This window comes from Thamnophis sirtalis, unplaced genomic scaffold (genome assembly GCF_051295495.1).
Source record: "Thamnophis sirtalis isolate CommonGarterSnake01/CBP01778 unplaced genomic scaffold, rThaSir2_p1.2 scaffold_6, whole genome shotgun sequence".
In the NCBI taxonomy this organism is placed as follows: domain Eukaryota; kingdom Metazoa; phylum Chordata; class Lepidosauria; order Squamata; family Natricidae; genus Thamnophis; species Thamnophis sirtalis.
The window spans coordinates 102,728,171-102,860,666 of NW_028261386.1; the positions used below are offsets into that span (position 1 = coordinate 102,728,171).

Genomic DNA, 132,496 nt, shown 5'->3' on the forward strand with positions numbered 1-132,496 from the left:
AATTAGAATAGAAAGAAGAAGGGTATGCTGTAACCAGAGAGTAAGAAGCAATCTTATAATTGTACTTACACCTATTGCAAAGAAAATTGAAAGCTATTTCTTTGTATCTTTTTTATTTTCTTTTAATTTTTCCTACCTTTAACATTCTTTTTTATTTCTTTTTCTTATTCTGTATATTAGTTTGCATTCGTTTTTATTTTGTTTTCAAAAACATTTAATGAAATCATATAAAAGATAATTCATGCCAAACAGGATAATAACAACACATTTATTTATACAGTACAATGATTTTGCAGGTTGTTTTACTTGTGGCATGCAGAACAGAAGGGAAAATGCGCCACTCTCTGTGTAATAAAAGAGAAGCAGAAAGAGGAGAAACCAGGAAGTTCATACAAAAGAGGTTTGTCCACATTTCAGCTTATTAACACAAAAGGTCAGTCTGATTGGTTATTCATTAGCAACAGTGGCACGGTTTTGGTCACTCTGCAGTAGTCACAGTATATCTTTGTGAGACTAAAGAGTATTAGGAGGAAGAAAGGTAGGGAGATTTGGCTGGAAAAGAAATCTGTTTGCTTATTTAATCTTTTTTTTTTTTTTTTTTTGGCTCCCAGGAGAATGGCTCAGGTCTTTCTGAATGATCAGAAGAGGAAGTGAAAAATTCCCCTGACAGGAAGATTTGCTTTTCATTGCTCAGGTTTCAGTCCTGAACAAGTAGCCGCAAGACGAAGAGAGAAACTCTTGGGGAAGACTTTTCATTTTTAGAAATTGAGAGGAAAGAAAATCCAAGTAAAAGATCTTCCCCAATCCCAGCAAAGTCCCTTGGCTTTTATCTTGTTCAAAAAGCTTGAAGGATGAGTTTGGAAATGACGGATAATGAAAGAAATAGCTTTCAAGGATTTGTGAATGCGTAACACGGGGGGACGGGGGACAACAGGAGAGAAGGGGGGGAAAAGCTGAAGAAATTGAAACTAGCAAGTAAGAGGAGCCACAGCATGGGGAACTGCTGCCAGAAGAACTGTACAAGTCTGGATTCCTACGTGCTCTGGCTTTTCAAAGTTTGTGACTGCAGGTCAGGAGGTAAGACGGTGACAAGCGACGATACAAATGGCCCTCCGGTAGGACCATCGATATCACCTCCAATCAGAACGGTAGACCAGACCTGCAGATTTGTTGCCTTGTTTCCTTACCAAGCCCGGACTGAGGATGATCTGAGTTTTCAACCTGGAGATAAGCTTGAAGTGCTGGATACCTCCCAGGAGGGCTGGTGGCTTGCAAACCTACTTGTGGAGAATGGTCTTGCCAGACCAGGACAAAAACTGCAAGGCTATATCCCAGCTAACTATGTTGCTCCCGACCAGAGTATTGAAGCTGAACCGTAAGTTCTGATACAGATGTAGAGCTAGAGCTAAAGAAAATACAGGCAGTCCTCAGCTTACAACCACAATTGAGCCCAAAATTTATGTTGCTAAGTAAGAAAATTGTTAAGGGAGGTTTGTCCCATTTTACAACTTTTCTTCCCACATTCCTTAAGTGAATCCCTGCAGTTGTTAAATTAATAACATGGTTGTTGAGGGCATCTGGCTTCCACATTGGTTTTGCTTGTCAGAAGGTTGCAAAAGGGGATCATGTGACTCTGAGATACTGCAACTGTCATAAACATGAGTCGGTTGCCAAGGGTCTGAATTTTGATCACATAAATATAGGGATGCTGGAATCCCTATAAGTGTGAAAAATGGTCATAAGTCCCTTTTTCAATGCCATTGTAACTTTGAACTGTCACTAAGCGAACTTTTGTAAGTCAAGGACTACCTGTAGATTTCTATATAATGTACTACTGTATATTGCAATGACTCAAAAATAGTCTTGGGGAAATGGTCAAATATATGGAGAATGCCCTTTTGAGAACCCAGAAGCAACCACATATTGTGGTGGGGCTTTTGTCTATCCTAACATTTGCGCAGACTTAATTTGGGGGTGTCAAACGTGATTTCATTGAGGGCTGCATCAGGGTTGTGTTTGAGCTCGGGGGGGGCAGGGTGGGTGTGACCAGCATGACGTCACTCCTGTCGGGAGCACCTGTGGTGGCCCGAGCACTGTGCCAGCGAAAACTGGCTCCGAGCTTTATTTTCGGCTGCCAGGGCTTCCTGCAAACCTCTGCCAGTGAAAATGGAATTTGGGAGGGCTGCGAGCTCTGTTTTCACTGGTAGAGGGTTGCAGGAGGCCGTGTCAGCCTAAAACAGAGCCCAGGAGCCAGTTTTTGCTGGCAGAAGCACTGCAGGCCAGCCTTCACTGTTTCCAGGGAGGCCCGGCGGGCCAGATCTAAGCAGCCCATGGGCCGGATCGGGCCCCCAGAGTTTGAATTTGACCCCTGACCTAATTTATCCATTATTTTTAAAAGAGATTGGGACTGGTATTATACTAGTTGCCCATACAAATTGATTTTTTTTTTACAACAAATATTATGTTTCCCTTTCTCAGAATGAATTTATTTGTTTCTTAATGAATTACTATGTGTGGATAGGTGTGTGCAGATGTACTTTTTCCTGCTTTAGGGATGAAGTACAGAGTAAACAGGACAAATGGAATTTCTCCCACACCTCACATAACAGTAACCATTGAGGTAACTAGATAGCAATAAAGTGAACCCCTCTTGGAAGGTGTGGACTTTTCATTCATTGAACAGGCTTTCTGGGCTGCAAAAGTCTTTGGGTTTTTTCTCTGCCATCATAACTTGAAAAGGTTAATTGTCACCCTGGGATCCCCCAAAGGCATGAAGAGAGCAACTTTCTATTAAGCTGTGACTTGGAGGCCTACAGCTGAAACTGAATGGCTTTTGAACTGGAAATACAATGTCCATTAGAAAGTGAAGCATTCCAGATCTCTGGAGTTTTAGGATTGCTATTTTAATTATTCAAATATTTAGAAAACTAGTTTGGCAATGAAGACCCGCGAGACTAAATTGCAGCTTGATTGCTCCTTGTTTATAGCAGATTTTTTTATTTTATTTTTTATTGCTCCTTGTTTACCTTAGTCCAGAAAGTTTGAGGTTTTATTTGCATGAATAGATAAACCAGGGCCGTTCCTTACTGCAATTTGCATTCATTATTGAATGAAGAAATATTTGCTGAAAGAAATTGTTTTACTACAGGGAGTTTTAAGAAGTGGATATGATTCATTGGTGCACGTCTGCTCTGATTTTAAGGGCACTTGAGGATTTAGGTGCTGTGCATGTCGGTGTACTCAACTTTATACACTAAAATAAAAACAAATGTGTTTTGTTATTATTAAAGATAATACATTGTGGCATAAGTAATGGCATAAGAACTGAAAGAAAAAGTCACAGAGAAAGGGGAAAAGTAATTTCCAATTTTCTTTAATAGAATTACAGATATGAAATAGATGAATTTTTTGCTTTAAAATTCATGAGCAGTCAAGTACTATCTGTAGATCTTTCCAATCTGCCAATTTTGAGCAGCATATACAGTAACTCCCCAATATTTAATTGGGATTAAAATTAGTATAGTTAAAATTAGTTTAAAAAAACCCAGCTACTAGAAGTTACGAGTTTCTACTATTTTCATTGGAACAAACATATGACACTGTTCAGTACTTGAGTGTAAGTTACCATCTAAAGAAAAAGATGGGTGGAATGAAATCTGAAGGAAATAAATAATTTGTTGCCATTATATACAAGTTTCAATACTGTGTGTGAGCCCTCAGCCAAATGCAGAACTGAGCTTTAAGACTTCATAAATCCTGCTCATTGGTACATACCTCGATTTTCAGCACCATGTGATTATTATGTCTTTCTGTTACATAAGTTATAATTCATGGAAATCCAGGCATGAGCTTTCTCAGAGTTGCTCTCCTGTTTCTGGAATTCTTTTCTAGAGCAGCATTACTGAACCTTGGCAACTATATGGTGTGTAGACGTCGAATCTCAGAATTCTGGGAGATGAAGTCCATACATCTTAACGTTGCCAGCCAAGACTGAGATTCACATTTCTGTCTTAGATAAATTGCTTGGAATGGACTTTGAGAATTGATTCTCTGAGGAAAAGACATTCTATCTCTGAGTGTTTTTCATGCCAACTTTTTGTCTATGCTATAATTGTATTTTTAATGAATAGTGTGGTTGGCATATTTCGCATATTTTTGAATGTTGTTCAAAAGATTACTTACTGCTTTTTATACACGCTATGTTTCTTGCTCTTTTTCTTCCTCCTCTTCTTCTCCAGTTCTTCTTTTGTTCTCCACATGTTGGTTGCAAAGGATTTTGTAAGATTCCCTGGGAAAATATTTGTTTGGAAGTATGTTCAAATATAGTACATTTTAAAAATAAATTATTGAGAAATAAATGTGTTTTAATTATTATTGTTCGATAAAACAAAGGAAACAATGTCTTCTTGCTTAACTGCTTGGCTGAAGTTAATTCAACACACCTGTTCTGTGCCTCACATAAACAAGATTTTGTTGATATCAGTAGTCTGCTAGGTATTCTTGCTGTTATCAGAAACATACCAGGTGTGTGTTGCTCGGCTGTTCCAGGAATGCTTGCTGCCAATGGAAGCATCTGCGGATGAATGCATTAGGAAAAAAAAATGCTTATAATGACTTCTTATTCTTAGCACAGCCTTTTATTCCTGGAAAAGAAGTAATACTCTTTACATAATGACCATTTCTGCATGCTGCCAGCTCTCAGATATGGGCTTATCAGGCTAATCTCATTTCAGTTCAGAGGTTAAGCAGGATTGGGCCAGATAATTCCCTGGGTCTTAGTTTAGGTGAGACTGGAAAGGTTAAAAAAATCCTGAGCAAAGGCAATGGCAATGTTATTTTTGATTAGATAAAGGACTGGAGGTCTCCATGCACCCATCAGGATTTGAGTTTGATGCAAGGACATATGTACCTCAGAAATCACCCATTAAAACTTATCACCGATTGCAATTGATCCATGACAAGGAAATTACAGCATAATAAATATGTCATGAAGGTATATCTGAGGCTCAGTCATCTCTTGGTGAGGAGCATTGTGAGGAGCACAATGTGAATGTAAAAAAAAGAAGAAAGAAATTTGTTTTTATAGGAGTTGTAATGCAACATGCCCCTCAAGTGCCTAGCTGGGGAAGGCTACATTATTATCTATCTTAATCTTTTCACACATCAGGGCAGCTAAACAATAAAATGCTTATTTTCCACAAAATGCTACAGAACTAGTTGTGTTATATTTTTACTAACATCAGGATTTTCATTCCCCTGTATGAGACAGCTCATAATGTCCTATTCACACAGTTCCTTTCTAATTGTCTTTATCTAAACTTGAGGGGCAAACCTGGGGAATCACACAATTTCATGAGTGCTGTTCAGAGCTGTTAATGAAGACATGCAATTCACATGGGTTTATGTGGGATGGGATGGATTTATGGATGAGTTTCATACCCAAAGAAATGTTTTCTAATGCCCCAGAGATTTAGTAGTTCTCAGCAATTAAAACAACAAAACCTACTGTTTGACATGTTGATGATTAAGCTACAAAATAAATCATGTTGTTTAAGGACAGCTGTTGTATCTTTTCTTAGCTTATAATATCTGTACAATATTATGAAATAATATATGTGCAGTGTTGTTTCTCTCTTAAGCAAGGCAATTTCTGCCAGGAGCCCAAACAGATTTATTTATTAGATTTTTATCCCATCTTTATTACTTTATAAGTAATATAAATATTGTGTTTTCTCCACAATAACCTGTGAGGTGGGTTGGGCTGAGAGAGAATGACTGGCCTAAAGTCACCAGCCAATTTTCATACCTAAGGTGACACTAGAACTCATGCTAAACAATTGTGCTAAACAACTAACTTCCACAGCAGTGTTTTATGCGTAAAGATATTTACTCATGCTTGTATTGCTATTATCCTTCTCATCTTTTTCATCTTCTCATCTTTCCTACTATCTTCTCCTATTGGTATCATGATTTATAACTTGTTGTTTGTATCTTATGATTTATTATTGTTCCTTATGATTTATGATCTATGCCTTACCACTTTGTTGTTTGTGTGTACACTGAAAGCTTATGCACTGAAGACAAATTCCTTGTGTGTCCAATCATACTTGGCCAATAAAGAATATTCTAATATTCTAATGATAGACCAGTACCCATATTACTGCAGATAGTTCTCAACTTACACTCACAATTGAGACCAACATTTCTCTTGCTAAGCAAGATTGTTAAGTGAGTTGCACCCCATTTTATGACCTTTTTTGCCATAGTTAAGCAAATCACTGCAGTTGTAAAGTAAATTATGCAATTGTTAAGCCAATCTGGTTTCCACCATTGACTTTGCTTGTTGGAAGCCAGCTGGCAAGGTTACAAGTGATGGCCACATGATCCAGGATACTGCAACTGTCATAAATACATGCCAGTTGCCAAGCACATGAATTTTAATCACGTGACCATGGGGAAGGTATAATCATTGAAGGTGTGAAAAACAGTCATAAGCCACTTTTTTCAGTGCTGCTGTAACTTTGAATGGTTACTAAATGCCTGACTGCAAGTTGTGGATTATTTATACATGTTCCTAACAAGAGCTATGTAGAATCAGCTACTTGGCTGAGGAATCACTCGGTGCAATATGAAATGTAGGAAAGAGAGAAGCCGTGCCTAAGAAATTGATTAAACTTTGCCACCCATGAGCACTCTATGTAGGATCTACCACTACAGTATATCTTCTGTCTTTCCCTGTAGGAGAGAGATTGGCAGGGCCAGGTGAAGGAGTCCAAAGGGGAATCAGCTTAGACTCTCTACACTGTCACAAGAGAACTAAGTTCCAACATGTCTAGAATGCTGTTGAACCTAAGTTTTGCACAGGTGTAAACCATTTGTTTAATCAGTGCATAGGCTTGAGCAATAAATCAGTAATTTCAAAGTGTTTCTGTGTGGAAGGAGTTCTTTGCTCCTGACACTTCCTCTCTCATTCTTGGGTCTCAGACTCTCATTCATTTAATCGACGTGAAAGGGATCTGTGCATGTACAAAAAAAGCTTCTCCAAAAAAGGAACACTTCCTTCTAAGTATCCCTGATCTTTATTTCACAGAGAGAAATGCTTTATTAGCCATGTGCTGAGTATATCAGTAGCTGAGGACGATGACCTCAGTAGCTGAGGATATGTGAACTTTATTCAGTATATTGACAAGGACCAATCTGGAGAAAGCTCTATTACCATCTGTATTTGCATCCTGCTATTGATGCCATTATCTTTTATTATTTTGCAACTGGAAAACAAACCTTGGCCAGGCTTGAAAAGTTGAAAAAAAGAGATGATCTTTCAGGGATTGTTTCACCTTTGTTTAGCATTTATATATTAGCTCCGCATATTATCTCATGTGGGTAAACTGGGGATCCAGGTGTATCCAGCCATTTCATCAAGACAAAAGCAATTTCCACAGTGCTGCCTTAGAAACCTAGTAATAACTTCTATTGTTTTTATTGTAGGTAGAAACATGTACCAAAATACAGAAAGGGTGAAAGAATGCCATTTTTTCCAAGGATTGAATGAGTGACAGGTTATTGGGGATTTGGAGACCTTTGTCTATATTAGCCAATTCAGAGATTGAAGATTTTACTAACTTAAGTAATTTATTATATGCAATTTTCAAAATGACATACTGGAACCTTGAAATATTATTATAACTAATAAGAGTTTTCAAAGAATATGATGATTTTACAGTTTTAATTCAGCTTATTATAAAACTAAAGTTTTATTGTACAGTCAAAAGGAGAATTGCCTTCTAAAGTACTTAACCAGTTGAAGCACAAAGCAGGATATTCTTAAGTAAGAATTACTTATTTACAAATTTAAAGTAACACAAAGGACATATTTTTCTAAAGTATTTTAAATTCTTTTAAATTGTGTCTGAATGAATTGTTTTTCAGTGAAGATTATTTTATACAACCTGGTTCATCAAGATCATATAATATTTTTTCAGTAAATATATAAATATGTATATAATAATATAATCAATTATTCTACAGAACTGTGATAGCACAGTGGTTAGAATGCAGCACTGCAGGCTACTTCAGCTGCTAGAGCCAAGGTGGCACAGTGGTTAAATGCAGCACTGCAGGCTACTGCTAGATCAGCAGGTCAGCGGTTCAAATCTCACCGGCTCAGGGTTGACTCAGCCTTCCATCCTTCCGAGGTGGGTAAAATGAGGACCCAGATTGTTGGGGGCAATATGCTGACTCTCTGTAAACCGCTTAGAGAGGCCTGAAAGGCCTATGAAGCGGTATATAAGTCCACTGCTATTGCTATTGCCAGCAGTTTGGCATTCGAATCTCACTAGGCTCAATGTTGACTGAGCCTTCCATTCTTCCGAAGTGGGTAAAATGAGGACCCAGATTGTTGGGGGCAATATGCTGACTCTGTAAACCGCTTAGAGAGGGCTGTAAAGCACTATGAAGCGGTATATAAGTCTAAGTGCTATTGTTATTGCTACAGTAAAACAAAAGCACAAAAATATAATATAAAATATACAAATATAACAATCAAAACAGCTCTACAATTATATAATAAAATATCCTCTTATTCTATTTTTGTCACTTTTTAACATCTTTCCTCTTGATTTCTCCCTTCCTTCCTAACACCCCTTTGTTGTTATTTTGTATTTGTCATTCTCTGAAATTTAATACAGTTGATTAAAAAACAAGATCATGTCCTCATGATCTCAGCTTTCTGAAATAGATGGGTTGTTTCTTTTTCCAGCAACTAACTAACTAACTAACTAACTAATTAACCAACTAACTAACTTCTCTCCCTCCCTCCCTCCCACCCTCAGCTAATATTTCAGATTTTAATGAAAATATCTAGAGATAAGTTTTTGTTGTGTGATGTGGCTTATTTTTAATGACCTAAATGAGGATATAGTTAATGCATATATTATTTAAATCCCACCAGTAATATTTACTTTAAGTATCCTAACTATTGGAAGTCCTCAGAAAGGAAGGAAAGCCTGAAATTTCTAGCGGTAGATATATTTTAACAATGCATATAAATTAGCACTTTGGGGTATCAAAGTGCCCTAATTAAAACTTCAATCCTGCTTTTTCATCTTTCATTTCTTTTTATAATATTCTGCACTGCAAAACAAGTATTAGAGAAAATAATAAACCACTTCCATTGTTTTACCTAAACATAATAATAACCTTCTGCCACTGGTATTATAGACAACAAATGCTGTCCAGCTGGACTGCGGTAATAACCAAGTCCAGGTAGGGATTGCTGGTTCACAACAAATCCTCCTTTGTTTTCTCAAAGATGAAGTAGAAAAAGAAAGCTTAGTATCTTTTCTTACATATTTGCTAGCCTTCCTTCCCTCCACCCTCCATGCATACTGTGGGTATTTGGTTTTTTTGCAAATACATCTGAGTTGTTGGTTTGAAAGTAAACTGATGTTATATTGTGACAAGGGGTATCTATGAAAGTAAGCATTCTTAAGAAATTAAATATATTGCAAGAACACTTTAGTGAGGCAAAAATAAGACTTCCATTTCTGTAGCAAGATGTGCCTCCTTTCCTTTCCTTTCTGGAGGAAAAAGAAAAACCACAATCATGATTGTTTTTCTACCCATGGAAAGAACTATCATGTTGAAAAGAACATTGCAATGCTATAAGGGTTATTATCTGGGGAGAATTTTGAGACTTGGAAGTAGACTGCTTAGGGGAAAAGGGAAGAGAGGATTGGAGTTATTAAAGGGGATATTAATTGTTTGAAGAGCATGGTTGTACAAAATATAATTATAATTATAAATAAAAGGCATGAGGTACAGAAATGGTTATATAGGAGATTTAGAAGAAGTAGTGGCAGAATCTGAGGTGGAGTCAAAGGAGGAATCAGCTTAGAGTCACTATATAGCCACAAACAGACTAAGCCCAATCTTTCTTGAATTCTGTTGATCCTTATCTAGCATAAAAATAGTGCTATCTGTTAGTTGAGTAGTTTCTTGTGCCAGGCATGAGTAATAATAAATCAGTATAATTGACACTTTGCTTGTGGTCCTGATCTTTCATGCTTGACAGTATTCTAGTAGTGTATGTTTTGCACAAACTCAAAAAATTAACAACAGGCTGCACAAATCAAAATTAAATCAATTATCAGTTTGTACAGGTAGTTCTCAATTAACAGTGCTAATTGGGACCAGAATTTCCATTGTTAAGTGATGTAATCATTAAGCAAAACATCCACATGATTTCACTGCTTTGTGTTGGTAGTTTCATCTACATGGAGGGAAATAAGCAGTGGGTTACCACAAGGTGCTGACTTAAGCTGAGTAGTCTTCATTTCTTCATAAATGACAGATGAGGGAATAGAAGGAAAACTCATCAAATTTACAGATGACACTAAGCTGGCAGGAATAGCCAACACCCCAAAAGACAAGCTAAGGATCCAAAAACATCTTGACAGCCCTATCCAGCAACATGAAATTTAATGTGGAGAAAAGCAAGGTTTTATACCTAGGCAGGAAAAAACCAAAGGTACAGGTATAGATAAGAAAAATGGATGGAAACTAATCAAGGAGAGAAGTAACTTGGAATTAAGGAGAAACTTCCTAATAGTGAGAACAATTAATCAATGGAACAACTTGACTATAGAAGTTGTAGGTGCCTCATCACTGGACATTTTTATGAAAAGACTGGACAGCCACCTGACTGAAATGGTGTAGGGTTTCCTGTTTGAGCAGGGGGTTGGACTAGAAGACCTCCAAGGTCTCTTCTAGCTCTATTCTAATTGATTGATCCAGTTTCAGTAGATTGTTGTCGTTAGACCAGGATTTCACATTTCTTCTGTCTTGCTGCACTCATCTCTGCTTCAACTCCCCCCTCCTCTCCTCTTTTCAGCCACCCTGTACCCCACTACTCTGCCATCCCACACAACAGTGTTGTCAGCCAGGAGGAGGAAGAAGACAGAAAAGGTCATCTGGAGCAATGGAGCGGTGGCAGGGATGGTGGAGAGCAGGGGGTCTTCCTCCTCCTCCTGCTGAGAACACTGTTGTGTGGGGTGGCAAAGCGGGGGCAGAGTACAGAGTAGCTGGGGTAGTCAAAGGCAGAGCAGACAAAATGGCAGAGATGCAGAAAGACAAGTGAATGGGTGGAGTTGAATTGTACCCTGTGGTCGTGTGGGTAGGCTACCAAACAACCAGGTTTTAATCATGTGACCACGGGGCAGTTGTAACTGGGTAACTTTGAGGACTGATCATAAATACCATTCATTCAGTACCATTGTAATTTCAAATGGTGGCTGAACGAATGGTTATTAAGTGGGGGCTACCTGCAGATGGGAAACAAGGAATAGTAAATTTGAAATTAATTTATGAAGTCATGGGATTGTTGTCCCAGGCAGATTCTTACAAAAGAAATGCCTAAACTTGTAACTTCAGAGATATGTAATCACATATGTGAATGAGAATGCTTTTGAGCAAAGGAAAAGCATTCTTTTGTTGTATATCGCCAGAAGTCACTTTTATTTGAGATGGAGAGCTATACAAATTGATGATAACAATAACAATAATAACATTCTGCATATTTTCAGAGGTACTTTTTAAGTTCTGGTTTTTTTCATTTGTGAAATAAAATTCTAGCAATTTTAATTTTACATAATTACATAAGTTTTTAATGCAAACTTACTTTCACATTTTCCCAAAGTGGCTCATGGTGATGACCTTAACAGAATCAATATAACAATCTACTGAACAAACACTATAAAACAATAAAAGTTTAATTTGAATTTGAAACAAATACCAGTAAATGGAAATCTGCTTCTCAGTTGGTTTTTAAATGACAAATGAAAACTACCGGTAGCTGGATTTCTAGTGTATATTTTATCTGTCGAGCAATGCTTTCAACTTGAATAAGCAATTTTATCTTATTTGAATCAGTTAAGTTCTTATGAAGATTTTAGTCATGATACAGGAAGTGAAAAATTATTCTTGTACGAGTATCTGGAATATCAGAATTGAATTCATAATTCAATTTCAGAAAGAAAGGTGGCTGAAAAATGTATAGATATAGACAGATTTTTTTTTAAAGATGATAAAATATTTCTGAAACATCATCACAAAACAGCAGGGGTAAAAGTATCATGGTTGCCTGGATATAGCATTTAATATAGCCCACCCATCCACCCACCCAGACGCTTCTGTGCAGAAGCATCGGGCGCATGAGCGAACTGGTAGTAAAATAAATTGAAACCCACCACTGATCAGGTCCCAGTAATTCCCATGGATACATCTTATGCTGCAGTTTGTTTCCTTTGTATGATTTTTACCTAGGTTGGGTAACCAAAAACCCTGCTTTTAATTTCCAAAGATGCCCATTGTACCAAGAAAGGCCCAGAATTAGTCTTCGTAATAAAAGTAATCCTTTGAAAATTACTTTACAGCATGCTAACATCCCATGTTCTGTTCTGTTTATAAATGTCAGTTGATAATGGAAAGAGGGAGTCCATGGGTTCCACTGGAATCAGACTGAATATCTCAGTTCAAACTTAAGTTCTAAAAGAAGAACTAAACTTTGTGGTTTAATATTAATCTGACTTACTGGGAAATACTTTTTCATTCAATATGTTGTGACATACAAAAACTAGATAGTGTCAAGAGTTGTTCAGCTATATAATTACTGCTAAATTCTCTGTGCCTTGGCTGGAGAAAAGTAAAGATTCTAAAAACTTGAGCAATTGAAAATAGAATATTCAAATGGATAGCTATGGCTAAAGAACAGATATTGGAAGATAGTAGTAAATGTTTGCCTCTTATTAAACAGATGAGTTGGTTAATTAGTGGTATAATTAAACATACATATTAATTAATAATCTTCTATGATCTTTAATTTGCTAATCATGCTGGGCAGAATTTTTGTGTGTGTGTATATGTCTCATGAATGCAAACATAGGTGCGGTTACATCATAAAGAAGTTGGTTTAAATTCTTCAATAGCAGACAGTGTCAGCTTTTACTTTAAGTGATATCAGTAATTTATCCCAGAGTACTTTACCTCACATTGCAAATGGGGTTCTTTAAAGGAGCCTAAAAGCTTTTATATCAAATGAAATAACAGGAGAGATGACTCTTTGAAAAAAATTTAAGAAGCTAAATCTGATTATTGTAAGCGAGGCATTAAGAATGTAATTGACTGATTAAAATGAGCAACATGTGAATTCAGATTAAGATAATGACTCACGGTGGAATCATGACTTCATTATGATTAAGCAAACTCCACAGAATTACACCACTGATTACAACAGAGAGGTTAGGAGGCCCCATAAGATAATGCTACTTAATTTGCAGTAAATCTGTACATGTGTCTATTACTCTGAAGAAAGAATGAGCACTGAAATGCTCACTTATATTCAGTTCCATCCAGGGGTGGGTTGCTGCCGTCATTATTGCCAGTTCTCAACGCGCGTGCAATGTGTGTGCTGCGCACATGTGTGCTATTCAATGTAAATTGTTCTTCCCGCATGCACAGAACAATTTACAGTGGACTGCACATTCGCAGTCAGTAAAAATCCAAAATGGTGGTGGCCAAACGGCAGCAAGGGAAACAACTTGGGGGCGTGGTAGGCCTGGGTCTCTGCCGGTTTTGTGACCCAGGTCTGAATTCCACTACCAGTTCGACCGAACTGGCCCAAAATGGCAGCAACCCACCTCTGGTTCCATCCCATGATTGATTCCACTCAGAAAGCCATGGGAGGTTTTCTACAAGTTTACTTGCTATTGATTATGTGCCATGAAGAATGGTTGACTCTCTTACTGACTACATTGGGGTTTTCCCCCCTCCATGATGATATGTCCCTTCAGCTCTTCCAACAATACCTCCATTACTACTGTAAGTGAGTCCATCCACTTTCTGATTGGTCGTCTTTTTGTCTTTCCTTCTACTTTTCCCAGCTTTAGAGACTTCTCCACAGATCTAGGTCTTCACATAATACGTGAAGGATAATTTGAACCTCATCATTTGTGGCTCAAGTGGGAACTTTGGGTTTATTTGCTTGATAAGTTATTTCTTTTCTTGGCTGTCCACAGTATTCTCAGGCGTCTTCTCCAACTCTAAAGTTCAAAGGCACTGATACTGCTTACAGTATTCTGCTTCTTCAAATTTCAACTTTTGCTTCCATAGAGGATCACATGGAGCACCATGCCTTACACATTTCTGATCTTTGTAGGTACACACACATCATGGCATATGCTGATTCTCTAAACTGCTTAGAGAAGGCTGTAAAGCACTGTGAAGCGGTATATCAGTCTAAGTGCTATTGCTGTTTGACTATCTTTTCCAAGGTCATTAGGAATGCTTAATGCTACACATGACCATTTACAAACCAACAGAGCACCTCTATCCGTACTCCTTTCTTGGTGGAAATGGCAAAGGTTTTCTGCTGAGCATTATTCTTCCTCATCAGACAAGTTCACTGTGTGCCTTTTATCAAGAACAGGGATCAAGAACACGGAGGAGCAATTTAATGGAGATTGCACCATTTAAATTCTGCTTTCCTTGCCCTATCCATCAAAAGCAGGAATGCCTTCCTCAGGATCATTGAAAGTCAGAGGAATGCATTCTTTTCAGTAATTGATTGATTGTCAGAACCATTTTCCATTTTCCTGGGATAAAACAGACGAGCCAAGCTCATTCCATTCCAGTTCTTGGAGACTGTTTCTCCAGGGCTTTACAGAAGGTGGCAAAGAAATTCCAGTTGCAGCAGAATTGTAGGGAAAATACTATGGTTGAGAGAGTAGAAAATAGGGTATTAGATACAGTGATTGAAAGAGTCTGGTTGTCAGATTGATTTTTAAATTTCAAGCCATTTTTGGTATCCATACTGCAGGCCTAAGATTGAGTACTAACCTTGCTTTTAACATTTGTTATGTATGGTTTTGTCTTGCTGATTAAACTAAGCTGTTGTGTGAAGATATTTGCATGTGTTAGCTGAGTGCCGAGAATCTTGATACTTTGAATGATGCAAACTCTAGAACTCTACTTTCAAAATACTTTAACAATTACGTTAAGCCCAGAAAAACGGTTTTCTTCAGTTGTAATTTAGGTTTTCTTAAGCATGCTTGGTGATCTCCCTTTTTTTCCTTTCCAACCAGCAACAACTGAAATCTGCACCATCCAGGAATCCACATCCTCATTCTCCCCCCCCCAATTTCCTCACCTACATGTCCCCCCCCCTACCACAAAGGTGCCCATAAAGAATTTCAGTTGTTCACAGCCAGAGGAGAGGGGAAAAAACAGGGAATCCGGTATGGAATTCTGAGTCAGTAAACCATGGCTCTGTAAACTCTAGTTAATACTGTTTGAATATAAAGAATAAAGTTTGCATAGCACTGTCAGGCTGTAATTCCATGTGTATTTCCTAGGGCACTTGTTTGTGGTCAACTTGTGCTTCAGGGTTGAAAGAATTAGTTGATGACATCACTGTTGCCTGGGAGATGCTGAGTTGGGGGTTCCTTTCAGGTTCCCCGAAGGAACTGGAATGAAGGATGGGAGCTCACCCCACCCCATGGCAGCACCCGGGTCTCAAATGTGGGTTTGCTAATCTCAAGCCCAGCATCCTAACCACATGAGTCTCTGTGCTTCCTATTCACTAGGGAAATGACATAGGATAACAGGACAAAGAATATATTAGGTTTAATCTCTTCTGCAACTTCTGTGTGATCTAAGATAATTGTAACTTTTCCCCAAGTGCAGTCAATACTTTTGCTCTGAGATGAAACCCTCTCATTTAGATCTTGAATTGACTTTCTATCCAATCTGTTTTTACTGGTGTTTTAGAGAGGAATTAAACCTTCAGTACACAGAACAGGAGATGAAATAATAGAAATGTTGGTTTTCCTCTTGTTTCTTTTTTGGAATTTCTCACTGTTCCTCTTCCCACTCTCTTCCTTATGCTTTCTGCCTTCACCCACTTTGTGATAAAAAAATAGCTCTCCTTTAGTAAGAAGCTTGGCAAGGTGGTAATGATTAATTTTCTCTAGGTCACATGCTTGAGAAGCACAGTATTTTTTAAATAGTTTTTATTTGGCTGCTTCAACTGAATGAGTCATGACCATCTATGGTTCATAGTTTTATGTATCTAGCTAGTGCACCAGCTATGGAAAAGGTGAAGTCATGACTCGTATTTTTTAATATCAAAATTTCTGCTTTGCATATGCGTTTAAATAATCAAAATGATTCATTTGTGAGCTTTAAAGGCGTTTCTTCCTTTAAGGGCTCTTTATGCTTTTCTTGCAAAAGGCTTAGTTAATTTTGTTGAGGTATCAGCTGTTTTCCACTCTGACCTCCTTAACCAGTTCTTAAACAATGAGTCTTTGTCACGCACTTGAAACACACTTATCTGGGCTTCTCTGGTCTTTTCTTGTTATCAGTGATGACGCAACAGGCCACAAAAGAATGAAGTCCACAAATCAAAGGACATTAGCTGCAGGTTAGCCATTGATAAATTAAGTTACTGTCAAAGATACAGATAAGAATAATGGCATAAACGATGGGAAAAGGAGTAAAGTTTTTATGAGCATTTTATTATTAATTTTATTTCTCCATACAATCATTCACATTATCATCATTTATCATAAAATGATAAATTTATCTTGAGAATGAGGACCACTCCAATCTAGGAAATACAGGAGAAATGGTTGAGATCACAATTTGGGGGGAAAATAACCTTCCCTTTGAAGGTCGGGCATTACGTCAGGTCAGGTGGGCAGAGCCTCCCGCCCCTGCTGCTACCGGTTCGCCCAAACTGGAACCGGTTGAATACCACCCCTGGCTCAAGTCCGAGCCATATAGACTGTAGGATCACTGCTATTTAGATTGCCTTGTTCATCTACCAGATTCACTCAAAATGCCTTCTGGGTAACATTATCCAGAAATCAGAAATGCATAAAACCAGAGGCATAGAATGACACTAAGCTCACATATTAGTCAATTTATGCAGATGATCTTTTGTCTCAAATCTTTATCACATTTTGGATGATAAGCCAATATTTTTTTGGCATGGGCATATAATAAATGAAATTTAAATGTTAGATATTACCAATAAACTTAGATTCAGTGAGTACAGATAAAACATCGCAATATTAGCCAGAATCCATTGCCAATAAAAATATAAATGTGCACTGACTGTTGAAATTGTACTATTTGCCATATTCCCAGTAACATTATTCATCACTTTATAATGCCTTGGTAAGGCCACACTTGGAATACTGCATCCAGTTTTGGTCGCCACAATGTAAAAAAAAGTTGTGGAGACTCTAGAAAGAGTTCAGAGAAGAGCAATAAAGATGATTAGGGGACTGGAGGCTAAAACATATGAAGAACAGTTGCAGGAACTGGGTATGTCTAGTTTAATGAAAAGAAGGACTAGTGGAGACATTATAGCAGTGTTCCAATATCTCACAAGAAGAGGAAGTCAAGCTGTTCTCCAAAGCACTTCAGGATAGGACAAGAAGCAATGGGTGGAAACTAATCAAGGACAGAAGCAACTTAGAATTGAAGATAAATTCCTGACATTTAGAACAATTAATCAATGGAACAACTTGCCTCCAGAAGTTGTGAATGTTCCAACGCTGGAAGTTTTAAAGAAGAGATTGAACAGCATTTGTCTGAAATGGTATAGGGTTTCCTGCCTAAGCAGTGGGTTGGACTAGAAGACCTCCAAGGTCCCTTCCAACTCTGCTATTCCATTATATTCTAATTCTAACTTCTATACAGAATCAATTCGCATATATAGCCTGTGAACACAGCATGAATCCACCTAAAAAGTTGTATGTAGTGCCCTTGGTTTTGTTTTAGCAATTTACGTTCTTCTGACTCTTATCTTTTATGATTCTTTCAGCTGAATATAACTATATGCAGTATCTCATATATCCAGTATAGTTTGCTTCCAAATTGTTAAGAAATGCTGATTGAAACTAGACCAGATGTTGATATCTGACAAAAATAAGAATGAGAATGATGCCTATACTTTTGATGATGTCCACAGAAGAACATACGGAAAGCATGCAGAACATGGGGCAATATGTTCTTTGCTGCCTATCTTGATCCTTCCTCTAACTCAGGAGTGTCAAACTGGATTTCTTCAAGGGCTGGATCAGCATTGTAGTTGTCCTCTGTGGGTTGGCTGATGGGAGCGGAAACAGTATGGATGCCTCCTGCAGCACCTTACCAGCCAAAATAGGACACAAGGGGGCTGCATGTGGCCCCTTGCACATGTCACAGAGTGTTGGAGGAGGCTGTCCAGGCCAAAAATGGGGCCTGCACACAGTTCCCCTGCCCTCCGCTTTTGCTTGCAGAGGCACTGCAGGCTGATCCTTTGCTATTTCCAGACTGGCCTCGCGGGCCACATCTAAGCATCCCGCGAGCCGGATCCAGCTGCAGGCCTTGAGTTTGACACCCCTGTTCTAGCTAATTTTTAAAGATATATTGCATTTAAAAAAAAGGAAACTTAGCATGATACAAAGCAAAGACTCACCATTCAGTCCAAACTATATTTTCAGCAATGTCTCTGGGACCTTGAGATATTCAAGAGGCATTCTTAGACAATAGAACTTTGGATAGCTGTGGCTAATATTTTGTTCATAGATATTTTGTAATCGGCCACATCCATCATGGCATGTTCTGAACTCTCATAACAATCTGACATATGCTGCATCCATAGAATGTTTTGAAGGAAGGTTTGTCTGCTCCTTTACATTTTGCAGAATAGATAGCAGGCATGGCTATTTTCAGAAGGCACAATCTCAATGGAATGCATTATTATCAAGTCACAATTGGGTGTGCCAAAATAGGCAGCTTAGAAATAGCTCAAGGACGCAATTTGAAGGTCAAGGGCAAATGGCAGAGAGGAATGAAGCCCAGGGTAGAAGTCCAAACTATTGTACTAAGTTGGAACGGGAAGGTCAGCAGCTGTATGGCCTGAATGCAGGTGCAGGATTTTAAGCTGGAAAGCTTCAGTGTCCAGATACCATACAAGTACGAAAACCCAAACAAACTCTGTTCTAATTGGGAAGGCGTATAGCACATTGTGATATTGCTTGTAGCCCAAAGTCAATTGGACTGAAACAAGTGGCTATAAAAAAGTGAATGAATGAGTGCGTGAGTGAGTGAGTGAATAAATGAACGATTGAACGAACAAACAAACAAACTTCCAAGCAAGGAGTCAGTAGCCTATCTGAAAATTTCAGCCATTCAAAGTGCAAACTGTAATTCCAGAAAAGGATCTTGCAGTACCAAGCCTGTAACCATGGAGACATCTGTCTCTCTCAACAAATATGAGATGAGTTAGAGATATAAATAAGGATATCATTGGTCCATGTCCTTTCCACATTTAACATCATTTAATTTAGTAGTTATGTTCATTCCACGGGATGGTTAAGCAAACTTGTATTAAAGTTTTGGACTCTTGTCTGTCCATCCATATATCGATCATCAAGATAACTCAGAAAGAGAACAGCAAGGGATTAAATTTGGTGAGAAAGGAGAAACAAGAAAAAGAAAAACAGGGATTAAAAATGTAGGCCATTCAGCTTGGGATGGTGGAGGAAAAAGATCCAGAAAAAGATATCAATGGATCATTGACCTAGAATACTGCTGACTGCTCCATTCCAAACCTCCTCCTCCTTCCTTGCTCCTTTGTCAAGTGACAAAGCTGCTCTTAAGGAAGTGGAGAAATGCTGCATACTTTCCTTACTTGTTCTATGTACAGGCAGACCTCGCTTCATAATGGCAACTGGACAAGCAACTATATTGCTGAGCAACATGATTGTTGTCAGATGAATGCACTGACTTAAGAAAGTTATGGTACTCCTAATTGCTATCGTTATATGAATTGCACGATCACAGAATATATACCACTATCACTTGATTGCTATTTGTGATCTTCAGCTGTCTTCATTGACTTTGCTTCTCAGAAGCTGGCAGTGAAGGTTGCAAATGGTGATTGTGTGAATGTTCCAACCGTCACAATTGTGAGTTGGCTGCCAAGCACCTGAATCATGATTGTATGATTCAGAAGTGGGTTGCTAATCTTTTTACTACCGGTTCAGGCACGCTTCATCATGCGCAGAAGTGTCCGTGCGGGTGGGTGGAGCCTCCCGCTGCCGCTACTACCAGTTCAGCTGATCCGGGCCGAACTGACAGCAACCCACTCTGGTGTGATTGTGGATATTGTGATAGTCACAACTATGAGGCTCTATCATAAGGCCCCCTCATTCAGCATCATCGTAACTTGAACAGTCACTGAAAGAGTACTGTATTTTTCAGAGTATACTTATACTGGAGTATAAGACACACCAAGGTTTTGAAGAGACAAATTAAAAAATTTTTTTTTGCACTCTGCAAACTTTCCCAAAATGGCCCATTTTTTGCAAAAACGGGCCCATTCCCCCCCCCCAAAAGGCATGTGTAGCCTTTAGGGGGCTTGTAGAGTGCACCTGGGGGGTGCCCCCCAAATGAGCAAAAAATGACCCTTTTTTTTACTCATTTCTGCCTTCCCCAGTCTCCAGGAGCTCTCCGAAAGCCTTCTACAGGCTCTGCATGGGCATTTTGGTGAAGGGGGCAGGGTTTTGGGAGGCAAAATAATGCTGTAATCAGTGTATAAGACATATCCAGATTTTCAGCCTCTTTTATGAGGGAAAAAGGTGAGTCTTATACTCTGAAAAATACGGTAGTTGTTCAAAAAGACTATCTGTTTTACCAACAAAAAATATTGGCTTGTTTGACACACAGCAATCTTTGCCAGTCAGAGTAATACCAAAATGCCATTACAAAAGCAATGTCATGCCACTGTGATGCAACCCCTGCCTTTTTTTGTGCATCATTACACACCCCAACTGGACTGAGATTACACTTTTAATCATTTTAGCAAAAGCAGATGGAGCTGCTGACAGAAATTTGCCTATTTCTGTCAGTTTCTGGATGCTGAAACCTCATCTCATTTTACTTGGCATCCCTGACTATTTAGGAGGCAAATAGTTGCGTATACAGGCTATTAATTGGTTAAATATTTATCTGAAAGAAACACAAAAGATAAGTCAGAAGAATGGAGTCAGCTAAAAAGAAAAAAAGAGCGTAGCATTAAAAATGCAATTCTTTGGTGGAGTCTTATTCAAAGATTTATTGAGGGAAATATTTATGTGGTGTTTACATATTAACAGAGCTGATGAGAAGAGGAAAATGAATAATACAATTACAACCTGTTCTTTCATAACTTGGAAATGTTTACACTGAGCTGTTGGAAGAAATGTCCTTCTGGGTTCGGCTCCAAGTGGGGAAGAGACATGGAGACTGCTTGGAAAGATGGTTTTAATGGTGGACAGGACCACATGGCTTGAGTCCTGAACAGAAAAGGTGACCACATGCTTCAGTGTTGGTGGAGAAGAGAAGGGAAGGGAGGAAGAAAAGCTGAGTCCCTGGTTTTATGCCCTCTCTGGCCTTTGATCTTGATCTTGTATTCTGATTGGTTGTCAGACTCCCATAGGCTCATGCAGGGGCAACTCTCTAGGCTGCGTTTTGAATCCAGGTTTGGTTGAGTTCTCAGATGCCATGTGGCGAGTTGGGTAAAGGGCCAATATTATCATGCCTTAATCCCATCACTCTGGAGCTGAAGGTGAGAACTCTTTATTATGTTGATGAAAGAAATGTCCTTCTGGGTTCGGCTCCAAGTGGGGAAAAAGACACTGGAGACATGGAGGCTGCTTCGAAAGATGATTTATTGTTGGACAGGGCCACATGGCTTGAGCCCTGAACAGAAAAGGTGATCACATGCTTCAATGTTGGTGGAGAAGAAGAGAAGGGCTGAGGAAGGGGCTTGCTAAGCTTTTTATAACCTGTTCAGTCCCACCTCTGTTTCCTGTTCCTGTGTAAGAAATGTATTCTGATTGGTTGTCAGACTCCCATGGGGCCATGCAGGAGCTACTCTCTAGGCTGTGTTTTGAATCCAGGTATGGATGAGTTCTCAGATGCCATGTGGTCAGTTGAATAAAGGGTCAATATTATCATGCCTTTACTCCCATCTCCCCCTGCAGTGGGCTGCAGTGGAGAAGTCTTTATTATATAAAAGGGAGTAGCCTGGCCTTCTCAATGGCCCATTAACAGTGGGGATGGAAGCTACAGACCTATTCTGTCTTTTAAAACATGTTTCTTTCTTTTCACATCCAGAGAAATTTTCTGCCTTTTCAATATTTCCTAGGATATTTCATTTTTCTGGGAGAGGGCTGGATGATAACTTCCCACAATGTAAAGTGGACTATCTCAGGCTTTAATGGCTCATTGACAAAGGGGGATGGGCAGAAAGCTGCAGGCAGCTATTCTGTCATTTAAAATATGTTTCTTCCTTTTCACATCCAGGGAAATATTCTGCCTTTTCAATATTTCCTAGGATATTTCATGTTTTTCTGGGGGAGGGCTGGGTGATAACTTCCTACAGAGCATTATTTCAATCTGTAACTGGCTAGAGGAAGAGACAGTTCTGCTGAGTTCTGAGATAAGATTTTCTCCTTTCTAATTTTTTTTAAAAGTTTGGTTACTATATAACAGCTTTTGAATTGGTCTTAAAGATTTAAAAAGAACTCCCTTTTCATTACTTTTATGAATAATGAAAACAAAATAATCTTACAATGTTCAGAGAGAATATATTTTGGTGGCAGACTCTTTGAAACAGATTTCTGTCTTGCTCAAAAATAAATGAAATATATGATTTGGTTCTGATTTTCCTTTCATATTTTGCTGTTACCAAGCTGTTGAAAACAGTTGCAGTGTTCAGTATAAATGCAGACATCCCCTTGGTCTTCTAAATAGCTCTGCCATTCATTTTATTAGAATGCAACTATTTAGACTTTTCTACCAGTGGTGGGTTCTGGATCCTGTTGCAACCGGTACGGTGCAATGGGGCCCGGCATCCTCCACATGAATGTGCATAGCATGCGCACATATGCACACATTGTGCGCATGCATCCTTATCTCCTGCAACGTTCTGCGATGCCTCTGCGATGCTCCAGCTGCTCGGCAGAGCATCACGCAGGCACTGTATGCTCCATGCGCATGCGTGGAAGTGCCAAAGAGCACAAATATAGGTAAGGAGGGTGGGCGGGCCCTCTGGAGCACTGTACCGGAACAGTACCGGGGCGTACCGCCTGCAACCCGCCATTGTTTTCTACCAATGGAAGATAATATTTGTAGCTCAGGGTTGAACTGTGAAGTCCTTGGTGCCTCTGAGCTTGCAGGTGTTTCACTACCCAACTTCTCTCTTTTGATCTTAAATCAAGCCAAATCAAATATGCATTATGGTCATAGACCAGCATAATCTACCTATGGTATTATTCCAATTATTGTGTAGAATGGGACTGGATTGTGATGAGAACATAAAAGTTGCACTGCAAGCGAGTCAAGGTCCATTTATACTCCAGCCTTTTGTTTCTCACAGTGGCCCACCAGATGTCTCTGGGATCCTTCCATGTAGGACATCCTTTCTTTTTGTAGTTTTCCTGTAACTGGCCTTTAGAGAGAGGCTTCCTCCAACCAGAGGTCAATATGGTCTAATTATTCTTGATAGACCTATTGTCCTTGAATACATCTAGCCTGGTATTACAACTATCCGGGTTTGTAGCAGTCATGAGAATGAATTCAACAGGCTAGCTATGTGTTGTATGAAGAAGGATTTCTCCTTTCTGTCAGCTTCACTGGATGACTTCAAGTATTAGGATTTTTAGAGAAGGAGAAAAGCTGCTCCCTGACCCTCCAAGGTTTCTTTTTTCTAAGCCAAAGAATCCTAAACAGTACAATTAAAGCTCAAGAACTGTCAAGATTATGATGCATCTTCCCCTTTCTAAAGGTCAGCTTTATAATATTATAAATAAAACAAAAAGGTGTGTGGCAGTTTGTTCACCACAAAGTGTATCTTTAAACCATAAGATGACGGGAAGTTGTTAGAAACCACTTACTGCATTGAGGATGAAACCAATGATCCTCTATCTTCATTTAATCCTTTAGCATTTCCCCATTCCTCACCTCATTCTGGCAACAGTACTCACTCAACAGCTTGATTAAAGAAACAAATCATTGTTATTGCAAGGGCTTATCATTGTTATTGCAAGGGCTTCACCTTGGAATCAGTTTTGGGTTCATGTTTCTGCTGCAATCTAAATTCGTTGATGCCCCTTTGACTTTTTCACAGGTTACTCTCAGGAAGGTTTGACTCATAGGATTAACATTTTGACCTCATTATTCCCATTTGCGAAACATGAATTACCTCATGACTTGGATTGAAGACATATTTAGTGCACTCCACTATATGGAATTTTATTGATTAACTATTTTATTAATTTGATCAGATTTGTAGCCCATTTTCCTCTTCAGAGGACACTTAAGGGAGCTAACTAGAAAAACTTAAACATAAACAGTTACATTGCAATGTAATAAAACAACAATGGAGGAAAGCAACCTTGGATTTAAGACGAGCATGAAGAAAGAAGACAGAAAAAGTCATTTGTAATTCCCAGCATTCCAACCTTGCCAATCTAACATTGCAAATTCCATCTGAAAATAATTCTACCCAATAAATGCCAGTGTATCTATTCATTTATGTACATGTATAAGTTACTGAAAGGAAATAACACTCCAAAATATTTAATACTATGAAGTCCAAATTGATTAAAATGAGTTGCCTATACAAACTTAAACAGTGAACTGATTCCCATATACCAACCATATCCAAAGAATAAAAGCATGAAAATATATTACACAAATATGTCCCTTTCTCTTCTTCAACCACAAAGAAGAAGAAATCAAGAAGAAGGAATTAGAAGTTTCGTGGTAAGAGAAAGGGGTAGCTGCTGCACAGTAGAGAAAGGAAAGAGAAAAAGAAAATGATATTTTAGGTATTACAAAATGGGTTGACATTCAGTAGGCAAACATCTGCTAAGGTTCAGCTTGCCCTCAAAGGCATCCATGCTTATCAGCAAAGAAGTCTACAGTCATTTGCACCTCCTGCCTAACTGTTTGTTTTCAACATTCTTCTATTCTGACCTGCCCTGTGTCAATTCAGCGGTGAATATTTAGGCAAAACATAGGTTGTTTTCAGCAAGCATCGTACTAATTCCCTCATATCATAACAACCTAGTTTATGAGGAAAGTCTGGATTTCTTCACTAAAAGGGGAAAAAAGCATAGTTGGAAAGCTTGATCATAACAAATGGACTTGAGAAAGTGAGACTATATATAAAGAGACTTTCTTGCTCACTTTAACGTACAGGCTGGTTCATATCAAGATAGGAAGTTCCTCAGACAACCACTAGACCATGGGCTGTTTAGTTTGGTAAGAGTAGAAATCAAAAACTCCCTCTTGAAAAAAAAAGTCTAGAAAAAAATTGGCAAGCAGGGCAACTGTTTCATCAATAGAATAAAATATTCTCTGTATCATTCACCATTTGGCATCTTCAATTGGTTTTATAGGAGCTAACATTTCTGAACATTCCTTAAGAACACACTACACAGTAACCAAGTCAGATGGAACTTCAATTCCCATTTGTCAGTTTTTCTTTTTCTAATAACACTTCTATCTTGTTCTGGATTTAATTTGATTCAGTTCACTCCCATCCACATTTTTTTTGTTGTTGACTGATTTGTTTATGTATTAGATTTATATTCTGCCTTTCTTTTGTTCAGGACCTCAAGAAATATACAAAACATTCCCAACTTCTATTTTGTTCTGCATTTGTATGCCTGTGAGATGGGCGGCTCAGCTAAGAGAGACTGACTAGCCCAAAGTCATCCTGTGAGCATCTGTGGGGGAGGACTAGAACCCGGAACTGTTTTTCCAATACCTGAATTCCTGCACACTCAAGTTTCAATCAAAATAATCAGCTGCTGGTTTCCTGAAGTTAGATCCAAAGCATAGCAGTATGCTTCAGCATAAGGCTCTCTATATCCCCTCTCATTCTAAAGGCGGCCACTTTACAACAATATAATGAATATCATATCCTTGAATACTTACTTCTATTACTTCTTGATGCTAAATTCCTTCTTTGTCATGCAAACAATATAAAGACTCAAAATCCTGAGGAGCTGTTTCTTCTTTATGCATATTTTGTCTACATCGGAGCAGGGGAGATACAGTTGTATGAGTGAACATAACAAATGTGTGTGTGATTGTGTGTGTGTGTATTGAAAGAGAAGCATATATAATACACACAATTCTATAATGAGGTGCATAAGGGAACAATGAATACATAAAACTAGATTAGCTCCAGCTAGTTTGTTTTAATTTTTTTAAAAGCTAATCATCATTTGTTTTCTCTAGGCTGGGGTGGCCAGTTACTTTTTTGCTAGGTCTTCAGTCTCACAAGGTTAGTGCATTAGGATCTCAAGGTAGGCAGGACTAAAATAAAATGAGAAAAATCCAGAAATTGATATGAACACTTGTTTTCTGTTTCTCTCCTCTCTCTCTCCCCACTTCCCGCTCCCCTCCTCCCTCCCTCTGATTCCTTATTAACTGAAAAGAGAACTTAAAATTCTTATTTTTTTCTCATAATTTATGGAAAGTGATCATTAAACCAGAACCACACAATAAGGAAATCCAATTTAAAATGTATTAAAATTAATGTTCCATGAAAAATTCCAATGAAAAATTCAGTCTTCTGAGATCATTATTAAAACACACGGAAAGTGTCTAAAAGAATTAAAAAGTTCCCCAAGCAATAGCCCTACGAAAAATGGAAAAGATCAGCACAGAAAGAATTTATTTTTAAGGAGGTCAGAAGAGAAGGAAAGTTGTAGCACAGGACAAAATAATTATTCAAGATACTTCAAAAATAAAATTTTCTGCCTCTCCATCTTGAGATGCCATAAACTAAAATCCAACAACAAAGACTATTGTTAAGAGTCAAATTATTATTATGAAGCAATATCTCACATAAAGACCCCATTATACCTAGCGACTTGCCAAAATATGCTGGTAATCTATTCAGTTGCTGTTTGTGAATTGGATCAGTTTCTCTCAAAATTGACACCATCTTCATTAACAACTGGAACAATAAATCATAATTCCTTTACCCTCTATCCTTCCTTGATTGCTCCATCTTACCCATCATTCCATTCCAATAACCAAAAGCCATAAATTAGTCCATCATTTTTTCCTTCCAGTCAACCCCCCTTCTCTGCTTAATTTTCATTGGTATTTTTCCTATTCATTGGAGCTTTAAAACTTCGGCTTTAAAAATAAAAAAAATGAGAATATTACAGTAGTATGACAAAAGACTAGTGCTGCTATTTCATTGGATTGCTATTTAACATAGCAAAGGAAATTGTACTTTACAAAATTAGAAAGGTTAGATACCGTTGGAAAACTCAATGTTCCTTTATGAAAAAAGTCAATCATAAAGTGTTAAATATTAACGTAGCTTGGTGAGAAAACTCATTAAAAAAAAAACTTGTGCAAAGCTAAATATATTTACCTAAAACAATTTAAAATCTTCTCATAATCCTTTCTACTCATTTCTTTTAATTAAATGTAATTCTGTTTAGGCATGCATTGTTCTATAACCAGGCTAGGATAATGCAGAGTTAAGTTGTTTTCTTTTCCACCGTTAATTTCTTATTTTAATTTAAAGCATTATATTATCTTTCAACAACGTAACTAGCTTTCCTGATCTCTTGCAGTTACAGAAGGATTGATCATTTTATCAGCTTTATTGCAGTGATTTACTTTCCAAGAGACTTTTCATTAACTTACTTATAGTTTAGCTAGCATCCATGAACTGGGAAAACAGCAGAACAACATGGATTATTAAAGCAAGAGCTAGTAGGCCTTTTTAATAACATCTTGGCCTCAGAAATTGTTTTTAAAACTGTCCAAAATGCTGTGAAAGGAAAGATTTTTTTGGGTGGTCTGATAAGATACCTTCCACGAGTTTTTGAAATCAGACAAAGGGTCTTGCATGACACAGGGCACGAGTGTCTACTTCTAGGCTCTTTTAGTTAATTTGTATTTTGGGGGAAAGAGTAATTGGTTATATAGCTGATGTGACACTGATGCACATAGGATAAGACAGTGTTCCACAGTGTTTCTCAACCTCAGCAACATTAAGATGTATGCACTTCAACAACTCAAGTCTGGCTGGGGAATTCTGGGAAATGAAGTCCACTTATCTTAAACTTGCTGAGGCTGAAAAACACTGGGATCGGATGTGTTTCTAAATACTGTTGTTCTTAGATAGGGTGAACAGATGAAACAGGACTCAGGTTTCAGTGACAACAAACAGCTCTTTATCCGATAACTATGTCCAGATCAGGGGTGGGTTTCTCGCCCCGTTCCAACCGGATCGGTTGGATCCTCGCGCACGCACGCGGCGTCCTCGCGCACGCACGCGGCGTCCTCGCGCACGCACGCGGCATCCTCGCGCACGCACGCAGCGCACGCATGCGTACTAGCGTCTGCGCGATGCTCCAGCTGCTCCTGGAGGATCGCGCAGGCGTTCTGCGCAGGCGTGGAAAGCGCAGAATTCGTAAAAACCGGGTAAAGAGCGGGCGCAGGTGTGCGGGCGCGCGCGGGCGCGGGGGGGGGCTTCGCAGTTCCCGGAAGTTACTTACTTCCGGGTTCGGTGACCAACCGGATCGCAGGAACCGGTGCGAACCGGTCGAAACCCACCCCTGGTCCAGATCCAGCACTGGCCTGTCTGACAGCTAGCCCTTTTATAGGGAGCTGTCAGGCGGCTCAGCCAATCGGCTTTGAGTATTTTCCTGCCGGAATGGAGTATCTTGGTGGAGCTTCTTGCTCCAGTCTCAGTATCAGCGGTGGGATTCAGCCAGTTCACACCTATTCGGGAGAACTGGTTGTTAACTTTCTAAGCAGTTTGGAGAACTGGTTGTTGGAAGAAATCTCTTTTTGGTTTTTTCCACTTTGCAGGGCTAATCCTGTAAGGAAGGCAGGAAGGAAACATTCTGGTGTTATTTCTAGCCTAATCTTTATTGCCCTGCTTACAGGGGAATGGTTAACCCTCTGGTTAACCCTTATTACATTGTAATAGCTAAGGTGAAGTGCCCATTGATGTGAGTGACATTGAGTTGGCCACGCCCACCCAGTCACATGACCACCAAGCCATGCCCAACTAGCTGGTCATAAGGGCAGAGAACCGGTTGTTAAATTATTTAAATCCCACCATTGCTCAATATATAACAGTTGTATATTCATTTGTGCTGTTCCCAACATGTATGAGGAAGGACCTCCTGTCTGTATTATTACTTATTAAGATTATACTTCATAGATAAATAATTTGGTTAGAACTGGTCCTTTGCTTTAACATATGATTATTTGTGTAAACCTAGTTCTGAGTACTAATTAGTTGTACCAACTTCTTTCTCTTTTAGGTGGTTTTTTGGATCTATTAAACGAACAGATGCTGAGAAACAACTCCTTTATCATGAGAATGAGTCAGGAGCTTTTCTAATCCGAGAGAGTGAAAGTCAAAAGGGTGAATTTTCCCTCTCAGGTATCCTCCACTTTTTCAATCATAGAAATGTTGTTAAATTTAATTTAATTTTCCTTAGTTTGGTTTAGATAAACTGGCAGCTGTTGTTGATGATCACATATACTTTTTATCTGGTCAGTGGGTCATTGTTTAGAAGTAAACATGCATACCAGCGGTGGGTTTCTGCCGGTTCATCCCGGATCGGTAGTGGCAGAGGTAAGAGGCTCCGCCCACCCGCCCTGATGCCCAGGCACAGAAAAGAAAGTAGTAAAAGTAGTAAAAGAACCCACCACTGATGCATGCAGATTTGAATTTCTATGAATGAATACTTTTGAGAAACATTTGAAAGCTTTGTTATTCCTTAGGTTTTTAGCAGAGCATGCTTTTAGCAGAAGTGTTTTGGGGTTCTTTTAAATAAAAAAAAGATTACCTCATAAGCTTTGTGATCCTTCCTTGAATCATTTGGGACAGAGAAGCCCATTTATAGAAAATTTTGTTTATTCCAACCTTAACCCAAAATATTATCCCAAAATATATCCCAACCATTTTCCTTTTCTTTCTACAAGGATACTTGTGGAATCTTGGTTGCCAAAATCCAGACGACCATTATATGGCAGCAGAGGGTTAAGAATGTTGTTTATATTTGCTGACATCTTATGGTCATCCATAAGATTACAGCCCAGATATTTCTTGATAAAAATATTTCCATTTTAGCAAGACTTCTCTTTTGACTTTTTTTTGACACCCCTGCAAGAGATTTTTTTATAAAATCTCATGAACCTTTTAATCTACATGTAATTGTTGCTGAATGTTAGATTGTTTTTTTTAAATCTATGAAGAAGACAATGGTAAACTATTTCCACACCAGCAGAAAAAACAAATCAGAAAGAAAATAACAGATGTGTCCATATGTGTCCACCAGGAATCAATCTTGACTCAAGACTTTAATAAATTATCAGTACCATAAAAATGTAAAAAATAAGGAAGAGATATATTTTTATTGGCAAATTTGATACTTTTATATGAGCCTCACCATAAAATGGTTGCTTTGAAATTACTCTGAATATAATCAGATATATTTAAAATGTTTATGGTTTTCCCCCAAACCAGGCGTGGGTTCCTGCCAGTTCTAACCTCTTCTATAGAAGAGGTTCCACAAATTTACAGGGTCGTTTAGAACCAGTTCCAGCTCCTTCCCCCCGCCCGTCTGCACATCATCAAGATGAAGAGCGAGAGGAGGAATTCTGGAAGTTGAAGTCCACAAGTCTTAAAGCTGTCAAGTTTGAACACCACTGGGTTTTTTTTCTAAACAGTTAGGGGTGCAAGAGTCTTGTAACTTGACAGCTTTAAGACTTGCGTGCTTCAAATGCCAGTTTCTGAGCCCACATTTTGGTTGCTAAGCAAGAGCGTTGTTAAGTGAGTTTCACCCCATTTTACAAGTTGGCCATGCCCACCTAGTCACATGGCTGGCAAGCCACTCCCACAAAGCAGGCCACACCTACAGAAGAGGTTTTAAAAAAAGTTTGAAACCCACCATTGCCCCAAACCTATAGAGTGTAAGGAATACGGACCATGAGTTTTTGTTAGTTTATTGCCTATACCATTGATGGTTAACCTTTTCATCACTGAGTGCTGAAACTGGAGCGCATGCTCACCAAAGCACCGGAACCTGGAAGAGAGCCAGCTGCTCTTTCTGGTTCTGGCGTGTGCATGTGCACTAGCCAGATGTCTTTGTGTGAAGACCAGCTGACCAGCATGCATGCTGCAACGAAACCCAGAAGAGCAGCTGGCAATGGCAAGCATGGCCACAGAAAGTACTTTGCATGCCACCTCTGGTGCACATGCCATAGGTTCGCCATCACGGGGCTATACTTTCTAATGGGATGCAGGTCACTTATGTTGGCTTGCAAGACAGCCTGTAGATTAGAGATCCTAGTTTGCATAGAATATTGGGCTTGGTGTGAGTAAAATGATAAACAACAGAAGTAACAAGTTTAAGAAACAAATAGATAATAAGTGTATGGAGACAAGAGTGGTTTGCATGGTTAGGAAGATCTTTGGTGGGGATACCTTCAAATCATTGTTGACTCTTGGAGACTTCCTGGACAATTCCTGGCAATTTTCTTTAGCAAGGTTATTTTGGAGGTGGTTTGCCCTTACCTGCTTCCTAGGGTTTTAGAAAGAATGACTGGCTCCACCCCTAGTTGGTTTCATGAGATTAGACTGTACAGATTCTTGCTTTCTAGCCTAATGTCTTAACCAACACCTTAACTGGCTCTTTGGAGAGAAATAATAAAAATAAACATTCAGTTTATGCATATTTTCTTTTGTTTTCTGACATCATATCTTTAATTTCTTTGGCTTACTATGTCTTACTCTTTTTCTTTGCTTAGTACAACATTGCTTATCCTCATCCAAGTAGCATGAAGTGTATGTAAGTGTGATATGCAATAAAAGACACTATAATTCAATGCTTTTCGCTAGCCCTCCTTTATTGATGTAGAATGCGCACTTGAAAACTGGAAATAAACTTTAAAAGTACAGCAGTAGCTTTCCATGACACACACCCTCTTGTGGCAGCTGATGGAAGTTGCAGGTTCAAGGCATATCTTCCCTTTAAAACAAAAAGGGAATAAATTCATTAGATTTTTGAAACTAGAAAGACAAAAACTAACAAAAAGTAATAATTAAGATAGAAAAGAGAAAAAAGTAAGGAATTAAAGAGAAAACAAAGCCAAATGTGCAGAAAGAAAAGAAAAAGAAATACAAAGAAATAAATCCTGACTTTCTTTTAAAACAGATATAGAGATATTAGAAACAATAGTAGATAATCAAGGCTCCCTGATAAAACAATCAGTTTAAAGAAAGCAGAGTTAAGAATTCAATTAGTTTCAAAGTTTCAAAGTTTAATAACATTTGTATGCCGCCCAATCCCGTAGGACTCCGGGCGGCTAACAATAGAAATAAATCAAAAGGAATAGAAGAAAGAAAAAATAGACATAAAAACATACCATGCACTCCATTCCAAGTGGGGCTGGACCATATTTTGTGGTCAACAGCCCCGGCCTGCTGAAACAGCCAGGTTTTAGTGGCCTTACGGAAGGCTGAGAGTGTGGGAAGGGTCCGGATCTCTGCGGGGAGATCATTCTACAGGGCCGGAACAGCTACAGAGAAAGACCTCCCCCGAGTAGTCGTCAACCGGCATTGCCTGGTCGATGGTACCCAAAGGAGGCCCAATCTATGAGATCTTATAGGTCGTTGGGAGGTTTGTGGCAGGAGGTGGTCCCGTAGGTATCCAGGTCCTAAGCCATGTAGGGCTTTAAAGGTAATGACCAGCACCTTGAAGCGTATTCGGAGACTGATGGGAAGCCAGTGCAGCTTGCGGAGGATAGGTGTAACATGGGTGTACCTAGGTACACCCGATATCGCTCGCGCGGCTGCATTCTGGACCAATTGTAGTCTCCGAACACTCTTCAGGGGCAGCCCCAAGTAAAGCGCATTACAGTAATCAAGCCTAGAGGTGACGAGAGCATGAGTGACCATTTGAAGTGGCTCCCGGTCCAGGTAGGGTCACAACTGGTGCACCAGGTGAACCTGGGCAAAGGCCCCCCTGGTCACAGCCGACAGATTGTATTCTAATGTCAGCTGAGGATCCAGGAGGACACCCACGTTGCGGACCCTCTCTGAGGGGCGAAGGGTTTCACCCCCCAGGCTAAGAGATGGAATATCTGGTCCGTTCTTGGGGGGCAACATCAACAGCCACTTGGTCTTGTCGGGATTGAGTGCCAGCTTGTTTACTCCCATCCAGACCCTAACAGCCTCCAGGCACTGGCACATCACTTCTACCGCTTCGCTGAGTTGGCACGGGGCGGACAGATACAACTGAGTATCGTCCGCATATTGATGATATTTGATCCCGTGCCGGCGAATGATCTCATCCAGTGGCTTCATATAGATGTTAAATAGGATGGGGGACAGGACCGAGCCCTGAGGCACCCCATATTTTAGGGGCCTAGGGGTCAACTTCTGTCCTCCAACCAACACCGACTGTGACCTATCTGAGAGGTAAGAGGAGAACCACCGTAACACGGTGCCTCCCACTCCCACCTCTCCCAGTCGTCGCAGAAGGATACCATGGTTGATGGTATCGAAGGCCGCTGAGAGGTCAAGAAGCATAGAATTATTAACATAGAATTATTATCAATGAAACCCTGCATATATTAAATATACAAGTCTGGCTGTTCTCCACATTGGTCAGTGAAAATTGGAAGGATGATGTGCAGGGATTGATACATTTATATTTATATCTGTGAATAATAACCTATATGAATAAAATTATGTATACACAGTAGCATAGTACTGAACTCTTCCTTTTCTCTGGGTCATGATACAACATTTGGCTTCTTTCCTTTCAATCTTTTGAGGATCAAGGCAGTTATGCAGTGAGGGATCACTTTATTCTGGTTAATGACCAACCTGAAACAAGGTATATAAGAAGACCCATAGAAGAATAGCGTGCTTAAGTAGAACAACTCAGCATTGTGCTCTACAGAGAAGAGTATGCAATTTTAACCCTTTCACCAACTTTTGGATAGGCTTTTAAAAAGATAAACACATTTATACTTATTTATTTTATTTAGTTATATTTATTACATGTATACTTGGCTTTTCTATCTGGCTACTTAGATTTAGAGCATTAGAGCTATCGAACTCTAATTACCAATACATGTAATACTCCAACGTTACCCATACAGGTAGTCCTCGACTTATGACCACAATGAAGCCCAACATTCCTGTTGTTAAATGAAAAATTTGTTAAGTGAGTTTTGCCCCATTTTATGACTTTTCTTGCCACAGTTGTTAAGCGAATCATTGAAATTGTTCTGTTAGCAAGACCATTGTTAAATGACTCAGGCTTCCCCATTGACTTTGCTTATGAGAAGGACATATGACCTTAGAACACTGCCACCGTCATAAATATGAGTCTGTTGTCAAGCATATGACTATAAATCACATGTCCATGGGGATGCTGCAGTGGTTATAAGTGTGAAAAATGGCCATAAGTCACTTTTCTCAATCCCGTTTTAATTTTGAACTGTCACTAAATGAACTGTTGTAAGTCGAGGACTCCCCGTATTCTGAAAAAAGGCACTACATGGCTGAATATCAAAGGTAGAATTTGGAGAGGGTGGGCCTGGTGGCTGACAGTAGAACCTGGGGAGTCTACAAGCTGTAGGAGATCCATGTTTGCTGTAGAGGCATGATTGTGTAGAAGCATACTTGAAGGACTCAGTTTTTATAAACCATTGTGGAGGAGGACTACACGACAGCCTTCTCTGATTTCCTTATAGGTGTTGGAAAAACAAGAGATGATATTTTTGTATCCTTTTATTTTCTTAGTTCGGGATGGAACAACCGTGAAGCACTACCGAATCAGACAAATGGACAATGGTGATTTTTATGTGACACGGAGGGCAACATTTCACACTTTGAATGCTTTTGTCATGCACTACAGAAAATCCAGTGACGGACTGTGTGTAAGGCTTGGAAGGCCTTGCATGAAGGTAGAGTATAAAGTCTGAATGTTTCTCCTCTCCCTCTGAAAATACAGAAATTAATATTTGATTATCGAGTTAATACAGGTATGATTCCCATACCTGCATGTGATCATTGCTCTAAGAAATGCACTTAACTGTATCATTCCATTCCTCAGGCATTTCAACACCATATCATTTCGGGCAAATAAATGTGCAATTGAGGTGGAAAAGACGCATGTCACTGTGTGATTTATGAAGTCACAGTATAAACTTATATTGAGATGAAATCGCTAAGCTCATAACTCTTCCTGTCTCTAAGTGGTGCCTAAAAACAGAAGCCACAGATCCGATCAGGGTAGTAGAGATGGTACTTAAATATACTTTAAAACTTGCTGGTTTTCTCCTGCTTCCATCTAGGGATATTTTAATCTCCGAGATACTAAAAGAAACACTTGAACAAAATCATCTATTAGTTGAATACCTGAAGCTTTCCCTATATTATAGATCATTTCAAAAGCAATTGCATCAGGATGTGAATGTGTTCACATTTATTCTTTTGAGTCACTGAATCAAAAGAATTGTTATGCAATGGAGACAACGTGAAGATTAACTCCTTGCATTTTGCAAAGTTGCCCAATGAATAAGCAAACATGTTTTTTTTAAACAATCTATTTCTTCATCCACTTCTGATATTTATTTTAGTGAAAACAAATCTGCCCTTTTATATACATTTCTTTTGAGACTCACATTTTTAAAAACATATTGTTCTATAATGCTCAGTTGGATGTAAATATAAATTAGATTGGTTCACATTAAAATATAAATCTGTCCAAGTTGAGGGTTGTTGAATTCAAAACATACCCTGTCCTCATGCAGGATACGCAAAGCCCAAGATTTCCAGATGATTCTTGCCATGCCTCCTCCTTTTTTGTTATTTATCAGATTAATTAAATAAGTTATGCTTTGACCTACCTGTAATTAATTAAGTTATTAATTCATATTTTCTGGACATCTTCCTAAAAGCCTCCAGAGATGGAAAATCCTTTGTTAGCACATTATTCCATTGCTGTATAGATTCATAATCAGTACGTTCTTCCTTATATTTAAATAAGGAAGACATCTATATAGCTCATTTTATTACCCATTACTTCCAGTCCTAGTTTCTCTGGCAATGGAAAATAGTTCATAATCTTCCCTGTAAGATGATGTAAACACTTATATTTTGTCTCCCTTTCCCCAGGCTGAACATCCAAGTTTTTTCAGCCCCTCAGCCAACCTGTCCTTAATAGGATATGACTTAAGTTTCTGCATCACTTTTGTTGTCCACACCTTCTCGCTTTCAATATTCTTATGGAATCACATACTGTACTCTAGTAATTTTGCCAGGGCAGAATTTCTTGTGCCTTTGACACAGTATTTCTTCCTGAAGCATCCCAGAACTGTGTTTTAAAACTATTTCACACTGTTGACAGCTTGTTGTTAGTGACCGCATCTATGCCTGCTCTGATATAGCCACAAATTCTTCATCTTGTAGGTGTGCTCTATTATTGTTTTTCCACTGAATGTAATAACCTGTCTATCTCCCTGTTGAAGGCCATCTATCATTTTATGAATAAAACAGGCTATGATAAAATTAAGGTGAAGCCAGCAATAAGGTACATATAATACCATAGCCCGTGTGTAGCCTGGAAAAATAAAGCACAACAAGGTCTATGGAGATTCTCAGTCATCCAGGTCATGGTTGTCCCAAAGGTGCTTTTTCAAGAGGCAACTGGACTTTCTGTTTTTTCTTCGAAGATGTTTTGCTTCTCATCCAAGAAGCTTTTTCAGCTCTAGATGGATGGTGGGAAGAACTGAAGAAGCTTCTTGGATGAGAAGTGAAACACCTTCAAAGAAAAAAAACAGAAAGCTCAGTTGCTTCTTGAAAAAAACACCTTTGGGACAAAGACACAAGAAGGAACTATTGGAAATATCACAATGTAGGTATCAAACAAATCTATTTGAAGGGGATATTTCACAGAAGAGATATAGCACTGCTTGCTTTCTGAAGGCCCACATGAATGATAACAAAGCTAAAAAGTGAAAGAGGGATTCCTTCAGACAGTCTGGCCTCAAAAGGTAACATGATGCCAATTGTTTAGGGATGTAAAGTTTAGCACCAGTGTTCTGAATTGATCTAAGAGATGGATTAGTGTAAGTGTCACACTGTAATTGCACTGAGTGGACTCTGGCTACAGAATAAGTGATGATTGTAAACCATTTTCAGTGCATAATGGGCTTTGCCATAAGCATGTTGCAATAAGCACAATGCAATAAGCAATGTATGCAATGATCAAAGTAGAAGTAATTACCAGAGGATTACTTATGTCTCGGAAATAACATGATCTGCATTAGTCATAAGTGATGAAAAGTGACTGAACAGCAGAGCTCCTCGCACCTCTAGTAAATGATAAATCCAAGAACATCTCTGTGCAATGCAGATGGTGATTGAAAGAGAGGGCAATCTGTTTGATAGTTCCAAGTTCTATTCTTGATTGGATGGACAATTATTGACATTCAATTTTAGTATAGTAAGACTGATTCGATTTCAATTGCCTTACTTTAGTTAGATTAAAAAAACCTTTGGACTTTACTCCCACCCCCAATACATCTAAACATGGCACAAACATGCTCTGGAGGTATCCTTTTTATTCTGCCATGTTTCTATGATATTACCTTCATCCCAGGGCAGTCTTAATGTGTATAAGATCAGTTAGGCTTTATTACTGTTACTCTGGAGAAAGGTTGGATTTCTGTCATTGATCAGAAACAGAAGTGAGAGATAGGGGTAGGCAGCTGGGACTGGATGTTTCAGGCTAGTACCTCGACTTATGGCCACAAATGAGCCCAAAATTTATGATACTGAGAAATCTGTTAAGTGAATTTTGCCCCATTTTACAATTTTTCTTGCCATGTTTGTTAACTGAAGTTGTTAAATTAGTAACATGGTTGTTAAGTGAATCTGGCTTCCCCTGTTGACTTGCAGAAGATTACAAAATGGGATCACATGATTTTGGGACCCTGTAACTGTCGTAAATACGAATCAGTGGTTAAGCATCTGAATGTAAATCACATGACCAATGGGATGCCGCGATGGTCATAAGTATGAAAAATGGCTGTAAGTCACCTTTTTCAGTGCCATTCCAGCTTTGAACAGTCCCTAAATGAACTGTTGTAAGTCGAGGACAATCTGTATAGCATTCTATTGACTCAAGTATGGATGGATAGTGCTAAAACTCTGCATTGGGAAAATGCCCTAGAGCAGTGATGGCTCAGCTTTTTCAGAGAGCTGCAAACAGATTACGGCGCTCCTACGTGTGCAAAGGCTAGCTGGCCAGTGCATGTGTGTGCACAGGAATGGGGAAGGTGAGCCAGCGAGGCCACGTGTCCTGCACAGGATGGCTTTGCATGCCATTTCCGGCACACATGCCATAGATTCACCACCATGGCTCTAGAGCAGTGTTTCTCAACCTTGGCCACTTGAAGATGTCTGGACTTCAACTCCCAGAATTCCCCAGCCAGCATTCGCTGGCTGGGGAATTCTGGGAGTTGAAGTCCAGACATCTTCAAGTGGCCAAGGTTGAGAAACACTGCAGTCTAGAGATTGCTGTTGGTAACATCTTAATGCATATCCAGATATAAACCCTTCCACGGTTTATCTGTAAGTAATTTTTCATATCTTCTTGGCAACCTTTTCTTCATGCTGAGCAGTTCTAGTTTCTTCAAACTTTCCCCATGAACCTTTTTTTAAAAAATAATGCTGGTCATCTTTGTTGCCATCTCTGAATCTGATACCCTTGTCTTCATTCTTTACGCAAATGCAAAAAAGTACTACTACTAATATTCTGTGTGTGCCTCTAATAAAATTGTAGCACAAAAAGGTTGTGTGTGGAGGCATAGGTAAGTGCCTTTTACATTAAAAAAAAAAGTAGTCTGGAAAGTTTCTTTTCATTGCTTGTACAACTTTTAATTAGTCTCCAGAAAGGAGGAAAATCAGTTGAGAAATATCAGGGTTTTATCAAGTGATTAATTGTTTGATTGATTATCTGCCATCAAGTCGTTTTCGAGCCCTAGCAACCACGTAGATAGATTTTTCTCCATGATTTATTAAGTAGAAATAATTAATTCCGACTTTATACTCTGTGGATTAGAGATAGGTGTGATGTTTTTTTTCCTGGAGATCATTGGTTTCTACACCAAGTTATTGATTATCTTGACCAAGTTCTTCTTCTCTTGTTTCAAAGGAAAGAGCAATTGCACTATTCTCACACATACTTCAAGGCTTAATACAACAAAATCTTCAGACTTGCAGGAATGTTGCTGCTTCTCCACACTAGTGTCAATGCCATTAGATGAAGGAAGCCCTGAGAGGACTTCAGAAGCTCAGGAATGAATGATGAAATGATGGCTTCAATGTTGTCATGGCAACTGAAGAACCTAATATAATCTTCTGCCATAAACAATAGAATACTCATCTCTCACCTGCTAGTCCCATATTATGAAGGGTGTCAAGAAAGCCTTTACTTATTTATTTTATTTATTTGTCAACAAGTACAAGGAAACAAGTATGAAAACACACGAAAAAATGGCACAAATAAATGAATATAAATAAGCAAAATATAGCCGTAAACACATAAAAAGAGTGCATATAAATGGGAACAGTAGGACAGGGGTGGCAGGCACACTGGTGCGCTTATGCACGCCCCATCAGAGACCTCTTAAGAAATGCATAAGGTCCTCCATAGACAGCTTAAGGAAAAAGGTATGGGGTTAGAGGAACTAACAACAGGATCAGATAGGGTGTTCCACACATTTACTACTCTGTTGCTGAAATTGTTTTTCCTGCAATCAAGATTAGAACAGATTACATTTAGTTTGTATCTATTGATAGCCCTTGTATTATTGTAGTTGAAGCTGAGGTGGGTTCCTACCAGTTCACACCTATTCGGTAGAACCGGTTCATCAAATCTACCGAACCGGTTAGAAGAGGTTCCACCAGTGGACCCAGAAAGCAGGCCACACCTACAGAAGAGGTTCCAAAATTTTTTGAAACCCACCACTGGTCCTTGGATATGATTATTCTACACTATCATGCTTATATTTATAAAACTCAGTGCCTCTGTGAAAGGTAAGGATGACTACTGCGTTTGTGGTGCAATCAAAACATTGTATGTTTTGAAGTTGTTTTAACGCAATCCAAAGATGCCTTTTAAAAAAGAAGTTCACATCATATTCTTATGCATGCCAGTGCTGTGTGTGAGGTAATTTAAGGTGGTTCTGACAAGTGTTGTCAGCATCTTTATATCCAGTCATATGGGTGGCAAGCCACTCCCATCCGGTCACATGGGTGGCAAGCCACTCCCACAAAGGAGGCCACACCCACAGAGTAGGTTCGAACAATTTTTGAAACCTACCACTGAGTTGAAGTAAAAGTAGTCATTAACAGGCAGGATGTTATGGCAGATAATCTTGTAAACTAAGCTCAGGTCGGAACGTAGATGGCATAGTTCAAGATTATCCAGGCCTAAAATTTCAAACCTGGTGGTATAAGGAGTGTTATTACGAGCAGAGAAATTGAGTATTCTTCTTGTAAAATATCTCTGGACCCTCTCTAATGTTTTAATATCTGAGATGCAATGTGGGTTCCAGGAAAGTGAGAAGTATTCAAGGATAGGTCTGGCAAAGGTTTTTTATGCTCTAGTTAGCAGCATAGCGTTACCAGAGATAAAACTACGTAAAATAAGGTTGCCTTTGGATGAATTTAAATCATCCAGTCAAATCATCATCCTGTTCCCTTTCCCAAATTTTATAGAGCATTCAGACATGATCCTCTATCTGGAGCCATCTCAGTTTCTCCACCATTTCCATTTGTTTCTTGATAGGAAAACAATTTTGCTATGGAAATAAATATGGAACATCTCACTAGTAAAACCACAATGGGGGGAAAGGAGGATGTTAGGAGCCATCTGTCTGAAAGCACCCCAACACACATGGCTCATCATAGGTATTTTTGAATTTGAAAACATTGAAATAATGTTTTCTGGCTTTGAAATGGAAACACATCTAAAATAAAAATCATACAATGAATGTGTGACAATAAGAACATAGAATTCCCTGCTGGAAGTTAGTGCTCAAAGCAAATGTTTCATGCTGCTTTAGTGGAATGAGACTTTCATCAAGGCAACATGCTGTCTTTACTATAGAAAGTATTTGGTAAGAATAGGCATCTATTTTGTTAAAAGCATGACTTTATTTGTTGTCCAAAGCATTTTTTGTTTGGAGGACTGATTATTGATGAAAACTTGCAAAGTTTGCCATTTTAGCATTTTTAGGCAAAGCAAAAAATGGATGTTTATGTATGCTGTTTTATTTCTATCCAGACAGAAGTCCCAACTCCATATGATTTATCATATCAAACTGTAGATCACTGGGAGATTGACCGCAATTCTCTACAACTTTTAAACAAATTGGGTTCCGGGCAATTTGGTGAGGTCTGGGAAGGATTATGGAATAACAGAACACCAGTGGCAGTTAAAACATTAAAACCAGGTAAGTTGAACACTTTGGTAATTTTCTTAGTCAATCACACAATCCTGAGTTTGTCAACATTATAAGCACTTCTGCAGCTAAATCCTTTAAACATCCAATTCAGTTCTAGTGTTTAGGCTACAAAGATAATTTTGCAGTTTCAGTTCCTGACCTACAGGTTGGTCAGTTTTTCCCCCAATGAAGAAAACTCAGACAGCATCCCAGCTGTACAGCTCTCTTCTATCCCTGGTGAAATTAGAGTGCTCTAGTGCTTTAACACTATTCCAACAGGTTTTTGAAACAGAGAAGAGCATGAGATGTTTTCTTTTGCACAAACAACAGTGTCAAGGCAAAGAACAAGGGTGCACAGGGTGCTAGCCAGATGCTAATTTTTGTGCTACCCTGCTAAGTGGTTGAAGAAAGCGCTGGTTCTGGTTGACTGATAGAAGCACTGAAAATTGTGAGGATGGCAAGGCTGAAGGGAGCATGGTGCACTTTTGAGTTTAGGAAGATAAAATTGATAATTCTGTGGAAGTTCCCTTAGACTAACTTATATTTGCAAGTGGGTTTTCCCCAAATGCATTCACTTCTCTAAAAATAAAAATAAATAGCAATCATTTAAAATTAAAGCTGGTATTATCTGGGGATGTTTTAATTATTTAAATTAAAGAAATATGGGCTCTATTGGCTTTTCAAGGCTGTGAAGACTAGATTTTTCCACAGACATTGGGGTGAGAATACCAGCATGGGAGCACTGGCATAGATCTCTGAGTCTAATGGTTTCATATTTCTATTGAACTTTGATGCAGTTTTAATGTTTAGTTTTTGCTTTTAATGAAATTCTCTTTATTTTATTCACTACCCAGCATTCCTTGGATAAATATGCACCCATATAAATTAGATGAATGAATGAATAAATAAATAAACCTTGGCCGTACTATACAGCTGTGTTGTAGTACTAGCTGTTATTAAGAATTCTCCTGTGCATTTTTCCTCATTTACTTATCAAGGAGAAATGTGTAATATAAATGTTGCCAATTTTCAGTTTTGCTTAAGGTAGCAATACTTTTGGTTGACATTTTATATTATACCCTTTTGTAAAAATAATAATTAAGATTCAGACCAAGGCATTTGACTGCATTGGACATAAGGCAGAACAGTATACAGTTCACTCTTTACCTGTTCTTCCCCACCCCTCAAGGCTCCTTATCCCCAAGGCTTTGACTTCTCAGGTAGTTTCCTTACAAGTGAGAAAATATAATAATATTAATATACACTAACTACTTAACATGGGTTGCTTTGTTATGAACTTCTGACTCAGCAGCCTGAAGGGACTATGTGCAATGCATACATATGTCTTCCCAACATCAATCAGTACAGGTTGCCCACTATTTCTTGAGTGTGGAAAGATATGATCTCATCCTACATTCTGCTAAACCATCCTAAGTCTTAGGTTGATGATCTTCCTTCTAATGTAGCTATGGCCCTAGCTCTGATTCACTATAGTGCCTTGCATGCTCCATCTCTCCAGCAGCAGGTCACTGCCCTGTGTTGCTCTCCATTGTGGAACTAGTAGATGAGAAGATCTATGTTCTCATTTAAAGAGCCGCAGTGGTGCAGTGCTTAGAATTCAGTACTGCAGGCTACTTCTGCTGACTGCCTGCAATTGGCAGTTTTGCAGGCAGTTCAGATTTGGAACCGGTAATCCGAACTGGTAGGAACCCACCACTGGCGGATATGCCCAAAAGCAAATAAATAAAAAAAACCTGGATAGAAAAAATGATAAAGGAACATATAGATTTAAAACTGGAAATATTTCTGCTGGGCATCATAATAAACAAATACAGTAAAAGGAATGCATATTTAATAATACAATGGTTAACATCAGACAGAATCATGTTCATACAACATTGGAAGGGTAAGAAGATCCTCACAGAAGAAAAGATAATAACAAAACTTTTAGAATATGCACAGGGGTGGGTTTCAAAATTGTTTACTACCAGTTCTGTAAGCGTGGCTAAGTGATGTCACTCTCACACCTTCAGTCACATAGCAATAGCAATAGCAATAGCAGTTAGACTTATATACCGCTTCATAGGGCTTTCAGCCCTCTCTAAGCGGTTTACAGAGTCAGCATATCGCCCCCACAGTCTGGGTCCTCATTTCACCCACCTCAGAAGAATGGAAGGCTGAGTCAACCTTGAGCCGGTGAGATTTGAACCGCCGAACTGCAGATAGCAGTCAGCTGAAGTGGCCTGCAGTACTGCACTCTAACCACTGCGCCACCTCGGCTCTTCTAGCTTCTAGGTGACCCCCCCCCTCACCTAGCTGAGAAAGCAGCTGCTTTTGATTTCTGCTGCTGCTTCTTGATAAGAGCAGTGAAGGGAGTGCAGGAGGAGCAAAGAGAGCTGGCAGGTGATCCACTGATTTCCTTTGCAAAGGCGGTAAGGGGGGAGGGGGGCAATGCTTTCCCCCCTCCAAGCTGCAGTCTTTTTCCCAAGCTTTCTGGACTTGGGGGTCTTCTGGTGGGGCTGGGAGGGTCTCCCTTGCTGGTTCTATCAAGAAGCAGCTGCAGAAATCAAAAGCAGCTGCTTTCTTGGGCAGTGGGTCAAAGGGGCAGGTGGGACCCAGCCGGAAATCCTCTCCATGTGCAAACTATGGTGAAACAGATCTGGCTGGGGAGGGGTGAGGTGCAGAGAGGAGGGGTCAGCTGAAGGTCTCTCCATCTCCAACCCCAAAGCTGATCTTTTTTTCACTATGGTTTGCGTACCTAGGGGTTTTAATGGAGGTTTTGTATGCATGCGTGTGCCATCCGTATGTGTGAATATAATGGACACACATGTGCAACTTTATAGAGAGAGCTGCATGGAGTCACTTGCATTGCTTTGTTGGGCTGTTACTTAGTCCAGATATTTTAGGAATCCCCTCTAATATTGCACCTAAGCTGCAATAAGAGGAACCCAGGGTGGGGGTGGGGGCACCAGAACCCTCTGCATGCTGCTGAGGGCAGCTGGTGGTAGACAGAGTGTGAACCCCACTGCTTCACCTCGCCATGTCTCATCTCGCCACATCTGCCCGTTTGTTACCCCTCAGCATAGATGCGCCACGGAGCAGCAAGGCGAAGCAAAGAGGGTATTTTGGGCTGGTGGCTGAGATAATAAACAGCAGCAAAAGTGAGGAAGAACTCAGCCCAGCCAAGGCAAACCTTCAAGAGACAGAGGTACCTGACCAAAAAGGAGAGGCGGTGGTTGAATTGGCTGGGGCATAGTGGAGGCCACCTTGAACTTCTGGAGGAAAGACATAAAATAAATGTAACAAACAAACAACATTTAGTACTAAAGGGTTGTTAAGTTTGGTGCAGAATCTGTTGATACAATCCAGAATTGTCTTTCTATTGTCCTTTGGGCCACAGTATTGCGATTGCAGAGCACAATCACACATGTGCAATCTGAGCTCTGCGATTTCCCACGGCCCCTGCTGTGCCTGGGGGTGTTTTGAGGGGTTGCAGCTGGTTCCTGCTTCCCCCTCTTGTCCCAAGCCAGAATTGGGTGAACTTTCCTCCCTCCTTCCCTGCTTGGACAGTCCAGCGGTTCCGCCTGCATTTTTTCCTCTCTCCCATCTTTTCCTTCCCATTCTCTCCCCACCTCTTGCTCGCCACATTTATTAAACACAGGCATGCCCTCTGGGCTGCAAAGTTGAATGCTTCAATTCCTTCTAGGAAACTTATGGCTTTTCCTGGCTCTGTGCTCCGCAACCTGCTCGGGCCCTGCTTAGCTGGGCACCTCCCATTGCTCAATTTAGCCACTGCAGCAATTTGATGAAGCCAAGTGGCTCCTTGGTGGGCCCAGATCCAAAATAACCTGGACATTTCCCACCCCCGCTGCCCTCTCCTGCCACCGCTGCTCTCTCCAGCATGCTGCCCCTATCTTTGCTGTGGTTGCAATGGTGGTGGCTTTGGGAGACGCTGGCTGTGAGGAGGGGAGGGGCTAGGCTTACCTATGTATACCTGTGCTTACCTGTGTATAGGCAGGATGAGGCAGTTCTGTGAATGCTCGTGGCGAAGGTAGGCAGGGCGAGCATCGGAGTGGGCTGGTTCATGGGCATGGCCAGCCAGCTGTCAATACCGATTTGGCGGCCCACTCCCAATTACCACTACCAGTTCGCCCGAACCAGGAGTAACCCACCTCTGAATGTGCAGGAATGAATAAACTAACATTTGAAATTAAAGAAAAGAAAGACACTGAATATTTTGAGGTATGGGATCTGTTTTATTGATGGTTAAATGAGACAAACAGGAGTTAGAACTCCTAAAATTACAAAAGAAAGATTAATTTTATTATTAGGGTTGATTACTGTAACTTATTAATTTTGATTAGTTTTTGTTTGTATTAACAATTAATATGCATTAATATTATGAGGGAAAAGCACTGTCATTATGAGATTACTATTAGAGAATACTATTATTATTACCATGATGAATATAAAAAGAATTGTAACCAGACAACACACTGTCTATATGGATTTTGAACATGTTGCTCTTTCTATTTCTATTAATTTTAAGAAATCTCATAGCATTATACATTGAATAGTGAGTTTGAATGTGAGTCATTTTTGTTCAAGCAATGGATAGCATGAATAAGTTTTGTTTTGATTTTTTTTTAAAAAACCCTCTTATACTAACGAACGAAAGACTTGCACTATTTTATCGGCATGGTTAAATAATTATTGTAGGATAGAGAGCTATTATAGCATAGAGAGCAACTGAAATATTTATTTAAGAAAGAACATAGGGATAATAATGTATAAGATTATTGAATGCTACACAGTTGAAAAGTTTTACACAATAAAACTATTTGAGCCATTTTATCCATTTGCTTAAAAATTGATCTTTTATCCTTCCAATGTTATATAAAAGGACGAATGATTAAACTGCAGCTTTTACAAATAGAAAGGCCTTCAATTAACCTAACACACATGCATACAACCATACTTATTAAACTGGCCCCAACCTTCATAGAAACAAAGTGGTCCCATGAAGCACTTGCGAGATCTTTGAGTCATATATCAGCATTGGAATATTTTTTTAAAACCACGCGAACTGCATTTGTAAGTCTACTAACTCATTATGTGCTTTCATCATTTTACATTTTTAATGCATTCCAATACTAGGTTTGACTTTGAATTTTCTTGCTGCTGATGTATTTTCCTGATGCCTTTTAAAAGGAAGGGAGGGGTAGTAAAGGAAAGAAGAATAGAAGATATCTGGCAATGAGGTTTTAGTCATTATTTGGTAAGAATGCCTGACAGATAGGATAGATGCTAACCATATTGTGCCAACATAGTTTTAAAATTTAAATACAATAGATCTTAGCACGGGGGTTTAAGGAGCCAATTTAAAAACTGCCAGATTACATTTGCTCATGCAATAATACTTTAAGACAGGGTGTCAAACTCGATTTCATTGAGGACTGCATCAAGGTTATGTTTGACCTTGGGGAGGGGGGTTGGGGGGTATGGCCGGGTGGGTGTGGCCAGATTTGGTGGCCCGAGCACTCTGCCAGCGAAAACAGGCTCCCAAGCTCTATTTTTGTTGGCAGAGGCACCGCGGGCTGGTCCTTCACTGTTTCCAGGGCGGCCCTGCAGACCAGATCTAAGCATCTTGCGGGGTGGATTTGGCCCCTGGGCCTTGAGTTTGACACCCCTGCTTTAGGAGGAGTACAAGGCAAATTACACCCCTCTGTAAAGCTTAGTTTGGCTCTAATGCAGAAGATTAAAAGGAGCCTCTAGTTTTGCTGAACCCAAATCCCTTCTGTTCTTGCCAGCAAGGCCTACGTTGAGGAATGCTGGGATTTGAAGTTCAACAATATCCAAAAGCCATACATACCCAGTGGTGGGTTTCAAACCTTTTTAGAACCTATTCTGTAGGTGTGGCCTGTTTTGTGGGAGTGGCTTGGTGGTCATGTGACCAGGTGGTCATGGGCAACTTGGAAAATGTGGTGAAACTCACTTAACAACGCTCTTGCTTAGCAACCAAAATTTTGGGCACAATTGTGGTCATAAATTCTCTTTCTTTCTTTCTTTCTTTCTTTCTTTCTTTCTTTCTTTCTTTCTTTCTTTCTTTCTTTCTTTCTTTCTTTCTTTCATCTCTCTTTCCCACTTTCTCTCTCTCTCTCTTTCTTTCTTCCTTTCTCTTTCAATCTCTGTCTTTCTTTGTCTCTCTGTGTCTGTCTGTCATTCTCTCTGTGTGTCTGTCTGTCTGTCTGTCTCTCTCTCTGTGTCTATCTCTCCTCCCTCCCCCATCTGTCACTGTGTGTGTAGGTGTCTGTCTGTCTGTCTGTCTCCCATTCACTCTCTGTGTGTGTCTGTCTCTCTGTCTGTCTGTCTCCCTCCCTCTTTCTCTATCTCTCTGTGTGTCTCTCTGTCTCTCCCCCTTCCTTCCTCTCTGTCACTCTGTGTGTATGTGTGTGTGTCTGTCTGCCTCTCACTCACTCACTCAATCACTCACTCTGTGTGTGTCTCTCTCTTTCTGTGTGTCTCTCCCTCCCTCCCTCCCCCTCTCTGTCTCTCTCTGTGTGTCTGTCTGTCTCTCTCTGATTCCCTCCTCCCTCCCTCTCTCTCTCTCTGTATCTCTCTCTCTGTATCTCTGTCTGTCTGTCTGTCTGTCTGTCTCTCTCCCTCTCTCTCACACACACACACATACAGACACATATACTCTGGTCACCTTGTGTTCCAATCACAGGTTAAAAGTACTTGGCAGTGGCGTTTTTCTCTTTGGGAGCAGGTCCTCTTCAAAAGGACGAGGCCCCACTGATCGCCCTCCCATTCCTCGTCTTCTGGCTGCAGCTCCATGCCATGGAAAATATAGGTGCACGCACGCCCCACACAATTACAGCCCGGAGCAGGACCAAAGCCCCTTTCCCAACTGTTTCCCGCTGTTACAAAGTCTCCAAGGCTGTACTTTATGGAGTGTGCGCACGTGCCTATGATTTCTATGGCGTGGAGCCGCGGCAAGGCTCTGTGTGGCTGGCGATGATTCCGGAACCCATCCAGGAAGATGAGGAATGTGAGGGAGACCCCTCCCCCTGTGGATGGGCTTCGGACCAGTGGGGCCTTGTCCTTCTTTTTAACCAGGCTGCTGTCAAGAGAGAAGAGTTCAGTGCACGGCACGTGGGCTTGTGCAGCAGCTAAAGAATAGGAGACGAGGATTCAGCTGTTGCACAAACCCTTGGCCACACACTGCCATCTTCTCTCTGACAGCCGCATGGTTTGCTGAATCTGGCGCAGCGGTGGGATTCTTGCCTTTGCTAACAGCTTCCATTGGTGGCCATTGGTGTGCCGGAAAGAAACTGGTCTTTGGAAAGAACCTCCTCCTCCAGAGAGCCCATGCCAGGAGACAAAAGGGGACAAGCTGGTTTGAATGCAGTTTGGGGCCAGTACCTCATTTGCTAATTCGGGTAGGCAGAGGAAGAAAAAAGGTTTCTGATAAAGCACTCCTGCTTCCAAGGGTGAAGTGGAGCATCTTCACCCTCGACTATTGCATGCCTTCTTTCTCCACTCGCCTGAACTAGCAAAGAAGGCGGGCCACTAAACTGCCCGCTCGCCTGCATTCAAACCAGCCCACCTCCTCTCTTTTGGCATGGGCTCTCTGGAGGGGGATGGAAGGTCTCTCCCAAGACCTGCTTCCCTTACCTTACGGTGCAGTTCCGGGGCACGTTAGGGCAATGGGGGGGGGCTCTCTTGCACGCCTTTGGAGAAAGAAAGAAGGCATGCGAGAAAGCCCCCCCCCTGCCTGAACGTTTGAATGAAGGAGGCTACAGGCTCTTTGGCCCTCAGCTATGCAATCTCCTTTCGTTCTCTGCTGCCCAAACAAGTGAATGAGGCAGACGGAGAATGAAAGAACATCGCGTCGGGTGGGGAGAGTGAGCCAAGCGTTCCAACCAGTTCTAAACGGCATGGTAGATTTGTGGAACCTCTTCTACCAAACCAGTTAGAACCGGCAGGAACCCACCCCTGTACATACCCCATATATTTTCTAAGGTTCCATATAAAATGTTTCCCATAAAATTCTCAGTAGTCTTCTTCATGCATTTTAAAAGTATGTGAGGTTTCCATATGAGATGGGAAGACTATGCAGTAAGTGATTAAAACACTGATTTTCCAAGATAAATGGCCTGGAGAAGATTATAGTAGTTAAATAAGGCTTTCCACCAGAATAGCAAAACACATTCTATTTAAATATTTATTTATTATTTTTGTCCCAACTGAACCTATAGAATAATTTTCCTCACTTTTTGTAGCCCCAGAAATGTTAGAACCTCAGAGTTCTCAGCCAGATGAAATCTAAAATGCAAGACATATGCATGCTGGAGATATGGAAATACTGCTAAAAAGATTTATTGAAGAAAAAGAAATACTAAAGGTGTATTATTTGCAAAAAATGCAAATATTTGGACTATGTGTACATTAGAAAACAATCCCTGAAAATACCAACAAATCTGCATGTGGATTGTTTGAAATGGTTATTTTCATCAATTGGTACTTTTGGCTTCATGGAATCACCTTCAGACTGTGAAAGCGATGTAACAGAATGGAGCTATTCACATTTCTTTCCAACCCCCGACCCACCTCCACAACAGTAACAACAACAAAGGAATTTCATATTCACTTAAATAAATTATATTGACAACAGACAGGTAGAAAAAAAATTCAACGCAACACTAATGTAGACTACTTGTCTAAATTGTTGTGAAATCTGATTTTTCCCTGGCATGGATTTACTGCATGAGGCAGCAGCAGAACATACTGTTTAATTTCTTGATACCAAAACTTGCATTACTTATTTATTATAATATCTAGTAGAATAATTCCAAAATACAATGAGCTATAACAATATATCTTGAAGAAAGTGAGATCTTTGTTATGGATTAAATCTGTGGCTAGAGGTTGGATAGATAAGATGAAAATTGCCACACATTTTCTGATCATGCTTCCATTTTGAGGATGCAGATGAACAGTGAAACCAATAATACTATTCTGATTTCATCTTTGATAATAACCAATAGCATTTATGTGGGGATTGAGGGAAGTTGGAGAACCAGAACTACAATTGCTATTATTGCTGAATATTTTTTTTTAGAATTCATTTTTTGGGGGCTAAAAGTAATGTGTTTGCATTGTTATCTGTGCTGATTAGCAGAGACGCAGACAATATCCTTGGTTCTTTCCACAAGACTGTGGGGCAAACCAGAATAGCCCTTAATAACACACACTAATTTTCTTTCACCGCTGTTCTCATTTCAGGTTCAATGGATCCAAAAGACTTCCTCAGGGAGGCACAGATAATGAAGAATTTGAGACACCCGAAGCTTATACAGCTCTATGCTGTTTGCACTTTACAGGATCCAATTTATATTGTTACAGAGCTGATGAGACATGGGAGTCTGCTAGAATACCTCCAAAGTGAGTAGAAAACATTTCATTTAGATAGACTGTGGCAGTCAGCAGTAAAGCAAACACACTGGTATTAAAAAAAGGGGGGTGGGGGTGAAGAAAGAGATGAGCAGATCAATTTAGTGTGATTGGATATGAAGCCAGTAATGACTGGCAGGGATTGACATGGTGTGTGTGTGTGTCCCAAACTACTTTCACTTTGAATGGCATGGTGGGGATATATACTAAGAAATGATGGGGCAGACAAAAGCTAAAGTAGATGTAATCTTAACAAAGTGAAATGAAATAGTCAGTATGGTTGTTCCTTCTGCCCCTTCAGTCTCATTTAACATTCTAATTTAGTGGGAATATTGGAATGGTATGGCAAAGTCCCTCTCAAAGCTTTGGGGAAGGTATGTGAACCCTCTATTGGAGCCTTCATAGCTACTCAGAGATATCACTTAATACTCTCCCAAACAAACAAAAATAGATCATTGTTATTTCTACATAGTAAAAACTGTCTTTCTTCGTGTATGCATATCCCAGGGAAATTCCCATATAACCTGAAGAAGATATATTTCTTGTTCTTTCTATTACATGGATGTGCTGTCACAGGAAGCTTGAAAAATGATGTGTAAATGTAAAGATTTATGAGAAAGGATTTCTAGAAAAAAGATGCATATCTGTTTGCCTCTGTTTCTGATAACAATCAAAACTGCATAATATATTAAAAGTATATTAAAGGGTGGGCCACAGAGGTGATATTCAGCAGGTTCTGACCAGTTCTGGAGAACTGGTAGCATAAATTTTGAGTAGTTCAGAGAACTGGCAAATATCACCTCTGACTGGCCCCTCCCCCATCTATTCTCTGCCTCCCAAGTCCCAGCTGATAAGGGAGGAAATGGGGATTTTGCAGTATCCTCTCCCTGCCACGCCCACCAAGCCAAGCCACCAAGCCACGTTCACCAAGCCACACAATGCTCACCAAACCATGCTCACAGAACCGGTAGTAAGAAAATTTGAATCCTACCACTGGTGGACCATCCTCACAACAATCTTTGCTTTGGATCCTCAGTGTATGAAACTTTCTCCTTCAAAATTCTCCAGAAAACTGCATGACTGGGAAAAGGCCCTGACCCAGGCTTTTCTGGTCCATACTGTGTTCTTGAATTCTTCCTCACCTGATATATCATTTCAGAATGAGAGATAAGTAAATACACAGACAGACAGACAGACAGACAGACAGACAGACAGACAGACAGTTAGATGATAAGGTAAAGGTAAAAGTTCCCCTCGCATATATGTCCTAGTTGTTCCTGACTCTAGACGGCATTGCTCATCTCCATTTCAAAGCTGAAGAGCCAGCGCTGTCCCAAGAAGTCTCTGTGGTCATCTGGCTGGCATGACTAAACACCAAAGGTGCATGGAATGCTGTTACCTTCCCACCAAAGGTGGTCCCTATTTTTCTACTTGCATTTTTTACGTGCTTTCAAACTGATAGATTGGCAGAAACTGGGACAAATAACGGGAGCTCACTCTGTTATGCAGTGCTGGATGATAGATGGACAGTTATTTGCGTCTTTGCCTCAGTGTTGACTTCTGGCAACTGTCTGGACATGTTCTTGCATTTTTCTTCACCAGATACTAGAAGTTGTTTTCCCTTTTCTTCCTCCTAAGGCTGAGGGAAAATAACTGGCCGAAGGTAATCTGGAAGGCTTTGTGCCTAGGCAGTACTAAAACTCCTCTTCACACACCACCTCTCTGAGGTTTAAAGCCAGAATTTGTGTATGTGTGTGCTTTTGGGAAAGAGATTATTTGTTTACCATTTTTCACTCTAGCTTGGCTGTAAATGGGCAATGTTTACAAAGCAGCCATGTTGAGTCTCAAGCTTCTCATTTCCTCCTTGCCAGCTCTAGTCTTCACATCATCTATTAAAAGAAGTATAGTGGAACTTTACAAGTACAATATGAAAATAACATGTTATATAGAATATAGAATAATATAGGTGGAAGGGACCTTGGAGGTCTTGTAGTCCAACCCCCTGCTTAGGCAGGAAACCCCACACCAATTCAGACAAATGGTTATCTAACATCTTCTTAAAAACCTTGATTGTTGGAGCATTCACATTTTCTGGAGGCAAGTTGTTCCACTTGCCCCCATATCCATGGGGATCTATACCATAAAAAATAGGGGGGAAAGTGGGATGCAAATAACATTCTCTCTGTAGATAGAAATGCAACTTTCAATAGCAGGGAAGATTCAATCCCATTTTGACTTGCAATATTAACAGTGGGATAGTTAGTACAATGCTCATCAGTTGCTTTATCTCAAAATATTCCCTCCCAACGGCATATTAGAATAGGACTGTTGTAAGATCCTCTCAGTAGTTCATCTTCAGTACTGTATAATGTAACATGATGCACTGCTTGATATAATACCTGATTCTTAAAACCACAAATCCTCATCCACCTTCCTTCTCACCTCCCAAACTGTAGTATTAACATGATGCCTGCAGATGGTTATTCAGCGAATTGGGTGAGGCTGAAGCAAATGCTGCAATGCTTTCACTAAAGAGAATTAATGAAAGAAACAAATTCTACTGCAGCAGGAAAAAAAAGGTCAGGGGAAAAAGCAAGTACACATAGTTCAAGGAACAGTAGCAGTCGGTGATTACAATGCCTTCTTTCTGCTACTTAGCCTTTGATATCTGCTGAAACACTTATAGTGCTTGTCACTCATTTCTATTCTTGTCTCCCAGCTGTTCTACTTTCCCACAGCAGTTAAAAAAACAAAACACAATAAAGGACAGTCATCCTGTTGCAACTTTAATCTGGCTAGGTGAAGAAGGAAAATAAAAGAAGCAATAAACACCTTAACGACAGCCTTGTAGATCAAAACATTACCATCTCTTGGGATCTAGGAAGGGTGCTTTTTGCATGGCAGACCCTGCTCTATGGAGAGCCCTTTCTATTGAAGTTTCCACCCTTCTAAGCCTTCTGAAAAGCCTTTAAGACTGAGATGTCTACGGAGATTCTCAGTCATCCAAGTCATGGTTTGTTCCAAAAGTGCTTTTCCAAAAGGAAACTGGACTTTGTTTTTCCTTGAGGACATTTTGTAGAAGAATAGAATAGAATTCTTTATTGGCCAAGTATGATTGGACATACAAGGAATTTGTCTTTGGTGCATATGCTCTCAGTGTACATAAAAAGACAAGATACATTCTCCAAGAATCATAAGGTGCAACACTTAATGATAGTCATAGCGTACAAATAAGCAAACAGAAAACAATCAATATAAATCGTAAGGATACAAGCAACAAAGTTACAGTCCTGCAGTCATAAGTGGGAGGAGATGGGTGATAGGACTGAGGAGAAGACTAATGGTAATAGTAATGCAACCTTAGAGAATGCTTTGACAGTGGTGAGGGAATTATTTGTTTAGTAGAGTGATGGCGTTTGGGGAAAACCTGTTCTTGTATCTAGTTGTCTTGGTATGCAGAGCCCTATAGCATTGTTTTGAGGGTAGGAGTTGAAACAATTTATGTCCAGGATGAGAGGGGTAGGTAATATTTTCATGATCCTCTTTTTGATTCATGCAATATACAGGTCCTCAATGGCAGACAGGTTGGCAGTAATTGTGTTTTCTGCAGTTCTGTTTATCCTCTGAAGTCTGTGTCTGTCTTGTTGGGTTGCAGAACCAAACCAGACAGCTGTGGAGGTGCAGACTCAATAATCCAAGACAGACTTCTTATACAAGAAGTTCAGTTCAGTTCAGTTCAGCTCAGCTCAGCTCAATTCTGAAGAAGCTTCTTGGATCAGGGAGTGAAACATCTTCAAAGAAAAACAAAATCCAGTTACCTTTTGAAAAAGCACCTTTGGGACCTTAAGATCTGCTTTTTCATCCAAGTGTTGGGATAAGGTGAGCTGGATGAGAAGATTAAGTAAGGGATTGCATGTGGAACCTTAATTCTGATGCCAGTTTTTAATGTTTTTGGTTTTTCTACATATATGTATTATTTTGTTTTATTAGTGTTTTAATTGTCGATTGGGAACTGCCTAGAGTAGGAAATAGGATAGACAACCATATAGGTGTTTTAAATAAAATAAATACCCCCCTCCCAATAAATTAATTGAACAAGTTTGAGAATTAGACCCAGTTCTATTACATAATTACAGTCCAGTTACTCCCTTTTCCTTTCTAGAGAAGATATTGAGAAAGTGGCTACAAAGCTACAAAGGGTAAATTCCTGTTGGAGCAGTTGTGTCTAACTATGCCAATTGTCTACTATTCAAGAACATAACATCCTGGTAATTGTCACTCTTACCCTCATCTCCACACTGAAGAAGCAATTATGCTTGTAATGCAGAATGCTATAGTCAGCATGCTGACTGGCACCATTCAATATAGCCATATACAGCAAGAGCAGAATTGGCTGCCAGTTGGCTTCCACATACAAGTCAGGTCCTACATACTGCAGCTTGGGGCCTGTTTATCTGCAAGGCTGCTTATTCCAAGTAGAATCTGTCCGTCCAAGGCCCAACCTGTAGAGAGGGCTTGTTGAAAGTCAGGTCAAGAAGACTTATTTTTACCAACCTTCTCCAAATATTACTTCCTTGCAGATGATGCAGGTTCCAGAATCCATGTGCCAGAGCAGGTAGATATGGCAGCTCAAGTGGCCTCTGGAATGGCCTACCTGGAATCCCAAAATTTCATCCACCGAGATTTGGCAGCAAGGAATGTCCTGGTTGGTGATCACAATGTTTACAAAGTGGCAGATTTTGGACTTGCACGGGTTTTTAAGGTATAATTTTTAATTTGATGTCTCAGATATTTGGATACTTAGCTAGATGTAGCTATATTACATTTAAAAGCCAATATATAATATACATAAATGTATATATACTGTATAAAAAGCAAATACCACTCACTAATCACGAAATCTCCAGAACCGTTGTCTACAAACTTGAAATTTGGCACATATTTTTCTCTTGACTTCTAGGTGCTCACTAAGAAAGGATTTTTTGAAATGACCATCAGATCATTAGTATACAATAATTAACACACTCTGATACTCCCCCTCCCCACCTGAAATGAACTCTGTTCCAACTGCCAGTTGCCTTATATTAACACGCTCTGATGCTAAGGAGTTAGATATTCTAGTCCCCCTTCCCACCTGAAAAGAACTCTGTTTCAACTGTCAGTTGCTTCACATTCCGTTACTTCAGTTCAAACTGGCAGATGTTCTACTCCTTCACTCAGGAGCAGTCTGGGCTCTTTACAATACTAAAGGTCAGTACCTCACCAAAATGTCTACTCCTTCTACCTATGGAACTGCTTCCGGACTCAGGGTGGTGAGAGTGATATAATGAGGAACCAGTTTGTTTGGGGCAGTATGCTAACTCTGTAAATCACTTAGAGATGGCTGTAAAGCACTCTGAAGCTGTATATAACTCTAACTGCTATTGCTATAATTTAAGAATTCATGCCCTAGATTGGTCCTTATTAAACTTTTGATTCCCTGAACCCTTCTCACTTTTAAATATTATGAAGAACACCAAAGTAGCTTTTATGGGTTATATTTATATTTTTATATTTATGGTTATATTTATCAATAATTACCATATTAAAAATTGAAATTGATCCATTTATAGAATCATTATAAAAATAATAAAATTAAACTCATTAGATGTTAATATAAATATTTTTTTCCTGAAAAAAAATATTTTTTAAGAAAGAAAAGATAGCAGCAAGAAAAATGACTTTGTTTTAACTTTTGGCAAACTTTTGGCAAATATTTTCCACATCTGGCAAATAATTTTGATTTCAAGGACACATGAGAAAATCTTAGAGCCATGATGGCGAACCTATGGCACCTGTGCCACAGGTGGCACGCAGAGCCCTCTCTATGGGCATCTGAGCTGTTGGTCCAGCTCAGTTCTGCTGTGCATGCGCATGCACCTCCTGCCATCCATCTGATTTTGGGGTCTCTGTCACACATGTGCGTAAGGGTGGGGTGCACACACTGGGGTTGTACGTGCATACACGGGGGGTGCGGCGTGCCAAAAGGGTTAGCCATCACTGTCTTAGAGGAACCTCCCTTCCATCGTCCTCAGATACACTTTAAGAAACACCACCCTAAATGATACAGCATCTGCAAATTTGGTATTTAAGAATGGAATTGCTTTACGCAGAGGCAGCATCTATACAGGGTGACTAATTTTGGGGACAAAGAACCATAATAATTGTAGTGGAGTTTCTAGCATAGGAACCAGCTGTTTGGCTGTAGCTAGAGACAAAGGCTATGTTTGGAAGTCACAGTGAGACACAATTCTAATTTACCATGAAACGTAGTGTTTTACCTTGCTCAGTTTCTCTTAGCTGGATTTTCCTGACAGCAGCAATGGCTAAATAAAAACTCCTTCTGTGAATTGTTTAGCGTGCACTTTTAGAGCACTGACTGCTCATTCCTTGATCTGCTGCACCTCCTGCTGATATGCTGACTTGTGAAAGGGCATGAGGTTGTGAGTTGATTTCCGTAGATTGGCTTTTTGCTTCAGGCTTGTTGGGATTAGGTGCTGTCTGGAACCAGCAAATCAAGACAATATACTACAGAAAACCTGTAGGTGGATTACTGTAGGTTCAAGCGGCAGCATTGGCAGCATTTATGATGCGATCTGAGTGAGACCTTTCAGAGATAAAGATATACTGGTACATATTCAGCGAAATAATGTTTACATTTGTCCAGGCTGCCTTGGACACCGTAAGATGGAATTGCTCCCTCCCCTATTTATCTTTTTGGTCTTATTTTGATTACAAAGAATCAACAACTTTAACTTATAACTTTTAACTTTAGCTTATTATTATAAGTGAATGTCTCCATGTTACATTTGGAACAGCTGGTTCCAATTATGTTTATTTTAATTGGGGGGGGGGGAGAATCAGAGTTTTGATCATGGCAAACAAATCACAGGAGTTTCCCAAGGATAAAAATTGATTCAATTTAGTCTTCCAAATTGATTCATTTTTAAGTAAAATGAATCTGGATTTTCAATTGAATGGATTCATACTTTTAAGCTGATTTGTATAAAAGTAGGTTTGCTTCTTTTTTGAATTAAAATTTGGAGAGGTCTGATTTGGTTTTACCCATTAGATTGATCTGATGATGTCACTATATTTCATTATAATATTGGATTCAGAGGAAGGATTCTATCAAACTGCCTTCACATTAAAATTTTAAGTTGAATATTTGCACCACACTTGTTTCTGTGAAATGTTTATGTACCCTAGAAAGTAGAGAGACCAAATCAGGATCAACCTATGTACCTTAACATGATGTACAAATGCAGTCATAATTTTAAAAGGTACACTTTAATACGGAGATCTTCATAGTGATCTATATTGCCTGATAAGAAAAAAAAAGAATATATAGCATTACTACTTCTGAAACTCAGAGCAATATGCATGCATGTGAGAAAGGAAGCAGGATGATCTCAGGGGGGGAAAAATCAAATATATAAGTAAATAATGTTCCATTTATTCTTCACAGTATGTCAGCTCACTTCACCTAAATTAATTGGTGCCACTATGAACAAATATATTAATTTGCAGTTCTTGGAATCTGCTTTTCAAATCCTGGAACTGTTTAAGGGATGATGATAGAAGTCAGTGTTTTGTTGGGCCCTATAATTAATCACAGGACAAAGATTCTGAATGCATTAGTTCTTGCTGTCAGCTTCTCGTCTTGCTAAAGGCTTCACATGAATCCCGTGCCCTACTGCCAATAGGTAGCTTGCACTGCTGTCACTGATAGATTCAGAACTCACAGTAGTAAGCCCCAATTAATCATGGCCAAATTGATGTTGCATGGATGCTTGACAAAACAAGGGCTAGGAATTAAGGAACAAAAGTTCTACCTGGTTGGTTCAGGTCGTCACGGAACATCAGCTATCATTCAACAAGCAGGTTTCAGTGTAATGATTATTGGGATTATGTAAATGTTGGGAAAAAAGCGCTTTTAAGTTGATTTGAATGTCACAATAGTGGAATTGGATAGATCTGGAGATTTATCACATTGTTTCTTGTTTGCATAAAATAGGTAGAAAATGAAAATGTCTATGAAGCCAAACACGAAACAAAGCTCCCAGTGAAATGGACAGCTCCTGAAGCAATTCGCTCTAATAGGTTTAGCATTAAATCTGATGTCTGGTCTTTTGGAATACTCCTTTTTGAAATAATCACTTATGGAAAAATGCCCTATGCAGGTGAGTGCTTTGTTTGAAAATCATGCTTTCAACTTTTTTTAAAAAAAATGAGATGTTACTTTTCTTCAGCTGATAGGAAAGCTTAATAAAACCTTACAATTTTCCGTATGGAATAGAAACGCTTGGATAATCTATGTAGCAATTATAAATGTTGTACCATCTACTAAACTAAATAGCACTACTAATTTCAAACAATTAAAATCTTGCCAGATTTATTTTACATCTATTTATCTGCTGCCTTTTCCAAAGTTTCTAAGCAGCTTACATCATTAAAATAATTAAACCATACACCTGTAAACAAGATCTTCAGCTAAAATAGTTTATTATTACCCCAAACTGCTGCTATCATTTATATGATATCCTCTGCCAATTTCTTTTTTGAGAAAAATAATGTTTTATACCTTTGCTGAAAGATAAATAGGTGAGAGTCTGGCCTCAACTACAGGTATGAGCTATTAAAGAGCATGGGGCTGCAACTGAGAAGGCTAGTCTTTGTGTCCCCTTGATACCTGAAACAAGAGAGGTGAATGAATGTGCTCTAAGTGAGCATATTTGGGCAGATTTTAGTGGAGCAGGTGAACTAGCAACTAGCACCTAAGATTGGACCTGAAAACCTATGGGGACCAATGTAGCATCTACAATTTAGAAGCTACACTGTATTAGCTTTCATCCGTCAGCAAATTAGCACCTGCCTTCTGCACCAGTTTGTCAAATTCCATGTAGCCAGAAAGGAAATACTACAGAAGAACAACACATATTTCAGGAAGGTATCTTAACACTGGCCTGGGGCAAATGAAGAACCTTGAAAACTCTAATAGTAATTCCCCAGCCTCAGTTATAATGAGGTAACTGAAGTAGAGTTTCTTTGATGCATTTTTCCCCAAGATCTTTTGCAATCTGGATTAAATTGCCTTTTCTGAGATTCAAACTCTATTGCACAAAGAATTCTTACCACAGTCAGCATATACAACCACAAAGTTCCATTCCCCCCACCCCCAGATCCTTTTTCCAGTAATCCTAAAAGAAAAGCTTCAGTTTTCAATTTTAACAATCTTCTGCATTGTAACATGGATTCTGGCCCCGATATTTCTTTGTTTTATCACAAGTCCACGAAAGATGATTAAAAAGCACCTTCTTCAGGATTACATTTCCAACATACATTTCAACGACTTTATACACCTTTGAGAATTTATCAGGTTTTAGTTATCTAAGATAAAATAGTTTTCATCTTAACGTGGAGTTCATTTCTTGATCTGATTTATATCTTGAGGCTGACTGATGCATGTTTGCTAGTATCAGGATCTGCTGAGAATTACAGAAGAAGGAGGGGTCCTTCTTTAATAGGTCATCTTTAATAACAATCAATGTTCTTTCTGTCCCTTGCCCATGCAAAACTTCACTGGTCTTATTGCTATGGTGTAGGTTCCAAACTTGACTTAAACATAACAATATTCACTCCTTGTTTTGCACAGTGTCACTCAAATCATCTGTTGTAGCATTTCTTCTACAAAGAACAGCCTTTGATTGACATCTGGGGAGGGTGGCTCAAGAGCAATCCTGCAAATGCCTGTGTTGCCTCTGAATTCCAAAGATTATCTATGCACCCAACAAAAGCTGCTGACTAAATTGTAGAAAATTCCCCTAGACCCTGCTGAGAACAATAGGATCCATAAGATGTCTAGGAGATAGCATCTAAATAGGTCCACTGAGTTGAGTCAGGTTTTACAGGATACCTTCCTTCTCATGTGAGATCTGGAATCTGATATATTTTTATACTTACTGTATTTACTTTTTTGTTAATCAGCAAAATACCCTATAGATATATAAATAAACACAATTTTCATTATGGAATCCCCTGACTAGTGGGGACAGTTGTTGAGTCATCCCACCACCTAAAATGATTCATGTTCTAAGCCTTGCCTTATATCTTCTGCTATGGTTGTTAATCAGTGGTGGGTTCTGGATCCCGTTCCAACCGTACCGGTTGGAACAGGCCAGAGGTAACCCACATAGATGTGTGCAGTGCATGCGCACACGTGCGTGGTGCATGCAGTGCATCGTACCTGCCAGCGATGCCTCCTTAAGCCTCCGTGATGCTCCAGTTGCTTGGTGGAGCGTCGCACAGGTGCTGTACGTGCCATGCTCATGCGCGGAAGCGCTGAAGGCTTTAAAGGTCAGGTAAGGATACTGGAACTATATTGTTTTGTTTTAAAAAAAGGGGGCATGCAGAGCTTTGGGAGGGTCTTGGGGGCCGGGGGGGGGGCAAAAATTAGCAAAAATGGTCCTCCCCAATCTTCAGGAGCACCTTGCAAGCCTCCCAAACCCTCTGCACATCCATTTTTGAAAAGGGGGAGGGGTTTCAGTAGGCCAAAAATGCTGTATTCAGTGTTTATAATGCATCCAGATTTTCAGCCTCTTTTTTGAGGGAAAAAGGTGCATCTTATACTCTGAAAAATACAGTAAGAGGAAAACATTAGTGTCATGCTCTGTCTGAGTCCAGAAATATTTGGTTCATAGAAGCAATGCTGGTTCTACCATTCGGCAAACTGATCACTTCAGGAGCTTCTGGATAATTTTCTTGGCATCCTTACAATAAACAGGGAGAGATTTCTATCATTTCAGCAAAGACAGCGATATCTCTCGAGTCAATTATATGATCCTGTTTTGGGAAGCCCCAAACTCTCAGTGTGAGCTTTTAGCCATTTGCCAAACTAAAAATTAAATTTAAATGGGTAGAATTATTTCTTGCATTAAAGATACTAACTTGCAGAGATGCTAGAAAGCAGAGAGTCTTGTGCAAAATAATGCATCCTTGAGAATGCCTCGTCTTCCCAATGTATTTCAAGTTAGCATGTTTATTATGCATAAATTGCTAATCTTCTAAAACTACATCATAGGTCTGATGGGTTTTCAAGTGCTCCAGAGACTGGATCAAGGGTACAGAATGCCGCAACCAGCTAATTGTCCTCTAGAGTTGTACAACATTATGCTGCAGTGTTGGAACGTCGAACCCAAAGAACGTCCAACCTTTGAAACGTTGCATTGGAGATTGGAAGATTATTATGACATGGATTCCACATCTTATGCAGATGCAAATACTTTTGTACATTGAATGAATACATTTTGCTACTGCTCAAAAACAACTTTCCTTTAGGAATTTTTTAAAAAAATCATTTCAAGTCAATGTTATAGAATGAAGATAAATCTACCTGTGTACGTGAGTGTGTGTGTGTGTGTGTGTGTGTGTGTGTGTGTGTGTAGACAGATCTATATATAAACACACATACAACACACATACATACACAGATACTCATAGGGGCCTACTCTCTGCAATGGGACTGGAAGAAAGAAAGCCTTTTCTGTAAGAGTAATGCATTTGTTAGGCTATTACATGCTACATCAAACAAAAGCTGCTATTTTCACCAAAGTAACCGTGAGATCAATCTAACCTCAGAGCAGATAAATGGATATCTTAAAATAGTGGCGAATGCCAAGGAATGTCTGTTTATTAAAATCTGTGACATTATGCCACAGTCTTGATGGCAGTCATTTATACTGTAAGATTAAGAAAACTGAAATAGACAGGATCTCACCCCCCCTCTGCTGCACAATGAAGTTATTCTTCTATTTATTATTTAAGCAAGAAATAGTAAAGAACACAAATCATAAACAACTGCCTCACAAAAGACATTGCAACACTACTTTTAATACTTCAGAATGATTATGCGTTATTCTCCAGATTCCACAAGTAATCTGTTAAATCGCATTGATTTGTTTTTATGAAAGCATGTGATTGTGCTTACAGAGAGCCTCTCCATAAAAATACTTTTGTCACCTGTATTCCGCCCCCCCTTTTTTTCTATACATATTCTACAGCTACAATTCTGGCCACGCTGAATTAGAAGTTGGGATTGCGCCCATGCAATAGATGTATATTTACTTTTGAAAAAAATGAGAGAGAATATACTTTGGGGAAACACAATCTATCAAAATAATGGGCTTCTTCAAACAGTATCTGTTTTGCAGTCAAGTGATGAGCTTTAGTTCATAAATATAGCCTTTGTAATTTTATAACAACCAAATACTACACAGTTATATATGAGAACCAGACTATTGCGTACCGCAATAGAGTGCCAGTCTCTACTTCTTTTAACAGGCTCTGAATAGAGATCAGCTGCTTCCAAGCAGAGATTTCAAATAATTCTGTCAAGCAATTTTCTGATGTGGATTTTTGTTTTTATCTGTCTGATCATGGACCACAGTACTGATTGTATTGGGGCCACTCATTCTTTTATGAAATGCATACTTGAAGTTGTTCGATTGTACTTTTAAGAATGTGGAAAGAATCTAATGTAAAACATTGGCATGTTAAATAAAACTCCAGATAGATTTACTATTTGGTTAGACGTCTAGCTTATTTTTTTTCTCCATTATGCATTCGTTTAGTTTGTTTTATTGAGAACCACAATGCCAGTTATCTTTGGTAAATCATCTTCTATAAACGGTAAATCCAGTGTGACCATGAAACTACTATTTGACACACAAAAAAAGAAAGCATATTATACTGCACATAGCATACTACACAAAGAGATCGTGTTTAACTTCTGCAGATATTATCAATGATCAGACTTGCATTTTGAAAGCATCATCCTTTGATATGGTTAAAAAGAATAGTCACTTGCAGTAAAAATAAAGTATAGACTGAAATCTTCCTCTCAAATTAGTTACATTTCTTTTTGCAATAAGGTTCCCCGTCATTCCCAACTCTAGGGGGCAGTGCTCCTCTCCGTTTCTAAGCCAAAGAGCCACGCTGTCCGAAGACATCTCCGTGGTCATGTGGTCGGCATGACTAAACATCAAAGGCGGACGGAACACTGTTACCTTCCCACCAAAGTGGTTCATTTTTCTACTTGCATTGTTATACGCTTTCGAACTGCTTGGCTGGCAGAAGCTGGGACAAAGGAAAGATACCACTATCTGCAACTGCATGTTCAGATTTACTCCATTCTAAGAAAAAAATAGTTGTCATCCATTCTCAATATTGTATCAAAGAGATGTATTTATTTGGCAGTGAGGAACTGCTTGTAAAAATGTAGCCTTACTGACATAAATTGTTGCATGTATTCGTGCTATATTTTATTCCAGGAGTAAACAAAACACTTTGTTTCTGTCCTTGATAGGCTAGAACATATGTAAATGAAAAGATGTAAGCACCATTAACCAACAAAATTGTGTAATGGATGGTGAATGAATGATGCAGGAGAGGTAGAGGGATTCTAATAAAAATCTAAAGATGAGTTGACGTTTCTAAAAAAATATAACAAAATGAGACTTTTATTATATATTTCCCATTAGAGAAAAAAGCTTTCCAGATTTTTCTCCAAATATCCTCTCTCAGTTTTGTACTTCCTACACAAATGGTCCTGGAATGAAGCTAAATTTCTAGCATTAAATGAATTTGAATGGCCAGGCTGTCAACAAAATGACCTGGCTCTTTGACCATTCTAAGCTATGGGGTTTTCTTTAACCTTGGCTGATTGAAAATGGGTTCCTACTGATTTGGCCTGTTCAGTTGAACCGTTAGTGGTAGGGTGGCGTGGGTCGCTGGAACCGGCAGTGACCCAGGCCTGCCACGCCCCCGAACTGGTTTTCCAGTCGGCGCCATCAGCACAGTCGGTGCCACCATCTTGTTTTTAAGTTCTGTGCATGCGCAGAACAATTTTAATTGAACTGCACATGTGCGTGCAACCCACATTCAGCACGCACAAGTGAACTGGCAGTAAACCCGGCCAGAACCCACCCCTGTATAACATGCTAAAGCATAACTGAATAACCCACATTATGATTTAATCCTAATGAGGCGTATGATCCTGTTGGAAGAAATATCCATCTGGTTCAGTTCCAAACTGGGAGAAAGACAGTGGAAACATGGAGGCTGATTGGAAAGTTGGTTTAATGATGAACAGAGCCACCAGGGTTTATGGTTCTGGTGCAGCTGGTAAAATGGAGTTGAGAGTGGTTTTTTTTTTTAAAAAAAATAACTTCTTTGGACTTTGCATTTGAACTTCCTGTTCCTGTGCAAGTCTTCTATTGGCTGTTGTCAGATTCCTATGGGGTCATAGCTGGCTCTATAGGCAAAAGAGGAAATGCAAATCCTAGGTGTTTGTCTGAGCTAATCTGGTCAACCTCTGGCATATTGTTTACCAGTTCCAAGATTTCTGTGACTTGAAGTTTGGACTGCTCTGGAGATGCAACGAAGCGCCCTATGTTCTGAAAGGGTGTTGGGCAATTCCTATTGTGGCTAAGGACTTTTGTCCTGTGTTGGATCTTGGGTGAGGAGCTGCTTCTAATCCTATCACCCTGCTTTTGTTAGTTGTCAAACTTTGCTGCAGTTTCGAAATATCCTGCCTTTAATGGATTTCTGCTTGCAGTATTTACTTTGCCTATGAATAGATCCATCTTGATTGTTGGCTCCTTCTTTCAATAAGCTTTTTATCTCTTAAGTGCTGACATCTGCTGTGGGCTATTAAGAAAAAGTGGGAGCTGCTTTCTTCCTCCAAAAACATGTTTCTCCTTTTCTCCCTTTGGAGAAATATAATATTTTGCCTTTTCAATATTCCTCAAAATATTTCCTTCTTCTAGGAGGGAGCAGGGGCATTCCACAAACCCAACTTGCAGCTGCTATCTACAAAACTAAAACCTAACAAATCTTAGAAAGAAAAGAAATTATGTCACTGTGACTGCTTTTAACTGCTGTTGTGAATGGACACCTGCATGTGTTTTTCATATAGCTAATCCTCTAATGTACTTGGTTCTACTGGTGTAGTCTTCTTTTTCTTTGAGATGCACGAGAAGAAAGAGGGACATATAGGAGCAATTCACTTCATCATGTGCTCAGTTAATGTATATTTCAACCCTACTCCTAGATTGGTTGATGGATTTGGTTTCATCAAAAATTCCACATTGCTATTTTATACCTGTAATGGCAAATTACATTTGTCTGATTTATGCAAGAATAGAAAAAGCAGTTGAAATACATTGGCTCAGCTTTAATTAACTTTTAACTTGATTTTATACAGTTCTTTCACATTCATATTTACAGATCATATGACTGTCTAGACAGGAGCCTTCCTGCTTCCATGTGTGCAAATTGTGAAGAATGTGCTCGTTTCCCCAGAAACTTCCTTCCAATTTCCTGAGGATTTATTCAGCATATGAGTCCAGTGTAGTTCAGTGGCTAATTAATATAAACAAGTAAATAATAGGATGCATAAACAACAAAGGTTTATGTTGTGACCTCCCATGGTTCTCCTGAAGCACATTTTAGCATTACCATATAAAGAAAAAACATTATTGTTTTACACACATAGAATATAAATCCCTGTCTGATACAGCACCCTGGGACACAGAATCTTAATTGGCAATAGAACTGGCCAGAGATGATGGAAATGATTTTGGTCACAAGTAGAGGATCAATCACAAGTCAAAACTACTACAACACAAAGTAAACATGCAGTTTACTGCAGTTCCTAATGCTTCTAAAGAAAATTCTTCCCTTCTTTGCTGTGAAAGCAAAGTCCACAGTCCACAAATAACCCATCCAATATATACCATAATGAATTAAAGAGAATAGTCTAGTATTGATGCATACACCTAATAAATAATGGCTAATATCCATTACAATGATCTGTTCTCAAATACCCTATGAAACTCACAACACAGAATGTTTGAGTATGGAGTCCTTCGGGAGTGGGCGGCATACAAGACAAACAAACAAACAAACAAATAAATAAATAAATAGTTTTTTTTTGTTGTTGCAAATTATCTCAAGTAGCTAAAACATACCCAGTATTTAAGTTATCCATAACATTTAGGTTAGTCACTCAGCTAGCTTAATAAAGAAAGTAAAATGAAACTACATTAACATTTCATTAAGAAATAAAGTTGAAGTAAGGCAGTGGTTCCCAAACTTGGCAACTTTAAGACTTGTGGACTTCAACTCCCAGAATTCTCCAGCCAGCAGAGCTTAAAGTTGCCAAGTTTGGGAACCACTGAAGTAAGGTAAGATGTAAGAGATCCAAAGTAATAGCAATAAATCCATTGGTGGGATCCTGATGGTTTAACAACTGTTTCGGTGATCACGTGTTTTGCGCGCATACACACAAACTCTGTGTGTGCCTGCGCCTGACGGCGCTCTACGCACATGCACAGTTTTAACAAAACTTACCTTCCACATTACTTCTGGGGAGTAACACAGCTGAAGCATGGCAATCTGCTCTGCCACGCAAATCAGCTGAGAGGATATAGGTAAGTAAAGTGCAGGGGCAGGTGGGTGGGCCCACCTGATCATCAGAGCGAACCAGTTCACTTCCAGCTGATCGTCAGAGCTACCGGTTTGCCTGAACTGGCTGAATCCCACCCCTGAATAAATCTGATGCCAAGGCTCTGACTAACGAACTCCAGCAAATCAGAATCCTGAGACTTGGCTCCTTCTCAAAGGTCTTTTTTAACGAGTACATCATATCGGCACAGCTTCAATGGAAAACCAAATCTAAATCTTTCCCATGGGTTCAGTATAATTAAACTAGGAAATAACCCCATCCCCAAATGTCACAGGTCATGTTGGACAATTGAGGTAATTGGCAGGCTCTTCCGGCACTCCTTTCCCAATCTTATCTGTTACCACTGGAGATGACCTTGGTTCTCATGAGAAACTTCTTTGTTATGTCTAATAATGCATTCCAACCCCTCCCCGCTTCCCCCCTGTGTGGTAACTGAGAATAGGGAGATGGCTGCAGCCAGGTTTGAAGTTGACATCTGGAATATTAGTGTGACAATGCACTGTCCACACAACCTGCCAGACTTAACAACTCTTGATAAGAAAAAATAGTCTGTATAGTGGACTTTGTAATACTGGGAGGCAGCAGAATAAAAGAGAAAGAACTGGGGAGAGGAGGGGGGAAACAAAATACAGAGATTTGCAAATAGAAGTAGAAAAACTGGCAAAAAATCCCAAAGATGATACCAATTGTGATAGGCACCTTGGGTGCAATTGACAAAATCTCCACCAGTCAATTGCACAATGCAGCTTTATTCAGAACAGCTTCCATCATGTAAAAATACCTTCATCTCCACCAAACAACAACAGCTGCCTAACCCAGGTCCTTGGGAAGGGCTGGATAAATGAATAAAAGGGCATACATTTGTGTGTTCCCTCTTTTGTTTTGTCCACAATGCTGCTAATGCTAATGTAGTGGACTTCTAAAGATACAGTATTGTGGGAGGATTATAGGAGACCCCCAAAGATATCTGTTCAATTTGTAGAACAGTGCATGTAGAACAGTACATGCAGAAGCATGCACGAGGCCAGTTTCAAACCTTTTCAAGATGTTTTGTTCTAACAGTCTGTCAGCATTTCTTGGAGAAGCACTGAAAAGGCTGGAATACTTTCTCACATCAAATCTGATTCATCACTTCTCTTTTGAGGGTAGAGGTAGGCTTTCTTAGCTTCCATGAAATGCAGCTTCCAAATGTAGGAAAATTTCTAAAAATAACAAACACCTGTGTCTCTCATCCATGGCAGGCTGGTAAATAGCCAAACTAAGAAAAGGGCCAATGTATCCATGAGCTTTATGAATGTTTCCTATTAATTGTTGCAAACAATAATCAAAAGGAAAAAAATAATAGTACAGGTCTTGTTAAAGGAAAATCTGCATAGAGTTTCCATAGACAAATCCTGTCTTATTAACCAACTTTGAGCGTATCATGCAGGAGTGTGAAAGGAGATGCTCATGTGATCTTCTCTACTTGGAATTTTCAAAAAGCCTTTGGCAAAATCCCTCATTAAAAGCTCCTGAGTAAATGCATCAGTCATGGAACAAGAGGACACGCTCTTTAATGGATTACTAATGGATTCAAAAACATAAAGCTAAAACTAGGACTGGAGAAAACAAAATAGAGTCCTTCAGGAAGACATGCTGCAAACACTGCTTTTTAAGTTATTAAAAACTGATGTTGACTCTTAAGCAGTGAACTGGTAGATAGTAGGAAATGATTCACAATGTAAAAATCATAAGTGATTTTGAAAAGTTTGAGAAGGATTGTTTGGTTAATGGCTAATCAAACAGCCAACATTTCAATTTAAGAAATTCTAACAATATGATTTGCTGGGGATTTTTGGGAATTGAAGTCCATACATCTTAAAGTTGCCAAAGTTGAGGAAACACTTATCTGAGCTGATACATGTTAGAGCCAATACCACTTCCCTGGCCTGCCATTTCATATACAAGCTGAAATGTAATTATTAGTTTTTACCCCAAATGTTTGACATACTGTTGGAAACAAATGAAACATACTTTTCTATTTTACCTTGAAGGGCATGTTTATGGCAGGTGGAAAGAATAGCATTAGGTCACTTGAGCAAGTGGTCATCTTCCAAATAATTTTGCAACTGAGCAACTGATTGACTGAGACTGGGTTCAATGCTTGGTTAGAGTTATATTTTTTCTTGAAGAATTCAAGGTTTACCTGGGTATCCATCTTTATTCTATCTTCCCCAATAGCAACATTTTTGGACTGAGAGAGCAGGAAAGAATAATTTCCCCAGACCTTAGAGTTATGTAATTTTGGAGCTGTGCCTGATTGTGTTTTATGTTTTAGGGAGTGTGGTTTGTCTAGACGCATAGACTTTTCTTTTTATTGCTTTTTTAAATGTATCTTTTTAATGTAAGCCACTTAGATTTCTTCTGAATTTGGGCAGGCTCTAAATCTCATAAATAAAATAAAAATAACATAAAATACCAAATGACATTGATTTTGTTTTTCCATTAAAATAAAGTACCTTTAATAGATTCAACATAACAACATAAAGTGTCACTCAAAAACCTAATAATATGAACAATTGCTCTAGAAAGAAGAATAACAATGCAGTTGGTTGTTTTATTCTTCAACATTACCTTTAATTCAATTATACAAAACATAATGTGAAGTACCATTGACATTTCTTAAACAATTTTAAAAATCCCCAGTAGATGGAGGTAAAGATTTTCATCTTAACATACCTTCAAATATAACTAAAGGAAATATACTTACACCCTTTGTAGGCACCCTATTGATAGGTCTGTTATAGCTTGCAGATTTTATGGTGAACCTGAAAGTAGTCGCATTAGAGAGCTTACATAGATTTCTAGTGTTATGACACTGTATATAAAATGTAGCAGATAAAAACATTTTTTCATAGACTACCCAGGCAAATCCAGATGCAGATACCAGACTTGCAATTAAGCAAATCAGTACAATTACCATCAGATTCAACATTGCTTATGAAAGCTTTAAAGACTCACTCTGCCCATTTCTGGGTTTCATCCTAAGGTTATGTATATAAAAGGTATAAATCACTACATATTTCAATATGTGGAGACTAAATATCTAGGATGGATGGATGGATGGATGTGATATGTTGTTTTGCTGGAGTTTATTTATTCATTAATTATTGAGTGAAAAGATGTATTTGCCTTGCAAGAAAAAATATTTTTTCCCAAATGCCATCACTCTGCTAAACAAATAATTACCTCACCACTGTCAAACCTTTCACTAAGGCTGCATTACTATTGCTATTAGTCTTCTCATTGTTCCTATCACCCATCTCCTCCTACTTATGACTGCAGGATTGTAACTTTATTGCCTATATCCTTACGATTTATCTGATATTGTTTCTTGATTGTTTATTTGTATCCTATGACTGATATTGTTTCTTGATTGTTTATTTGTATCCTATGACTATCATTAAGTGTTATACCTTATGATTCTTGACAAATGTATATTGTCTTTTTATGTACATTGAGAGCATACACACCAAAGACAAATTTCTTGTGTGTCTAATCACACTTGGCCAATAAAGACTTCTATTTTATTCTATTCTATCCCCATCAATTTACAGGACTCTGAAAAACATGAAAATATATCAGTTCAGAGAAAACAACAAAACTGCAACCCTCAAAACAAACAGGGGTAGCGGCTAAATATAAGCATGCATTCTGAAGGGTTCTTCACACTAGCATTGCTAAAGCCATCTTGATTCCTTGTACTTGTGGGTTCAAGAACTAAAATGCCCTGTCCTTATGTGTGTCAAGCTCAGGAATCTATTGGCCAAAAAGCCAGCCAATAGGAGCTCCAGTTGAATCTTCATGTTCAGAAAGTTCATAGAAGTATAAAGGTTCCATCCAATCACATAAATCAAAGTTTGGGCTTTAAAAGATGGCGGGGAAGAAGAGAAAAGACAGAAACATTTCTCTGAAAAGCAGGTGAAGTGTTTTTTTTTTTCTTTTCTTAAAAAAAAATCCCATATAAGTTATCTTTGAAAAGGCAGCCTGATCTTTTATTCCTTGACTTAGAATGAAAGTTAAAAGTCAAATATAATGCAAACAGGAATCTGGAAAAATGGCAGTTGATTTAGGAAAGCAAGTGTCTCTCTCAAGTGCCTTGCTTGGATAGGATAATGAGAAAGGAGATGTCACATTCCGACGTTCACGTTGCATACAAACAGAGATTCAGTTTGTTTGGTGAAAAACTTTTATCTCTATCTAAGAAACCATGTGATAACCAGCACTAAATGACAAGATAATCAAATCCAAGTCACTTCTAACCAAGTTAACACCAGCATCCATATATATATACCATTACCCCACCCAACTCACCCACAACTCCACCCAGATGACACCTACCCACCATCACCAATCACCATGACCCACAACCTCAGCCACACCCCCACTCAGTGTCATCACAGCCTCTTTCCTGGTTAGTCGAATCCGAGCAAAAGAGTTACATCAGAGTAGGCAGTTGCACCCGAGTAGAAGAGTTACATGCAGCTACAGGCTCAATCGATATCAGAGAGGCAACATCAATGTGACAGCGTTAGTGGCGTGTAAGCATGGCCGAGTGGGCATGGTGATGGACAGGTTCCCCCGGATGGCAGCCTGAAGGCTGACATGCCGCCCCCCCCCCTACCAGTGGAGAGGATTCTGGAAGGCAAAAAACGCTATTAGCAGTATCCTCTATAAGTTTATCAGGGTATCGATGATGGAACCAGGTGATCAGGCATGGTGCATGCACCTCAGATGACCTCACCCACGATGCTTCTGTAAATGGCTATCCCTTCCAAACTACTAAATACTGTAAAGTATTTACAAGTAATGGTAATGCACATAACAACGGAGATACCGTTCCACTGCAGCATTAGTTCTATTTTGGTTAGAACTGACTTTTCTGAGAGAGGGGAGAGGGAGGGAAGAGGGGAGGAAGAGAGAAAGAGAGAGAGAAAGAGAGAGTGAGAGAGAGAGAGAGAGAGAAAGAGAGAGAGAGAGAGAGAGAGACTTGCCACCACATATCCCCTGCTGACTGAGAAAAATGGACCCCACATCTTGCCATGCATAAGATCATAGGCTAGGAGGAGAAAGAGATGAAGGAATCATTGGTCCCTTACTAAGAATGGTGGAAGTAGTAGTCACAGTTGAACATAATAGAGCTGAAGAAACTTCTTGGATGAGAAACAAAATGTCTTCAAAAAAAAAATCAACCTCAAGAAAGTCCAGTTCCCTTTTGAAAAAGCACCTTTGGGACTACCATAACCTGGATGACTGAGAATCTCCATAAACCTTGAATATAATAGTTGAATGCAGACGACTTTTCTGAAGAAAGACTAATTTGGATAAAAACAAAGAATTCAGGAAATAGCTTGTTATATCTTTCAGACCAATAGTAGTTGGTACATAGAAACAATGCATTCTGATAATTGTTGTATTCCAAGTATCTCAGATTGTACAGAGAGTCAATTTGGTGGAATGATTAAGATACCAAGCTAGAAGCCTAGGCATCTATGAGTTCCTATTCCATTTTAGGCATCAGCTGAATGACCATGGACCAATTCAGCAAGATGTGGGCTGCTTGGGGTTCACAGGGGTTTGGGAGAACCTCTAACTAAGATTCTGTGCAGTTAAGAAAACCCCCAAATCTCACTCCTGGCTGGCCCTGCCCACTTCACCCAACCCCACCAGGAGTCCCCACGCAGCCCATTTTGGATGCAGGTAAGTGCAGGGCGCCTAAGGAGGCTCTGGGAGGGTGAAAAACAGGCCTACCAGAAGATCAGGAAGGCTGGAAACGTTCCTGTTTCTGGCCTCCAGAGCCTGGGGAAGCAGTTTTCACCCCCCCAGAGGCTCGAGGAAACCCTCTGGAGTCCAGAGAGGGCAAAAACACCCACCACCACCACCATTGCACAGGAGGCTGACTAGGCCACGGCCACCATGGCCATGCCCACACCCACCCAGCAACCGGGCAGAGAGCCTCTTGCAAAAAAAATTGAAGCCCACCCCTGAATTCAGCCCTAGGAAGCATGCAATGGTAACATACTTCCCAAAAAAATTTTTTAGGGAACATTCAGGGACTTGTTCAGTCCAAAACTGATTTGAAGCATACCTCCTCAAAAGCAAACAAACAAACTTTATCAGAAGCCTTCACTGGATAGGTTCACTAGATGGGCTCAACAAGAAGCTAAACAATCTGTCTTGATTTAATTTGTATTCCTGCAAGGAACAAGGAGTAAGACTCAGTGACCTGCATTTCCTCTCCAATTCAAAATTATATGATATAAAAATCAAATCACAAGCAAAATGGGTAATGTAGATGAAGTTCCAGTTGAAATTTACCTGCTATTCAATTTTCAAAGGAAAATATGTAACAACTCCTATGCATTACAATCATGTTGATGTATAATTAGATATTTGGCAAGGTCAGGCCAGATGCAAATGATTGGGGAAGTGACAGGTTTGTGCAGAAGTGAGAGGCAGAGGTGCAAAGAAAATTAAGAGTCCTGTTCTTTATTCTGACAATATTTTGTATCTAAGTGTTGTTATTCTTGTTTACTCTTCCTTGAGACGGGTGTTAAATGGCATAAAATCTATGCCATGTTACATTCAGTTTTTCTGGGAGAAGCAGTTGCTGGTTCTCTATTTTTTGAGGTATACAGGAGACTGAGGTTGAGTTATGCTGCTTTTCCTCTGGAATAACCTTCCCCTGGAGCTGAGGCTATGGCTAACTTTTTCTGCCTCGGGAGGCAGGTGAAAATGGAGTTCTTTCAAAGGGCATTTGGGATCTGAGATATGATTTTTGATATATTTTAAAAGCTTTATTATTGTTATTTGTTATGCTGTCAAAGACAGGTGTTTTTTTTGGTTTCACAGATCTGTAAAGCCGGTTAGAGTCCTATGAAATATGGTGGTGTAAATGTGCTACACAGATAAATAATAGCAATAGCACTTAGACTTATATAATGCTTCATAGTGTTTTACAGCCCTCTCTAAGCTGTTTACAAATGTCAGAATATTGCTCCCAACAGTTTTTGCAAGTCCTTTTTCAAGAACCTAGATGTGTAGTTATTGTGAGGCTCAGAAGGGAAGAAGGACAACAAAAAGTAAAGGTGCCCATCTATTGGTTCAAAAGAGCAATAGCATTAGACTTATATACCACTTCACAGTGCTTTACAGCTCTCTCTAAGTAGTTTACAGAGTCTGCATATCGCCACCAACAATTTGAGTCCTCATTTTACCAACCTTGGAAGGTTTGGCTTCTTCTACTGCTGGTGCACTCAGGGACTTGTTTGGGCATGTGCACGCTTGATGCGTGCTATTTGCGCATGTATGGCAAGTAAAAAACAAGATGGAGCGCCTACAGTGCCGCTGATAGAACCAGTTTGGTGGCTTGGCTAGCCGAGTTACTACCTACTTGGCTGAACTGGTCCAAACCGGTAGGAACCCACCTCTGGATGGAAGGCTGGGTCAACCTTGAGTCGGGCACGATCGAACTGCTGGCAGTCGGCAGAATTAGCCTGCAATACTGCATTCTAACCACTGTGCCACTACAGCTGAAATAAATAAAAAATAAATAATCACAATTATTCTTTGCTTCAGTAAGCAAAGTGGCTGATGGTAAGTCCAGAGACTAATAATCAACCCATGTAACTGAGGCACAATGGACCAGCATTTCCCAAACCAATGTTCTTTAGTTATATCAGACTTCAACTCCGGTAATTACCTGTCAGCATTTTGTACAAAGGTTGAAGTTGGTGAGTAGTGCTACTCAGGCCATTGAGAACTATTATATAAAAACTGAATGGGTGTGATCCAATTTTAAAGCTGGAAAAAGCATGTTCAAGCACACACACACACACACACACACACACACTCACAATGCCTTGATTTCTGCATTCTGTACAGATAGTATCTGTGAGATGTGGTAATTTTATCAAACTACGAAAACAGTGTTCTTCTGTTCCAGTGCAAACTACACTCCTTTCGTGCATACATACAGTATTACAAGAGACATTCCAATGGATGAGAGATTTCATCACAGTGGGGCAACAATACATTGTGACACTCCCTCCCCATGGAGGTCACTGCACAGTAGGCAGAGATTCTTTGTATCTGTGACTGTTTTCTAGACTACAATAAAACAACTGTGAGGCCTCTGCTGTTAATTCCTGAATGTGTGGTTAATGCAGCCACTGCATATGCCAAAGCTTAAAGTTTTGCCTTGAATATGAAGGATTGCATAGCCCTAATTTTGGAGATGACACTCGCCATTCCAACTACAGTTTCTAAACCTGCTTCAATTGTCTAATGTGGGGGTATTAAACTCAAGTAATCTAAGGGTTACTTAGATCTGACTCATGGGGCCACCCTGAAAACGATGAAGGACCAGCCTGCAGTGCCTTTGCCAGGGAAAACAGACCTTAGGAGAGCTATATGCAGCCTCCCTGGCTCTGTTTTTGCTGGCAGAGAGCGGCAGGAGGCCATCACAGCTGAAAGCAGAACCTTGATGAATGACGTCAAGCTGGTCATGCCCCCTCCCCAGCCATGCCCCCCTGGCCCCCCAAGGTCAAATACAATCCTGATACAGCCCTCAATGAAATTGAGTTTGACACTCCTGATATAATGTCTACGCATATTTACTCATTAATTGTGGTTGTAGTATTATTATTTATCCTTCTTATTATCTTCCTTTTAAATACAACCAATTTTGTTGTATTTAAGTACAAAGACAATAAAGATTATACTTATACTTTTTATTGGGATGATGAAAATGATGATAGCAATAGCCATAGCACTTAGACTTATATACCACTTCATAGTGCTTTTTCAGCCCTCCCTAAGCAGTTTACAGAGTCGGCATATTGCCCCCAACAATCTGGGCCCTCATTTTGCCCACCATGGAAGGCTGAGTCGACCTTGAGCTGGTGAGATTTGAACTGCCGAACTGCAGCTAGCAGTCAGCTGAAGTAGCCTGCAGTACTGCACTTTAACCACTGTGCTATCTCGACTGCTGCTGCAGATGATTCAGTTGCTGTGCATACACACTGAGTGCTTCTGTTGTGGAGACAAATTCCTTGTGTGTGTAATCATATCTGGCCAAATTCAATTCAATCCAACCCAATTCCATTCCATTCCATTCCAGTTCCAGTTCCAGTTCCAGTTCCAATTCCAATTCCAATTCCAATTCCAATTCCAATTCCAATTCAAACTCAGCTCAAGACCAGCCCCTCAAAAAACTACTGTAATACAGGTAGTCCTCAATTTACAACAGTTCACTTTTAACATTACAAGGGCACTGATAAAAGTGACATGACTATTTTTCACACTTATGACCATTGCAGCATCCCTATGATCATGTGATTTAGATTCATATGCTCAACAAATGACTCATATTTATGACGGTTGCAGTGATCCAAGGTCATGTGATCCCCTTTTGAAAACTTTTCACAAACAAAGTCAAAAGGGGAAGATTAACAACCATGTTACTAATTTAACAACCGCAGTGATTCATCTAATAAAGGTGGCAAGAAAAGTGGTTAATTGGGACAAAACCTCACTTAATAAATGTCTCACTTTGCAACATAAATATTGGGCTTGATTGCGATCATAAGTTGAAGACTACTTCGACTTATCCAACATCCTTATAAAAAGAATACCAAAATGCAAGGGACAAGGCTTGTTTGGGCTAAAGTTTGGTTTTTTTTAAAAAAAAAAACCTTACAAAGAAACTAAATAAACTAAATAAGACTTTAAAATTTGGACAATTGGGAAGAAACAAATTGGAAAATTACAAAGATTGTAAATCACCAAATAACTTTTAAGGACCATAAACTTAGGGGACTTGGAGATACAATTCTGGGATTGATTAAATTTTAGCAATTTTGGAGTTTTCAGATATTGGGACATTGGAGCCCCAGGAGTGTACAGAGTAAATTTTAATATAGTAAATTATTGCAAAATGACTCAACAGGGAACAACAGAGGTATATGAAGAAATGTTATCGATGCTTAAAAGTTTATATGAAACTGTGACAAGGAATCATAAGGAGATAATGGGATTGTTGAAAGAGAATGAGTGTTGAAGACCCTCAACAAAGTGGGGGGAGATGAACCTAATACTCAGAAAACAGATGAGAAACCAGAGGGAATGTGGGAGGAGACAAAACAAATTGCAAGAAGATGAAGACATTGGAAGGGACAAGAATAATAAGTATGAATCAAATAGATAATTCTTTAAGAGTTTACAATAGAACATGGAAGGAAAGGGAAGTCTCCCGAAAATAATGAAAGGACAATGGATGGGTGCTCAAATGATGCGGCAGAAGGAGACAAAGTGTAAGCCAGAGGGAATATTTAGTTGACATAAAAATGGTAGAAAGAGAAATAAGATCCCAAGAGAGAAATATAAAAGAGGGATCAAAAAGTCAATAAATGATGAAGTCTCAAAAAGAGTAAGAGATGATGGATAGAGATAAAACACCTCTCAATATAGTGAATGTATTGGAAATTAAAAGAAGTAGAAAATACAAATTGGAAAAACAGTAGAACATACATAGATTGATAATAGAATTTACTATAATCATAAGCAAATTAAGGTTAGAAGGTGAAAAACTGTGATGTGGTAGCCTAACTGTATCATTATTATCATTATTATCATTATTATCATTATTATCATTATTATCATTATTATCATTATTATCATTATTATCATTATTATCATTATTATCATTATTATCATTATTATCATTATTATCATTATTATCATTATTATCATTATTATCATTATTATCATTATTATCATTATCATTATTATCATTTTTATCATTATTATCATTATTATCATTATTACCATTATTATCATTATTATCATTATCATTGTTATCATTGTTATCAATGTTATCATTGTTATCATTATTATTATCATCATCATCATCATCATCATCATCATCATCATTATTATCGCAACAATTGTATCAGAGCGGCCAGTTATTACAATTGTATCACAGCAGCCAGTTGTTTCACCGGATTTGGCATTAATTACTAGTCGGGCCCCACCCAGGGGCCTAGGACATTGTAATGTATATTCGTAATATGCGTGCGGATCCAAGCAGTGCAGCTTTTTGCATTTGACTGATGGTGATTTTGTCAATGTTTAACTGTTTTAAATGTAATTCCAGTGCTTTTGGAATAGCACCCAGTGTGCCGATTACCATTGGAATTACTACTGCTGGTTTGTGCCATAATCATTGAATTCTGATTTTTAAATCCTGGTATTTCACGATTTTTTCATGTTCCTTCTCATCAATCCTGCTATCACCTGGTATTGCGATGTCTATGATTGTAACCTTATTTTTCTCAACCAGTGTGATGTCTGGTGTATTATGCACCAGTATTTTGTCCATTTGTATACAAAAATCCCATAAGATCTTGACCATCTGATTTTTGGTGACTTTTTCAGGCTGATGTTCCCACCAATTTGTTGTTGTTTTAATAATTTTTGCACAAATTCCAGTGGATCATTTGTGCTACTGAATTGTGCCGCAATTTATAATCAGTCTGCATGATTTTTTTACAGCAGCTGAGTATGTGATCAACAGTTTCATCAGCTTCTTTGCAAAGTCTGCATTTGGCATCATCAGAGGATTTTTCGATTTTGGCCTTAATGGAATTTGTGCGGATAGCTTATTCTTGCACAGCCAGGATTAGTGACTCTGTTTCTTTCTTTAATGTACCTGTTGTTAACCATAACCAAGTTTGTTCACTGTCCACTTTATCTTTTATTTTTTCCAGAAATTTGCCATGCAGTGCTTTGTTCTGCCAACTCTCCATTCTTGATTTTATCACATGTTTTCTGTATTCTTGTTTCATCTGTTGGGCCTTCAGTAGATTTTTGTTCTTTACTTCGATTAATAAATGTTCTTGTCTTTCTTTTAAATAATCAGCCAGTGCATGTTTTTCTTCTTCAACTGTTTGCTTCACTTGTAATAATCCTCTGCCACCTGATTTTTGGGGCAGATACAGTCTATCAGTATCACCACGTGGATGTAAACTGTAGTGCATTGTCATTAGTTTCCTGGTTTTTCGGTCCAAAATGTCCAAATCAGTTTGCGTCCAGTTAACTATACCAGCTGTGTATCTTATAACTGGTATTGCCCAGGTATTTATACCCTTGATTGTATTTCCACCATTCAATTTAGATTTCGAAATTTTCCTAACTCTCTTGGTGTACTCTCGTCTGACAATAGTTTTTACTTGTCCATGCTTGATGTTATCCACCTGCAGAATGCCTAAGTATTTGTAGGATTCATTTTCATTGCATTTAATTAGTTGGCCATTGGGCATTTCAATTCCCTCACATGCAGTGATTTTGCCAATATTGCATGTAAACTGATCAGATATTTGAGCCAGAAACCATGTAATTGGTCCTTTCCAGGTGATGTCCAATTCTTTACCTTTTTTACTCGATTTTTGACCATCTCAGTTGTTATTTCTAATACTTGCATTTGTTTGTTGCCAATGCTTTTCTCAAAGTCATGTATCCACTTTGCTTCCTTATTGTAGTCCTTTGCATTTTCCCACAATTCTTTCTAGAATTCAACTGTGGCCTGCTTTTCTGGTTTTTCACTTTTGGTGTCACCATTCACATTAAGACTTTGATAAAAACGCCATTGGTCTGATTGAAATTGCTGATTTTGTTTATATTGGATGATTCGTGCCTCATATCTTTCAATTTTTCTAGCTGTTGCTGTTATCTGCTGTTTTACAATCTCTACAGCTTCATTGATATTTCTTGTATCCAATCTATATCTTCTGATTAGCCGATCTAAGATTTTGTTGTTTTTAAGCCGTTGCTCATGCATGTTCTTTAAGTTATTAGCATCTGCTCTTAATTTTTTGACTTTTTGTTCTAATCGGATTTTCCACTTTGGCTTTGATGCTTTTTCTGTTGTGTGGCTAGGTACTTTGATTTTAATGCCTAGTTCATTAGCGATTATTACAGCTGCGCTGTACATTAACTGGTTCGTTTCCAAGATGGATCCCGATTCAATTGTTGAAAACACTGCAACCATTTTCATGATAGGGGCCAAAATTTTCTTAGGCACAGTTTTTAGTGATGGTAAATGATTATTGTTGTTGTTGTTGTTGTTGTTGTTGTTGTTATTATTATTATTATTATTATTCTGTGGTTAATCTTTGGTGAGATTCACAGCCTTTGGGGCTGGTTGGTAGCTCAACAGCTTGAGTCTTAACCAAGGACCTAGGAACTGTTAAGGTAACGTCGGAGGATATAAGCTGTTCCAAGTAGGAATGTTCAAGTCAGGTAAATTTAGAATTTTGTAGTACTTGTTCTTGAGCAGCCAGTATTGAACCTTCTGTTTCTTTCTTGATAGTTCCCATACTACAACAACAACAACAACAACAACAACAACAACTACTACTACTACTACTACTACTACTACTACTACTACCATCATCATCATCATCATCATCATCATCATCATCATCATCAATGTGTAAAAATATATTGAAACTGATAATTTTAGGGGTTTTGAGATATAAACTCACTTTGATTAAAATTGGTTAATGATTGGTCTTATGGCTGTTGGGATATTAGATTTATGATGGAATATTGAGTAATTTCTAAAATATTAGAATACTAGTTATTTAACAAACATACTGCATGGAGAAGTCTTATTGAATTTGATAAATACAATGTGCAGATTAAGGTCAGAAGACTAGGATTATGTGTACCTAATTGTCTTATTATTGGTAATATTGTGTAAAAAATATATTGACCCAGGCAATACACTGTCTTCAAAATATGTATGGATGTCAAAGGAAAATTACAAATAACACACACACACACACACACACACACACACACAAACAAACAAACCCTGGTAGAACCTTTTGTCCAAAAGTCAGCAGAAAAGGCAACTGCAACCTGATATGTAATTGTAACCTACATCCAGATGTTTAGTTGTGTCTGAATGACAATGTCCCATAGGAATGGCTGGATGTGGCTTCTAAAGCAGTAGGGAAAATGCTTCCCATCAAGGGTAACTAGTTGCAAGCACACAATTTGGATCTAATTCAAGACCACTAAACCTTATAAATTCTACAAAGAATGGAAAATGAGAGATATCTTAAGTAATCTGCTAGGCTATGAAATAGAAACCCACAGGGCACAATGGAATTGGAAAAAAATGTGTTAAAGAAATATAAATTGTTTATTGCTTGGCCCTTTCTTGGCTTTATATGAGAAGCCGAGGATTTTTAAGGAAAAAAAAAACATTAAAATTTTAATACACCTTTCAGTGTGGTAATTTAAATAAAGTGCAAGCATCAAATATTGATTTTGAGTTAACTTATGACTGGGGTCTAAAACCTAATGATAATATTTCCTAAAGCTAAGCAGTGTTGACCTCTATACTTTATTGTTTTTTATATTTTATGAGTAAAATTAAACTGCAGCCCCAGAATTGCGGTGTGTAGTTATACCCTGTGATTAGAAATGCATTTCTCCCCACTGAAAAAAAACATATATTAAAACCTTTCCTTCCACTGGCTATTGATGTTTTCCTTTCCTGAATTTAGAAAAGTTTTCAGGTTCTCTCTCCAGAGGTATTTTGTGTCACATGCAGTCATTATTTCCTTAAGCAGTAAGCCTCACTGTGCTATAGATGTGTTGACATTGCAGTTTCCTCAGTGGCCAGCTATAATGGCCAAAGTTGCAGTGCTAATGTATCTATCAGATTAAGTGGTTGTCGTATCAAGGGTAGTCTTTGACTTAAGGGGTCTGGGATTTCTGAAGTAGGTTGTTGTGATTGCAAGTTCAAATCAGACCCAATTTTAAAACAATCTTAAGCCAGCTGTTCAGTGAATTGTTGGTTGTAAAGTGAATCTAGCTTCCCCAATGGGTCTTCTGGAAATCGGCATAACAAATTCCCTTTTTACAATCCTTTAAGCCCTACATTTGGAGCAGAGTCAGGACGACTGGATGGAGCTGAGCATTTACTGGCCTGATGCCCTTCCTGACACCACACAGAGTTCACAGCAATTTTTTTTTTTGCATTCTAGGAGAGAAACTAGGATCAAACTCTCAACCTTCCAAGTAGGAGGTGAGTATTTTCACCACTAGGCCACCATTCCAATTCTGGAAATCAGCATAAAAGATTACAAATTGTGATCACAAGATTACAAGATACTGCAACAGGTCATATATGTGAGCCAGTTGCCAAGTGCCTTTATAATAATTACATGCCTATAGAAGTCTGTGCCATCATTGTAAGTGTGAGTGCAGATCATGTCACTTTTTCTGTGGTTGCCTTAACTTTGAACTATGGGTAAGCAAACAGTTATAAATCGAGGACTTCCTATAACAAAATACTTAAAATGGAGGTGCCTTGCTTGGCTGCAGATGCTTCTGCTGTATTCTAAATGGTCTGAGATTATGTATATCTATATCTATATCTATAAGTATGTTTGTGTGTGTGTGTGTATGCATGTATGTATATAGATGTGTGCATATAGATGTATGTGTGTATGTATGTGTGTATATACATACATACATACATACATACATACATACATACATACATACATACATACATACATACATATATATATATATATATATATATATATATATATATATATATATATATATAAATATTAGATTTTTTTTAAAAAAAACAATCTAATAGATACCTTTCACCCTGGCTTTGCTGATAACGGATAAGAGCCTGTGGCCTAATGGCTAAGAAGTCTGCCTAGTATGTAATATTGCCCAGGTTCAAATCCCAGTAAGGGTATGGCTAACTGATGAGAGCTAAATAGCTTGAAATAGATCTATACTAGTCTCCCTTTATTTATTTATCAGCACAAACACAACAAAATGTAACAAAAAGGCAACAGTAAAAATATTGGGTTTCTGCCTGGATGGTCTCTTGTGACGAGCCGAAGGACAGAGAATGGAAGTAGTGATCTTCCTCCCATATTTGGGCATACCGGGGGTTGTAAAAAAAAATCTAATAGATACCTTTCACCCTGGCTTCGCTGATTATGAATAAGAGCCTGTGGCCTAATGGCTAAGAAGTCTGCCTAGTATGTAATATAGCCCAGGTTCAAATCCCAATAAGGGTATGGCTAGCTGATGTATACACACACACACACACACACACACACACACACACACACACACACACACGTATGTATATCAGTGGTGGGTTCTGGATCCCGTTGCAACTGATATGCTACAACGGGGACAGGCGTCCACCACGTGCACATGCGCAGTGCACACACACATACTCACCGCCCGTGATGCTCCAGCTGCTCGGTGGAGCATTGTGCAGGTGCCGTACGCTCCATGCGCATGGGAAAATGCCCCAGTCGGCTCAAATAGAGGTAAGGAGAGACAATCTTTTGCTTTTTTTGGATACTAAAAAAGAATTTGAAGGACAGACATTCCACCAGACATGGTGAGATGTAGGATCAGCTGCTGGAAACATAGCAGCAACTTCAATGGGGATGAATAACTTGATGTAGTAACTTCAGTGTGGATGGAACAACCTTCCTTCAGAAGTTGTGAATGCTCCAACAATGGATGTTTTTAAGAAGCGATTGGACAATCATTTGTCTGAAATAGTATAGAGCTTCCTGCCTAAGCACGGGCTTGGACTATAAGGCTTCCAAGGTCCCTTCAAACTCCATTATTCTGATAGCAATAATGGGTAGCAGCATTTTTGAAGAGTTTGCATGGGCCTATATGGACAACAGTGCAGCTGCCAAGAGAAATGGGATAGTATGAAGATGCACTAGCAAAAGATTTTTTATGGACAGAGGTGTAATCACTTCTTGCAAACTACCTCCTTTATTGCAACATGGTGGAATGATGTAAGAATGCAAAAGTGAGCAGAAAAAAGGTATTGTTTAAGCTTCGTGTTTGGCCAAAAGGGCAAATCTGATCTCAGAGGCAGCTGGGCATTGGCAATTTGCAGCAGAAGCTGTGAGAACCTTAGAGAAAGCATTTTCTGCTGGAGGCCTCTCTATATTTAAACCTTCCTGCACCTGATGGAAACTAAACTCATAGACCTACTACAACTCTTTGCCCTCATCTATTTCTTTTCGTTTGGGAACATTTTTTTAAATTCATTCCTTCAGCAAAACACTGGGCAAAGTGTGCAAGCAAACAAATCACCAGCATCCCATTAGAACCCCACCGTTTGTTGCTGTCTAAAGCAGCTTGGAGGGGGAAAGTAGAGCAGAAACACAGCACTGTAAATTATTCACGTGGCGTTGCCATTTCTGGAAGCAAGAAAGGTGGTTTGACCATAAAACATTAACATGACATTCCAAGTAGTGACAGGTGGTTTGGGAGACGTCTGATGAGTGAAGAGAGCTGAGCTCTGTGGGCAGAGAATTGTGTTTGGCTGTGAACATACACACATACCCTGGGTGCTTATTTCCACACAAGTCCCTTACTGATTTTGGAATAAGGATATAAACAATATTCAGGTCACCTTTCTTGTCAGTTAAAGGGTGACTTTTGTCCAGCTTCATGCTGCCGTTAAAAACCGAGGCAGAGCCAGTCTTCTATTTTCCATTCCTCACGTTTGGAAAGGTGAGATGGCTTTCCTGTTTCAGAATTAAAACATCCTAAACAGTGTTTAATAGTTCTGACTGAAAAGATGGAGGCCTGGTTCATTTGCGCCCATCACTGATTTTCCCTGGTGCCACTGAAAAAAGCAAATGTAAAGGAAGATATGGCTGGTTTTTAACCTCACTAGACTATACAGGTTTGCCCAATTCCCTGGGCTAATAATCACATTTTTTTCACAAGGGCAGCTCAAGGCAATGTCAAATGTCATTCTATTTAATGACATTCTGGCTTTTTAGAACTCAAATATTACATTGGATATAGCATGAAGAAACTCTTAGAGCAATGGCGAAGAAATCTGTTGCCATTGGGATCTGCGGAGCTAAAGATTGAATAGGTCTTCTAAATATCACCTCACATTCCTTTTCCTTTGTTACTAGATTTCATACTTTTACATTTCATTTTCAGTTGGTGGTAAAACCAAGGGTACTATGCCATCTAGAGGTTTGGAAAAGGGTGACTTTTACCTTCAAATATCCTAAGGCAACCTGGGTTTACCAACTGATGCCGTTGAGCTGAATGTGACTCACTTGTAACTTGTGAAAACAAGGGATTAGCCCAGGGTGAACTTACCTTCGCTACTGGTTTGTCAATGCGTGCATGCGCGCATGTGCAGAGCGTCAAAAATGGGACGTGATGACATCTGGGTGGGCGGGCAGAGTCTCCTGCTGCCAGAGCTACCAGTTTGCCCAAACCTGATAGAACCGACTGAATTTCACCACTGGACTAGCCTCTCTCCACAAGACCTACCCCTTCTCCATTTTGGGAAAAATCAGTTCTTGGATGAATGGAGTCAATTAAATCAAGTTGATATATAGAGATATAAGGCCACAGAACAATGATACAATGGATTTGCAAGGAGAAATATTTTTCTTTCTGTGCCTGGCATTCCTAAACTGCCCCTTCCTCTTAATTTGTGGAAGAAGTTTCCCTCTCTGTTTTATTGCTTGATTCCTTCCTTTTGGTTTCTGAAGGAAAAACAGCTGCAGGAAGTAACCTAAGCTCCATTATACTTATATTCCTTTACCAATGAATATGTATGCTTATATCAACTGTAGCTTATACATTAGTCTGTTCTGCTTTTCTGAGATATATCAATATGAATGCACCCCATTTTTGGATGGGTTTTTCTCTCAATATTCTTTGGAGGGATTCCTGCCAGCAAGTGCTATCTAATAAACATTGCAGTAAGCCATGATTATTCCTGTATTTGATCCCACACCATTTCAAGTTCTAGTTCAGCCTCTCTTTTTATGTTGAGCAAAGGTCCCAAAAATGAATGGACCTTGATAGAAGATGAGGGATTTCTCCTAACTTTGAGCCCAAAGTTATTGAGCTGAGGCAGTGCATAAATATTACTATACTAGGATATTATTAATGAATTGATGGTGCTTACAAAGCCTTAAGTGGCACAGGGCCAGGTTATTTTGTGGGACCATCTGTCCTCAGTCTAGCTCATCACATCTGGCTGAGTGAGCATGCTCTGGGCCCCTTCCATGATACAGTATCTAGTCAGATCCAGGAAGTATGCTTTTCCCATCATGTCTTTTGCTCTATGGAAAAGCATCCTCCATGAGACCCAGATCTGGAAAATAAGATGAGAATAATTAAAACACACACTAGCATATTTTGCCTGTTGACATCAGCATCTTACCCATTCTTAACACACTTTACCTGTAGGAGAGATAAGTTGAATAGTCATGGTCCTATAAAACCACTTCCTGATCTTTAACCTGTTTATCCCTAGTTTTATTCCAATAGTTTTCTAAGGTTCTTCTGAAGTATTAGTAATAATGCTAAGGAATGCCAACTGATTTCATTAAAATAAACTAGTGAGGGCATTTTCTATTGTAATGAAGAGCAAGACATCAGGCAACAGATTTAGAACAGATGTCATGTCAATGTCAAACAACTACCAAAACTATTGTTCATTCAGGATATTCGAGGCAATCCCACACACTTAGCATGATGAAATTTCAAATGTATGCTGAAATGATGTTGTCATAAATCTGAACAATCAGTTCAGCTAATGTAGTTATGTTTGCAATAATAGAAACTTTCCAGAGTCTTTCATAGAATTTTCTCAATTTTACTTCAATTTAGCAGCTAAAAAAATAAAATAAAGCTATCAACCACCAAACCCCTGATTTTAAACTTCCCTTTTTTTGTGTCTATGGAGATTCTCAGTCATTGAGTCATGGTTGTCCCAAAGAGGCAACTAGACGTTCTTGTTTTTCTTTGAAGATGTTTAGCTTCTCATCCAAGAAGCTTTTTAGCAGGAATATTGGAAAGGCTCAGGAGGATCTTCAGCCAACACAATATACGTGCACATTTCAAACCCAAGAATACACTAAGGCAGAAGCTTGTCCACCTCAAGAATAAAACACCCAGGCACAAACTGAGCAACGTGGAATAAGCAGGACAATGCAGTGAGCCATGTGCAGATGTGTACATTGGGGAAACAAAGCAACCACTTCATAAACGCGTGACACAACGTAGGAGAACAAACCCACCAGGACTAGATTCAGCAGTCCATCTGCATTTAAAATACACAGGCCACTCTTTTGAAGACGCAAAGTCCACATTTTAAACCACTGGTTTGAAAGAGGGGTCAAAGGAAACATCTATGTCAAAATTGAACAGCCCTATCTCAACACAGGGGGTGGGATATGGCATCATCTATCTCAAGTTTACAACACAGGCCTTTCAACAGTTCTAAGAAAGCCCCACACCCATTTGCACAACTCAGGTGACCTTGATGACACAAATAAACCTCCAAATGGCCTTAACAGCTTGCTAAAAAAATGCAAATGACCAGCTGTCTGCAAGGAGTATAAATCCTTCCATTCTCCACCAGCCAGTCAGAGCTGAAGAAGCTCGTTGAATGAGAAATGAAATGTTTTCAAAGAAAAATAGGAAAGTCCAGTTGCCTCTTGGGAAAAAAAGCACCCTTGAGATTGCCTCTTTCATGTGTTCACTTGGCTCATGAATGGACTAACTTCTTGCCATGTCTTCTGTCTCCAAAGATAAGGTTTCAACCAAGCTTGCAAAGAGCAAGCCAATTCCTCTATTAATGCCAATTACATAATATGCAAAATAAGTTTATAACATTAATGGCTGTCTATAGTATAGTTCCATGTTCCGATGCTTTCATTTTCATTACTTTCCATTTTAAAAGAAACATATTCTTCTTTTGGAAGGAGCCAAGTTGTTTTTTTAAATAGCACATATCTACAGACATCCCAATTCCTGATTTACCATAAATCTTATAAATCAAGGCTTACAACAAATGCATGATGAAACCCACCATGATTAGATTCACCAGAGCATATTCACATTCAGACACGAACAGACATCATCCTGAGATTAGCCTGATACTTGTACAATCTCCTGGGGAAATCATGAACAAATAAAACCTTTTTCTCTTCTCCTTTCCCAGAAGAGATGAGCCTAGGAAGCCCATAATGTGCAGAATTGTTGGCATGAGTGAGCTGGCAAAAGCACTGAATGGTTCTTCACTCCCAGCTGCTGGTTGATTGATAGAACTGAATTGGAAATAACTCTGGAGGGAACAGTTTTCTTTGCCTTCCATCTGGAGTTGCTGTGTTGTGACTCATGAAGATGGCTACCAATCAGGCCGATTTGGCAGGAATTGCCTGCCAAGCCCAATTTGGATGCTGGGGGTGGGGGTGGGGGGAAGCAAGTTGTCCAGGGGGGGGGTGTATCTGGAAGGACACACGTTTCGATTAGCGTAATGGTGGAATCTCTTGTTAAAAAAAATGAAGCTCTTGGAAACTGTAAGGACAGAATAAACAAAGGCTCATTTGTCCCTTTGAAAACCTACAGGATGTCTCCCCATATTGCATGTCTTCCTTTCCACAGCCATTTCGTTCTAATGGGCTAAGTTCTGACCTTAGATTTGCACCATCCATTGCTATAATAAATGTCAATTAAACGTATGAGAAACTAACAGCTGCCTCTAAATTGCTATCAAACATTTTTCTTCCATATGGTAAAACCCAGGCCCAAATGTTTCTTTGGACTTGGTCCCCAATGAGTTGCTTGCAACTAAAAGTTTTAAAGTGGATTTTTGGAAACAAAAGAGTCTGGGAATTGTTGCGAGGAAGTACGTTTCTATTGTCTGGGAACTAGAAGACTACAAGTATTTTTTTTTCATGGATTTAAACAAAAATAAATTATTCATTTACGTCGGGAAGAGTTATTAAAATAGAATATAGGACACGGTAAAACTTGGCTCCAGTGTTTTGGCAGAGCTAAGTACTTATAACTATTTGATGTGGTGATAATAGAATTTTCTGCATTGCCAAACCTCATATGCATTCATTAATTTGTTAATTTATAATTCATATGTAACTAGAAGAATTAAGTGGGACGTTTGTACCTGCATTATTCTTGGACTGATTTCTACCAGCATTAACTAAAACCCTTAGAAATACTGGGAAGTTACAGTTCAGGGAATCAACTCTTTTCTCCATTCTTTTATTTCCAGTAGAATCAGTTTATACTCCTGCCCAAGAAAAGCAATGTTTCTGTACATAAATCTGTGAATGTGTCTCAGAAAAGATCTGATGGATGAAAGAGAAGAGTTAGGAGAACAGTTTTTTTCTAGCGTAATATATTATTGTATGATCTTGTTATAGAATGTCCTGTGAATCACCCAAGATCTTATAAGTGATCCTATTTCATCAGATGAAGTAGCCTCAAAATCTCCGGCAACTTCATATGAAAAAGTGGAACTTCTATAATATGTGATTATTTCTTGAGATTTCCACTGCTCTCTAGGATTGCCTCCAATTAGTCCTCCATTGGACAACATATTTCTGTCTTCTGCTATTGACTTTTCTGGCTCAGCTCATTGGTCATGAAATGTTGACAGCTAAGGACCATAAATTGCAGTATATTCAGAGGTATCTGAAGAAAGGGTCAAAATGTTTGGTACACAGGGGAGAAGAAAAAAAAAAGGAGGGCAGCGGAATGCAATGTAAGGAAAAATTATGTGACTCTATGCAGAAACGGAAGCTTGGAATATTGCAATATTTTGCTCCAAGTTGCATTTTAATGCACTTTATTGTAGGTGGCTGCATAAAGAGGCAAAACTGAAAAAGATTGACGTCTCTTGACTCTTCTAATCTTCAGTGATGTTTTGTCTTTGCAACACATAAATAACTTTTCATCTAATGCAGATATTAGTTTTCTAACTTGATATATTTATCCAAATAAGTTTAGTTTGCCTTCTCAAGGTCAGTGTTTTCTCGAGGGAAAATCTTCCCCTTCTTCTTGATGCTTTCCTGCGCGCTGTTTTTAGGAGTAATTGCTGAGAAGTTTGCAACATAAATCATAGTAAAACTTGGTGTTTCATTTCCTCCCTATGCTCTGGTTGTGCATCATTTTTTTGAACAGATTGAACCAGGTAGCCTATGGCTTTCTATGATATGGAAACTGGTCTTCCCACTTGTCAACAAGGGATACTACTTCCTGAGGCTGCACATCAGATGCCACATCAGATGAAGCAGGTTTTGTTGCATCCAGAATAGCAACATGTCAGGTCTACAAGATATGAACTGAAAAAAAAATCTGGAAGACTATTAGAGGTAGTTGGAGCTCCTGCTCCTCTCTTTGCTGCCTTCTAGTGGCCGTCTGTATGTTTATAGCCAGATGTGGTAGCCCTACATACTGCAGCATTCCAGATGGCTAGATCCATAAAACTCTAGGAACCTAAGCCAGGAGCCATTTTTTTCATGGGAAATCTCAGAGCTGTAGGTCAGCAATTTACAGATTGCCAGAAATTGCTTGTATATGGTTTGGAGGAAGAGTTTGCCTTGCTCAAAATCGTCATGATGCTACTATAGCAAATGTTTCTAACTAGGTACCATTGAGATATATTGGGATTCCAACTTTTGGAATTCCAAACTGGCAGGAATTGTAGGAACTGAACTTCAGTTGGGAAGCTTGCAATATAGAATTCAAGCATGGGCATATTTAAGGAGGAAGATGGATGGCACAATAGTACCATGATCTTAGTCCCTCCCCTTTTGTTATGGTCATGCAACATTGACACATGCAAAATGATTGAGACATTGGCCAGTATCCTGGATTTGTTCCTTCCATCCCATTCTAGACATTTCTGTGTTTAGAAAAAGATTGAGCAAAGGAATGGAGGTTCCCACAGATTTAAAGAGGCGTTGCTAAACTGGTCTTTACAGTGATCTGGTTGCTGGTCCAATGTTGCCAGCAATTTTGCAGGAAGAGAGCATTGAATGAGTTGAGAGTGGAAGAAGCAAGGGATAGAGAGTATACTATGTGTTTCTAGGAAGATGTGTTGTTGATGTTAGTTGCGAAGTCATGTCTGACCCATTGCGACCCCATGGACAACGTTCCTCCAGGCCTTCCCATCCTCTATCATCCCCAAAACACATTTAAGCTCACACCTACTGTTTGGTGACTCCATCCAGCCACCTCATTCTCTGTCGTCCTATTCTTCTTTTGCCCTCAATGATTCCCAGCATTAGGCTCTTCTCCAGTGACTCCTTCCTTCTCATTAGGTGGCCTACTGAGGAAGATGTAGGCCAGTACTTAGGCCTGTTCGGTAATAAAAAAGATGCAGGCCACTAGTAATTATAGCCATAATTTACTTTTGATCTCTTCTCTAAGTGTACACAACTATAAATAATGTTCTATATGATCTGCACAATGCAAATTTGTGATGGATGGATTATTTGGAACCTGACACATTTCTTGTTAGCTTCAATCCACTATGCAGGTACCCTAATTTGTTCATTCTGTTTTATTCACATTTAAGTTCCCTAACATGGGGGACCTTAAGTTTAGTCTCTCAAAAAAAACAACATTGATTTAAATGCGAAATATTTGAGCATATGCTTGATTTTCTCACTGAATGAATGGAACAACTATGGGAAGATGTGGACCTACTTAGATTGAACAGATCTTTTATTCCTCTGCTTATTCCGTTCTACCAGATGTCTGCTATCAGATATCTGCCAAACTATATACTTAAATTATGTTCGATATTGATATTCTGTGCCTCACTTTACGTAAAGCTTCCCTTTGCAATTGACTGGTGCTGAATTTGTCAATGTCAATAGTATTCAAATGTCCAGTTGTTTTGGGATTGCACCCAAGGCACCTTTTACTATTGACACTATCGTTCCTTTCTTTTGCCATAATCATTCTATTTAAGTTTGTGAGTCTTTTGTTATCTTCTCCAGTTCTTTCTCTTCTCTTCTGCTGTCTCCAAATATTGCCACATCCACTATCCCATACTTTTTTTTGTTTTCCGTATCAACAGTTGTTAAATCTGGATTGTTATTATGTGATAGATGCCTGGCAGTTTGAATTCTAAAGTCCCAGAGCACTTTAGCTTCTTCATCTTCTACTTCTTTCATTACTTTATGGTTCTACCAGCTCTTGCTCGCAGGCAAATGGTATTTCTTGCAGATCTTCCAGTGTACCATTGTTGTACTTTGTCATGTGATTGTAGTTAGTCTGTACTATCTTGCAACAGCCAACCAGATGATCCACTATTTCTTTGACTTTTTTTTTTTTTTGCAGAGGCAGGACTTGCCTATCTGTTGCTGTCTTCTTAATTCTGGTTTTGTATGCATATTTTCTTAAGGCTTTGTCTTGTGCAGACCAAGAATTGGCCCCCTGTCTCTTTCTTCAACTTTCCTGCTCTTAACTTGCCAGGTTTTATTATTATCTGCTTTGCCCGCTATTTTTTTTTTAATGTACTGGCCATATAATACTTAGTCTTCCCATGTCTCTTTTCTATTCTTTTCTATTCTTCACTTGGTCTTCCTTGTAGAAGCCAGTTGGGTCTCTCCAGTGGTCAGTACTGATATACTAGCTTCAGTGCATATTATTCGCTGTCCTTCAGATATTTTTAAAATATTATTTTTTCTTCTTCAACAATCTGATGTACTTTGAGACATTCCATGCCTAGTCATTTTCCTTGATAGGTAGACTCTGTCAACATCCCTATGAGGGTGAAGGGCATGATTCACTGTCATGATTTTTCTGGTCTTCCTATCCAGAACTTTTCATTCAGCTTGAGCCCTGTGCGCTACTCCAGCTATGTATCTAAAGACTGGGATTGTCCAGGTGTTAATTGCCTTGATGGCATTTCCTCCACTGAGTTTGGACTTTAAGATCTTCTTCATTCTTTATATATATATATATATATATATGTGTGTGTGTGTGTGTGTGTGTGTGTGTGTGTATGTGTATATATGTATATATATATATATAATTTATCAGCACAAATACTGTTCGAATCCCAGTAAAGGTGTGGCTAGCTGATGAGAGCTAAATAGCTTGAAATAGATCTATACTAGTCTCCCTTTATTTATTTATCAGCACAAATAAACACACACACACACACACACACACACACACACACACACACACACACACATATCTCTGTGTGTGTGTGTGTGTGTGTGTGTGTCTGTGTGTCCGTGTGTGTCCGTGTGTGTGTGTGTGTGTATTAGTATTATTATTTCTTTTATTCCTTAAACATGAAACTCAGTCAACCAAACATTTAAAGATGTGTCACAAATACCATTGACTGGTGCTAATCGTCGATAGAGGGTGCTGCCAGAGTCGTAGGTATCAGCCAGGTATCTTCTTAAAATATATGATGTTCCTAGTAGCGCAGTTTTTTGCAATTCCGCTGGTGTTATTGCAGGAAGCTGAAATTTCTTTATGTGTTTTGTAAAACTTTTGGACATGGTACCAAGTGCCCCGATGACAATGGGAATCACTTATTATTATTATTGTTGTTGTTATTGTAGTTGTAGTTAGTATTCTTATTCTTATTATGCTCATTATTATTAAATTTATATTAATATTTTTATATAAGGATCTTCCCCCTATTAAATTAGGCTAACATGCTTGACTTATCACAGGCTTATTCAGGTAAGCTTGAGGAATACATAGGCTAACCAACATGATAGTCTCTTTGCCTGACCTTACGGTGCTCTTTAAAGCTGAAATCAACTTCAGAGTAACAATTGCATCTCCTTGATCTTTTCCAGGGCTCTTCTTTAAAAGCATGTTCCGAGAGAGAAATTATTTGGACTAGTTGGTTTCCCACGGGTCCAAGAAATAACCACAGGGGTTATCAGGATTTAGGCTTTTTCAGATCTTCACTCCTTTCTATCCTACCTTTTCATGTACCCACAAAACCTGAAACCTCAATTGACTTCTACCCTTCGATCACTGTGAGAAAGATGAAGCCCTGCTAATGCTAAGAGCTCAGAACATTTCCACACACGAAAGGTTATCTGGAGTTAAAACTTGAAATTGGAGCACCAGTAATGGGAAACTTAAATAACTGGGGCAGGCAGAATTATAGTAAAGGTAACTGAAGCCACGTTGCCTTACATATGCAAAATTTATATAGCATAATACCAGATTGTTCCTATTTTCCTTTCAACTCACGTTAAGCATGACATGCCAATTACTATCATTCCAATCACTTAGTGCTCCAATTACTGCACACTCTAAAGTGCATGGATTTGATTTACGGGGCTGGATCACAGGATCCCCATAAGAACTAAGGCTTAAAACCAATGGCATTTTTTTCATGCATAGTATATAGTGTTTATATTTTGAGAGATGAATATTTAAGAAGTTTGTTGAAAAAGTATAAAACAATGTTACATTGACATAGCAATTATAGATTATCTTCTGGTCTCTTCTGTAAGTGTAAGTAAGAATAAGGAGGGCTACCTATAGAAGAAAATCTTGTAGGAATAAAATACGGGTAGACCTCAGCTTATGATCACAATTGACTCCAAAATTTCTGTTGTTAAGTGAGACATTTGTTAATTGAATTTTTGCCCCATTTTACAACTGTTCTTGTCACAGTTTTAAGTGAATCACTGCAGTTGATAAATTAGTAAGTGAATCTGGCTTTCCTATTAATTTTACTTGTGAGAAGGTCGCAAAAGGTGATCACATGGCTTTGGGACACAGAACCATCATGAATATGTACCAGTTGCCAAGCATCTGAATTTTGATCATGTGTACCATGGAGATGCTGCAAAGGTCATAACTGTGAAAAACGGCTATAAGTCACTTTTTTCAGTGCTGTTGTAACTTTGAACAGTCTCTAAATGAACTGTTGCAAGTCCAGGACTACCTGTCATAGTTTGATTTTAAATATAAGTAGGACACAGATTTCAATACTTTATAAACAAATCGTAAAAATGGACACTTCCTGTTTAGAATTATCGAATCGAATAACAGTCCAGCTTCCTGTTTAGACAGGAAACCCTATACCAATGATGGTGAACCTTTTTGGCATCAAGTGCCTAAACCAGAATGTGCATTGGCCAACTAGTCTTCGCGTGCTCCAGAATGCCGGAAACCCAAAGATCAGATGGCTGGAATGTGTATGCGCACTGTTCAACTGGTCTCCAAGTTTCCAGTGCTCCAGCATGCGTAAAGACCAGGGACGTGCAGTCAGGGGAGGCAGGGGAGGTGGGGCCTCACCAGTGTCACGAGGAAAAGAAAAGAATAATTAAAAGGAAAAAGACTAAGGTAGTTGCTGCCAGACTCCAGAGTCACGGTGGATGACTCTGAGTCTGCTTAGTGCTAACTGCAGGGGAAGGCGAGAGAACTATGGGCCTCCTTTGCATAAGGAATTTTTCGCCTTTTAACCCTTGCTCAGAGTTAAGCAAGGCGAAAAATTCCTTATGCAAAGGAGGCACGTGGTTCTCTGCCTCCTGATCTGGGAGCAGCAAATCGTGCCTAAGTTGCTTTTTTATTTAATTTTTTACATTTTCATCATGGCGGGCGGACAAGAGGAGAGTTGAAATCCACAGCTGGAAAAGGTATGTGGATCGGACGGAGGGAGAGGGGGGGATTCAAAATTATTGTAATTTAATTTGTAATTTTTTATTGTGAGGAATTTGTGTGTGTGTGTGTGTATGTCTGCGTGTGTTTATTTCTTCACAGCAGTGGGGTTGGAGGAGGTGGGGGGGCGAGGCGGTGGAGCGTGGCAGTGGCAGGTCGCTGTGTCCGACAGGCCACACATCTTGCATTTATGTCCGCTATAAATGCTATAAACGTAAGACGCCTGGTCTGTTGGACACAGCGGTGGGGTTGGAGGAGGCGGGGGCGAGGAGGCAGAGCGCGGCAGCGGCAGGGACGTTCTCATCACTGTGTCCAACAGGCCATACAACTTGCGTTTATGTCCGCCATAAACGCGAGACGCCTGGCCTGTTGGACACAGTGGTGAGGTCGGAGGAGGCAGGGGGGCGAGATGGCGGAGCGTGACAGCGGCAGGGACGTTCTCACCGCTGTGTCCAGCAGGCCAGGCATCTCGCATTTATGTCCACCATAAATGCAAGACGCCTGGCCTGTTGGACACAGTGGTGAGGTTGGAGGAGGCAGGGGGGCGAGATGGCGGAGTGTGGCAGCGGCAGGGACGTTCTCGCCGCTGTGTCCAGCAGGCCAGGCATCTCGCATTTATGTCCACCGTAAATGCAAGACGCCTGGCCTGTTGGACACAGAGGTGGGGACGTTGCTTCTTGCTGCTGCCGCGCTCTTGCCTCACCAATCATAATCCTCACCGCACATCAATGGTAAAGACCAGCTGATCAGTGCGCATGCATGCACCAGAAACCAGAAGAGCAGCTGGCAATGGCACATGTGCCCACAGAGTGCCCTAAATTTGCCATCACAGCCCTATACCATTTCAGGCAAATGGTTGTCCAATCTCTTCTTAAAAACTTCCAGTCTTGGAGCATTCACAACTTCTAGAGGCAAGTTGTTTCACTAATCAATTGTTCTGTTCTCCTTCGTTCTAGGTTGCTTCTCTTCTTGATAAGTTTCCTTCCATTACTTCTTGTCCAGCCTTCAAGTACTTTGGAGAATAACTTTACTTCCTCTTCTTTGTATCAGCCCCTGAGATATTGGAACACTGCTATCATGTCACCCCAAGTCCTTCTTTTTCACTGAACGAGACATATCCAATTCCAGAAACCGTTCTTTATATGTTTTAGCCTCCATCCCCCTAATGTTAGCATTATCTTAAATTACAAACCAGATATAATTCTTGCATATGGAATCTATTCTGAATTATCAATTTCACACTAAAACTTAATAGAGAAACTAGACAACCTGTGACCATTGTGTCACTGTTTCAGAGACAATTTCTTAACTAAATTGAGAAATGAAATGACCAAGGACAAAAAAGCAGTGGGAGCAACTTCTGACTTTCTACTAGCTTGACCACAATTGACTGTCTCCTAGCAGCCAAAGGAGGAGACAGTTTACCTGGCTTCTGGAGGCGTAGGGCAGGACCGAACCTCCAGGAGACAGCAGTGAAATGATCCAAAATTTGCAAATTTTAATCCCATGATAGTCATAGATCCTAGATTTTGGATTAGCCCAACTGAGTTTAAAAATTGTTGCCTATGGTGCACTGTTTTGCTCAGTTAAAGTTTGTAGGCAGAAGAGTTTGAGTAATATATAGATGGTGTCAACTTTTCAGCTGGGTTCTGTCAGAAAGTGAAATGCCACTCACATCTGTTGTAGGCGCATACATTATGATTGTGACTTTTCTGGAAGATTCATTAAAGATGGCATATGTTGTAATGTTGCCTAGTTTACTGATTCCTCATTTAAAACGTTTATTCCCTTCTCATCAGAAATGATTTTTTTAAAAAAAACTTTATTTAGAGACTCTAATTGCATTAATATGAGATTTTTCATATAAGCTTTTAAATAAATCTAGCTCCTGGAAATTATTTTCTTTGTAGCCGATCCATTTGTGCTGCCAGTCCTCTTTTGAATTCTTGCTAGATAAATAATGTGATCTGATTGTCCATGAAAATGGCCTTTGATGGCAGGATTTTATTCCTGATTCTGATCTTGTATCTCTGCTTTCTCCCACTTAGCACTACTATCTTGGCAGTTGAAGAGCTGGGTGGAAACTCCCTTAAGATAAATTTATAGGAAATACATACATACATACATACATACATACATACATACATACATACATACATACATACACACACACACACACATATACATATAATACATATACATATACATATACATATACATATACATATACATATACATATACATATACATATACATATACATATACATATACATATACATATACATATACATATACATATACATATACATATACATATACATATACATATACATATACATATACATATACATATACATATACATATACATATACATATACATATACATATACATATACATATACATATACATATACATACATACATATCCAAATTTCTCCCACTTTTTTTCTAAATAATTAAAAGAGGAGAATGTCCATGTTGTCTCCTTTGCATGTATATCAATTCACATTGGGTTTCATCATTAACATACCCATGTAAAACCCTTTTAAAAATAAACACCCTCGTTAAACAAACCCACCTTGTGTCCAAAGTTGGTTTTTGGAAAGTAAACCCTTAAAATGTCTTTGCTTTGCAATGTTCATCAACAATCACTTGATGGAGCCAGCTAGTTCCCAAACATTTGTTTAGTTTTGCACAACAGATGTCAGGGTCTCAAAAGCATAACAAGATGACATCTCCAAAGAATAGCCTCTTGTGTTGATGGTAATGAGCTTGTGTTCTGTCAGCCTCATTGATGGCTATTGTGATAAGCCCCACATGAGAATCTTTTCCACACAGGCTTATCATGCTTAAGGGGGAAACTCTCAATAGTCCAGCTATTTATTTAGGAACGTGCTAGTAGTGTGTATGCTTGTGTGTGTTTGTGTTTGTGTCTGTGTCTCCAAATGAACATTCAGAAAATGATAGATATGGGAACAATCACAAACAGGCTGGGCATTAATATTTGATCCAATATAGCCAACTTTTAAAAAAGAGAAACAAATAAACAAATAGCTCCTATTCAGTAGAAGCCCTGTTTAATCCCTACCATTTCTTCTTTCCTCCCTGCCCTACAAGAAGTTTGGAGAATAAAAAGTAACAAGAGAAGCTGAAGTATTTTTTAAAGTTTTTAAAAATTTTAAAAAATAATTTGAGAATGTTCCCTGTTACTGCTTTTCAGCTTTACAAAATATTGAAGAAAAGAACTGATTTCACTCAAAACAATGGGAAGGAAGAATTATGGATATATCCATTCTACTATAATTAATTTTCTTTTCAAGAGTTGTTTACATAGTCTATGCTATGTAGCAAAGGGGTGAAATTCCAATCTCCATTAATACTAATTATTAATATTAAGTATACTATACTAATAAAGTATAGTATAGTGTAATATACTGTAACTATAATAATAATTATAATACTAATAATAAAGAGATAAAGGAAACTTAAGTTAGACCTGCCAATCTAGAGAGTGGGTAGAGGTGACCATAGTCAGACAAACTCAAACTGTAACTTGTCAGAAAGGAGCTGACATTGCAACGATATGGATGTGCAATCTCAGAGCTCCGAGATCGCAGCCGATACTTTTACTGCTGGGTGGTCCATCTGGACCTAAACTGTTCTGAAGAGATGGTGACAGGGAAGAGTATGTCTTGCTGATCTCAGGGACATCGCAAAGTCCCTGATTGATCCAAGAGAATCTCTTCTAGCCAGTGATAGAAGCGCAGCCCCAAGCTGCTGAAGTCGGGGAAAGCTCCACAACCGGAGGAAAGCAGAAAGAGAAAGTGTGTCCATCTGGTGAGGAAATTTTATTTTTACAAAAGAGACTGCCCAAAAAAGATTAAAACCAAATCAAACTTGTAAAGAAAAGAAAATAAGCGGCGAATTTAAGCTATTTTGGACAGTGTGTTATCCTTTTTTAAAAAAAAATAAATAAATGTCTTCTATGGATGGAAGTTTTGCAAACACTTCCTACTTTTTAAAGTGAAAGTATTGGCTTTTCTTCTTCTACTTTTTCTTTTTTACCTATGGATTAAATCTTTTTTTCCACAATACTGCCTTGGATGGGTTTTTTTCTTTTTCTTTTGTTTTATTTAAGAGTCTTGTTTCTTTTAAGCTTGGAATATAAAGAGGATAAAAAAGGAATATAAAGAGAGCAGTAACATCAGGGGGAAAAGAAGTTACACTGCCACTTGGAGGTTGGAGGCTGAGTTCTGGAAATATTTTTTTCTCTCTTTTCTTTGATCATTTTGACCTAGCACTTCAAAGGTTTTAGCTTGCAAAGAGATAAGATGGGTTGCTTATGCAGGCGCCTTTTGGATGTCTCTTTGGTAGCGAGAGAGAAGTGAAAAACCAAGCTTTGTTTTCCAACTAGAGTGGCAGCGTTTATAAATTGGACAATGACATAATACCAAGAAGAAACTATAACATTACAACAGATTATGTTTGAAATTCAAAAATTATTAGAAACATTGGAGAGGATTGAGAAGAAATTGGAAAATATAGACGGTAATATAGCAAAATTTGATGAAATTGAAGATAGCCAGCTAATGGAAAAAGTGGAGGTTAGAGTCTCAAAAACCCAAGGGAAAAATGAACAAAGAGGCAAGATAAGTGTGGATATTGACAATGATCTGTGCATGGTTGGAAATGGAAAGAATGGAACATGGAAAGGAAGAGAGATGGAAAGGATCTCTACCCCAGATTTGAAGGTATAGAAGGAGAAAAAAGAGAAGAATTGATGGATTTAAGGAGAGGAACTTTGGCAAAAGCACTACTGATAACCAAAGATAAGCTGATTAAAAAAGCTGATGGAGGGTTTTGAGAATTTATAAGACATGCAACAAGCAACAAGGTGTGAAGAGAAGTCAACACAAAGTTGATTAAGGAAATAACCAGAAGATTAATCCCACATAAGGCAAAAGAAATAAGACTGTACTACTACTCGAAAGACACAGGTTGAGACATGAAACCTATTAACAAAATACTAGCTAAATAGTTAAAATTAGAACATTATGTTAAAAATGAAGAGATAATGGATATAGCTAGATAGATAATTGATAATGATATAATGTATACATATCTATTGGTTCGACAAGAGGAAATTTGGTATAAATTTTAAATGGAGACCATGAAAGGAAGTTTTGAAACTTAGTTATGTATGAAAGCCTATAATATTGAAATTGGATATAAATTGTAAACAGTGATTAAGAAAGGAGATTTAGAAACTTTGTTAGCAAACATAATTAATTTTTATTTAGAACGTTTCACAAAGATAGAATGTTGTTGGATGATATAGAAAATAGACAATGGAATGCCATTATGTGGTTTTGCTTTAAATTTTGGAATATTTGTTATAAAGGGATGTTAAAACAACTATAGTCATATGAAGGATGAGGTATGATGATAGTAATATGTTGTGACTCAGCAGCAGTCTTCTGTGAGTCTTTTCAGGATGCAAGATTAATTATGCAGCTGGGGCTCGTTAGGGGCATATTCTGGGGATAAAAGGATGGATGGTGCCACGCCCTAGTTGCAGGAGTCAGTGTTCCTTGGTTCGTTCAACATGGTTTGATCATCGGTCGTGGTTTATGCAAGATACAGTTGGATAAGTGCTTTGTTTTTCTGTAACCCTGATTCATAGAGACTTTGGAAAAAGTGCTTTGCTTTCGTTTTGTTCAACTTGTGTTGCTGTAAGAAAGATTTGTTTTTCATTCCGTTATCTTCAGGCAGAGACTGTAATTATGTTATTTTTGGGCTCACAGCCAGTCTGAGCCGAGAACTGATAAAGAGAGTTCCTTTTAAGTTTGTTTGCCTGTCATCTGTTTAACGAACGGAGAAGGGGGGACAGAACAGTAATATATCTGTCTGTCTGTCTGCCGGTCTGTCTATCTATACATACATACATACATACATACATACATACATACATACATACATACATACATATATATTTGATGTAAAATATATAATTTGATGTGGATTATAGGTGATGACTGTGGAAGGGATGCACGAAAGTTCTTTGTAACCAATTGACACACTTTTTATAATTTGTAATGAAATATGTTTTTATGGTGTTTGTTGTGACTTGTTTGTTTGTGTCTATTAAAAAAACAAAAAACAAAAAAAACTGTAACTTGTCATCTTAGATTGGGAAGATTTCCACCCCACCCCCCTCTAGTGAGTTTTTAAAAGGGGAAAGGGGGTCACATCCATTTTAGGTTTATTGTTTTGTTTTCCATCACAGGGGAAGAAAATTCCTCCTTTTGGGCTGACACCAGCCAGTTAAGAAAAACACTCCAACTCAGACACAGGTGAAGACACAGAAGAAAATAGCCACAGGCAATAGCAGAGTTACAGTTTGATTAGGATCTGTTTTATAGATTGGCCTGGTCTATGCATTTGTAGCCTAAGTCCTATATTTTTAGCCTACATGGCATTCTTTCAATGTAGAGGAAAAAAAGAAGAGAGAAAGAAAAGAAAGTAAGTAAGTAAGTAAGTAAGTAAGTAAGTAAGTAAGAAAGAAAGAAAGAAAGAAAGAAAGAAAGAAAGAAAGAAAGATGGCTTAAATTTAAAAATCAAAGAAAAAGAAGATTTGGAATATTTTGTGACATGGGAACTTTTCTACAAATGGTTAGCTGACAGTTACAGGGATTAGATGAGTGGATTTATACGAGATATGGACTACATGAGAAAGAAACAAATGATTAGTAAACATTTTGATGGTTATATAATTGATGGAAGATAATATAGTTTTCAATAACGATTGATATTGCGTATATGTCTATATGTACATGATTATAATGATTATGATTAAGTTTATATTTTAACACATTGGACCCCTAGAAAACACACTGTTCAATATATAAATGGAATTTGGGATATGAAACAATAAAAATATATTAAAAAGAAAGAAAGAAGGAAAGAAAGAAAGAAAGAGAAAAGTAAGTAAGAAAGAAAGAAAGAAAGAAAAAGAAAGAAAGAGAAAGAAAGAAAGAAAGAAAGAAAGGAAAGGGGCTTAAGGCAGAGACCCTCAAACTTTTGGCTATCAGAGACCAGTTCTGTAGAGAGAGGATTTTCCATGGACCACAGGGGGTGTGGTTCCCCCCCCCCCAATAAACTGTACAGAATCAGATTTTTCTCTGGGGTAAAACAATCTCTCTTCCCAGGAATATAGAAGGGTGCAGAAGGGTTGTGAGTCTAGAGACCCTCCACCATAGGAAGCTAGGATAACACAATCTATGATATTTTTTTCAGAATGCCTGTATTTCAAGCCCAAAGCCCCATTCCAATTTCCAAAGTCATCAGTCAAGAAGAAATAAAAATAAGGTCAAACAAAGGACTAGCCATATATCAAACACCATTATGTAGGATAATAAGGATGATTAAATTGGGACTATCATGAAGCACGTATAGTAGGCCACGCTGTTCTTATCAAGAAGTGAACATATGTGGTTATTGTGTATTGCAACGCCTAAAACCCACGAAGCTGCTTTCTATCTGTCTCTGAAACTTTACACCAACGTTCGACACCTTGAGGGTGGCCCCGACTTTGCAAATTGAAAAGGTGAAATTATCACTCCATCTGTAATCTCCTGCCAGGTTTAGTGTTAAGAGAAAAGAGATTTCATTCCTGCTAGCAGTGCTATGGCCCAAAGGAGAAACAGCTGACAGACTATTTTAAAAGATGGAAATGTGTGCCTTGAAATGAGGTAACTCTCATCTAGACAGCTTAAATTTTCATAATAGGTAGAAGAACAAAGCTGTTTTCAAGGCACTTTAAAAGCATTTTCGATATTTTCCATGAGTGGCATGAGAATCAAATTAGAAGAAAATTAGTTTGTAGATGGAGATTTCAGCAATTCCTTCTTAAAGGACCAGAGAGGAAGATGAAGCTTGCCGAGGTGGCGCAGTGGGTGGAGTGCAGTACTGCAGGCCACTTCAGCTGACTGCTAGATCAGCAGTTCAGCGGTTCAAATCTCACCGGCTCAGGGTTGACTCAGCCTTCCATCCTTCCGAGGTGGGTAAAATGAGGACCCGGATTGTTGTTGGGGGCAATATGCTGACTCTGTAAACCGCTTAGAGAGGGCTGAAAGCCCTATGAAGCGGTATATAAAAATCTGCTATTGCTATTGCTTCTAATTTTTTTCTCCCTAGCCCTATTGAGTCCGATTATGGGGGTCTTGGAGGCAAGTACAGGTAGTCCTCAACTTATGACCATAATAAGCCCAAAATTTATGTTGCTAAGAGAGAGATTTGTTTAGTGATTTTTGCCCCATTTCACAACCTTCTTTGTCACTGTTGTTAAGTGAATCACTGCAGTTGTTAAGTTAGTAACAGGGTTGTTAAGTGAATTTCTCCATTGGCTCTGCTTATCAGAAGGGCACAACAGGTGATCACATGATTCTGGGATAATACTGCAACCATCATAAATAGGAATAAGTTGCCAAATACCTGAATGTTGATCACGTGGCCGTGGGGTTGTTGCAATTGTCATAAACATTGCAGGAACTGGGTATGTCTAGTTTAATGAAAAAGAAGGACTAGGGGAGACATGATAGCAGTGTTCCAATATCTCAGGGGTTGCCACAAAGAAGAGGGAGTCAAACTATTCTCCAAGCAATGGATGGAAACTAATCAAGGAGAGAAGCAACTTAGAACTGAAGAGAAATTTCCTGACAGTTAGAACAATTAATCAGTGGAACAACTTGCCTCCAGAAGTTGTGAATGCTCCAACACTGGAAGTTTTTAAGAAGATGTTGGATAACCATTTGTCCGAAGTGGTGTAGGGTTTCCTGCCTAAGCAGGGGGGTTGGACTAGAAGACCTCCAAGGTCCCTGCCAACTCTGTTATTCTATTCTATTTACTACTTCTTGGATTGTAAGACATCATTGTAATGCTTTATTTTGTTGTGTTAGATTGTATCAGTGGTCTATTTTGCTGGGGTCTGCTAGAAGAAACAATACAGTAACAATTAAACATGGGTTTTCCTTGCCAAACTGAAAACCAACAAGATATGGAAGGGGTGAGAGGCAGGATTCACATTTATTTTGGAGAATGTTTATTTGGGATTGTTTCGCCTAGGCAGGGGATTGGACTAGAAGACCTCCAAGATCCCTTCCAGCTCTGCTATTGTATTGTATTGTAAGTGTGAAAAATGGTCCTAAGTCACTTTTTTCCAGGGTTGTAACTTTGAGCAATCACTCAATGAACTGCCATAAGTATTGCAGTCTCCTCTTTCTGTTTTACATTATCCTGCTTGCTAAGATTGTCTCAACTTCTCCACCTACAGCATATATCCTGGATAAGACGTTCTCGGGATAGCAGGGATAGTCTGCTATGGGTTCGCACGGGTTTGGAAGAACCCATAGCTAACATTAAGGCTTCTTCAGAGAAGCTCAAAATCCCACCTCTGGCTGGCCCCTCTCACCCTGCCCTGCCCTGCCCCACTCCCCCCCACTCCCTCCCTCCCCTCCCAGGAATCTCCGCGTGGCCCATTATGCATGTGAGGTAAGTGCAGGGCCCATGTGGAGGCTTGGTGAGGGGGAAAATACTCCTCCTAGAAGTTCTGGAATGCTAGAAATGGGCCCCTTTCCATCCTCTGGGAGGCCTCTGGAGCCAGGGGAGGCAGTTTGCGCTCCCAGAGGCTCGAGGAAAGATTCCACATCCTGGGGAAGGTGAAAATGGCCCCCTGTCATCGTGAAGGAAGCTGACTAGGCCACGCCCACCATAGCCATGCCCAGCCAGCAACCAGGCAGAGAACCTGTTGCTGAAATTTTGGAAGCCCACCCCTGTGGGATAGATTTTTTTTGTCTGACTCCCTGTTTCTGCCCAAGTATGTCATCAACCATACTTTCCTCCAGTGGGAGCCTCCAGCTATGCCTGAATTCTCTTGGTACATTGTCTGAGAGAATGCTATGTGGAAGCTTGTTTCTCCACAATGCCAGAATCCCCAATGCATTTCAGGTGAATGCATTCTTACCTTCTTAAATTTCAATAGGGAAAAGAGAGGAGAGCTGGAAACAGCAGAGCAAATACAGATAGTCCTTGTCTTATGACCATAATTGAGCCCAACATTTTTGTTGTTAAGTGAAATATTGGTTAAGTGAATTTGCCCCATTTTCAATTTTTCTTTCCACAGTTGTTAAGTGAAATCCTGCAGTTGTTAAGTTAATAACCCAGTTGTGTATCTGGTTTCCCTATTGCAGTGTTTCTCAACCTTGGCAACTTGAAGATGTCTGGACTTCAACTCCCAGAATTCCGGACATCTTCAAGTTACCAAGGTTGAGAAACACTGCCCTATTGACTTTGCTTATAAAAAGGTCACAAAAGGGGATCATAGGATCCTGGAGCACTGCAATGGTCATAAATATGAGTCAGTTGCCAAGCATTTGAATTTTGATCACATGATCATGGGGATGCTGCAACAGTCATACATGTGAAAAATGGCTGTACGTCACTTTTTTCAGTGTCATAACTTTAAACGGTCACTAAGTGAACTGTTGTAAGTCGAGGATCACTTATAGTCCAGTTCAAGATGTGGGCTGCATTTGGTTTCTTTAGCTTTCATTTTCTCTTGGAAATATGTACGTCAATCCAATGCTTCTCATGCTTGCTGGAGAGGAATGTGAGTTTAAAAAAAAATAACCAAAGATTCGTAGTGATTGATTTGCTATTTGATTAAAAGGAAAAAAAAAATGAAATGAAAATGTTGCTAAATAATCTTGTCATGAAAACATTGCAGAAAAGCATTCCCCATGTCCTATTTATTCAACTAACAGAATTACTGCGCTACTCAAAATGATGTCAATTGTAAGTTATATTTTTCAATTGGAACAGTTTTGTAGAATGGGGTTACATCAGCATTGGCTGAATTTTTGTAGCCATTATTATTTTAACTGAACTTGAAGTGGGCTATCCATTGAAATAAAAAATCTAAATAAATAAACACCTTAAATTATTCAAATGCTTCACCATAATATTTTGTTCCTAAGATGTATTTATTCCTCCATCCATCCATTTATTCATGTATGAATATATTTCATGGATTGGGAATGCATATTATTCATTTTTTTGTCTGCTCTACTGAGTATGGTATGCATTTTTTCAAAAAATGGTAAACATCAGCTTCCATGTTTTCTGCATAAAGAGTTATTTAATGCACAAAAATTGAACTGCTTCCATAGGATAATATCTTTATTATAACATACTAATTATATTATTTCAGAGGATTAAGAGTAATTATTTCTTTGGACTACCACTTTATGTTTCTCTGCTTTTATTAACTTCTAGAACAAAAGATGATACTAGATGAAATGGAAATTTGTAAGTCTTTTTTAATGTAATTAAAAACAAACAGAAAATTTGAATGTGTTGCAGAGCAGTCAAAGCAGTGTATACCATTGATTTGGGATTATGTTTCTTGTTCAGCTACAAAGCAAATGTTTGAAGAGTATATAAGTCAAGGTTTAAGATTATTGTTGGAAGCATAAATGCTTTTGTTTTCCTATTTTGTCAGTTTTTAACTTGTTTTTAACTACACTTATCTTTAAAATTAAACTTTGTGGTTTGGAATATATAGAGCTAACTTCCCTCCCTCCCCCTCTCTCTGCCTCCCTCTCTCCCTCCTTCCTACCTACCTATCTTCCTTCCTTCCTTCCTTCCTTCCTTCCTCCCTTCCCTTCCCTTCCCTTCCTTCCTTCCTTCCTTCTGAAATTTCACTGAAACTCTCTTTCAGAAGTTTTATCTAAAGGTCTGAAGAATTGCTCTGAATATCATTAGGAGAAAATGTCAAGGTGATTCATTAATTTTTTGGTACTTGGTATCATGTGCTCCTCCCTTGCTTGGGCCCTTCCAGTGTGGGTAAAAATTAAAAATTCAAATCCCTCTCTATTTTTAAATCACTGAGCTGTGAGTGCTTTGCAAAAAAATGTAATAGCAACAGGATGAACCTATTTCCTGTGTCAATGCTATTAACATGGGATGGTGTTTAGAAAGAGAATAGGAATGCAGTGCAACAAGGAATGATTTCAGATTTGAGAATGTAACTAACCAATTTAAACCATAAAAAGGCTGGAAAAAAATTAAAACAGCCCCTTTGAAATATGTCGGTAAGAGATAAGATGCTGCTTTAAATATTAGGAAATGAAAGGGCATTTGCTGCTTAGGCTCTCCAGACATACTGGAGTTAGTTAAAATTCTTATGCCCTGAAAGTGATGTGATGTGACATTGGGTTAAATGAAGCAGGGTCTGCCAGAGAAAGTGTCATAAGAGTTAGTGGAAGTTTATCTCTCCTGTTGGGCTGAATCACATAGCAACATATGCAGCCTGGCCTAAAGATTCACCTTAAAAACTGGTCTTTGTCATCTATGCCACAGAATCAGTGGTGGGCTGGTGCCTGGTTGGACTGGTTCAGGCGAACCAGTTGTTGTGATCACTGAATGGGAATGCCCACCCACCCCTGCGCTATCCTTTCCATTTATAACTAACTTTCTGGCTCATTCCCCCCACCCAAACTGACCAGCTGAGTTCCACGCCACGCCTGCTGTACTCACCAGAGATGGCTGACTTGATTAGCTGCATGTTTGATGCTCCGTTTCAGCCCCGAAGTGGCACATATGAGGGAAGCCAGTGTGCACGTGCGAACCAGTTGTTAAGGTACTTACCTTAACACCTTTGCACAGAATATTTGCTGCAACTATTCATTCAGTGGTATAGTTAGCATACATTCAAAGGTACAGTCATCCTCCATTACTGTATGATAAAGCTAATAAATTTGGGGGAAGGTTTTCTCTTCAACCCTCTATGGTCGTGATGGCAGACCTATGGCATGCGGAGCCATATCTGAACCTATGGCACAAGTGGCATGCGGAGCTGTATCTGCTGGCACATGAACCGGAACCTGGAGAGGGCAAAAACGGACTCCCCCGGTCCGCCAAGGGGAAATACCAAGCTCAGCTTGGAGGCGAGCAGTGCGGTGCACGAGGGAATGGAGTGTGGGGGGGGGGGATTGTGCGTGCATGCACATGTGGGGGCGTGCTTTGCATTATGGGTGCTGGCACACAGATGCTCTATCACGCATATACCCTCGCATTTTTTTTGGCATCCAACAATAAAAAGGTTAGCAATCACTGCTCTATGGGAATGTTTGAAGAAGCAGGATAGAAACAGTACTGATGCTTCTGAATACTTGATACTTTTTCAACTTCAGTGTTGGAGAAGACTCCTGAGAATGCCATTGATAACCAAGAAAACAAACAGAGGGATCTGACTTGAAGCACAAATGATCAGGGTCAAATTGCCACACTTTGGAGACATTATGAAAATACTTCTCTCTGATACTCTCTGAAGAAGTCTATAATACTGGGTAAGGTAGAAAGAAAGAGAAGAAGAAATCATAACACTCAATAGCAGTGGTGAACAGTTGCATAGTTGGAAAATCTGAAAGACCATTTTAGAGGCTCATCACTCTGGAGAAAATTTATATTATCACTAAAAATCACCACTAACTTGATTGCGCACTGACATACTATCTTCCATTTAGCAATGGTTCCAACAGCCTATGACTTGTAAGTATGAACTTACAACTGTTGCAGGCAGCCCCTCGTGTTCACATGCTAAGGATCTGGGTCGGGTGGGTTGGTCACAGCATTACTGCCGGTTCGTGCGTGCATGCGCAAAAATAGGTCTGCACATGCACAAAACATTAAAAAAAGAAAAAAAATTATGCAATTACAATTGTTCTGCACATGCACAGAACCAAAAATCAAGATGGCAGCCCCATAGGAGAACTGGTTTAGGGGCGTGGCAGGCCTGGGTTGCTGCCAGTTCCACCGACCCAGGCCATCAAACCATTACTGGTTTGGCCGAACTGGTCCGAACCGGTAGGAACCCTCCTCTGAGCTGGGTGCTTGGCAACTGGCTTACATTTGCAATCAGTTGCAACAGACTTGAATTACGTAATTGTGATTTGCAACCCTTTTTCCCCAATGGACACTCAAAAAATGCCCATTGGAGAAGCTGGATTTGCCATGACCATGTGATTTGCTTAATGACTGCTGTAAAAATTGTTATAGAATTGGGTCTGACTCAGCTTACAACCACATTGACTCCCAATAGAATTTCTGGTTCCAGTTGTGATTATAAGTTAAGGACGATCTGTAATTAGATCTATTTTAAGTATGCTGTGAATGTACTTTGAAGATTGAAAGAATATGAAGTGTTAAAAAGAATGACACAATGCTAATAATTTATAAATTGGAGGACCTTCAGATTGGATAAATCAACAACTCATAATCCATTGGTGCTGTACACAGGATTTCATGGAATAACAGAGAATCTAATTGGGATCTATTTAGATCCCTCGCTTGTTGGCACAATTGAAAAGCTTCATGGATATTCAGAATTGGTTTGACCCTGTGTTGTTATATTCTATGCCATTTTTCGTTCTTGCTGTCCTGTTGTTTTATGTTGTTTCTTTTATGTTGATGTAATTTTGTACCATTTTAACTCAGCAGGCTATCAACACCTGCTTGCATTTCCTCCTGATGCCATTTTCAGCTCTGATATATCTTAATTGCACACCAACGATTGACCACTATCTGCCTTATGCTTAGATACATTAGAAGAAGCATCACTAATAATGGAACAGGAAAGAGGGCAAAGCTGGGAAATCTGACAGAAAAATAATGAAAAATGGCTTAAAAAAAAACACCTTTCCAAGTTCTTTCCAAGTTCTTGGCAACTTTAGGAAGTTCTTATGAAAAATAAAATTCTCACACGTTCTTAAAAATAATTTCTCAACTTGTCTGGACAGATTAGAGCAATAATACCCCAAAGATAAAGCTGCTTCCCAGGAAATAATTTGTTTTGAAGATACACAAATAACAGTCAACAGTTATTTGAAATCATGTCTGAAATCTATAATAGCCAAGCTCTTTGGCAGCCCTGCCATTGGCTGAGATTTAATGCAATCTGTTTATAAGGAAATTAACAGGGCAATTCCCTCCCCCCCCACTGCATTTGGAAGATGCACTGCATGATAACTCCCAAAGACATTTTGAGATGTTATTCTTGGGGGGAACTGAAGTTAAAAATGAAGTACTTTGAATTTCTTTCTGAGTATTTATGCCGTTATCTCCAAAACAAACAAGCAACAATAATAAAACTTCTTGTCACTGAATTGCATTTTATAAATGGCTCATAGCATCATTTAGACTTTAGCAAGCCATAATTTCTGAAAGACAGGAAAAGCATAGCAAGCTAAAAAGCAATGCTGCTTTATCAGCACTGAAGTTGCTATCAATTTCAAGTATAACTTGAAAAGCATATAAAACAAACCACAGGATTTGCTGTGCTTACAAATATTGTTTTGCCCTTGCTCCCTTTCTAACCTCTTTAGAGCGTTTAGTATTTCATTTTAATGTCTCCAATGCTAACCATAAGATTGGGCGAGAAATGCTAAACTTGCCTGGAAGAATCTCTCGAGTGCTGTCAGTCTTTAACGACATTAAATATTTGCTGATTTAGGCACCAAATTAGGCACTGCCCATCTCTATCTGAGTCTGGGTGGTTTGGAGATTTAAAATATATATATAAAATCAAATAAAAGATACAGTTAAAATAGAATTAAAACCAAATGACAAACCAGTAAAAAACAAGGCTAAAAGATAAGTGAAAAGGTGGAGGAAGTATTCTCAGATCACCAACTACCATCAAGATTGGACGTTCTCTTCAACCCCATGCCAATTGTTCTGCTGGAAGGCTGGAAAAGTGGGTGTCAACTAGAGGCTGTATTCAGCAGGTTCTGACCAGTTCTGGAGAACCGGTAGCGGAAATTTTGTGTAGTTTGAAGAACCGGTAAATACCACCTCTGACTGGCCCCGCCCCATCTATTCTATGTTTCCTGAGTCCCAGCTGATCAGGAGGGAATGGGGATTTTGCAGTAACTTTCCCCTGGAGTGGGGTGGGAATGGGGATTCTGCAGTAACCTTCCCCTGCAGCCACATCTACCAAGCCATGCCCACCAAGCCATGTCCACAGTACTGGTAGTAAAAATTTTTGAATCCCACCACTTGTGCCAACCTTGCCAGCGGAGAACAAGAAGTTTCATAGGGCAGGGGCAATGGCAATGGCTTTCTTCCTAGACCTTGCCAGCTGGAATTCTTTAACAGATGGGGTTTGTAACATACCCTCTTTGCCCGACCAGCAAAGAGGGTGGGGCAGGGTGTCATGTGATTATAATAGTCTGTTGGTTGTTTCTAATATATTTTAGATGTATGGTAGTGTCATCTTTGTCATAGCTTGTGTGGGTTGTACTATAGTGGGTTAAGTGGTCAGGCACATTTTGATAAAGTTGTGTAGTTATCCATTTTGTAAGAAAGCATTGTATAGATGATCTGTTTCTTTTTTCTGGTATTCTGGGTTGCTGCTGAAGTGCATTTGCACTCATCTGAATTATGTTCTTACACAGCTCCTGTTGTGAAGTGTGCTAGATCATATCTGTCCCAAAATTTGTGCTAGGAGAAGAGAGGGAAAGGGAAAATACTACTTTGAAACTGGATTGCTTACAGATAACTTTAAACTGCCTCAGAATGTAACTTTAAAAGGAAATTTTTAATGTGTATTTGTGACATGGTAAAGGGAAGGGAGAAAGAATCCTGTGTGTGTCATTTAGGCAAGAAAACCAAAATGTACAGGTAAAGTATATTTGGTACCTTGCTCAATAGTAGTAACTGTGAGAGGGATCTTGGCATCCTAGTGGACAACCGTCTAAATGTGAGCCAGCAGGGTGCAGCAGCTGCCAAAAAAGCCAACCCAGTTCTAGGCTGCATAAACAGAGGAATAGAATCAGGATCACGTGAAGTGTTAATACCACTTTATAATGCCTTGGTAACATATGAAGAACGGTTGCAGGAACTGGGTATGTCTAGTTTAATGAAAAAAAAGGACTAGGGGAGACATGATAGCAGTGTTCCAATATCTCAGGAGTTGCCACAAAGAAGATGGAGTCAAACTATTCTCCAAGACACCTGAGGGTAGAACAAGAAGCAATGGGTGGAAACTAATCAAGGAAAGGAGCAAATTAGAACTAAGGAGAAATTTCCTGACAGTTAGAACAATTATCAGTGGAACAACTTGCCTCCAGAAGTTGTGAATGCTCCAACACTGGAAGTTTTTAAGAAGATGTTGGATAACCATTTGTTCGAAGTGGTGTAGGGTTTCCTGCCTAAGCGGGGTGGGTGGTGGGTGGGTGGGTGGGTGTTGGGGGGTTGGACTAGAAGACCTCCAAGGTACCTGCCAACTCTGTTATTCTATTCTATTTACTACTTCTTGGATTGTAAGACATCATTGTAATGCTTTATTTTGTTGTGTTAGATTGTATCAGTGGTCTATTTTGCTGGGGTCTGCTATGTGTAAAGAAAGAAGAAACAATACAGTAACAATTAAACATGGGTTTTCCTTGCCAAACTGAAAACCAACAAATCCTTGAAGATATGGAAGGGGTGAGAGGCAGGATTCACATTTATTTTGGGGAATGTTTATTTGGGATTGTTTCTCCAAATATGTTCAGCGTTTCATTATGTACACACGTGCTGTTGCCTTATTACATTAAAGATCTTTCAGAACTGCTGAGCTGGTTCTTTCATCCATCTTTCAATAGGCAGAAAACCATATAGGAGCATGAAACTTCCTGTCCCGCTCCTGATTCTTTTCTTGTCTCTCATCTCCTTCAAGTCCTGACTCTAAGGAAACGGGTGAGAAAACCTCACAACTTTGACACACTTTGCGGCTGACCTTAGATGCCATTGGCTTAAAGGGGCAAATGCTATTTAACACTAATGCAGCTACAAGGGTGACTTAAGCCAATCCCATTATGGGTGAGAATAAAATAAAGACAATTTCATGGAGACCGGGCAAAAAAATATGTGTTACGCCACAGTGAAGTGTGGATGGAGAAAGACCCTGAGTAAGCCTTTGGGTTGCTTTGGGAAGGTTTGTGTATGCTACACAGCATCTTTACTGTGTCATCCCAAACAATTCTGCAGTTTTGCAATGAGCCAAACTACGGATTTTAAGACTGTTTTAAGTCTTTTTATCTGTGACTGTCTTTATAGAATTGGGGCATTGCAGTACTTGCCCTGGGGAAAATGGTGCACTTTTTGAGCCTTGCCCTATAAGCAAAGGCCATCCATTACCCTCCTCCTCTCTCTATCAGGTTAATGACTTTATTAAATATTTAACGGGCACTGTCTCTAGAGTGCCGACATAAGTGATTTTACATTATCTCATCCACTCCTGTCTCTGATTTCTTATAAAGTGTGTTGCTCTGCCTGGCGTTAACTCAGAGAAAAAATCATGATTGATTGGACAACCATTAAGACCATGTTTAATATTAACCTTCATCTTCAGAGATGGTGGAGGCCACTGAAGGTAGGATGGGGAGAGAAAGCTAAATGCAAAACAGATGTTTTGTACTAAAATGATTCTCTGGGGATGAGAAAGAGAGCTGAACAACATCTACCCTCCCCCCCCCCCACAAATATACACACCAATAAGCATTTGAAGTGGATTTCAGATATTTGAGTGCAATATTTTAAGTACTTTGGAACTGAAGTATCATCTTCCTTTAGTGCACAATTTGCTTCACTATAAAGTTTATTTATATATTATTACACATCATCATCTCCTTTTCTCTTTGCCTCTCCCTTTACCTCTTGATGGTAGAAATGGATTGAGACCTCTTAAGAGATTTAAATCCCAAAGCCGGTTTATTCTTTCAGTAATGTTAATTGTTATTAATAACAATTATTAAACAATAATTTATTGAAACAATTTAATCTATGGGCATTCTCATTTTAAGTTAGGAAATTAATTTTGCTCATTTTAGGGCAGAACCGGGTGAATCATGGAATAGCTACATGCGCAAACACACAACATGGGTTTCCAAAGGCTAGTTAAGTCTCTAACTTGGTTTATCCACTGGAGCCATACAACAAGGAAAGACTCTGAATAGCTCTTTCAAACCAGTGAAATGATAGCCAAATTTATTTTTGACTACCATTTAAGGGAAAAAGAACACCATTGTCACCTGAATGCTTGGTGAGGGAGTGGAATGTTCCAATAGATCTAAGATTACAAAGTAGTGATGCTTAGCATTAGATATATTTGTAATCCTTGATTTACAACCATTCATCTAACAGTCATTCAAAATTATGACAGCGCTGAAAAAGTGACTTATGACTGGTCCTCCACTTAGACTGTCATAGTACCCCCAAGATCATATGCTCAAAATTTAGGTATCCAGCATGTATTTACAATAGTTGCGGCATCGAGAGATTATGTGATCACAATTTATAACCTTTCCATGAGTCTTCCAACAAGCAAAAGTCAATGGGGGAAGCTGGATTCACTTAATGACCATAGTAATTTGGTTAACAACTGCAGCCAAAATGTAATCAAACCAAGCACGACTCACTTAATGACCACATTGCTTAGGGATGGAAGATGCAGTCCCAATTGTGATTAAGTCGAGCACTATCTGTAATATTCTTAAAGGGCAGTGTTGTCTAGACATGGGCTATCCCTCTCAGCCTCTTGTTTATCCAATTATTAACTTGTGCGTTAACAAGGGACCACCCCTGCACATGTGCGGCAGAGACCCGAGAACCAACTGTGCAGCAGGAGGAGCGCACATATGTGTGGTGGAGCTTAGCTGGGCCGATGGCTCACGTGCCCATAGAGAGGGCTCTGTGTGCCACCTGTGGCTTGTCTGCCATAGTTTCACCATCACGGCTCTCCTCCATGGATTGAGTATCTCTCTCTTTCTATCACCCAGAGAAACAGAGCAAAGCACTTGGAGAAGACCCTGAGTTGAGTAACATGAGAGAAAAAATAGAGGTTGCAGAAAGCTTGTCCCTCTCTTTAGGGAATTTACACTTGTAGCAAAGCAAAGTTTGGTAAGTGCTCATAGTTCAGTTAATGATCCTGGGCCTTTTCATTTAGGGTTTATCAAGTTTTGTGGGAAACAAAGTGATTATCCTCAATATTTAAATGTGTTTTATAGGAAAGTTTAACTAAAACACACATGTTTTATATGGCATAGTATATGCAGGCATGTATATAGTTTCGGCAGATCTACACATTTTTGCATAATTCGTATAATCGGACAACTGTGTTCAGAAACGTGTGAAAATAATAATATGGGCGTGCTACCTCATGCATTAATTTGGAAAGTCTGCTTGCTTTGTTAGTAAAATGCTTAAACAATTTAGCCTCCAATTCATATTGCCGTGTTTCTCCCCTCCATCCCCTTGTGCTTAGCTGCAATCGATTATCTGTGCAGAATTCTCATGCTTGATATCCACTCAGTATAGCTTCTGTTCTCCCATGTGTGTTGAGACTGCAGTAAGGCCTGACCTGAATAAAAAAAAACCAAGGCCTTTAGTCAGGGAGCTGCAGAGAGCTATTGTAAACTGAACCTTTCGATTTCCTCTGTTGACTTATACTGTGGTCCATCATTCCTATAAATGTTCCCTTTGCAGGCATCGGGAGAGCTCAGAGTATAGTATATCTGCAATCCAAACATACCACATGACACCATGACATACCGACTAGAACTCTTTAAGCCAAGATTAGAATAACAAATTACTGGAATGATATAAATTGATATTCGGGTCCACATGTTCTTGGATCCAGCTGATTAAAACCAGCAATTACAGCAGAGGGAAATAAAAGTTTGATGTCTGACTACACATAAGTTCAATATTAGTGCAATCTTTTTTCTCCAATTATAATCATAGCTTTAATTTTTGACTATGATTGTTGCTGCACATTTGAATTATTTTAATAATGGAGAATGTTTGGTTTTAGTTTAATTCCAAAGGAATTAGGAAGGATACAGTTGAGCGTTCCCAAACTGGTATTTTCCAGAGAAGTTTGGACTACTCTTCACAAAAGCTCTGTGCTGAGAAAGCTGACCTAATTCGTATCCTACAGGTGTTTGAAAATGACATGTAAGAATACTTTCTCTGGGCTTGGAAATTAATCAGGATGGACCTTGGGGAATGCTTGAATGGGAGATTATGAGGAGATTCTTGGATGTAGAGCAGGATGGAAAATTCAGAAGCTACCCTAAAAGAAGGCCCCTGGTCTTCCACATTGGTTGAAGACATCTGGATGGATGCAGTTACAAAGTATTTGTATTGATTAGTTTGTCAAACATATACAAGATAGCAGGTATAAATATAAACATAGACATGAATGAAAGAAATGAATACAAATAAATGAGGGCAGTAGGACAGGGAGGGTAGGCACACTGGTGCACTTAAGCATGCCCCCTTACAGACCTCTTAGGAATCAGGTGAGATCCATGGTAGACAGTTTAAGGTTGAAGCTGTGAGGATTAGAGGATGTAAAAATAAAGTCAGGTAGAGCATTCCAGGTGTTGACCACTCTGTTGTATTTTCTGCAATTGCGTTTGTCAGTTTACTTTGAGTTTTTATCTATTGTTTGCTTATGTATTATTGAGATTGAAGCTGAAGTAGTCCTTGACAGGTAAGACATTGTAACAGACAATTTTGTGTACTGTACTTAGACCATACCACAGGCGCTGCAGTTCCAGATTGTCCAAGGCCAAAATTTTGAGCCTGGTGGCATAGGGAATTCTATTGTGAGTAGAGGAATGAAGTACTCTTCTCTTTGGACTTGCTCAATCATATTAATATCCGATATACAGTGTGGATTTCAGGCAGATGAGCTGTATTCGATAAAGTCACTGAGAATCATCCTTCACATGAAAGTGACTTTACTGGCCTTTGCCAGCCAATGGTCCACATATCTGGAGGATGCTAGGATAAGGGAAGGCTAAATTAAATGGAGTTAGGAGTTGCAAATCATGCATGCATTTATTTATTTAGAAATAGTTCTCTACCTATCATGTACTAGCCATCCAGGTGGTGAGTAACAATAAAACGGGATGATATAAATATAAATGACAGGTACAAGAGCATTATCATAAATCAAGCACTTCTTCAACAGTTTTTTTACAAAAACAAACTTTCCTCCATGCACTGAAATGGAAAACCAAATTGGCACAGGCTTTATTTCTGAAATAAAGGGCATTTCAAAATGGTATACACCACAACAGAAAAGATGCTCTTCTGGATTTCCAAGTGTTGATGGTGTTATGTGTAACTGAAGGGAAATTAAATCTGCGTAACCTCTTGATATTACACCTAAATCCAAGGGAAGAATTAAATACAATTCTGTGTATTCCTTGCTGCTTGATAGTGATGGAGAAAGCTGCCTAAGAAAAGGCAACCAAAAGTTATTTAGTCCTGTTTTATCTGTTTCTAAGAGCAAGCAGAGTTTTCATTTCCCCTCGACAGTAAGATATCCCACCCTCCTGACTTCTTTCACTGGAGAATTAAACCAGATCTTTGAGGTGTGACCCGATCAACTTGGAGAAGGTTGTAAAATAAATTATTTATTCATTCAAATGTATTAGTCTTCCAGCTTTAATGGACCCCAGATCTAGTATGCTGCTTAGTCCATTTTTGTTCATAACATAAGATTGACAGATTAGTAGTATGTTGGGATTAGGAGCAGTTGGACAAAACTCTCATCTATAAAAGCTATATGACGATGATGATAATGATGATGATGATGATGATGATGATGATGATGATGATGATAACTACATGCATCATGTAGCAACCATGTGGATAGCGTTCTCCATGAAGTTTTGCCTTCAGCTCTTTCAACAGTGCCCTTATTGCTACTGTAACTGAGTCCATCCACCTTGCTGATGGACATCTTTTTCATTCCTACCATTTCCAGCATTAGAGCCTTCTCCAGAGACCTGGGTCTTTGCATAATGTGTCCAAAGTAGTACAATTTGAGTCTGGTAAAAGCTGCATAGAAGACAACATTTCTGGTGGAGCAGTTTGGAAGACAAGCTCTTTAAACTACTTAAATTCATTAAAATTAAGACTAAATTGGTGCCATTTCCAAGTGCTCTACTCCCAAGGGGTAATGTACTTAATGCAAAGCTCTTTACATACCAACCTTTTAAATTAAAATCCAGACATTGTGGAAGATATTGAGCTTTTGCTTGGTAGTATTTTGTGATATTTTACAGTGTCCACTTTAACATTTCCCAATCCGTTGTCCTCCAGATTAATTATGATTACAACTCCAGAATGTACTATGAATTTTATTAATTAAATTTATATTGGCATCCAACTCACCCATAGGTAATTCCAAGTGACTTACAACATTAAAAATTGTACCATAAAAACCACACACATATACCCACGTGGCAGCAATAACACAATTAAATCAACCACGTGATCAGCTGCACTGTCATTTCCAGTCTCTAGGTCTTTTGATAAAATCATGTCTTCAAGGCCTTTTAGAAATAACAAGTAGGGACCAACCCATATCTCTGGGTGAAAGAGGCCACCAGGTGTAGTCTCACCAGGTGTATATCCCTAATAGATGGGACATGAAACACACCCTGCCTTCCTTCTAGGTAGGCTAAGTAAATATTATGGGCTACAAGCAGTGGTGGGATTCAACTAATTTAACTGGTTCTTCCTAATGACTGGGTGGGCATGGCTGGGGGGGTTTCATGTGACTGAGTGGGTGTGGCCAACTCAATGTCACTCACGGCAAGGTGGGGCGGTGCAGGCAGGCTGAAGCAGCGGTGTTGATGGCTGGAGCCTTTGTGCAGCAACAGCAACAGTGATTCTCTGACACCCCATCTCTTGCTCCTCCCATCTCCTCCCTAAGACCAATAAGATCGCACAGGATGGGCCTTCTCCGGGTGCCTTCAGCTGGACAATGCCGGCTGGCGACACCTCGGAGCAGGGCATTTTCTGTTGCTGCTCCAGCCCTATGGAATGAGCTACCCCCAGAGATCCGGACCCTACCCACTCTCATGGCCTTCTGTAAAGCTATTACAACCTGGCTTTTCTGGCAGGCCTGGGGCTGTTGACCTCTTGATTGAGGTCCAGCCCCCCTTTGATTGGGTGCATGTTGTGTTTTCTTCATAATCTTGTTGTATCTTATTGTTTTAATCCTTTTTTAACATTTTTCATTTCTGTAAGCCGCCCGGAGTCCTCCGGGATTGGGCGGTCTATAAATTTAATAAATGAAATGAAATTGCTGGGTTCTCTGCCCAACAGTCAGGGTTTTTAAAAAAGATTTTTGCAGCAGTAAACGACAGGCGGCTACTTCCAGCCTATGTGGGTGCAGCTGGGCATGACTCCACCCCAATACACTGGCCTGCCACTGCCTCTTTGCTGGCCCAAACCAAGGGGGTGGCAGTGGCAGGCCGTTCATACTGGCAAAGAGACAGTGGCTGCAAATCGTTCATGCTAGCAAAAAGGCGGAGGCGGTGGTGGTTTGGGCCAGCAAAGAGATGAAGGCAGCAGGATATTTGTGCTTCTGTTACTGTACAATAAATGTAATAGAAGTAGCAATAGTACTTAGACTTACCATATTTTGGAGTATAAGATGCACCGGAGTATAAGACGCACCAAGATTTTGAAGAGGCAAATTTTTTAAAAAACGTTTTTGCACTCTGCAAACCTCCCCAAAATGACCCATTTTTCATGAAAATGGCCCATTTTTTGTCAAAAAATGGCATGAATAGCCTTTAAGGAGCCTTATAGAGTGCTCCTAGGGGCAGGGGCAAAATTGAGCAAAAATGGCCCGTTTTTCACTTATTTCTATCCTCCCCAGCAACCAGGAGCACTCTGAAAACCTCCTAAACACTATGCATGGACATTTTGGTGAAGGGGCTGGGGTTTTGAGAGGCAAAAATCCTGTATTCAGTGTATAAGATGTACCCAGATTTTCAGCCTCTTTTTTGAGGGAAAAAGGTGCATCTTATACTCCGAAAAATACCGTATATACCGCTTTACAGTGCTTTTACAGCCCATTTTAAGCCTTTTACAGAGCCAGCATGTTGCCCCAACAATCTGGGTCCTCATTTTACCCACCTCAGAAGGATGAAAGGCTGAGTCAACCTTGAGCCTGGTGAGATTCAAACTGCCAAATTGCAGGCAGCCGGCAGTCAGCAGAAGTAGCCTGCAGTACTGCACTCTAACCACTGCACCACCAAGACTCATAATGTTAGTATTTATGTTTTGGTTTCCTTTTTAATTGCCTCAAAGGGATGATAAAAACCATCATTTGTGGGAATGACCTTGGGATAAGAGGCAGTTTAGTCCACAGATGTGGCAAACATCTCAGAAGAAACCCTCCTGGATTCTTGGGTTGTAAAAGTGACAATGGACTTTCAGACGTGTCAGGCTCATATTATCCCACAGGTAATCCAGACAGAAATCATGTCCATATGAACTAATTATACTTTATTGTAGGGTTACATTAACAGAGTGATGGAAATCTAAAACTACATTGCTTCCCCATTTTCTGTACAGTCCCCAAAACTAGAGAGAGTCCCTTCTGAGACATTTGCTACATCCACGTTTCTTCTGAGGGCGACGCTGCCTTTTATCTGATCATTGCTCTTTCTGCAGTTCTTCCTCCTGTCTCCCAGGGTCTTTCCCATCTACCATTATAGGCAGTGACCTTTAGGAAGCTATCGGTAAGATATATCCTATGAGTCTTATGAGGCTCCTCTAAGTTAATGGCAATTCTCATTGACAGGCACTAGGGAACTTTGTGTAACGTTTCTTCTGAAAATGGGAACATTCTTTAATTCTTAAAGCACTTAAGCTGGCAGGACTGTTGTTCATTTTTAAAGGGCTCTCGCTGTCGAAACTGTTTCTGAAGATTGGTCTGTAAGTCATCTAGGGATTTCTGAAATCTCCAACTTCTGTCACCGTTCCTGATATAGTATTTGTGGCCATTCCTTTTAAGTATATAATCTTAGCTGTATTATCACGAACATGTCAAAAGGGAATAATTCAAAAACTGATTTAAAAGAGGAGCTCTTACTTGAGTCACTCAGCATATTATAAAATGTTGAGAAGTGTCCTTTAGTGCCAATTTAAAAGCATTCTTCTTCATCACCTCTTTTGTCATTACTGTCACCACAGGCCCACAAATCATGGGCAATTACCAATGATGTAAACTGTTGAGATAACGTTTACTATTTACTGGTCATTATTCCTTGGCTGCTATGTGGGAAGTTGGAGGCAAATGGTCAAATGGGCTAGAAAATTGGGATTTAATGACGAGAAATAAATAAATAAACAACCAGTCAACTACTTAGTTCTGGCGAAGAACGGAATACTGAAAAGGCCTCCCTTGTGCGAATGACGCAGTGCAGGCGCTGCCGTTCAATATTTATCTTCATTTGTTGCTAACAGGACACAAGCTGTGGAAAGCACAAAGGACACATGCTGTCGATATGAATTTGAAGAGCCATTTTTCCCCCTTAAAACTTAAATGCTAGTTAAGAAGAAGGAAACTCTGACTGGAGGCAATTAGCATTTGACTACACTCATATTAACAATTAAGAAAGGTGGAGGTGATCAGATAGGCGTGATTGCAGCCTGCATAATTGGATTTTCCACTTCTAAATATAATCAAGCTGTTGGCAGAAGAAAAGGATCCACATTGCATATGCATCTCTATATGATACATTATGGTATATATGTATGTTCCTCCAAATGAAGTGCATTCTCTGAGAGTGATACCATGCCAGGAAGTTACATGGTATTTTTGAACATCTTCCAGTTTGCATTGGAGCTTCTCAGGCTCCACCTTTGCCAAGATTATCTCTCTCTCTGTGTGTGTGGGGGGTGTAATGTGAACCCATGCCAAGTATATTCCCCCTGAGGTGGGAATATATGTATACAGTACATATCACTGGTGGGATTCAATTTTTTTTACTACAGGTTTTGTGGCTTGGTAGAAGCCAAGCCACAAAACAGGCTTGGGGAAGGATACTGTAGGGGGTATGGCAGGGGAAGGATACTGTAAAATCTCCATTCCCTCCCCACTCCAGGGGAAGATTATTGCAAAAATCCCCATTTCCTCCTGATCAGCTGGCATTCGGGAGGCAGAGAATAGATTGGGGCGGGGCCAATCAGAGGTGGTATTTATCAGTTCTCCGAACTACTCAAAATTTCCACTACCGGTTCTCCAGAACTGGTCAGAACCTGCTGAATACCACCTTTGGTACATATATACTGTATATGAAAATGATCCCATGCTACATATATGGCTGTGATAGGAACATTCTCTCTCATCCCCTGCTGTTCTGCTTTGTGATTCTGAATGTTTTGTTTCAACCCAGGAAACCTCAGTCGCCACATAATTAATTATTTTTTAAATATTATTCAGTTTGTGCTCTTTGAAAAGATGTTGATATTTTAGAAGCCTCTGTTTTACTTAAGTTCATTAGACTAAAGGAAAGATTACTGATGAGAAATCCTTAATGATCTGAGAATTTGATTTCTGAGACTTATACTTAGTGTGTGTGTGTGTGGAGGAATGTTCAAAAAAGGACTACAGTGAATGGCTGGGGATGGGTAGTGCTGGAGATGACCCAGCTTTTGGCTGTGTTCTTCATCCTTGCTTCTCTTTTCGCTAGATGATGGTACATCTTCTGGCCATGGGTTATGTAGTACTTTGCCACTGCCATCACCCATCTTCCTGAAGGAAGGAAATGACTCAGTCAGTCTCCTCCTCCTTAAGAGTGGCTTGAAGGCGAGATGGAGCTTTCTTAATCTCAGCAATTTACTCACCATAAACTGGGGAGGGTAATAATAAGGATGATGTGATATTGATGATAAAAAGAACAACAACAGCAACAAAAGCTCTGTAGCATCACCTTTTGATCCTAGTAGTTTTGGGGCATATGGCTGGCACTGAAGCTATCAACAATAGCTCCGACTCCCTTTGAGAAGATCAGAACAAAAATGTAGCTTTTATTAAGTAAAGCCACTCTTATTAAAAGTAAGAAAAGAAGAAGGGAAACTTTTTAGCATGAGTCATCAAATGTCCAAACAAGGCAATTAGCAGTGATAAATTTCTGTGAAATAAAATGCTTTTAGTAGGCATTGAGCATAGCTCATGAATGAAAATAAGGATCATGTAGAAAATACTAGAAAACCATGCCATTTCCTTATGAAATCCTCCTCCTCCTCCTCCTCCTCCTCCTCCTCCTCCTCCTCCTCCTCCTCCTCCTCCTCCTCCTCCTCCTCCTCCTCCTCCTCCTCCTCCCAGTGCCCAGAATAAAATAGCTACAGGGTGTATGCACGCATGCATAATGTACTGTAGACCTGGAGGTTCCATAAAAAAAATTGGTTCGAAACATGTCATGAACACCTCATCTTTATCAATGTTTTGATAAATTGAATTATCTATGCATATCTTCTCCCTTGACTATGTTTTAAAGGACTGTAAATTGGGAATTGGAATAAGTTTTATTTTATGTATACTTCTTAGTAGTTCAGCATTATTTCAGTCCCTGACCAAACTTTTTTGGTTCCGTTGTCAGGATGCATTAATCTTCCAACACCCTAATCCCAAGTGGAAATGCATCTTATTGATTTTGGAGATATTATGAGGATGTGACAGGTGACACATTGTGTTCTAACCCCCTCTTGCTGTGTGCTACAGTGACAGATGGTAGACAGGGCACTCTAAGGTGTGGTGTGCTTTGCAATATAATTTCAGTGTTCAGTGGGCAATGTTCTTTTAAGAAAACGGTTTAAATCATAAGTTATGGTATCTATCAGTTATGGACAGCATATGCCAGCAGTTCTGTGTCGAGTAATTTGTTTCTTCCTTTGGTCACTGTTTAATTTTAATCACAGCATTTGTTTTTCCTTAATAATTGAGCATGAAAACTTCAAGTAGTGATGGCTCAATTAAAGGAACGTGTTTGTCATAATAAGCATCATATTTTTTTTACTCTAGATTTATTGAAACTAATAAGCTGTATCTTATTTTATTCCTTGCTACAGTCACTAAGTTTGAAGCATTTTTCAAGCAAATTCTAAAAGCAAGGCAATCTGTACAATGCAGGTCCCATGGTAGGGCGAGCTGGGGTTGCTGAAATCTGCAAAATGACAGGTGCGATGTTGCGATAGAGTGCAGTATCATTTTTCTCTCTGTGAAGACACACATAAAAGAGGTGCGGCTTTTATTGTGGTGCTATGACTTCCATCTTGCAGAAGTTGACCAGCCTCCATGGGACCATCCTACATATGAAACAACATATTTGTTTTGTAATAAATGATCACCCAACGACCCACCTTTTGAATGCAAGTCAGATCTAAACAGGTTATATTCATTAGGGATATACATTAAAGGCAGTGGTGGGATTCAATTTTTTTTACTACTGGTTCATGGGCGTGGCTTGGTGGGCGTGGCAGGGGAAGGATACTGTAAAATCTCCATTCCCTCCCCACTCCAGGGGAAGATTGCTGCAAAATCCCAATTTCCTCCCCATCAGCTGGGACTCAGCAGGCAGAGAATAGATGGAAGCAGTCAGAGTGGTATTTACCGGTTCTCTGAACTACTCAAAATTTCCACTACCAGTTCTCTGTTGAATACCACCTCTGATGAAAGGTGAATAAACATTTGCATTCAGGGTCCAGAAATCAAGATGGGGGCTACAACCATATGATCAAAGCACTTTTCACTTTTTACAAATAAGGCTTTGACCATGTACCATTTTGATCATTTGAGCCTTCCCCACCCCTGTGGAAGTTCCTGATATTGGATGTTAGTGGTTAAGATGGTTGATACTTAAGCATCTGGTCCCAACTTTGACTGTATTTAAAGGAGCCCTAAAGACTTGGCTCTTCTCCCATGTCTTGGGTTAGGATAAATATTTGATTATGCGTGTTTGACTGTTTGGAATGGATGTTCTTTTTTCTTCCAGATGTTTGGGGAGTCCATCTGCATTTTATTAATGTTTTTGCTGTATGACACACAGAAGCATTATAGACTTGGGTGGCCTTCTGAATGTAATAAAAGGAATAAAGAAATCAAACACCATTTGATTGCCCTCTATGAACAAATCTATAGAGATGGCAGGTTTGAACCAACCCTCAGAGATGCACATTTGGAACGGATTTTACAGCATTCCCAAATAATATTCACTGCATATTTACTCCAAGAGTTCATCTGAGGTCTAGTACACTGTTTGTTACTGCAGTTTGAAATTCAGTTATACTTCATAGGCTGTGATAGAGATGGGAAGAAATATGTTTCGTTCACAAGCCAGGTATGAATTTCCGATAAACAGATAACAAATTTTGGATTTTGCCATGCAAGTGTACACACAATATGGTGAAATTGCAACAAAAATAATTGACAAAAACTTTTTATGCCAAGCTTACAGATAAATTTGAATACTGTAGTTTGAAAAAATATTTGGAAAAATGCATATCAATGGAGAAATGCTCATGTTGGATGGTACCAGCTTTAATTTGAATAGATCATTACAATAATTCATTTTCTCTTAAACCCAGGTTCCTAAGATGCCATTGAGTATAATGTCAAACTGCATTATAAAACCTCACAATATTATTTTACTGATAGTAATTAGTAAAATACATATACATAAATATAATATACATATTACTTTTGTTGATTTTGATTGAATTTTGTGCTGTGTTGTTGCCTTGCCTGGTTATTTTTTTAAAAAAATGTTTTTGTATATTTGTTTAAAAAGGTGGGGCGAATAATTTTAAGCTGATATAGGTAGGCATACCCACAAATCTGTCTAGCAGCTTTGTTTGCTAACGTCAACTGTGACATTTTGTAACATGAGAACTACACTGGATGGCAATTTGAAGGTGCCCATATATCCATGTGGCACAGAGGTAGGTTGTTAATTTTTTTTACTACCGGTTCAGGCACACTCCCACCTATGCATGGCACTCATGCACATGTGCAGAAGGTTCTGTGCATGCACAGAAGCATCCAGGTGGGTGAGCGGAGCCTCCTGCCACCACAACTACTGGTTTGCCGAACTGACAGCAACCCACCTCTGATGTGGCAACCAAAGGTTAGATCTGCTTTTCAACAACTAATTCCATTGCTTCTCACTTTGCAACAACAAACATTTGGAAAATAGTATAGACAAAATCCGGTCCAATCTTTCCAATTTATGCAAATTAAAGTTGATTATATTACACCCTTCCTTTGTGGAGTTCTCTCTTTTTTTGAAGTTACAATTGTTTGGACTCCTTTTCAGTCTGATCTATTAATCTGTACTTTCTCTGTTCTGTCCTTTGAATATCTTGCTTCTGCTCTCACCATCATCAGAAAAGGAGTCCCTTTTGCCACCCTATTGAATAGCATCCATTTTCTCAGCTGTAAAGAGGATGACAGCATTCTACAGGTTCTGAGCTGATCTTCTAGCAGTGCATTTCCTTAGATATTAATTTCTTGTGCTTAGTGAGATTTATATTCTGGTGAAGACACAGTGGATAAGACGCCGAGCTTGTCAATCAGAAAGGTCGGCAGTTTGGTGGTTTGAATCCCTAGCACTGCATAACGGAGTCGGCTCCTGCCAACCTAGCAGTTTGAAAGCATGTAAAAATATAAGTAGAAAAATAGGAACCACCTTGGTGGGAAGGTAACAGCATTCCAATTGCCTTTGGCATTTAGTCATGCCATCCACATGACCATGGAGATGTCTTCAGACAGCACTGGCTCTTCGGCTTTGAAACGGAGATGGGCACCACCCCCTAGAGTTGGGGATGACTAGCACATATGTGCGAAGGGAACCTTTACCTAAAGATGCTTAGGATTTTTTTTTCTTACCCTGATTTTTAAGCTGCAACCCAGTTCTTAGGTGTCTGAGAACAAGTCAATCTGGGATTTCCTTTTCAGTGGATATATATGGAATGTTGAGGACAGCTGATTTGTATTATTTATTGACTGATTATAAAAAGATGATGATGAACATGGTTGCTTTCATTCTGTACAAGGTTTTGGTATCTTTTTTAGCAGGACAGAGTATCTGTAAGTGTAAAGTTTGTATTGTATTGATCCTGTATACAATTTCCTATAAAATTGTTGGGCAAATCTAGGCCAGAGAAAAAAGAGACAGAGAGAAGGAAAACCAAAATCAAGTTTGAAATTTAACCTATTTCAGAGAAACTGAAAATAAAGCCACATTCTTACTGCAATTTCCAAAAAAAAATATGCTTCTGGATAGCCAAAAAAGAGAGAAAAGAATTCTTTGTTAAAGGGTCACCTCTACTAATTAAGAACATTTTATGCATTTCAATATTTTAGTGCAAAATGATATAGAAAGGAAAGTCCTATCAGCCTAAAGTTAAAGGTAGTGGCTATTTACCCAGCTGTTGACTGTTCAGCATCTGTTGGAACAGGATTATTTGCCCAGCTGGTGTTTGTCTTCTATCAAGGTGCACAGAGAAGGAAAAAGATACTGCAGGCAAGGTGCTTCACAGTTTTGTTTCCAACCAAGGTTTAGACTAAACAATGACTGGGTACAGATCATTTGGAAATACTTTAAAGTAATTGACCAGCTACGCCACCTTCTGATCAGCAAAGAACAGGGAAAAGTACACCCAGAAACCCACAGTCTGAATGCAATGATCCTTTTTAGATCGTTAATTCACCAAGACTTCACCAGAATTAAAATTCTCAACAGCTGAAGGGCATCATTTTCAGATATTCCAAATTATTGGAATTGTTTTGTCATTAACTTAACCCCTTCTAGGAAGAACTTTACAATAGGAATATTTGTTTCTCCAGCCAAATAGCTATACAATTAATAATAGTAGTAATTTAGGAGTACAGGGGTGGGCTGTTCTCCCGGGTTTGGGAGAACCCATTGCTAATGTTATGGCTAGCTTGGAGAACCTCAAAATCCAACCCCTGTCTGCCTCCACCCTGCCCCTCCCACCCCTCCCCTCCCTGGAATCTCCATGTGACCCATTTTGGATGCGAGGTAAGGGCAGGGCTTGCACTGAGGCGCAGGGAGAGGAAAAAACGGGCCTTCCGGAAGGCCTCTGAAGCCCAGGAAAGGCAGTTTTCACCCTCCCAGAGGCTCGAGAAAATCTTCCAGGCCCCGAGGAAGGTGAAAATGCCCCCCTCCATGGTGCAGGAGGCCGACTAGGCCATGTCCATCATGGCCACACCTACCCAGCAACTGGGCAGAGAACCCATTGCTGAAATTTTTGAAGCCCACCCCTGCAGTAGTTGCAGTAGTAACCTAAACAGGAGTCTGAAAAAATAATCAGTAAAGTTAACTTGATTTAGTCAGGCTTGCTCTGCTGTTGCAATACCAAGGTCTATCCTAGCTTATAACTCTTTTTAACTAAAAAGCTGGCACTGCTTTTTCAACAGTAACATCAAAAGTACATTTTCACAGATGTCTTCCTTCTCAAGTGTCACTGTGATATGGCCCAATGCAAATAAGCTTATCAGTAGCTGTAGCAACCAGCAGTTCTACTTTCTACAGTCAAATGTGCTTCTTTGTTTGATTTTTTTTTCATCGTTCTCTGTTTAGGAATGAAAATTGGGGGCAAAACCATCATTTCTTTTATCTGAGAGGACTGAGAAATCAGTGCATTTGAGACATCTATACATCAATACAAACTCACTGTATTGCAAGGCACACATTTCAATCCCTATCATTTCTTCACAAGAAAAGATAGTATTTTATTCCAGCTCCAGGTCTGGCATAGATCCCTTCCTATAATAGGAAATTCAATCAGAATAGAGCTGGAAGGGACTTTGGAGGTCTTCTAGTCTAACCCTATGCTCAAGTAGGAGATCCTATACCATTTCAGTTTCTTCTTAAAGATCTCCAATGATGAAGCACCCACAGCTTAGGAAGGCAAGTTGTACCACTGGTTAATTGTTCTCACTGTTTGGACTGGAAGAATGTAGAAATCAATGGATTCATTTGTCCTCTGATGCCTTGAAAATTTTAGATTGTTAAAAGTGAACTCGCCTTATAAATTCCTACATTAGGTCAGAATCCTGACTCGGAGTAGAAAATCCAAGAGATCCCAACACTGCATTGAAGATAATTCTGATGCTATTCTAATTGATTTTCCTGGAGAGATGAATATACATTGGTACATGACCATACCGTACCAATGTGGGAAAAGCAGAACAAAAATTCAATTCCAACTCTTCAATGACATCTCACCATCATTGCAATTTTCACCAATCAAAAATCAATAATTAATTAATTAATGATGAATTTCATAAAGAACAGAAGGAGGAGGAATTACTGGCATAAACAGGCTTCTCTGAAAGATATAGAAAAAAAGATAAACAAACAGGTGCTGTACTGTATATGTTTTCATTTTCCCCTTCGTTTCTCCTTCTCTTTCTTTTTTATATTTGTTTGCTGGCTAACAGCAGCAATCATCTGAAATTGAATTAAACAGGTGATGATGTGATGCAACACATCATCTCCCCCCCCCATCCTTAGTAATGAGGAACAGATGGTTTGAAATACTGAGTAAATCTCCTGCCTTTTGAATATTGCTTTGAACTAATAGTATAATTGCACTTTGGAAAGAAGGATGCTTATTAATATGAAAATGTGTCATTTTTCTATATAGAAAAATTAAAAGGAATCCCCCTAGCTTTCTCATGCTTACATAACTGGTTTTGCCTATATAATTATATAATCAAAACGCAAATGTTTACATCCATTTGACATTAAGAAACGGTGAGACAATTAAACTAGTGTTTGCAGTCCATTTTTTGAAATAGTTCTCCAATAAAAAACATCTCAGTGATAGAGAACTTTAGCTAGTAGTTGGTTTTTTTAAAAGAAAATACTTGATGAAATATAGAAAGAGAAGTAAGTTTTGGGACTCATTATTTAGGTGACCCAGAATAGGGTACTGTTTTTTTGTAATCACAGAAGCATGCAAAATCTATCTCTTCCTGTAAATTTCCAGATGGCTGGTATATAATTCAAAAGGACATGAGCATCTACAAAACCACTGAGTCTTTCAAAACAAAATTAATATGTGAAAGGGACGTTTGTCCAAAAGGAAACTACTTCAACAGATGAATCCCCATCCCCTGGTTGAATCAAGTTTGCATTCTGAGCAGCCTATTAATAAGGAGCTGAATTCAAAACGTTCAGAAAAGATGCAAAGCTGGTATCTTTATCATGGAAGTACCTGCAAGTAGCCCAAACAGTCCCTTTTTTCTATCTTTATTTACCACGGGGCTGATTTTCTTACATTCTATTATGCATTTATATTAAATAAATCTTGCTTAATAGTTTCATTAACTCCAGTACTGACTCATAATTGTAAAAATGATATAGTATGACACTCCGCCCTTTTTGGTTAGGTGGTTTGCATTACAGGGTATAGTTCATAGTCTCTCTTCAGACTACAGCAGAGTCTGAAACCATGAAGAATGACTTTGCTGAAGTCAAGCATATCTATTTTGTCAGGGCATAGCAGGGGTGGATTTCAGCCGGTACACACCAGGGTACTGGTTGGTGAAATTTAGCATGCCTTCCCGTACTGTGGCTTCCGGAGGCCCCGTACCGGAACGGCCCCTCCTTTGCCTACCCCACCACCACTTGCTCACCCCGCCCACCCAGTCACCACTCGCTCATTTGCCCTGCCCATCCACACCATGCTTGCCCCACCCATCGACTTCCTTTGCCTATCCAGCCGAGGCTCCGAGGCTGCAGGCGGACGAAGAGACGGGCGGGAATGCTGCCTGTCTGCCTGCCCCCTCCAGAAGCAGCTGGGATGGTCAGCAGTCCATGCACCACTGCCATGTGACCACTCTGGGGGTGCAGCATCTGCCCAGAAGTGGCTGCAGCCAGCAACAGGACACAAAGAAGAGGTCATCCAGAAGAGTGTTCCAAGGTCAGTGGGTTGGCAGGGAGGTTGTGTGGGGCTGGTGGTGGCAGGGAGGCAGGACATCGAGGCCACCCTGGGCGCCTGCAATGGAACATGGCAGCTGCTGGGCAGCTGCTCGTTTGTGCCCTGTTGCTGGCAGCAGTTGGCTTTTTCCTGATGATCCTTCCTCTCCGGGCACCTGGGCAGGCCCTGGGTCAGTCAGTAGCCATGCACCACTCCCATGTGACCACTCTGGGGGCCCAGCCAGGAAGGATCGGTAGGAGAATGCCAACTATAGCTGGAAGTGTCCCCAGGTCAGTGGGGTGGCGGGGAGATTGCGCGGGGCTGGACTGGAGGTAGCAGGAAGGCAGGGGTCGAGGCTACGCCCCCGTACCAGTGAAAAAAAGAATATCCTGCCATCCTGGAACTG

The 132,496-nt window shown here is 39.3% G+C and overlaps 1 protein-coding gene across 1 annotated transcript; it reads left to right on the plus strand.

The window, feature by feature from the left end:
- The first annotated feature begins 610 nt into the window (after window positions 1-610).
- Window positions 611-63,696, plus strand: FRK (fyn related Src family tyrosine kinase). Its single transcript, XM_087718619.1, has 8 exons — window positions 611-1,375; window positions 29,409-29,530; window positions 34,910-35,073; window positions 41,466-41,634; window positions 50,914-51,072; window positions 55,662-55,843; window positions 59,138-59,303; window positions 62,201-63,696. Exons 1-8 carry the CDS (start codon window positions 993-995, stop codon window positions 62,413-62,415), a joined length of 1,560 nt encoding a protein of 519 aa, XP_087574745.1. The 5' UTR covers window positions 611-992; the 3' UTR covers window positions 62,416-63,696.
- Window positions 63,697-132,496: the final 68,800 nt, after the last annotated feature.

What these genes read in the sequence shown, in the direction of transcription:
- FRK (XM_087718619.1), top strand. Translation starts at nt 993, where the DNA reads ATGGGGAACTGCTGCCAGAAGAACTGTACAAGTCTGGATTCCTACGTG. An exon ending in GGGTGAATTTTCCCTCTCAG is followed by an intron (nt 29,531 to 34,909) that starts GTATCCTCCACT and finishes TTATTTTCTTAG; the next exon opens with TTCGGGATGGAACAACCGTG. An exon ending in TGGAAAAATGCCCTATGCAG is followed by an intron (nt 59,304 to 62,200) that starts GTGAGTGCTTTG and finishes ACTACATCATAG; the next exon opens with GTCTGATGGGTTTTCAAGTG.